This window comes from Pholcus phalangioides, unplaced genomic scaffold, assembly GCF_987345545.1.
Source record: "Pholcus phalangioides strain wild (caught in Gottingen) unplaced genomic scaffold, Ppha-v1.0 ptg000005l_1, whole genome shotgun sequence".
Taxonomy (NCBI): Eukaryota; Metazoa; Arthropoda; class Arachnida; order Araneae; family Pholcidae; genus Pholcus; species Pholcus phalangioides.
In genome coordinates, this window is record NW_028301598.1 from 2,038,571 (window position 1) to 2,182,749 (window position 144,179).

Consider the following 144,179-nt stretch of genomic DNA (forward strand, 5'->3'; position numbering starts at 1 on the left):
ACCCAGATTCCTAAAAATCCGAAAAATCTTAAGTAGCGGTGTTTTGGGTCGTTGTGTGCGGCGCAGCCAGAACGACCCAAAACACCCCACTATTCTCTGCCTTACAATATCAAAAAACAATTACGATTTCAAGCAAGGAATACGACAAACAGAGTCAATTCAACAATGCCAAAGATTTTAAATCATGAAATTTTAATGCGTTGAAATAGATATGAACTTTAAGCCCCCGTTAAGACGCAATAGCATGATCACTGGAAGTACATGAAATCCAAACAATTGATATGGGAAAAATATTTGATCAAATACAAATACAAGGTCACAACAGGGAAAATGCCCAACGAGGTGGCTGCGAAAAGGATGCCCATAACAAATATGGATGTCATATATTACTAAAATACAGCAACCCAATTAAAAATGCAATTACAAACAATATATACACATGATAAAATATTATACAATGCCCATAAAGAATACTTATGGTTGTCTTATTCTAAGAATGGATAGCTTCTCGATTTACCCCAACATGTTTATCGTATTTCTTTTTAAACGTGTCAATTGTGTTACAATTTACTACCTCCGGGGGTAAGCTATTCCATTTATTAACAACCCTATTGGAGAAAAATTCCCTGCGACACCATAACCTTGCATTGTCCCTCACCAATCGATGCTGGTGTCCCCTTGTAAAAGCAGTCGATTGGCGGTGTACTGAAAGTTCATGGTCCTTCCTATCCATCCCATTGAAAATTTTTAACACTTCGATCATATCTCCTCGACACCTGCGTTCATCCAATGTAAACATATTCAAAAAATGAAGTCTCTCAAGCCCCGTGTGCCAGTAAGGACCCGCATAGCTCTTCTCTGCACCCCTTCAACCAAGTCTATGTCCCTCTGTAGGTATGGTCTCCGAAACCTTACAGCATACTCCAGTCCAGGACGAACTAAGCCTCGAAAAAGCGGAAGAATGACTTTAGGAGAACGCGAAGAGACCTTTTTGAAAATGAAACCGAGCATTCTATTCGCTTTTTTCACCACCGCTGAACAATGTTCAGAAAACCTAAGCCGCTCGTCAATGAGAATTCCCAAATCGGTGACCCTAGTTGCATCCGGGATAGTGACACCATTCAACTCGTAAGAGAACCGTGGGTTGTTCGATAACTTTATACAATGGTCGGTAATATCAGATCACCGAGCTTTAAAATTTCACCTTCTGAATTTCGGAATTGAAGGTTTTACATAACGGAGGGAATTTAGACCGGGGCGTGAAAATATAAAAAATAGAGTTTTTACGTTACCAAGGCTGACCTTGGCTTCTTACTGCCTTCAGAGGGGTATTACAGGCGGTGGACCAATACTGATGAGGTCGTCATGGAGACCGCAACAGGCAGGCCAATGGTGAGAGATCCAGGTTGATTACTGTTCTTCCTTCATTTGTGCGGAGGGGTTTCCCAAGTAGTGGACCCATACTGGAGACAGAAGTAGTCAGGCCAGTAGTGAGAGTCGATTCAGGACCCGATCCATACTGGGACCCAGGTTCCACCGAGCAGGAGCATGGCTGAGGAGTCGTTGACGGGAAGGAGGTAGCGAGAGGGCCGCGCAGACTGTGGAGAGCCGTTTTCAGATGTGTGGCCTTGGTGACTTGAGCCACCATAGCTTTTGGTACCAGGATCCGATCAACCACTGCTTCCGGTTCAGAGGTTGGAGACACATAAGCTGGAGAGGCGTTGACGGTGGTTTGCTTATGTCCCGGATCACGGAATGGGTGGAGATTACTCGAGATTAAGATTTTCTTTTTTTTTCACATCACTACCAGCGTAGACAGTCAGACCAGCACCTCCTAGAGATAGAAGGCCTCCCCACGCTGCCTCCCCTGATTTCAGCAAGTAGTCCATTTTCCCTCAGAATATTCGCAGGGGAAAAAATTCCCTGCTCACGCGAATGCCATCGTTGTGCGGAAAAGAAATGATCGGGCTCAGAATTGGCGATATCTATTCCCCCTCATCTAATCACCATGCGGTATTTGTGAGCCAACCAGGAAGATTCTGCCCTAAAATAAGAACTGAAATAGATTGCCGTGGTTGAAAATGTGGCAAACGTGCTAGGTAGTGACGTTGCAGATGAACTTGGCAACCCGTGCGGAGTCCTTCTATCTCTAGGTGGTGCTGGTCAGTCCGTCGTTGGTTCGGTGTTGTACGTCTTTTTCCTTCCATGTCACTGCAGAAAAAAGCCCCGTTTTCGTCAATCTCTCTCTGGATGTCCAACTTTTCGGTCCACCTGATTGGTCGCGGAAGGGTCAGATGATCGCATACGTCAACTTTTGAGTGACTGCTGGATCTAGGGTGGCACCTCTTTTCCTCCTCGAAGAAAACGCGCGAAAATGAGTCACCCCGGGGTGGGAGAAAAGGGGGGTTTGAGATGAGTCTCAAGAAAAATGGCGATTCACACCAGCTCCCATTGAGATCAAACAAAGAATTTTTATAAAAATCAGAATTTCGGCTGAAATTCTGGGTCGAATTGCTTGAAGTATTATAATTGGGATCTTTTTGAATTTTTTCCCAACTGTTGGTACCAAACACGGCGTTGAGCAACAGCGTTAAGAGGTCGAAATGGAGTTTAATTTTTTCACCTGTTAATAAATACCCGATGCCAAACAAGGCAGTTGATGAATATGGAAGATGTTTCCAGAGCCAACAATGTTGCACCATCTGCAACAAGCCTCTTTGGCAGTGATCGGGTTAGAGACCATTGCCACGTTACCTGCGTATACAGATCGGCGTTGCACTCCAGTTGCAACTTGCAATTGAAGATAGAGCGAAGCATATACCAGGGATTTTCCATGACTTACAAAATTATAACGCCCACTTTCTCATGGAAGGCCTCGGTAGGATCAAGGACAAGAGAATAAACGTTATAGGAAGGAACATGGAGAAGTTTACTTGACGGAGTTTCCTGGACTCGTTCCAGTTTTCATCCGCTTCTCTTGACACGCTAGTGAAAACTATGAACACCGGTGACTTTGTGAAGATGTCAAGAGCTTTCGGTTAGAAGACACCGCTTTTCCTGGGGAAGAGTGTATACCCGTATGAATATATGGTCTCCATGGAGAAGTTTGACGAACCGTATGAATATATGGTCTCCATGGAGAAGTTTGACGAACCGTATGAATATATGGTCTCCATGGAGAAGTTTGACGAACCGTATGAATATATGGTCTCCATGGAGAAGTTTGACGAACCGTATGAATATATGGTCTCCATGGAGAAGTTTGACGAACCGTATGAATATATGGTCTCCATGGAGAAGTTTGACGAACCGTATGAATATATGGTCTCCATGGAGAAGTTTGACGAAGCGGTGCTTCCCTCCATAAAGACATTTTACACCTCTTTGGGGGACGAAACTATCTCCAGTGAAGATTACGATCATGCTAAACTGGTGTGGGACACGTTCCACATGCACACCTTGGGCGACTACCACGATCTGTATGTGGAGACGGATGTTTTACTTCTGGCAGACATCTTTGAAAATTTTCGAAGGCTCTGCTTGAAGATTTACAAGTTTGGATGCGCCCATACCTATACATCGCCAGGTCGTGCTTGAAACGCCTGCCTGAAGATGACCGGTGAAAGACTTGAATTAATCACAGATCTAGACATATCTTGGAGAAAAGTATCAGAGGAGGGGTGTCAACGATTACTCGTCGATACAGCAGAGCCAACAACCCGATGGTCCCAGGATTCAACCCCGGTGAAAGGAAAAAAATAGATCATGTATTGGGACATCAACAATCGGTATAGAAAGTGTAAACTGGAGATCCTCTTCCGATTTCAGACTTTACATGGATGACGTCCGGTGAAATACAACCGACAGACTTTCTCGCTATTCCCGATGACAGCGCCAAGGGTTACATTTTGGAAAAGGATCTCGAATACCCGTTGAACATTCATGGCCTTCATAATGATTTCCCTTTGGCAGCTGAAAATATCCCGGAGAAATGTACTCCGACTACATGAAGAAAACTGGTGGGCCAACGAATCCGTGTGACAAACTCGCACCGAATTTGAACGATAAGGTCGCATACGTTCTCCATTACAGAAACCTGAAACTGTACACGTCGCTGGGTATGCGAGTCAAAAACATACATCGTGTTCTTGAGTTCTCTCGGTGACCATGGCTCCGCCCGTACATTGCATTCAACACCGAGAAAAGAAAGGGAACCATCGGTGACTTTGAGAAAGGCTTTTACAAGTTGATGACAATACAGTGTATGGGAAGCCGCTGGAGAATCTCAGGAAACATACGAGCATTCGTTTCATACACAAAGAGAAGACAGCGAAGAAACTGATCGCATCCCCGGCGTTCGAGAGTTTTGAGATCATTAACGAAGACTTAGTTGCGATCAAGATGAAGAAGAGCGTCATCAAGCTAGATCGACCCATACATACCGGCGTGAGCATCCTCTACATATCCAAACAAATCATGATGGATTTTCACTACGATTATGTAAAGAAAAAGTATGGAAGCGATGCGACCTTATTGTTCACCGACACCGATTCGTTGTGCTACGAGATAGCTACGGAGGACATCTACAAGGACATGCTGCGCGATTCGTCTAGATTCGACACTTCCATCGTGATCAACAAAAAATTTATCGGGAAGATGAAAGATGAGACGGCATTACAACCGGCGATAGAATTCGTAGGACTACGTCCTAATATGTATAGCTTGATAACCGGTGACCGTGAAAAAAAGACTGCAAAGGGTCTGATCGTGCACTCCGTGGTCAAGACGCCAAACAGACACGGGGATTATCTGAAATGTCTGCGATGTAATTCATTTATCAGGCACGACATGCCCAAAATTCTCTATCCCGGTATCATGTCTTACAAACTGTGCAACAGAGAGAAATTAGTTTGTCTGCACATGACAACAAACGGTACATCATAGATGATGGCATAAACACTTTACTATATGGTCATTATGCAAAATCCCGGGATTTTTTTATATATACTCATTTATTTATGTTTAGGGGCCGTTCAATTATTACGTCAGCAAATTTTTAGCCATTTTTGACCCTCCCCCCCCCCCGACAGCAAAAAGTAAGCAAAACTCTGACCCCCTCTTGTCAGCAAAATTTTGGCAGCACTGCCCCCACCTTCTAACACATATTGGTGGGATCAGAAACGTACGTGGGAGGGGGCGTAGGAGGCTAGTGCCACTTCCCCCCTCCCGACGAAAAAAAAATTTTTTTTAATTTAAAAAACAATTTTTTTTATAAAAAATTAAAATTTCGAAAGAAAATACCTTTATATGTTGTTATAATCGATTTCTGTTAATTTCAATGCTATTTGAAGAACTCAAAATTTATTTTTAAGAAATTCATTGCGACCCACCCTCTAAGCCATATATGGTAAATCTTTGACACGCGGACCAAATGTGGTCCTGAAGATTATCTGATGCGGCTTGCCCCTTCAAATCCAATTTTGTAAAAATGAACTAAGCGGCACATTTTTACAGATCACTTAAATGATCCATGGCACAATTCCAGAGCATTTAAGTGGCCCGTGGCACATTTTCAGACTTCTTAAGTAGGCCCGTGGCACATTCAAAGATCACTTAAGTAACCCGCGACACAGTTACAGAACACTTACACAATCCGTGGCACATTTAGAGATCCCCTGAGTGACATGTGGCACAATTTAAGAGCACTTAAGCGGCCGCCCAGTGCGGTTCTATATCACTCAAGTTACCCGCGGAACATTCCCAGATTGCTTACGTGATCCGAGGCATAATTACGGATCACTTGAGTGATGCGTTTCACAGTTCCAAAGCACTTAAGAGGCCAGGACAGATTTCCAGAGCACTTAAGTGGAACGGAAACATTTCCATACCACATAAGCAGCCCGGACACATGCCCTGATCACTTAAAGGATCCGTGAAACATTTAGAGATCGCTGAAGTGGATGTGTAAGAGGGATTTTACCACTTTTATAAAAGTGGACGAGGTGACCCATCATTGTTTACTGATAAAAGAAGAGTGTGGAAGAAAGCGATAAGGGATAGTAAAAAGGAAGTTGAATCTAGGTTGGCAGATAACATTGGCTCTGACCCAAAATCATTTTTTCGATACGTCAATAATGGATGTAAGGGGACAGTTGGCCTCCTCTCGATAGGAGGCTCTAGGTTAGAGAGAAATATAGGCATGTGTAGTGCTTTCAATGATTTTTTCGCGTCGGTTTTTAATGGAGATAATTATATTCGATATACGGGTGTTGCATGGGGTAATAAAACCCTCAACGTTATTCAAGTAGAAGACGTGGAGGTCCTAAATCTTCTGAGAAATGTATGTGCAAGCAAAGCACCAGGACCAGATGATATCTATCCCAGGGTCCTCAGGGAATGTGCTAATGAATTGTTGGGGCAGTCGCACAGATATACGGGAGTAGTGTTGCTGAGGGTATCGTCCCGAGAGATTGGAAACTGGCTAACGTTGTTCCGATATTTAAGAAGGGTAGTAAAGAAGCGGTGTCAAATTATCGTCCAGTGAGTTTGACGAGCTCCCTCTCGAAAATTTTGAAATTATCATCAAAAGGCAGTTTGTGAAGTGGATAGACGAGAATAATGTATTGTCGGATAATCAGCATGGGTTCAGGAAGGGGAAGTCATGTGTAACAAACCTCCTTTGCTTCTATGATCACGTGACTAAGGCTTTGGGTAAGAGCAAAAACGTCGACGTTGTTTACCTTGATTTCCAGAAGGCATTCTATCGGGTCCAACATGGCAAACTATTGAAGCGTTTACACGAGATTGGAATTGGGGGCAACTTGCTGAATTGGATAGAATCGTGGTTAACAGATAGGTCGCAACGAGTTATGGTGAACGGGGAATTCTCTGGTTGGACAGACGTCACAAGTCGAGTTCTTCAGGGAAGTGTCCTTGGCCCCATACTTTTTTCACTTTTTATCGATAAACTCGATCAGGGTATCGATGGGATTACTAGCAAATTCGCAGATGATGTGAAGCTAATGGGGGTAATCGGGAATGAAAGTGATAGGGAGTTGCTCCAGACCAACTTAAACAGGATTGCAGGATGGGCAAATGAATGGAGCATGACGTTTAGCGTAGATAAGTGCATGGTCACTCATTTTGGTTCGAACATCCCACGGTTCTCTTACGAGTTGAATGTTGTCACTATCCCCGATGCAACTAGGGTCACCGATTTGTAAATTCTCATTGACGAGCGAGTTCAGCGGTGGTCAAAAAAGCGAATAGAATGCTTGGTCTCATTTTCAAAAAGGTCTCTTCGCGTTCTCCTAAAGTCATTCTTCCGCTTTTTCGAGGCTTACTTCGTCCTGGACTGGAGTATGCTGTAAGGTTTTGGAGACCATACCTATAGAGGGACATAGACTTGGTTGAAGGGGTGCAGAGAAGAGCTACGCGTGTCCTTATTGGCACACGGAGCTTGAGTTATGAAGAGAGACTTCATTTATTGAATATGTTTACATTGGATGAACGCAGGTGTCGAGGAGATATGATCGAAGTGTTCAAAATTTTCAATGGGATGGACCATGAACTTTTAGTACACCGCTAATCGACTGCTTTTACAAGGGGACACAAGTATCGATTGGTGAGGGACAATGCAAGGCTATGGTGTCGCAGGAAATTTTTCTCTAAAAGGGTTGTTAATAAATGGAATAGCTTACCCCCGGAGGTAATAAATAGTAACACAATTGACACGTTTATAAAGAAATACGATAAACATGTAAATCGAGAAGCTATCCATTCTTAGAATAAGACAACCATACGTATTCTTTATGGGCATTGTATAATATTTTATCATGTGTATATATTGTTTATAATTTTTATTAATTGCATTTTTAATTGGGTTGCTGTATTTTTGAAATATATGACATCCATATTTGTTATGGGCATCTTTTTCTCAGCCACCTCGTTGGGCATTTTGTCTGTTGTGGCGTTGTATTTGTATTTATCATTAGGGAGAATGTTAGTTCAGGTGCCCACAAACCAGCGAAAGATTTTTCTCGTATTTGGCGCAACGAGTAAGATGCCATCAAGAATATTTCATATTTTCGTAAAGGGTGGTTGATGACATAAGCATCATCCAAACTCCCCTCCCCCGGTCATCAAAAGTGAGCAAATCAAGTGTTTTGGTGGTTAAAGTGAATTGGTGGTATGAGTGGTCAAAGTGATTATTTGGTGGTCAAAGTGATGGACAGTGCTTCATGGACGCTGTGTGAATATTTTTTTGTATATATTTTTGAATTTATTTTATGGTGTTCGATTTTTTTTTCACGGACTATATAAATTGTGTAAATATTCATTTTCAATGGTTTACGTATATATTATTTTTCCATGAATAAAGTTTTTAGTTTGTTTTTATCAAAGTTTCTGTCATTCTTTGGGTTATGTGCGTGCGTGTGTGTGTGTGTTTTCAGTTCGAAATAGGTAATTGAGAAAATAAATATTTAGGATGACCGATATTACATAAGAAAAGAAAAATAATTTTAAAAAGACCCTCTTAGGTGGGAGTAAGGGGTCATTCAAGTATTACGTCAGCATCGATGGGGGAGGGTGTTTTGGATTTGCTGACTTTTGATGACGGGGGGGGGGGGGTTTGGATGATGCTTACGTCATCAACCACCCTGTATGAAAACATGAAATATTCTTGATGGCGTCTTACACGTTGCACCGAATACGAGAAAAATCTTTCGATCTAGTTTGTGGGCACCTGAACTAACATTCTCCCTAATGATAAATCCCTTACAGCGATCTCTAAATGTCTCGCGGATCCTTCAAGTGCTTTGGAAATGTGTCCGGGCCGCTCAAGTGCTCTGGAACCGTGCAACACATCACTCAAGTGATCCGTAATTATACCACGGATCACATAAGCAATCTGTGAATGTTCCGCGGGCGACTTGAGTGATGTAGAACCGCACTGGGGGGGGGGGACGCTTAAGTGCTCTAAAACAGCTTAAGTCACTCAAGGGATCTCTAAATGTGCCACGGATCGTTTAAGTGTTCTGGAACTGTGTTGCGGGTTACTTAAGTGATCTTTGAACGCCCCACGGGCCTATTTCAGTGATCTGAAAATGTGCCACGGGACAATTAAATGCTCCGGAATTATGCCACGGGTCATTTGAGCGATCTGTAAATCTGCCGCTTAGTTCATTCTTACAAAAGTGGGTTTGAGGGGGCAAGCCACATCACAACCTTCCGGGCCACATTCGGTCTGCGGGTCAAGGATTTACCATATATGTCTGAAAGGGTGGGTTACGATGAATTTCAGTTCTTACCTTTCAAATAGCATTGGAATTAACAGAAATCGATTATAACAACATTCAAAAGGTATTTTCTTCCGAAATTTTAATTTTTTTTAAAAATGTTTTTACATTTGAAAAAAATATTTTTCTTCGGTCTGTGGGGGAAGGCGCACGAGCCCTACCCCCATGCCCCCTCCCTCGTACGTTTCTGATCCCACCTATATGTGTTGGGAGGTAGGCGGCAGTGCTGACGGGGTGGGGGGTCAAAAATGACTACTAAAAATTTGCTTACGTAGTACTAGAATGGCCCCTAATGGTTGAAAAAGTTAGAAAAAAATACCAACGGTAATTTAATACCATACCCTAGGGGAGAGAAAAAATCTCTAGTAGAATATCTAGTTTGATAATGAGTCAACCATAGTTTAACAACAATCCCTCTTATGACTCAAGGTATCACGCGGGGGGAAAAACCACAAACCGGTAATTTAGAAATGACCCCTCTTATGTATAAACAACTAAAAACGAATAACTAATCAAATAAATGAGTGACAAAATAAAGAAAAGTGTGAATAACTAAGTTTGAACTAAGCATAGAAATGAAAAACAACGCGTTTTTCACCCACCTCGTTGGGCATTTTGCCTGTTGTGGCGTTGTTTTTGTATTTGTATTTGCATAAAAAAAAAAAATAAGAAAAAACAAATTACTTAAAAAAAAAACAACTAAAAATGAAAAGTTCAAAATAATTGATTAAAAAATGACAAATTAATAATCAACTCAAATAATCAACTAAAAAGTGAGACTAAATGTAACTTGAAAATGCTCAAACAAAAATTGAATAACCAACGATTATTTTTTAGTTAAAAATTCTTCCGACATTCGTCCAAAAAAAATATAATAATCGATTAAATATCGAGAATAATCGATGAATGACCACGGCCTTATTCTCACGCATCAACATGGGAAATAAAATGAAATAACCTGAAAAGAACGGACATGTGAGGGAAAAAACTTGTTCCTCGGCAATAAAACGAACCGAAGGTCAAATCTTCATCATGTCTTCGCCTTGAGGCCGAATAAACGAAAAAAGAAAGGGCCTTAAAAAAAATCCCAGGCATGTGCATGTTTCGTATTACATGTCTCAGGTATCATTAGAGAGGAATTCGGCGGATTGTGTATAGCCTAATATCCCTTTCGTGGTGGCTATTCGGAGGAAGAAGAAAACAAACTTTTTTGATGGTGATAATAAATATCATGGCCATTTCTTATAACCAGTTCATCAACCCTTTTTTTTTACCTACCAGAGATTCTCCAGGTAATGAGAAACAAATACACATGACCAAGCTCTTTAATAATCAATTTATATTCTTGAATGTTTCGCGTTAGTGAAGTAATACATGAACTGGACATGAACGCTGGGGTGGACTTAAGGGGGGAGGGGGTCTCATTTTTCTGACACAGGGGTACAACAGAAACGGCGATATGACCACAGCAAAAAAATTGCTACCGCAGGGAGTCCCCTATCGAGAGGTTAGCGCACCACCCTCTCGATGAGTATAAAAAACATGCCTGCCGTTCGGAATCGGCAATAAATTGTAGATCCCGGGTAATAAATAATTAGCCCTTGCGTGCAGAAAATGGCCGTGGTGCGGCAAAAATGATCAATGATTAAGGGGTCTCATACCTTTTGGCAAGGTGAAATACTATGTTCTAATGGAAATATTATTAAAATACTATTTAGCCATTGATGTATTTTAAATATTTTACACATACCGTATATACTCGTGTATAAGCCGACCCCCCCCCCCCCACTTCAGGACCATCAAAACCGCAATAAATCCGAGCATTTTAGAGAAAAAAATTCTTCTATTTTCATGCAAAATGGATAGCTTGCTAAAACTTACAATAGAAAATGATTCAAACTTTTTAATCCATTTCTTCTGAGTGTCCAAGCTCATCGTAATTCATCAGATCATCATAGTTGGGTGCGGCATCTTCGTTCTTATCCTCATTTGAAATGTCATCGCCATTGTCTCTTTCAAAGAGGATATCATCTTCAGTTCCGTCCATCGCATTGCTGATGCAACATTTTTTGAACGATCGGATAACTTCGGCGGAAACGGAATTCCACGCCTCATGTACCCATTGGCACACTAGGCCAATGTCAGGTTTCTTCAAGACACCACTTTTTTGTAGTTTTCTTATCATCGGAACTCATCCATTCGATCCACAAATCCCTCAAATACTCCTTTGAGAGGCTTGTTGATGCTCACATCTAAAGGCTGTAGAATCGACGCTAGCCAGCACCTCCTAGAGATAGAAGACCTCTGCCATCAGCTTGTGACGTCAGTAAGTAGTCCATTTTCCCTCAGAATATTCAGGGAAAACAAATTCCCTGCTCGTGCCAGTATCGTCGTTGTGAAGAAAAGAAATGATCGGGCTCAGAATTGGCGATTTCTATGCCCCACATCTAATCACTATGCGGTATTTGTGAGCCAACCAGGAAGATTCTACGCCAAAATAAGAGGAAACGAAATAGGATGCCGTGTTTCGAAATGTGGCAAACTTGCTAGGTGGTCTGAATGACGTTTATGGCAAACACTGCAGAGGCCTTCTATCTCTAGGAGGTTTGAACATATCCCATACCAATAATGCCGGTTTCTCGAACACTGCTACAAAAATGACTACTGATTGTGGGGGTCGATATCTTGTCATCAAAAACTGACCCGAGTATAAGTCAACCCCCCCTCCCCGCTTGGGGAACGAATTTTTCGTAAGTTTTTACCGTAAAAATAAATTATATTATATTGATTACTGACTAAATTTTCAACTACAACCAGGACCTGTTTCTCGCATGGGCAAACGAGGCACGTACCCAGGGGCCCCTTGTTCCTCCTTACGTCTCTGCCTCAAAGAACACTATATATGAGGGGACAAGAAAATTCATATTTATATACACAGGGCTCAAACTTATGAGGAAATAGGCCCTGACTAGTAATTCCTTAAAAAACCTTAGTTGAACTTCTGTCAATCTATTGATAAAAAATATGTCAATTTATTAAGACACATTATAGGCCTATGATAGTGAATATGCCCGCCCCCTCCCCATCCCACATCATCCTTTAAATGGGACTTTGATTTGTGACTGGAACCCAGACTAAAATTTTTATAACTGATTTTTAACAAAATTTCTAATTTTAAGCATTGAGAAAATATAAGACTGATTCCTAAGTTCCCCCCCCCCGGGCCCTGTCAGCCTTTCCCGTGTGGGGGCATAGTCTTGACATCACCATGAGCCCTCGGGAAAAGAGATTCCCTGGGCACGTCTCCCTATCGGGATTAGGTGCCAGCCAACCCTCTTCAAAATATTTTTTCGTGTACTAAATATTATTTAGTTTTGCATCAACATGAGGCTCCCTATCCACTTGAACTTTTAGTGGGCCCGTGCGTTACGACGGCCCTGCGCTCTGGGTCCTCCTCGGAAATGTTCTTTGATGAACCAGAATTCAGAGTAATAAAGGGGGCCCCATAAATTGATTTTCGGTAAATGTATAGAGTAAAAATGGAGGTAATCGCTGGGCTTAAAATCCCTATCATATCTCACATTGGGGAGAGGGGAGGCACATGCATATGAATATCAAAGCGGGCCGCAAAACTGTTCTCACACCGGGCCTCTAAATGACAAAGTTCAGCCTTGCATGAAAGAGGATTTGGAATATGCATTGTAGTTTGAGGATTATCTGCTTGATGAAAATGTGTTTATGAAGTTCTTCATTCGGGCACGGTTTTAATTAGGCATGTGCGGTTTTTCTGAAACGTGTTCGAGGTTAGAGCCATTTATCGACCATTAACCCTCGCCCTATTGAATATGAATTGCCTGTGACATTATTTTCTCTGTGATCATTTATCTACACTTCCCTTGCCATAGTGGTCATCTATCTGGGGTTCCTTTGAGTTGGAGAGCATTTACTAGAGGCTCTGGAAGTCTCTTCTACAAGGGTCGTCGTAATTTTGGCGAGATCTCTTTTCCAGAAGGCAATCGGTGGTATCTCTGTGTTAATAAAAGTTCTGACGACCATCAAAAATATCAACATTTAAAGTCTATTAAATGCCACTCTCAACGTTTAACGTCTTTCAAATGCCACTCTCAACGTTTAACGTCTTTCAAATGCCACTCTCAACGTTTAACGTCTTTCAAATGCCACTCTCAACGTTTAACGTCTTTCAAAATGCCACTCTAAACGCTTAACGTCTTTCAAATGCCACTCCAACGTTTAACGTCTAATCTATCAAATGCCACTCTCCAACGTTTAACGTCTTTCGAATGCCACTCTCAACGTTTAACGTCTTTCAAATGCCACTCTCAACGTTTAACGTCTTTCAAAATGCCACTCTCAACGTTTAACGTCTTTCGAATGCCACTCTCAACGTTTAACGTCTTTCGAATGCCACTCTCAACGTTTAACGTCTTTCAAATGCCACTCTCAACGTTTAACGTCTTTCAAATGCCACTCTCAACGTTTAACGTCTTTCAAAATGCCACTCTAAACGCTTAACGTCTTTCAAATGCCACTCCAACGTTTAACGTCTAATCTATCAAATGCCACTCTCAACGTTTAACGTCTTTCGAATGCCACTCTCAACGTTTAACGTCTTTCAAATGCCACTCTCAACGTTTAACGTCTTTCAAAATGCCACTCTCAACGTTTAACGTCTTTCGAATGCCACTCTCAACGTTTAACGTCTTTCAAATGCCACTCTCAACGTTTAACGTCTTTCAAAATGCCACTCTCAACGTTTAACGTCTTTCAAATGCCACTCCAACGTTTAACGTCTAATCTATCAAATGCCACTCTCAACGTTTAACGTCTTTCAAATGCCACTCTCAACGTTTAACGTCTTTCAAAATGCCACTCTAAACGCTTAACGTCTTTCAAATGCCACTCCAACGTTTAACGTCTAATCTATCAAATGCCACTCTCAACGTTTAACGTCTTTCGAATGCCACTCTCAACGTTTAACGTCTTTCAAATGCCACTCTCAACGTTTAACGTCTTTCAAAATGCCACTCTAAACGCTTAACGTCTTTCAAATGCCACTCCAACGTTTAACGTCTAATCTATCAAATGCCACTCTCAACGTTTAACGTCTTTCGAATGCCACTCTCAACGTTTAACGTCTTTCAAATGCCACTCTCAACGTTTAACGTCTTTCAAAATGCCACTCTCAACGTTTAACGTCTTTCGAATGCCACTCTCAACGTTTAACGTCTTTCGAATGCCACTCTCAACGTTTAACGTCTTTCGAATGCCACTCTCAACGTTTAACGTCTTTCAAATGCCACTCTCAACGTTTAACGTCTTTCAAAATGCCACTCTAAACGCTTAACGTCTTTCAAATGCCACTCCAACGTTTAACGTCTAATCTATCAAATGCCACTCTCAACGTTTAACGTCTTTCGAATGCCACTCTCAACGTTTAACGTCTTTCAAATGCCACTCTCAACGTTTAACGTCTTTCAAAATGCCACTCTAAACGCTTAACGTCTTTCAAATGCCACTCCAACGTTTAACGTCTAATCTATCAAATGCCACTCTCAACGTTTAACGTCTTTCGAATGCCACTCTCAACGTTTAACGTCTTTCAAATGCCACTCTCAACGTTTAACGTCTTTCAAAATGCCACTCTCAACGTTTAACGTCTTTCGAATGCCACTCTCAACGTTTAACGTCTTTCGAATGCCACTCTCAACGTTTAACGTCTTTCGAATGCCACTCTCAACGTTTAACGTCTTTCAAATGCCACTCTCAACGTTTAACGTCTTTCAAAATGCCACTCTAAACGCTTAACGTCTTTCAAATGCCACTCCAACGTTTAACGTCTAATCTATCAAATGCCACTCTCAACGTTTAACGTCTTTCGAATGCCACTCTCAACGTTTAACGTCTTTCAAATGCCACTCTCAACGTTTAACGTCTTTCAAAATGCCACTCTCAACGTTTAACGTCTTTCGAATGCCACTCTCAACGTTTAACGTCTTTCGAATGCCACTCTCAACGTTTAACGTCTTTCAAAATGCCACTCTAAACGTTTAACGTCTTTCAAATGCCACTCCAACGTTTAACGTCTAATCTATCAAATGCCACTCTCAACGTTTAACGTCTTTCAAATGCCACTCTCAACGTTTAACGTCTTTCGAATGCCACTCTCAACGTTTAACGTCTTTCAAATGCCACTCCAACGTTTAACGTCTTTCGAATACCACTCTTAACGTTTAACGTCTTTCGAATGCTATTCTTAACATTAAAATCTGCCAAATGGCACTCCTCACGGTTGGCGTCTTTCAAACGCCACTCTCAACGTCCATATTTAAGTCCGTAAAATTTATTCGTTAACGTTGACATCTAACGTCCATCAAATTTCTCAGTTAACGTCTGTTAAATAATTCTTTCAACGTCTGTTAAATAACTTTTTAACGTCTGTTAAATTTCCTTCTGCATGTTTACATTCAAATATATATTAAATTTCTCTCTCAACGTCCTCATTATGTCTGTTAATTTTTTTTTCAGCGACTTCATTTAAAGCCTATCAAGTTTCTCATTTTAACGTGTGTAAATTATTCTTTCAAAGTCTGTTAAATCCCCCCTTTTGACGACTGTTAAACTTTATTTTGACGTACTATTATTCTTGCTGAATGACTATTAAAGTTGACGTATTTAACGTCTATTAAACTCTTCATGTCCACATTCAACGTGTGTCAAATTTTCCTCTCAACGTCGACATTTAACGTATAATAAATTCCCCATCTCAAATTAATCTCTCTACTTTCATAATCGATGCCCCTTAAATTCCTCTGTTCATATATATGTCCACGTTTAACTTCTATTGAATTCCAAGCATATTTAACCTTTTGAGGTTTTATGTCGAGGTGGACTCGACACAGGACCGCATCAGGAAACAACAGTAGTACTCAATTGTTACAACGGTTCCTTCCGATTATTTTATTTATCTTTTCCCGGTCCACAAATTATTCTTCCTTCTTATTCATCTCTTTAGCCGGTCCTAATATTAATTCTCCTATTTTATTTATTTATTTTGCCGGTCCTGGATCTATGGACATTGTTCACCCAGTATTTTTCATGAAGAGTGTCCGGAAAGAATAAAAATTCTATGCGTGACTCTAAAATTTGATTAAAATGCGAAAAAAATCAGCAAAAAAAGGGGAGAATTCAGCTGTGGTGGTGATGACACTTCCTTAAAATTAAAGAAATATGAAAAGTGAAGCAACTAATTCAAAATGTTAATTAGTGAATCATACAGGGTGATTCAGAAAAGATGGGAAAAACTAAGTGATAGTACACACCAATACAAGCAATTGTGATCAAAGAATGCATGGTCTAGTATGAAACGCAAACGCGGTTCGAAACGGCCGCTCCGCAAACGATAAAACGGCATTCCTGTCGAAACTTATCGGGAGAAAAAGAACGCTATACATGCAAATGTAACCTGAATAAGAGACCGTATGCATCACCCGTTCTGGCAGTCCTTGCACGACCTGCATCAGACCGGGAAGCAAGAAAGGATCCCGTTTCGCACAGCTGCCGATGCAAGCTTTCGGATTTGGCATCCGCCTGTGGGGAAACGCTCACCGTATATTCGTACTGCCTCTGTGGTACTTCCGTTTGCAGCTCCGCAAATGAAATGCATGTCATACGTTACACTGTTAGGACGCGGGCTGGCGTCCGCGTCCTTTCATTCACTGTGACGCATGTGTAAATTCTCCCCATTGACCTCTCCCCAAGTCCTCTACAGAGTCACTTTAGTGATCTCTAAATGTCCCGCGGATCCTCCAAGTGCTCTGAAAATGTGTCGCGGACCGACTAAGACTGTGTCGCGGGACACATAAGTGATCTGTGAATGCGCCACGGACCTACTTGTGTAATCTGAAAATGTGCGACGGGCAGCTTAAATAATCTGGAATTGTCACGGGTCACTTAACCCATCTGTAAATGTGTCACTTGTTTCGTTTTTGCAAAATTAGGTTTGAGATGGCGGTCCACATCAGATAACCCCGAGGGCCACACTTGGTCCGCTGGCCATGGGTTTAGCATTTCTGGTTTAGAGGGTGGGTCGCAATGAATTTCTGAGTTCTTAGCCTTCAAATAGCACTGAAATTAACTAAAATAACATATAAAGGAATTTTCTCGAGAAATTTTAGTTGTTAAAAAAATATTTTTTGCATCAAAAAAATAAATTCTTGATCGTCTGGGGGGGGCACACGAACCCCTCTCCCTTCCATGGCCCCTCCCCCGCGTACGTCTGTGATCCCAGTTTTTCGTTAGGAGCTAGGGGGCAGAGCTGACGAAATTAAAAATGACGAGCATTAAATAACTCGGAATGACTCCAAAATGACTCAAAAACATGCGTAATTCCCAAAATGACAATGCTAATTCCCAAATTTTCCTACGTCAAAATATGTTAATTTCAGAATCATCTATAGAATTGAAATTCCTTTCTGACACTCTTCGTGACGTTCAATGCACAGAAACCAAAAATTTGCATTAAAAAACTCAGAATGACTCCAAAATGACTCAGAAATATTCATCATAAATCTCTGGCAACTTTATTACAAAATAAAAAAGAAGTAACAAAGCAAAAAAGAAAGTATAAAAAGAGACATTCTTTTTGTCGAACTGGTTCCATAGAAAATTATAAAAAGAGAGAAAAGATATCTTATATAAGTATTTAGCTGCTAAAATCGTGGACGGTATTCGAGGGCCAGTAGCGAATTCTATATATATATTATTATATCGATTGTTATATCCATCGCTATACTGTCCATACATATTTACATGCATCAATTACAAGCGAATATTGCCACAGATATGCAAAATAGATAGAAAATATAGTTCGTTGTTTATATACAAACATGAAAACGCTGACTTAGAAAACAATTCTTCATTAGCACATTCACAGACATCGTATGTATGTAACATACTTTTTGTATAAATAAATCGCGCGGCATAAAATTTATGCATCGACGACCCCCCCCCCCCCCTTATTGTCTCATATTGTTATCACCTCTGTCGGGTTGTCCAATAATAATCCATGTTGATTGTCATGATTGAGCTTGGCACATTGTTGATTGTCGATTTCCTCGTATGAAACAGAATCCTCCTACCTTTGGAATTTCACCTGAAAAAAAGGAACCATTTTCTTTGCTTCTTCTCGGTTGTTTTTGACCATTCACCTCAACTGGACCTCCCAAATAGTTGTCTGCACCACACTGGTCAAAGGGAGGAAGGAAAACTGAAACTGGCTTTCTCCACGTCTGTTGCTGCTGGTGTTGTTGTTTCTTCTCTTTTCCATATGAGCTATTATTATCCACACGATTAACCCTAGGAGACTAGTATTACGTGAAATGAGGAGAAAAAAAAATACCATTCGAAATGCCTTCTATAAGATGTTGAAGAAAAGATAAAAGAGCTGTGGCCAATGTCATCAAGAACGTGTCTCTCGTTACATGTGGGCATCATGATGGTCAATGGGCGTTAACCCTAGTGGATAGCGTTATTTTTTGATTTGAAATCGGACCTGTCAGAGCTTCATTTGGCTTGATCTCACCCATTGAAAGACTTTGGCGTTGGTCGCATATCCTATTGTTTCAGGGGTATTTCAAAAAAAAAATTTCCTGATATCCCCAAGGTTGCAAGCAGCAATGAGTCACCTTTGTGGTCTGTGCCCGGGAATCCTTCTTTCTAATTGACTTGCCCTTTGCTCGTCCCTTTTCGGAGGAGATTTCAGGGGTATTTCATCAAGTCTTCCTGACACCCACGACGTCGTTTTTCGTGATTTTTTTTGTTTCGTTCTTTTCTTCTGTAACCCCGTAATTTTTCTCTCCGCCATGGCCAAAATTTTAGGAATATTTCAACAAGAATCTTGCTGATACCCACAACGTTGTGAGTAGTGATTCTGCTCTCTTGCCTATAACCTAGAATCTTCCTCTCTGCCTGACTCGGCACTGGCCATGTCAACTTCTGGTGAAGATGTCAGGGACATTTCACCGAGTCTACCTGATGCCCATCAAGTTGTGAGTAGCTAGTGATTCTCCTCTTATCTATACCCTGAAATCTTTCTCTCTGCCAGATTTGGCCTGGTCTACATTCCCTTTCGGTGACGATTTTATGAAATATTTCAACAAATGTCTTCCTGATATTTACAAGGCTGTAAATTAGTGATCCTCTTCTCATCTATACCCCAGAATCTTTCTTTCTGCCAGACTCGGCAACGGTCTCGTCCCCTTTCAGCGAAGATTTCGGTTCAGCGGTATTGGAACAGGCTCCTCGTATGTCGACAGGACTGAAGATGATGCTTCTTCCGTCGTCTAGGCCTTGGAGCGTAAACTGACTGTCTTATGGTCATAGCACTGTTGGAGTATGCTGGCAACCATTTCAGATATTGAGCGTTTCCCGCAATTCTGCTACCAGGTAATCGTGAAGCTGTCAGTGTTGGCCTTCATCAAGTGGATTCCACGTTCCAAAGACCCTTTGGAAAAGATTGAAAAATTGGAACGAAATTATCATCATGTGACGCAAACAACATCGGTTTCGTCTTTTATATTACTATGTTGATCGGTTTCGACTTCAAGGCACTGCCATCGGAATGTTCTTGGAAAAATACCTCTAGGGATCGTAACTGAGTATTTGCAGATCGATCCCGCCTTCCATGAGCTCAATTATTCTCGCCAACTGGTATTAAAAACGCCAGCTTTAACAGCTAGTACTGTAATTCCTGGAAGATATATCCGAATTTGCGGAGGTATCGGACACAGCTAATTAGGAAACAATGGTTGTACATCAATCGATCTGAACATAGTTGAGTTTTTGATATCTTATTCTAAACACTGAGTTCAAACTCTGACTCGGACAACAACTGATATCGTTCGCAACATTCAATTTAGCACAACAATATTGCCGTACAGAACGCGATGATACCTGTAAATTTTCCGTGATATACCGTGGTTATATAAATTAGGTAACAGCAAATGTATTTTGTATGCAATTATTAGTCACCAAGAAAGAGAAAAACCCTCATCTCTCTCTCTCTCTCTCTCACATTGACTAAAAACATTCCAGAACCGGTTCAAAAACAAATATTGCAATAAAAAACGTTGAAAGAAAAAATAGTTCAAAAAATGTTCGTCCATTTACAAGTATGTGGCACTTTAAACGCCATAACGTGGCAAGGCATTGATGGTAGTTTACTTCTTAGACCAGTCGTGCACTGGAAGAGACTTAGAGCGATAAACAAGTCGCGCGCAGTTGGCTATATCCGCAAGACTGATCCCACTGCACAGAAAGTAAGAGTGCGTGGTTAACAAGAAACGATCTTGAGCAAGTGGCTTCCGGTGACAGTAGCAGACGACCAACAAGTCTGAAGTGAATGGGATTTTACGCCACTTGCCTTATCTGCGCAGGCGCAATACGGTCGTATACTTTTTTCACACCGCTCGCGCCGTTTTTTTTTTCTCTCCTTTGGTCTGTTTCTCTATGCCTTCTTTCCCGCATGAACATAGGAGTTGAATTTGATAACTGCCGTTCATGGGTTCTAGGAATCAGTAAAATATTAATATTTGTTCATTCACATCAATTCGAGTTTGTTTCAGATGTCTCATTAAGATGTACTTAATAAATACAGGACTGACCTCTGGGTGCATTTTTCAAATATTTTAGTTTTTAATGTTTCCTCAAAATTATTAACAAACACACTCGTCTGCACGGAGTGCAATCGCGAACTGAGTAGTGTGTAAGGAGTCGCTTTCAGTGGACGGCGTCAGACGCTGACTTAATGTCGGCTGTTGTCGCCCGCGTCGCTTGCCGCGTGTTGTCGCTTCCAGTGGACGACCAGCCTTACACGTTCAAAGTTAGTCTTTCTAATCACTAAAACGAAAACATTGCACGAAGTCAGTGTCAGTATTGCGAATTGAGAGGCAGCCTGCGGAATGGCGACTCGACGAAACTGTGTCTGTAGTCACGGGGATCAACCGGCAGGTCGAAATACCCTGATCTTCGCCGTTCCTCGTAGACCACGGGACCCTGGTAGGACGTCTGTCTTTGCTGTGGTGCTGGTTGCGGCGCCACAGCCGGGAACGGTTTCGAGTACCTGGTAGGCGGCACGTGTCTATCTTGAGTTATAAGGTCCATGCTCGCTGTCCGCCGACCCGGATGGAAATCGGACGGAGACGGCGTGTATCTCTCCGGAGACCTGAAGTGATGGACCCTTGGTGGCTCGGGAGATCTCGACTCCCTGTAAAATTCTTGCCTATCTCTGAAGTCTGGCTCTCTGGGATGACCAGCGTATCTGTCGTAGGAATCGCGGCGATGGCTGGGACGTATGTCTTCGACTTCATGAGGGCGGTCCGGATAGTAGTCGCGACGGCCGTTTTCGGTCGCTATCACGTCCCTGTAAACTGGTGAGCGTTCGAAATTCATTTCTGCTGGTTTCTCGTGGTACCTCTTGTTCAAGCGGGGAGAAGATGCGGGATCCACGACGGCAGCGGGATATGATACAGGTCTCGGGTCTCGGCCAGCTTTCCTGTCGATGGGATTGCTGTGACTTCTGTACACTACTTCCGGGCTCCTACTGTATGAATCTCTTCGGGGAGTGTCTCTTCTTGATGGTTCTCGGTTATCCCTGTACCGGTCACCGGAAGAAGGTTGTTGACGAATAATTCCGGAAGCGGACTTCATCAACCCGTGTCGTTCCGCTCTAACTTGCGGATAATCATCTAAAGTGGGAGACGTGGCTCGTCTCTCGAATTTGTCGACGATCCCTCGGACGCGGCGAGAATAGCGGGGGTCGTCGTCTTCGGGGGACGACCTGCTCCTCCGGTCTCGTGCCATCTCGACACCACCATTGCGGTTGTTGTTGCCGTTGTAGGAGGCCGGTACCACGGCTCGTTCCAACGTAGGAGAGACGGATCGGTTCTTGTAGTGATGATGAACTGGCAGTGGTGCTGGCGGGACTCGTCTCCATTCGTATGACGGGACGACTTCGTCATCCTCGTCCAAGATTCCGTCTGGTTCGGGCCAGTCATCGTCCTCCGAGCTCGTATCTGGGTCGATTTCTTTACTCTCAAAGTCCGGATGCGAAGATACCTCTTGGATGGCAGAGCTGAGCGCTTCATCCGACCCGATTCCGCTGCTGGACTTGTTGCTGGACTTCCCACCGGAAGACTTGGCACTGGTCGCGTCCCCCTTCGGCGAAGATTTCAGGGGTATCGCCACAGGGGTCTTCGTGACACCGACAAGGTTATAGTTAGTGCTCCTCCTCTCGTCTATGCCATGGAACTTTCCTCTCTGCCTACTGACAGTGTCGTAGTCCTTGGGCGGTAGGAGTATCGGGCAACTGTTCGGGTTATTGAGCCTTTCCCGCAATTCGGCTGCTAGGGAATCGTACAAGCTGGCGATGTTGTCTTTCTTCAAGGCGATTTCGCGTTCCGAAGACCCTGCGGGAAAGAAAAGGATAAACAATCATAATATGTCACTTGGTTAACAAATGTAAACAGGGAACGCATGCTTTTCAATCAAAATAACTACACATATGGCAATGTGACCAATACTTTGTTGATACTTTTGTTTTACATAATTTTAGTTCTTCAGTTCCTTGTATGCTCAGTATTGCTATGGATTGTGAACAAAGCGCTGTTTTGGTACATACGTGCGTGTCGGCAACAGAAAATACCCATGATAACTTTGCATTCTCAACATCGATTGTGGCAGATGTGTTAGGGCCTTAGTCATGTTATTTAGACGGATCTGTAGGAATACCAAGCTGGTAGTGACGATCATTCATATAACGACCGGTACGACAGATCTCAAATAGTTTTCTACTTCCACCATGTTATGTTTATTCAATATAACGACCAGCAAATATAATTCGATTCACTACAACGACCTAACTCAGCTTGATACCATTTTTTTTTTTTTTTTTTTTTTTTTTTGCAGGGAAATGGACAAAATACATCATAGAGTGTGTTTTACTTTGATCATTGATGCTCGAAGAAGAAAAGACATGAAACATAGATGGTTTAAAGATAAAGCGTTGTCATTTCAACGGAATACACTATGGTTAACTTGAGCCATCACTGAAAAATGGGTGAACCATAGCAAGACGCACTGCGCTCGTGCGAATCAACTAGGTAGTGTTGTCCCCCTCCCCCCAATGCTCACCATCCAGTTTTGCTTCAGCACATGGTGGTGCACTCCTACGTAATAATGAGCGTCGAGGGTATTATATAAATGTGAATGTCAATCAGTATCAAAGGTAAAGATATATGTCTATTTCCTTCAGTCAATGATGCAAGCAGTGGACTTCCTAATCACTGGACTCGTTTTTATTGCCAATTACAGGTACACGAAAAATCTTTGAGAAAATACCAGCTGCCATTCAGACATCGAGAGTTTCCAGCCTTCTGTCACATCACAGGATGTCAAAACAAGAACAGAATCACGCAGACAGGTAGAAAGCTCATTCCGTCTCGCCACTATACCCTGACCTTGGGTGGTTATAGTGACCTCATAGGACATAATTAGCCGAAAAAAAAGGATGTATATTTTAGGCAACGGGCCACCATAGTTCGTAAAAAAAAAAAGAACAGTTATTCCGTTCAAGAAAGGAGCAAGAAAACGAAGAACACACATCAAGAGGCAAGGTCTGCAGGTCACATAACGGGGCAGGACAATAGCCAACTTATCTTTGACAAGCACGCAACACGCACCACTCTCTTGAATACGTTTTCGGCCTTCGGAATTAAAATAATACAACGATAAGAAAAATAAAATGAATGATAACAATATAATATTAAAAGAATGAATAATAATAATAATATAAAAAGAAACTCTAAATTTTTTTTTTCTTCGCTTGAGAGGACGCGGGAAGTCGAACGAGGTTGGTCAAACAGAATATGGCGTCTAAGTACAGGGAGGTGCTTATTTGAATATGAATATGCATATGCTGCGAGATGGAGTTAAACAAAGCACAATGGCGGTCTCTGGTACATCAGATTGAAATACGTACGTTATAACCTGTTATAACGGAAAAGTTGCGTAACTTGTAACGTTTTCCGAGGCAGAGCAGAAATCGCCAAGCCTCCTACAAAATACCATATAATTTTTTAATAAAGTAGCCTTTCTTCCGATTTTCAGCAGGTACAAACTGAGGTGTACAGCAGTGGTTCTCAAACTTTTGCCACCCGCCTCTCCCTTACCTGATTCATGGTCCATCCGCGGCTCCCCAGAATAGTAGATATTTCTTACAAGATAACCACTTCGAAGCATAAATAGAAACACAAATGAATATCTCCAGCTCCCCGCGATGCCCCTTGACAAAGGTTGACGAAATCTCTAAGAGCCGCGACGCACACTTTGAGAAATACTGGGGTAGCCTACAAGGAAAAGTGTTGCATTGAGAATCATCATCATCATTCTTTGGTGTCCCATGTGGGAAGAACTTAGGCAAATTTTGCCCATCACTCTAACACCAAGTAGTGTAACACTAGTTGTGGATCATGTAGATATGAAGAAATATCATTCTCTGTGGAAATTTTCCAGATTTTCGCAACAGCACTGGGGACTAAAGGCATAGTATCTGTTACCATTTTACTGGTTGCATTGAGAAAATAACTTTACAAAATATCTGCGCTTGCCATTGCCAAAATAAGGGACTTTTAAGGTGTCTCATACCTTTTAACACGGCGAAAAACTTTCCTCTAATAGAAATATCATTAAAAGTACTATTTAACCATTGTTTTATTTAAAATGTTTTACGCATATTTTCGATTGTGAAGTTTCACATATCCCTGATACTTAATTTTTTGTGAATTTTCAAGGAAAAATGCTTTAAAAACAGCTTGCGTGCATGATAAAATACCATCACGTCAATGTAATTGAATAAAAATATCAATTCAAAATATATAAAGGAAACTGTTCAGTTGATAAAATGAAGCAAAAGGTTGAGATTTCCATCGCTACTCAATCTTATTTAAAATTAAATTAAATTTTTTTTGAAATTTCAAATTTAAATTTTAAAATTTAATTTTAAATGAGATTGAATCGATGAAATCTCAACCTTTTGCTTCATTTCATCAACTGAACAGTTTCCTTTATATATTTTGAATTGATATTTTTATTCAATTACATTGATGTCATGATATGTATTTTATCACGCACGCAAACTGTTTTTAATGCAGTTTTTCCTAATTGGACAGGTGCCACATGTGGAGTCCCTCAAGGAAGTGTCCTTGGCCCCATCCTTTTTTTTTTCACTTTTTATCGATAAGCTCGATCAGGATATCGATGGGATTGTTTGCGAAATCGCAGATGACATGAAGCTAATGGGGGTAGTCGGGAATCAAAACGATAGGGAGTTGCTCCAGACCAACCTAAACAGAATTGCAGCGTGGGCAAATGAATGGAGAATGTCTTTCAGCGTTGACAAATGCATGGTCGCCCATTTTGGTTCGAAAAACCCAAGTTGCGCTTACGAGTTGAATGGTGTTAATATTCGGGATGCAACTAGGATCACCGATCTGGGTATTCTTATTGATGAGCGGCTTAGATTTTTCAGAACGCTGTTCAGCGGTGGGCAAAACAATCGAATAGAATGCTTGGTCTCACTTTCAAAAAGGTTTCTTCGCGTTCTCCGAAAGTGATCCTTCTACCTTTCCGGGGCTTAGTTCATCCCGCATTATACCTTATGCCGTGAGGTTTTGGAGACCATAACTGCAGAGGGACGTAGACTTTGTTGAAAGGGTGTAGAGAAGAGCTATGCGTGGTCTTGTTGGCGGAGACAGCATTGATTTTTTGAATTTTTGAATGTTTTTTGAATTTTTGGTGATGGATAATTCTAGGTTGTGGTGCCGCAGGGAGTTTTTCTCCAACAGTTTTGTGAATAAATGGAATCTCTCATCTACGGGAGTCGTGAATTCTTACACAACTGACACGTATAAAAACAAATACCATAAACATATTGGGATAAATAGAGATGCTATCTATACTTAGATGAGACAACTGTAATTTTCTATGGGCAGTATATTTATATTTTATCATAATTATTGGTTTTTTATTGCTCTTGTTGGATTGCTGTATTCTTGATATAGTTTAGATATATTATATTCGACATCCATATTTTTTATGGGATCCTCTTTTCAGTCACCTTGTCGGGCAATTTGTCTGTTGCGGCCTTTGTATTTGTATAAAACTATATGTAAAATATTTGAAATAAATCAATGGTTAAATAGTGTTTTTAATAATACATATTTTTATTAGAGCATAATATTTCACCATGTGAAAATCTTTGTGACCCCTTAAGCAGGCGAGATATCTCGTCAATGCCGCTTACAAGGTTAAAATCGGTGGATGAAATTCCAGTAATAGCATTCTATATCTATGATGTTCTATCCCATTTAAAAATAGTCTAGGCTCAAAAAAATCAATCCAGTATTTAAATTACATAGATCACATGCTATCAGTTTCATATTATGAAGCTTACTTTTTTTTTAATTCTTATACACCAAATTATATTCCATTCTCGTGCTTTTATATTACATTATATAGTTCTGCTATGTTGGTATAATACTTTAATAGTTTAAATGGTGATGCCATAATTCCCCTTGCAGCATTTTACTGGTGAACCGTCGATCCTAGAGGCATACTTTCAATTATAAAAAGTATCCAAATAACGTGTGGACCTTAGATATGACGTATAAATTAATAGAATCGGGAAAACAAATTCATAACTGATGATAAAATTTCAATAGTGATCATTTTTATCCTATGTGAATGTTGATGATTAAGTTACAATTTGTAGTAAGTATACGGATCTAGGATGGATTAATTATCTATTTAATTAATAGATTAGATAATTCGAATTCTTTTACAGTGACCGTGGACTTCGAATTAACCAAGTTCGACTGTATATGTTGTTTCTTAGATATATTTTTATTAATTGAATCATATATTCTTATAGTTTCATAATTACTACTGACTGTCAATAATATAGATTAGAAACGTGTGGGAGACGAGTTTGATTCATTATTATACAACCCTAACATCTTCTTAAGAATCTTTATCTATATAATTATAGCCAAAAGGAAAACTTTCCATCCTTCCCAATTTGGCTAAACTTTCTTTGATAAACCATTTTTTTGAATCAACGGCGGTGCTTCAACGGAATATTTTCATTATTATAAATGATACATAAAAGAAAACTAATTTATTTACTCAAATTAAAGAAAGAAAAAACGACATTTTCTAATGAAATCGTTCAAACTTCAAAACGTCTTTTCCTCAAATAAAATAAAGAGTTTCTCATACGATTTCTGATCAGACGAATGACCAATTTACAATCGCGTCACACTTTCTGGCCATTCACAATTGACTCGGTATAGAAATATTTTCTATATTTGGTCTTTTTCTTTTGGCATATCGTTTTTTTTTTTTCCTTCACAACCACTTATTTACGCCATTTTTTTTTTCTTCTTCATGTCTTTGAAAATACGGCCATTTTCTTCGGACAAGAAGAAGAAGAAAGAATTTCGCACTTGTTTGTTAGTTGACCTACATCTTGGAAAACCAACTCTTTTTTAGAAGAAACCTCTTCTCGATGGACATTGGTTGTGGGAGATTGAACCGACGCTTTTTCTGATGGGAATAAAACCTGTATATCTCGTCTACAATAATTGAAGAAGAAGAAGAAACACGTTAACTTGCCCCGTTGAACAACAATAACAATCTTCTCTGACCAAAAAAAAAAAAAAATCAACAACTATGATCTTTGAATGTGAGGATACTTCGAAAACGAGGAAATTCTGAAATTACACGATAATTATACGCTAGTTGTTCTACTCATTTTCATCTGCATAATTTTATCATTCTCTTTTGTTTCCTCTCCTGGTTTGGATTCAGATTTCAGTCGTGTTAGTGGAATAAACTGGTACATAAATGAGGTTTCGGTCTTTAGCGATCTGATGTCGCTTATGGTACATGATACTAGCTTCTAGCCCAGAGGCGATCACCCTTTTCAGTCCGTGGGCCAGATACGTGGTACTTCTGCAGCTCGCGAGTCAGAAACTCGTATGTATATTATGACCATATGACCCGCATTTTATGGAGCAATCCCGTAATTTAACCATTCCACCCCATTTTTTTTCAATGAAAACTTGATCATGATAATTATGACTCTATTATTATTAATTGTAATCATGTATGAATATATTCATCTCACATATTTTGTCAAACACGATCGGTTCTTTTTGGGAGTTACATTTTGACAGTAGCAGTCAGGGCTCGACAACTCTATTGCCCAACATGTCAAAGAGAATGTTAAAATTTCGACCGGGCATGTGAAAAAAAATTAACACTTCCATTTTCTTTTTTTTTTTTCATCGAGCATTATGCAAGTGTTTCTACACGCTACGTGAAGTTTCACAGAAATACTTTCTTTGGCAGCCAAAAATGGTACTAATGTTATAGTAAACGTAATTTGATCAATGTTTTTACGTTCCTTATGTTTAGCAGCCCGTGTGGTTATTGGCCCTCATATTCTGTAGCTGGGCTGTATATCTCGAATATACTCGAATCTAGTGGTTCCCCGGGCTAAGATTTTTTACGAATTTCTCTCCAAAAATTTCTCGATTAATTTTAACTTTTCAGTAAATTCAGCTCCTTTGGAAAAATACACAAATACAAATACAAATACAAATACAACGCCACAACAGGCAAAATGCCCAACGAGGTGGCTGATAAAAAGATGCCCATAAAAATATGGTTGTCATATGTTTCAAAAATACAGCAACCCAATTAAAAATGCAATTAACACAAATTACAAACAATATATACACATGATAAAATATTATACAATGCCCATAAAGAATACTTATGGTTGTCTTATTCTAAGAATGGATAGCTTCTCGATTTACCCCAACATGTTTATCGTATTTCTTTTTAAACGTGTCAATTGTGTTACAATTTACTACCTCCGGGGGTAAGCTATTCCATTTATTAACAACCCTATTGGAGAAAAATTCCCTGCGACACCATAACCTTGCATTGTCCCTCACCAATCGATACTGGTGTCCCCTTGTAAAAGCAGTCGATTGGCGGTGTACTAAAAGTTCATGGTCCATCCTATCCATCCCATTAAAAATTTTGAACACTTCATTCATATCTCCCCGACACCTGCGTTCATCCAATGTAAACATATTCAAAAAATGAAGTCTCTCTTCATAACTCAAGCCCTGTGTGCCAATAAGGACACGCGTAGCTCTTCTCTGCACCCCTTCAATCAAGTCTATGTCCCTCTGTAGGTATGGTCTCCAAAACCTTACAGCATACTCCAGTCCAGGAGGAACTAAGCCTCGAAAAAGCGGAAGAATGACTTTAGGAGAACGCGAAGAGACCTTTTTGAAAATGAGACCAAGCATTCTATTCGCTTTTTTGACAACCGCTGAACAATGTTCAGAAAACTTAAGTCGCTCGTCAATGAGAATTCCCAAATCGGTGACTCTAGTTGCATCCGGGATAGTGACACCATTCAACTCGTAAGAGAACCGTGGGTTGTTCGAACCAAAATGAGCGACCATGCACTTATCTACGCTAAACGTCATGCACCATTCATTTGCCCATGCTGCAATCTTGTTTAAGTTGGTGTGGAGCAACTCCCTATCGCTTTCATTTCCGATTACCCCCATTAGCTTCACATCATCTGCGAATTTGCTAGTAATTCCATCGATACCCTGATCGAGTTTGTCGATAAAAAGTGAAAAAAGTATGGGGCCAAGGACACTTCCTTGAGGAACTCCACTTGTGACGTCTGTCCAACCAGAGAATTCCCCGTTCACCATAACTCGTTGCGACCTATCTCTTAACAACGATTCTATCCAATTCAGCAAGTTGCCCCCTATTCCAATATCGTGTAAACGCTTCAAGAGTTTGCCATGTTGGACCCGATCGAATGCCTTCTGGAAATCAAGGTAAACAACGTCGACATTTTTGCTCTTACCCAAAGCCTTAGTCACGTAATCATAGAAGCAAAGGAGGTTAGTTACACATGACTTCCCCTTCCTGAACCCATGCTGATTATCCGACAATACATTATTCTCGTCTATCCACTTCACAAACTGCCTTTTGATGATAATTTCCAAAATTTTCGAGAGGGAGCTCGTCAAACTCACTGGACGATAATTAGACACCACTTCTCTACTACCCTTCTTAAATATCGGAACAACGTTAGCCAGTTTCCAATCTCTCGGGACGATACCCTCAGCAACACTACTCCTGTATATCTGGATACAGGAGTATGTATGTATAATGGGATTCATCCTAATCTTAATATGATCAGTTTTTGACCAAAAATGTAACAGCTGTTTGTCTTTCTACGTTAATCGAAGATTCGATAAAATCAAATAGTTTTTAGAAAATAAAATGGAGATGGTGGCGAATGTTGGGGAGAAGGGTGCTTTCCCGTACCCATGACAAAGGTCTGGGATGAAAAAACTTTCTTAAAACTAATTAGTGCTTTTTATAGTTTTTTGGATGCTATTTACGGGAAAGATAATTAAAAAATTCCCTCACGTTCAGTTTTTGAAATAAAGTGAAAATCAAATTTCGATGGTAGTGCATAGACAGCGCATAGCGCGCATTGAAACTGTGCGTTATAAACGAATATAGTAAATCATTTCCAAAGATATTTCATTGATTTTCTAATGATTTTGGAGTGCTGATTCCCAATCTGACATTGGTTTTGTTGTATTGGCTCTACTTTTTGAGATAGAGTTAAAATAAAATGTCAATGGTACTACGTAAGAGCTGTATACAAATCCAATTGAAACTGTGCGTTATGAATAAATATATCAAGTCATTGTGCCAAAGGGGTATTTTATAGATTTTAATTACTTATTAAGGATTATTAAAGGACTTATCATTATAATGACAAAGCTAGGATATAAATATGAAGTATGTATTTATGAGGTGATAAAATTATGATAAAAAATTCCAAAAATTTGGATTTGAGTTGTTTCCCCCAAAATATGAAATCATTTTTGTGAAAAAACCTTACGTAATATAGAAAAATGGATTTCATTTTTGGAATAAGCACTGAAAACAATGTCAGAATTAGTGACCAAAACTGAAACAATTTTTAAAAAGTATTTTTTTGTAGACCTGCGTAATTTTTCTATGGAAGACAAAGGAACATAAATATTGCTTGAGAGCTGGGAGCCCTGCCACCTATTGGATAAAATCAAAACTATCGGTTATGATTTTTAAAACAAAATAATTGTACGTTACAAACCGATGTGCAGCATGAAGTAGACAACATATGGGGTAATGAAACTATACATTTTTTATTTATACGATGTTTGCGTAAATTTTATGTGCCAAATTACCACTTACAGGACACTCTATATAGTGACCGATATTATGGCGCATAAAATTTATACCGGTGCCCAGAACAAAAATATAAACGTATATATATATATAATTTCATACCACATGTTGTTCCGCACATCTATTTCAATCCAACAACCATTTTAATTTCAAGAATTATAGCAGATAGTTTTGTTTTTGACCGATAAGTGCCAGCAGGATTCCCATATGTATATATAAAGGCGCGTATACACTAGCGCGCCGATCTTGCAACGCACGACTCCCTGCACCGGTTCTGATCCGCTCATGGGTACACAAACTTCCTTTGTGTTCGCTGAAAAAAACCGATTCCAGGTGAGTCCAGTGAAAACAGCTCAAGAATTGTTCACAACACCGTACAAATTACTGAACAAACAATTGCGAATGCTTTCACTGCATGATCGGCGCGCTAGTGTACTATAAGCGCCTTTAGGGTTTTCTTCGCCGGCTCAAAAATTATTTTTCCCATTTATGCAGTTTCGTGAAAATGCCTAATTTCTGCGGTCTGCAATGGGAAAAAGGTTGAAGAACATTGAACTGAACCGTAGAAATGCGTGGGGTTCAGTGCGAATATAGGTAATTTTATTTATCCATCTCCTTAAATCAACAAGAACAAGGCTTCAGCACGAAGCTCGTGACGTCACTGAAGAAGGCCATTTCATCTATTGCCATTGGATATAGCAGGCCGACGCATGCGACATTTTTAACCTTTTTTTTGCAATATATCCAATAGCAATAGAAGAAATGGCCTTCTTCGTTGACGTCACAAGCTTCGTGCAGAGGCCTTGTTCTATAGGTGGTGTTGCTTAAATTCGACACTATAATGCCCCCCCCCCCTCCTAAAAATATTTTTCCAGTTGTCCCGGTTTTTTTTTTTCAGTGAATTTACGTTGTGTCCCGGTTCCTCAGTCGCATGATCTGACCAACCTATCCTAGTCCCCGCGCTTGCCCAAGTCATTCCCCCCGTACCATATTCGGCTATGATTCTGTAAGCGAGGTGAATCTTGGTGACTTCTTTTCCGACGCCAACAGCGCGGAAAATAATAATTAGCGGTCTGACTAAATTTAGATCTTTAATTGAGGGCCACATTCCTTTTGAATTTTCGTTTTCATTCTGAAATTCCAGGTTATTTAGAAAAATGTATGCTATTATTTTCGAATTCTTTATGCAAATAAATCCTTTTTTGTAAATTTTTTTTCAAGTAAATTCAATGACAATACTTTTCGGGCATGTAAATTATTGATCCGAACATCTATTTCTTAAGTTACATGCCCGGTCGGACATGTAAAACTTTGGGGATTTGTCCAGCTCGGCTAGCAGGAGGCTGCCCATCATTTTCCGCGATCGGCGATTTTTCAGCAACTTCAGAGATAGTTTGAAACTTTAAGCAGGACCGTAATGTGCCTTTTCGGGAACCCGGGCCAGACCTTTCTTTGGGGCCTATCTTGAAAGGCTTATTATTAGGTAAAACAAATGTAATATAAACTTTTGTGGGGACCCCATTCGGCTCGGGCCCAGGAGCAGTGGTCCCAGTTGCCTCAGCTTAGCTACGGCCCTGCTTGCCTTCGATAATTTTTTCGGCTGTAGCTGCAATTGTTTTTTTTTTTGCTATAATGGCAACTTCACTTGCCTTGGGCAAAATGTTTTCGGTTCAAAGCTTCCTTCTTTACTTACCCTTGAGAAATTTCTTGGCTGTAACTAGCAACTTTACTTGCCTTTGACAAAAACAACCCGTATTGTAGTGAAAGAAGTATGGTCAGCGTAGGTGTACATCGTGTTGTGTGTATTGATATTTTTCGACAGAAAACCACTTCCACACGTGCCAAATTGAACCCCTAGACAGGCCGCAGTCGGTCCAATGGCCGGAGGATGTGTAAAAAAACGTAAACTTGCCCTGTTTAACAACAACAATCTTCTCTGACCAAAAAAAAATCAACAATTTGATCTTTAAAGGTTAGGACACTTCGAAAAAGCTCGTGACGTCACTGAAGAAGTTATTCCACCTGTAATCATTGGATATAGCATGCAGACGCATGCGATATCTTCAACTTTTTCCAGTACTGTACAAATACAAATACAAATACAAATACAACGCCACAACAGGCAAACTGCCCAACGAGGTGGCTGACTTAAGAACATCATGGATCCCCGAGCCCCTACCTACTACTGCTACACCACACATGCACCCCCCCCCCCGCCGTGGAACCCCCCAACGAATCGGTACATGCGGGAACGTGCGCGCACGTGTAGTGCAACCTGACGTAAAGTTTGTTTCTGTGCAATGACTATAGGTGAAATAACTTCTTCAGTGACGTCACGAACTTCGCGCGAAGGCTCACTGCTATAGATGGTGTTGGTCCTGCCCATATGTGTGTGAGAACTCTGGCAAATGCTCCAAATTAAATTAGTGTTATGCTAATCTTTGAATCCAATGTGGTGTTTAATTCGTTAGGCTGGACACACACCGGTTAGACACGACTAGAAAAGACAGCTTTAGTCTAGTCTTAGTCATTGCTGTTCACGTTGATTGTATGGCGTAACGCTCACTGATTAGAGTCAAACTGAAACGTTGCGTCATACAAGTCACTGTGAATCAAAATGACTAAGCTTGTCTGGTCTTGTCTAATCGGTTAGAGCCCAGCCTTAGTCGAAATCAATGACTCATATTACGGAAACTAATATCAACATCGAGCACTCTTGAGAGTTCCAGGGAGCACTGCAGTGCTCGATAGCTAGCTACAGGTTGAAGATACCTATCTTAAAACCTGAACATGATAAGAAGGCCCTACCTATAAGTTTCAACATGCGTCATTTTTAAATTCGGATACGAAAACCGATAAGAATTCACCATTACGGGGAAAACCATTTGTTGCGGAATATCGAAGATCATGTTTGGATCTGGCGATACCGCACCAGAAAAGAATGACTCTTTAAGGTCAACGCTCGTGAAGTGAACAACAGCTGAAACCAGTCATACTGTATATTCAGAGATTCTGTTCCCGACAAAATCTGTGATATCGAATCGTAAAACAATCCATCGACAACATCAATAACAACAAAACAAATTTCCAGGGGAGACATCGGATGAAAAGAAAAAGCTTCGAAAATGTTACCATTAAAGCAATACTGACGGACCAGGATGTCTTTCGAGTTACCCAAGACGAAGTAAACCGGTATCACGACATGCAGGAAACAAAAAATCAGATCATTAAATGAGTTTTCTTTAATGTACAGGGGGGAAAAAACAAAAATCACTATCAGTATTTCCAAAGTCAACCAAATACATAATCTAAAAGCGATCTATCTGTCTCACAGCTCTCTTCAATAGACAGAAATCGATCTTTCTTGCTAATGTGTCCTCACAGCAGGCCCTCTATCTTTTTCCTGCCATTACGTCGCTATATGACCTAGAGGTCGAATCCAGGTCAGCCACAAAACACACACACAAACACATCGTTTTTGTGAATTCGCTATAAATATATTCAACGGGCGTCTCATGGAAAACTGTGTCGTGTAATACCAGTCGGAATAATGCATAAGAAATGTAAAGCAGAGGAATGAAGAATTCTTGTTGTTTTTTGGGATTTTTCTTGAATACTCAAACGTTGTTTGTTGTTGTTGTTGTTCGGAAACTTTTGATCGAAGAGGAAGAAGAGAGATGAAAGAGACGGGTATTATGAGCAAGTCCAAGTGTTGTGTGTTTTGGTGTTAAAAAGACAGAGATAGATCGATTGTGGTATGCGGCCTATATTTGACATCCTACCTCAAAACAAGGTCAAGACCTCCAGTTAAATGGGAGAGAACTTTTAACACAGAAAACGTGTGTTAGAAACATATATGTTAACGGTAAATGTCGTAAATTAATCTGTTATTATGCATAATCGCGAATCGTCGCGGTAAGTTTGGTAAATTTATCACTTTTACCGGCGATTATGCATAATATCTCCTCCTCCTAATCAGATCATTGCCCGCCGCTCTGTCTCAATGAAGAGATTTTAGCAGTTTGTCGAAGAAGACGAGGGTCCTGTGTGTGTGTGTGTGTATGTGTTGTGGAAACTAAATGTGAAGTTCGTTTCTGTGTAATGTTTGTTATAGTGCTGCCATATGTGCTATCAATTTTTCAAACTATGAGTGAAGTGTAATGATTGCATCGTTTATAGGCCTGTTGCTCTCTGTGGCGAAGCTTTTTAAAGGGGGATACCGGCTCGCATTCGCGCCTCGAAGTTGCACGATATGCACGATACCCAAGTTTCATTGGTAAATTTGATAAATGCTAAAAAAAGTTATACCTAATGATAATTTGTTAAAATCGTACGTAATATCGGGGTAATGCCGTGAAATTTGTTAAATAAGAGTTCATTTTATCGAGATGCAATCGTAAAATTTGTTGAATATGAGGTCCGATAGTATAATTTGTCAAATAGGGTTAATTATATCCGGGTCCAATGGTAGAATCTGTTAAATAGGGGTCAATAACTGTACATCGAAATGGCTAAAATCGTAGTATTCTTTAAATAGGAGTTTGCAGCATTGGGGTCTGATTGTATAGGCACAAAAATCTGAAGAAATTTGTTAAATCAAAGAAGTTGTTAAATGAGAGTTCATTATATCGGGGTACGATCTTAAAATTTGTTAAATAGGAAATGATATCGAGGTCAGATTTCAGAATTCGTCAAGGGGTTCATTACAGCAGAGCTATTTCGGGGATGTTCGGAAAAATTTGTAAAATCAGAGTTCATTTTATCCGGTTAAAGACTACACAAATACGGTCATCTAAATGGTTAATCTCATCACAGCAATAGGACCGATGCGAAATGTCGATTATGCTTAATCAGCGGCCAGTGTGATGAATTTAGTACGAATTTTCATTTTTACCAACGAATTATTGATTTTATGCATAATCACTTGTAAAAGTGATAAATATAAGAAAGTTTATCAAACTTTCCAAAATGGTCGGCGATTATGCATAGTTAACCGGGTTTATTACATTTACATGCGGATTAATTTTGAAAAATCGGAAAAATTTGATTTCCTCGACGTTACACAAAACGGGTATCGGCAACAACAGGGCATTAATATTGGCTAAAATGGGGGTGTTGGCCCTTGGAACAAAATAACATGCATTGATTGCAATAACACTGAACTAGTATTACTTGAAACGTGTCGGCCACATGAAATGGTGTCGAATCAAAAACGGTTGTCTGCAGCAATACGGAATTAGTATCGGTTGAAACGTGTGTCAGTCAAAGCATGAAATAAGTATGAGCTGAAATGGATATCGGCAGTGGCAAAAAATTAGCACTGGCTCAAAACGGGTGCCTGAAGCAAAACGGATTAGTATTGGCTGAAATATGTGTTGACTCCAAGATATTGGAATTGATATTGGCTGAAACGGGTGTCGGCCATGGCATGAAATTACCATTCGCTGAAAAACGGGTATCTGCAACAACAACACGCAATAAGTGTTGGCTGAAATGGGTGTCTTGCAACGGATGAAATTAGCAATGGTTGAACCGGTATTTACAGAAACATAAAATAAGCATTGTTTAAAATGAATATCTACGAAAGGTTCATATGAGTAATATTGGCTCAAAAACGGGTGTCAGCAACAACAACCCAAAATCAGCATTCACTGAATGGGCATCACAAGCTATATCAAATTAATATTGGTAGAAGCAGGTGTCAGCCCATGGCATAAAATTGCTATTGGCTCAAAAACGGGATCCTTTAATAACACGGAACAAGCGTATTGACTAAAACACGTGGCAGCTACCACATGGTACTAATAGTGGCTGAAACGGGTGTGGGCCCGTTGCATAGAATTAGCATCGGCTCAAGAACGGGTGCCTGCAACAACACGGAATTAGTGTTGGCTGAAACAGGTGTCGGCCAATGGAATGGAATTAGTAATGTTTGAACCAGTATTCACAATAATATGAAATTAGTATTGGCTGGAATGGGTATCTGCCAATAACATGAAATTGTTATTGGTTCAAAAATGGGTGTCTGCACTAACACAAAATCACTATTCAATCAAAACGGATGTTTACAATAACAAAACAAAAAAATTTGTGTTGGCTAAAAACGGGTGTCTGCCGTTTTGGCAACCCAAAATCAGCATTCATTGAATGGGTGTCGGCCAGCAATATGGAATTAAATGTGGTTTAATCTGGGATCAGTCAGCTAAATGAAATTAAAATTGGTTGAAACATGTGTCTGCCAGTGTTAAAAATTAGTAATTGACTCAAAAGTTTGTATCTGTAGCGATACAAAATCGGTATCAGTTAAAAACGGATTTGACTTCCGCAACAGCTTTTACAGTGTTTGTTTTGATATACACTCATTGCCATAAAAATTTGCGCACCAAGAAATAATTGTGAGATCGAAACGAAAGTTGGCCTGAAGGTACATGTCGGACAGATATGCAAATGATTAGAAATGCAGCGTGATTGCGCATTGCGAAATGCCACTAGAGGGCGTTGAACTTCGTTCTCCTTGGAGTATAAAACAGGTAAGCAGAGCTTGCTGGAGTGTATTTAATCGTTTGCAAAGGAAATGCTGAGGTATACATGTCGTTACGCCGCCGTCGAAGACTGTATGAGCAGTTGTCAGAGTTCGATAGGGGAAGAATCATCAGGATGATGGAAGCTGGGTGGTCAGCTCGGCGAGTAGCTCGTCAACTAGGCCGTTCTGATTTTACTGTGAGGAGGTGTTGGGACCAGTGGACAGAAGAGACGTCATTTACACGTCGACCATGTTCAGGACGCCCTCGACAGACCAGTCGTCGAGAAGACCGTCACATCATCCGAAACGCACGCGTAGAGCCAACTGCCTCATTGGCCGCTATCCAGACACAGGCAGCAGCTTCACTACGGGCCCCTGTGTCTTCCCGAACCATCGCAAGGCGCCTGGCTGAAGGACATCTGGTATCGCCCATTACGTGTGCTGCCAATGACACCCACCAACGCCTCCGTTTGGAGTGGTGTCGAGCACGACGGGATTGGACTGCAACGGAATGGAACCAGGTCGTCTTCAGCGACGAATCGAGATTCAACTTGAGCAGTGATGACAATCGTGTTCGTGTGTGGAGGCCCCGTGGTGAACGCTTCAATCCTGCCTTCGCTTTACAGCGACACACCGCTCCCACAGCTGGTGTCATGGCATGGGGTGTCATTGCTTACGATACACGGTCACCCCTAATATTGATCCATGGCACAATGACAGCCCAGCGGTACGTCCATAACATCCTTCAGCCACATGTGTTGCCGCTCATGGCAGGGCTCCCAGGAGCCATTTTTCAACAAGACAATGCTAGGCCACACACAACAAGGATGACACAAGACTGCCTCCGCCACATTACCACCCTTCCCTGGCCTGCTCTATCCCCAGATTTGTCACCAATCGAGCATATCTGGGATCATTTGGGGCGGCAAGTTGGACACCCTACGAGGTTGGTCGAACTAGAGGCGCATTTACAGCAACTGTGGAACGAGATGTCTCAGGACATCATACGGAACTTGTATGCCTCAATGCCCGCTCGTATCGCATCGTGCATTCGCGCTAGAGGGGGGGTCCAACAGAGTACTAAAACTTCTGTTCATCTGTACTTTTTCCTGCAATAAATTATCCTTTTTCTTGGATTTTCTAATCACTTACTCATATCAACGTAGTACTTACATGTGAAAAATTTCGTTTCATTTTGACGACTTCTTTTGGGTGCGCAAATTTTTATGGCAATGAGTGTATATGGCTACCGAACAACGCATTGAAACTGACACGTGAATTCAAATATCATCCGACAACAGCTCTAATCAGTTTCAGCAATAGCTGTACGATACCCCGGGGGCAGATTTTTTCTTAGCGGCCCTTCCTTTGAAGGGTTATTACACAGAAAAAGGAGGGTGTTGTCCCCTTCCTCTTACTTTGCAGATTATTTCATCAAGAAACTGCCAACAATTTCTAAGAAATATGCAAAATGAGTGTTTATTATTTATGGGACGGGGCAGGCACAGCTCCGGTTGCTAATTTCGCAAATGCACCGCTATTCCCCTAATACAGTACGATTTCAGCCAATCACGTCTCTTCTTGGTTTACGATAATTCCCATTACCTTAATATCGTACGATCTGTTGCGCTTTCGGTCACAAGGTCGCTTCATTATGTAATTACTGGAATGTATTCTGAAAGATGAACACGCTGTTATGCCAAACATTCTTTATTTTAATTCACGTAAGGGAAGGATTAAAATTCCGTGGTTAATGGTAGCGAGGGATGAAGGGGTAATACATTTTTTTCGAAAAAAAATTCACTAAAAGTATATGCTTTTGTGGAATAGTTTTAGGACCTTTTCCGTCAATCTAATCGGTGTAGGCGATAGTGCAACAGACCACTGTGATCATAGTGATAGTGATCAGACTGAACCTGAAGGCCAAGGTCCGAATCCTCCTCGTGGAAGTTTTTTAAACATTTTAATTTTCTTTGCTGATGCAATACATTTTACAATGTATTTTGCGAACTCTTAAAATACAAGGACTGCATAGTACATCAATTAAATAAATATAATAAAAGCGTGCAGAAGCAATAAAAGCCAATAATGTTATAAAAATCGTAGTTGTCTTTTAGTATCTTTTCATTTCCCACGTTCCAATTTGCTGTTTACGACTAATTAACGTGCATAATATATGTATTTTTTTATACTATACTTTTTCTGTTTATTTTTAGTCGATTTGCTATCGGAAAATGCATTGATAAATTGGAGAAATGTTTTACTAAAATTTGCAAGGATTTTCTATCACATTTTCAGAAAATTGAAATCGTTGCCCTTCCTTAACTGTTTCAATATTTAAGTTTGCTTCGTTGGTTTAAAAAATTAAATTGTTTATATAACATTGTATAAACGATTGCTTCACTGTTCCACAATCAGATACGAAAATGGAGATATAGTAGAGTTACGCAAATTATCGTTGAGGCTGAAGCAACGTGATTGGTTGTATGGAAAAAATTACGAAAAAAATCACGTAATCGCGCAATATCGGTGCATTTGTGAAATATGTGCCTCGGTTGTCCCAGCATAGTTACGGGCCTGACAACGTATTCCTACGAAAAATTTCAAAGCTACCCTTTATTCAACACTACAGCATGTTTTAAATATAGATCAACAAAGCTTCACCTTGTAACTTACATTATCAGAAATAATCAATATGATCGCGGATCACAAAAAGCAAAATTTTATTTTATTGTTTTTTCAAAATACCTGAAGCTTGCTTTCAAGGAAGCAACGTTGTCCTAGTATTATTATTATAATTACTATTTCAATGATACTGTATGTTTCATCTGAAAAGCAGCGTTTCTCAACTTTTCTGAACCCAACGACCAATAAAATGTCTGAAACAATTCAACGAACCACTTGTGACTTGTGTCCCGTATTACGGGACATTCCTGTATTTTTAGCTCCGAATTTTTTTATACATTTGTTCAACGGTGCTTATTTGAATTTGTAGTGTTTACTAAAACCATTAATAAACCAGTGTTTTCACATAACTTACCATGGTAAAATTATGGCTATAAATACAAATATATTCATCTTATATATTTATAACATTTTATACGATTTTCCCCTCAATTTTTCAGCTATTTGAACTACAATTGAGGATTTTACCAACTTATACTAACGTCTTTGATTGGTGACGTCCCGTATTTTACCGTATTTAAGATTCAAGTTCGTTTTTTTTTTTTTTTGAATGAAATATGGCCATCTACTCGTTTGAATATTTTTACGTCAAATACATTTTTATTTACTGCGATTTGTAGCAGCCCTTGTGATTTCCCACCCTTCACCCATTTCAGCACTAATTGGCAAGCTTGTCGTAAATTGTATTTTTTGGCTACAATTATTCTGTATTTAGGATCACAATTTTCCGCATGTTGTTTGGGGAGGTATGGTGAACCTAAGTGTGAAGGTATAATTTTTATTTGAATCCGTATGGCTATTACTAATAGGCTATAAGTTTCAGTCAATTCCCGGATGTTGTTGCCGTAAAATATTTTGAAAAATGACTTCAAAAAATTCCCTAAAATCGGAAAAAAATGTCATCAAAATAATGAAACAAAGTTCTCTTGAAAATTCGGTTATGTTCGAAAGTCCAAAGAAAAAGTTTTGACAGCATCAAAAAAAAATAATATGTAATTTTTTTCTCAACGTTTAGATTTCATCAAAAACAGCATTTCTAATAAACGAGTTATAATTCATGAATCGATTATAAACACGTCGTTTAGGCTCCCCGCGAGGGTGGGGCTAACAGGGCCATGGGGGCCCTGAGACGATTCTTATCATTTTTTTTATTTTTTACAGGAAATTCACTATTGGGAGTCTCGTGAAAAATCTGACCGAAGGCCCTGTTTGCTGGATGTGGGGGCCATGACTATCCTACTGGGGGAGACAATATGGTTTTTTGCAGTAAGAAACGAAAAATTTACTCTCTTCCCCCCCCCCCCCCCCAGAAAATCCTGTGTATTCCTGTGGTTAGGAACCTAAAAAAAGCATCGTTTCTATTTTATTTTCCAAGAAATTCAAACATATTTTTTCATAAGTGCAGAATGCAATCAGTATTCATATAATTTTTTGAATCCTTTCCATTATCGAAAAATTTAAAAAGGGAAAAAATGCCAAAAAATTCCCTAATAGCATGCATGCCAACCTTAGAACCAAGTCCCTCCGTAGTGGCAATACCCATCGCCGGGATTGGGGAGGAGTGAACCTCCAAATAAAAAATGTTTCTCGAAAAATTTTTCATCTCATGACTTTTTCTAAATTCAAATCAAGTTCAATTTTCTTCAACTTTAAGAAAATCTAATCAATCTGACATTTTCTACGTGTATAAAACTAGCAGTAATAGGCTACCTGGCATACCCGGGGTTTCTTCATAAACTGGGAGCATTAAAAAGTGACAAATTTATTGTTTTAGGAGCCAAGGTAGTAGCCAAACTAGACGTTCCAAAAGTCATTGTTGCTCGACAGTTTTTCGATCCTATCTGGCATTTGCCCAACTCTGACAGCTTTCAGAGTAGCCTATCGTTAAAGCTGGGACCTATTTGGTATACATACAAAATTTGACGAAGATTGGTATGAAATTGTAGATTTTTTTGTATAGAGAGAACATATACACGCTGACAGACACGCACACGGAAAATTTATTTTATATATAAATTATATAATATTATATAATGTAATAATATATAAAATAAATTTTCTCGATTATATTTATATATATAAATATATATATGTATATAATCGAGTGTTTCGTTTCGCGGCGCCACCTGGGAGTGAAATTAGAACTTTCTTTTATTTATCAAAAAAAAAAAAAAACTCTAGGTCATAAGTTATTTTAGTGCAAACTGCACCTTTTTTTATGATTGATTTGCTATAAATTTGATATTGATTCTTTGGAAATGCGGATTTTTCATATAACGCCGTTTTTTACTCGATACGCCAATGGAATTCAATGAAATCCTTCAACAAAAGAAGTTTATATAAAAAAGAAACAAATTTCCGCAGTTTTTTCACGATTTCCCACCGTAGTACCCTATTTTATGGTATAAATCCGTAGAAACTACGGATATTCCGTAGTAAGTAGCTGACAGATATGATTAACAGTGAAAAAAGCGGAAAATTACAAAAGATGCAAAAAAAAAATGAAAATGTCATCAACAACCGGGCGCTAATTATAGCAATTGATTTTTAACTCAGTCAGAATTGAATTATCACGCCTGCTGTGTGTAGTACCACCTTTGGTCCGCGGACAACAGGTTGAGAAACACTGATCTGAAGAATCCCGACCGTAACATTACGGAGGTTATATAACCCACATGACTTCCCATTTCGTGACATGTTTATTGTCCAACATGTGCTCGGACAAAACCACTTTGAAAAGAGGTAATAAAAATATAAATAAACAATTCATTTACCATTTAAAATGTCACTCGTAAAATATATACAGAATGAAAGAAAAGCCGTGTATATTTTTCTTTTAAATTTAGAAGCGACCTGGTTTCGCTCTTTTTCGTTTTTCTTTATGTTCTGGAAAAGGAATGCCATTGTTCTCATAGAAGAAGAAAAAAAAAACCAAGATGGCGTCTACCAGGTTGGTTGGTACTAGAGAAAAAATATACCAGGATTTTTTTTTTCTTTTTTTTCATTGAGTCTTCTCTCTCACAATTTTTTTTTTTTCAAAAACAAAAAAAAATGAATTGTTTTCCAACAACTCAAGAAACCCATTGTTTCGTCTGTCCGATGACACAAATCAAGTCATCATGGCGTTTACATTCTTCTCTTTCTTATGAATGGAGCTTCGAATTATGTATAATATTATTTCACTGACGTTACGAGGACAGTAATGTCAAAATAATGCAGCGTACGCGAGTCATTATTGTTATTGTGGGATTATTACATTTCCCCCCTCCCCCTCTTACTTCACATGATTTTTTTTTTTTATGGTTTTCTTTCTTATGTTTTCGTGGCCCGTCTGTAGATGGCGGCATAATCGAAATCCGCAGACATCCGCCGCGTTTCGTTTCTACGGAAGAATAGCCCGAAAATGCAGGCGTTGGTAACTAACTAGCGGGAAGACATGGGGCACCGAAAAATCATAAGAAAATTCAGAACGTAGATAAAATAGAAAGCAAATTTCTTCACTGGCGTAAGTGGGAACAAATTACGCGCCGAAAAACATCAGAAAGATATTTCTATCCTAGGAAAAATAGGACTAAATTGGACGTAAACGGTGAGGGGAAAAACCCTGCTAAATCACAAAATTAAGACATACTGTACATCAAATTAAAAAAAGGTCTATAATTTTGATTATCATTTAGTTAACACCCCTTTACGCCAGCTTAAAATGATGATTCATGCCAGGCCCGTAACCAGAAATTTCGTTCGGGAGGGGACCACTTTCATGTCGGGGAGGGACCAAAGTGATAGAATAATAGATTTGGCCATCTTTTACGGTCATTTTCTCACATTCCAAGATTCCCCCCCCCCCCCGATACGGCTTTGATACATGTCATATTTGTTCAATGCTATTCACACGAAAATAATAATAATAATCACAAAACTCAATTTTGATAGTCAATAATTACACAGGCTGTCCCAAATTGTTTGTACAGCAGATGTCACTGCAACCGTTGACTTTGGAAACATACTTTCAATTACAAAAAGTTTTCAAATGACGTACAGTTACTTAAAATGTCAAAATTCGTGTGAGGGTTCATATACAAAAAAAATATTAAAAAATTTATGTAGACTAGATTTTTCCAAACTTTTTGTTCCATCGCCCCTTCTTCAGTATAATTCCTTCTTCTTATCGCCCCCAACTCAAGCCAACTCATAGGATCCTATGTTATATTCATAGATCCTACCACTCCCTTGGGCCATTCCATCACTCTCCGCCAGTGGCGATATTGTCCACTTCGGGAAACTGATGTAGACTCGGTGTGCTGAAACTTTAATTAGTGAAATGCGACTCTTGAAAGTCATTTACAAAAAATTTCACATTTTAAAATGCAATGCTAATGGAGATATTTGACTTTTCAGCATTTATCGCCAATCATTGAGGCGCAGTTCATAAATTACGAAACGTTAATTAAATTCGTTGTAAAAATTCTGTTTTTACAACGAATTTTCTGTTGTGTTTCTGTTTGTAAAAAATTTTCAAAGTAATCATGAAGAATGCTATTTTTATTTACTGTGATTAAAAAAGTAAATTGGTTGAGTTCATTCTATTTCTGTACAGTCCCCAGAAATGGCAACTTTTGAACTGATGAAAGCTCGCCAGCGTAGTTATATAAGTTGCAAAACAGCGATTTTATATATTTAATATCTCGATACTTATTAAAATTAATATATATCGGATATATAAAAATATTTAACGTTAATATATTAACATTTAAAAACGAAATTTTTTTTTGCGTAGGATTTTCCAGAACGGGATCTACAATTTTATAATTGGAACTTTTAGCACACGCGGGGAGAGTGTAAAAAGTTGATTTTTTTCTTTTTTTTTATATGGGAGATTTTCAACAAATTTTCCCATATGTGAAAAAAATATGGCATGCATAATCGTTTACGCCGACATGTTAGGGGGTGCCATTATAATCACAGGGTGTCAACTAAATAATAATCTAAATTTGAGACTTTTCTAATTCGATTCATGCCTAAATCTTGTGATTTCGTAAGCAGTGCCGTCCCGGGCACGGTCCGGGGCCTCAGGAAAACAAGAAGCAGTTGAATTTTTCTAGAATTTTCCAAGTGGGGCTTCAGAAAAATCATTTGGCCCGGGGACCCATGATGCTCTTAAGACGGCCCTGTATTCGTAAGCAGTTTCTATCTTCCCGTTCACGTCTGATGTAGTCCTGTGTTTCTTCCGCACGGATGGGAATATCAGATTTTTTCGTGCTCAATGTCGTCTTGCTTATTCCGGTGCCGAATTTGTTTACAATTTTATCTACGTTCTGAATTTGTTCACAATTTTATCTACGTTCTGAATTTGTTTCCGATTTTTCGGCGCCCAATGTCTTCCCGCTTATGCCAGAGTCGGATTTGTTTCCGATTTTATCCATGTTCTGAATCTTTTTCTGATTTTTCGAGGTGCTTAATGTACTCCAGCTTTTCTTGAGCTATATTTTGTTTCGACAAATTCGAAAAATTATAATTTTTTCTACTTTTCGTTTCTGATTTAGTTGGTGCTTTATATCTTTCCATTTTCAGAAGTTACAAATTTTACCCGATTTTTTTCTACGTTCTGATTTGTTTTTTTTTAATTTTAACTTGCTTTTTCTCCATCTACAAACGGGGAAAAATTAGTCAGGATTTTTCATCGGTTGTGAATCCCTTTTCCCATTTAGCTGACACCAAATGTCTTCCTGCTTTTTCCCACGCCAAATGTAGTCCTGATTTTATGTAAGTTCTGAATTTGTTTGTGATTTTGTTTGCGTTCTGAATTTCTTTCCGATTTTTCAGCGCCTAATGTCTTTCCGCTCTTTTGCTAGTGCCAAATTTAGTTCGTAGTAGAGTCATACTTTCAATAATTGAAAGTGTGACTAGACTATTAAGTTACTCAAATGTTAAAAAATGTATACGAACTTTATACTTAGCCTCTAATATGTATGAAAACTTATTTCGTTCAGAAGGCACGTCAGCTTTTTTATATTTCGTTGTCACATTTATGTGAAGGTCCTATCAATTCCGAATCTGATTCAGTAGGCTTCGAATGCCTTGTCGAATTGTAATTGACATTTTCCTTCAATAACAATCTCACTTTTTCCGTATAGTTCATGAAAATGCTGGAACATGTCTGTTTAGAAACTTTACGATGTATCCGGATGTTTCTGAAATTGATTTTATCTATATTTCACGAATTTGAAATTAATTTTGCAGCTATTGAGTCACTCTATTGAACACGAATTGATATCACTCAAAGTTCCGGGATGATCAGCCCTTGAATGCTTGGAATGGTTATTATGATGTTAACCTTTTACTGGCCAAATTAAGATTTGGATTGATTTTCTTTCCTTTTTGTTTTCCTATTATTTCCTATATTTTTTCTGGACTTCGTTATGTCCATAGAAACAACCTTGAAATTAAAAACAAAAAAAGTAAATTTTATTCTTTTTCAAAAATTGGTAATTTAAAAAAAATTAAATTTATGGCATGAGCGATATTTTTCCAAACCTTTTGTTTCTATCGCTCTCTTCTTCGGGAATTTTCTTTTCCTATCGCCCCAACTCAACCCAACCCATAGGATCCCATGTTATACTGGTAGCTTTTACCTTCCCCCTGGACCATTCTATCGCCCCTCGGAGGGGGAGAGGGAGGATATTACTCACTTTGGGAAGCACTGGCATAAACTCTTCCGGCGCTGACTTTGTTAAGATCAGAGGTACACATATATGAACCAAATGTTCCTTGTAAAGATATCGACCCAAAGTAATTAATTGATTGATCAATCAATCAATTAATTTTTTTTCATTTTTTAAAAGGCATTTTTCACATACAATATACACAACTCGATTAAAAAAATTATATTTAACAGCCAATTTTGGCTCAGGTTTGAAGAGGATAAGTGCTGAAATGTGTGAATGAAATTTTAGTACCGTTTTGTAAATTAAGTTTGGAATCTCACGCCTTCAGGGAAAAAAAATCACGTGCTTTCATGAATGAAAAATACTTTTTCCAATTAATAAAACCGATCTTCTCAATTGGTAGCATTGGCCGTTAAAAGATCAATGTTGGAACGATAAGAACTGATATGAAAACCGACTGTATGTTGAATGTTGGGTTTTTTTCGGATTAAATCTTGATCACTGAAAGAGTTATGAATTGCGAATCAAAAAAATGAATTTAAACTCACCAGAAGAATTTTCTGTTCTGTCCGATCCATCTGTCCTCGTGGACCGGCCATCAGAATTCTGGCACCTCGATGGTAGTAGTCCCTTTGCTGCCAACCTGTTTTCGATCTCCCGGAATTTCTTCTGGTTTTCTGGCCTATCGATGAGCACCTGGAGCTGGGACTTGAGCATTTTCGCCGTCTCCATCGTGTCACACCTGTAGGCGTGTACGTGGACGGGACACTTCGTCAGGGGGTTATATATGAGCAGTATGCAGCAGACCACGTCGTCGTTGGGCTCGGACTCCTGCATGACACACGTTATGGCATGGTGGGGTATGAAATGTTTAATCTGTTCCGTCTTGCCCTTGCTGTTTTTCCTCGGAACGTTCTGTATTATCTTGATTCCCTTATTAGTGACCTGGAGCGTGACTTTCACCGGTTCCATCTCACGCTCCTTGTCGAAAAGGTGCCTCAACACCGGCCGTATATACTCCTCTCCTCTCAAGCCTTTACTCTCCTTGGCACCGAGGAACCACACGTAATACGACTGCTTCTTAATGTCTTTGCGTTTACCGCTTCGGAACGCCATTCTCGACTACGATTTACTTAGAAGTATTCCAGAAAATTATTAGTTTTCAGTAAACGATATCACTCGATGACATTATATTCCTTTATTCACCGTATAGGAAATATCCATAACTACACTATTCACTTCACTCTTATTCGGTGTCGATACTCCAATCAAAAGTATCACAAGCGAGGATTGCACACCGGGAACGTCAAGACTCGTCCCAGAGGATACGAACGCTAGTTTCGGTTTAGAATATTAATTTCTTCATAGGAAACGTCTTTTAAAACCAGATAAACGTCAGGAAATCTGCACTCGCACATACACACACAAACTCGATAGCATCGGTTCAAAGACAGGACTGTCGACTAAATGCGTGACACGAACGGCCCGTAAAGAAACAACGAGGCAAGGGGGGGGGAAAAGAAATAAGAAAAGGCCAGAGAGACGAATGGCCTGTTTCCTTTGGCAGTCGATGTTCTTCTGTCCTGTAGCTTTTAAAAGTAAAGAAAACACACTCACACACACAAACTTGTTTCCGCCTGAACAAGTCCTACTTTCCAAGAGTAAGTATTCAGTCGCCCGTCGAGAAATGCACCTTCGCCAGAATCTTGTTCTTCCAGAGCTGGATGGCGACTATTGCCGACGTGCCAATCATGCCCGATATCTTTTCAAAAAATAAAGAAGAAACACCTTCGGGCAATAAGAAAGATTATTTTTCGATGAGATTTTTTTTAGTTTTTTTTTTCTTACTTTTTAACTGTTAAGTTTAGAGAAGTCTCTCTCATGCTTTGATGCTTCTTATTGGTGACACGGTTCTTTTCTGGTGCTGGTTGAGAACTTGTTAAGCTTGTCAACTGATAACTGTAATGGAGAAGAAGAAAAAAATAAGGAACGTAAGCATTGTTCTTGCGAAACAATATTTCGGAAGAAGGAAATACATTTACAGGGAAAAAAAAAAAAAGAGAAATAATGTAACAATGTAATCAATACTTGTAATATGAAGAGAGAAGTGGGATACCGTGTAAAAGCTTCATCAATATCGACTAATGGATGCAGTATGGATGGACTCTGGTGGTGCATTACAAATCCTTTTAATATTCATTCAGTTTGGATATATCCTTGAAACAGGATTTTGGTTAAATGTAATTTTTTTTTTTAGCCGTAGAATATAATCCTATGGATTACCACCTCATCACTTTTAATGCCATATTATGGCACGTTATAAACAAACGGAGGGAGAAACGATTCTTTTGTATGTCTAGTTGTCTATTTATTATTATTATTATTATTTATTATTATTATTTTTTTTGCGCTGCTGCTGCTTCTTGAAGAGGTGAACCCGATTCGTTTCTGTGAATAACCAATTGTATTTGATTCTTATCCTTCTATGCGAGTTGTTACACACCTTGAACAGTTGCGAGAATTGTCGGTAGTCTTTTTAATTTAGAAATGAAATATTTTAACCTCATTCACTCATAAACTCTGACTAAATTCTCGCTAACGAATTCGCGAGATTGAAAAATTTAAATCATGAAATCTCAAAAGAATTTTTTGTGGACTAGAAAGAAAAAATTCTCAAGAATTCGAATTTAGGGGAATAATTTTTTATGGATAAGAATTCAGCAAAAATCCTTGAGGTTATTCCTAAACCCTTCATGGTTACGAATTACGCAAAAATCCGTTATGAACACAAATTATTAATTGAGCAAAAATTACTCATGGATACGAATTCGATAAAAATAATTTGTAGACACGAATTGAATAAAATGATGGATACTAATTCAGTAAAAATTATTTAAGGATAAGAATTAAATAAAATCATAAATGGATACGATTTAAATTAAATCATGAATGGGTACGAGTTCAGTAAAAAATCTTATGAATACGAATTTAGTGTAAATCGTTCTTGGATACGAATTCAGAAAAAAGCCTTTTATGGATACAAATTTAAGGTAAAATCTCATCCGTTACTATGAATTAAATCAAATTTCTTCACAGATACGGATTCAGTAAAAATCCTTCATGAAAACGAATTTAGACGAAAAACCTTAATGAATATGAATTGGGTAAAAGTTCCCTAAATGAATATGAATTGAGTAAAAAATCTCTTATAAATATATATGGATTTTAAGTAAAAATTAATTTGTGGATACGAATTTGGCAAAAATCATTGATGGATATGATTCTAGTGAAAATCTCTTATGGATACGAATTCAGCGAAAGAATCCATGGATGCGAATTTATACGAAAGATCACCATGAATGTGAACGGCGTTTCATGTTAGACCATGCATTTTTTGATGACAATTGGTGTGTACTATCACCTCTTAAGGTTTTTCGCCATCTTTTCTGAGTCACCCTGTATATGTTATTATTTGTATGATTGAGATTTCGCGATCTATGTTCTTTATTTTTGGAGCGGTTTCATATAACTTTGGAAATAACTAAATTTTTGAAAGAAAATATATGTATACGCCATCTTAATCAGTTTCTGTTAATTAAAAGTTATTTTTATACGTTATGAAGGCAATTGAAAATTTCCAGAAAGAAATTGCTCTTTCCCCGCCCCGAACGTGGTGCCCCCAGCAAAGGTCAATCTTGCGTACGGCCTTGCCGCAATCTCCCGCCCCACTGAATAACTTATGGAGTTTGCATATTTCTAGAAATGCGCGTGGGGCTCGCTTACTCCTTGACATGAGCATAGAGGTTTTCGTATTCGTGGAAACGTCTCAACACTGGAACGGTACCTAGACGTCTATAAGAGACGTAGTTTTGTATAGGTATCACAAGCATAGATATTTTTGTGTACCATTCTAGGGTTAAAAGTGCGCGAATTATCTCTAATATTGCGTAGGACGTTTGCGTACCCCGTTGTACGTTGTGCCGAAGCTAAGGCGTGCACTTTTTATTAATTTGCCAGTTCTTTCCGGAGGTTCTATATCGGTGGTTTTTCATTTTTTTTAATGTTAACAATAGTTTTTGAAACAATGTTCCAACGACGACTCTCGAGAATTGCATATCACGAATGATATTATTATTATTGCAGTCGAATCCCGTTGCGTCGGACTCCAAGAAACCAGAGAAATCACTTCGTTACAACGAAATTTCGTTATAAAGGGATTCCAGGTTTTTACACTGTTCCTATGCAAACTTATCTGAGGGATTAGAAAAGTGTTCGTTAAAACGAGATTTTCGTTATAACGGTGTTCTTTAAAACGAGATTTTCGTTATAATGGTGTACTTTAAAATGGGATTCGACTGTATTAAATTCCTACGCGCTCCATAACTCTATTTTCAGCCGTGGGATAGACAAACATAATCCAGCAAGGGCCTGTTGACTGAATATTTCAGATCAAGTAGACTCTCAAAAGAATTTCTCGCGAGCTTAGACGTCGTGGGCCGCGTGCTTGCCCACGATGCCCACATCTACCGCCCACTGGTTGTTTGCAGTTTTAAACACAAAAAAATATATATATATATAAATTACAAGGACATTTTTTTCATTCCGAAATAAAAAGGAAAAACGCGTGTAAACACACACACACGCAGCGCATATACAACAGGTTATTTCTTATATATATTTAATCCCATTTGCTTTAAACGTATTCGTATGACTCGGAAACGTGTAAAATCAGCTGCGAGGCGACCTTCCTTTATTTCGAGAGCCTACGCTCTCAAGGGCGTGAGCTCGTGTACGATCCCGGATGAGTTGCTGCTGGTGCTCTCTGTGTGAGTGGGACGAGCTCCTTTATTCAATCATTAATGATCTCCAAATAGAGGTGAGTGAAGTCATCGATCATGTGATGTGATTATGCACATTTTTCGAGCCCGATTCGTGCTCATCGAATTGTTCCCGAGTCCGCTATTAATTACTTCGCGTCCCGCCCAAGATTTTGTATTATGTGGTCGATATATAAGTGATGATGTACCGAAAATACGAAATTGCTGTTGTTGTAGTTCGGGGTTTCTGTAACTACAACGTTGTTTATATTGCGGAAAAATTGCGGGCCGGCAAAAATGAATAATAGGAAAAAAAATTCTGTGTGGGCAGTGGCGTGTTTACTGTGGGGGTTAGCGGGCTATAGCCCACGGCGGCAAAGAGTGACAAAGAAAATTAGTAGAATGGGAGAAGGGTCGCGAAATTTAAATAAACTTCAATAAATCTACCTCCGCCCAGACAGCAAGGGACTAGGTAAATGAACCCTAGAGCAAGGGTGCGGAGACCATTTTATTGGTTTGGAAACGTGTCGCGGGCTGCTTAAGTGATTAGGAACTGTGCCGCGGGACCACTTGAGTGATTTGTTAGTGTCCCAGGTCATTTAAGTGATACGTAAATGTGGTCCAGGTAACACCTTCTATAGCCGAAAGTCTCCGCGCGAAGCTTTGACGTCACTGAAGTCGTCCATTTCACCTGTAGCCATTGGATGTAGCAAGCCGACGTATGCGAAACATTCACCTTTTTTTTGCAGTATATTCAATGACTATAATTGAAATGAACGACTTCAGTAACGTCACGAGCACGGAGGCTTTCTGCTATACAAGGTGTTGACCCAGGTCACGTAAGTGATCTGAGAATGTGCCATGGAACACTTAAGTAATGAGCAATTCAATTCAATTCAATTCGCCGACAATAGCCCCGGCAAATCGTCTAGGGACAATTTACTGCCGAATCCCTTTCGGGGGGGCTAATGCGGGTTTTTTATTGTTTATGAAAAAATATATACAAAGCAAGACAAAAGAAAAATATTTACATGATATATACATTATATACATAAAGATTTCACGCCGCTATGTAAACCGACATTTTTCATTTTTTTTTTTTTGTAATGCACAACCATTCATAGCCCTGATCACAGTTTGTCCCGGGGGTCTCTTGGGCCGTGACTTGGTCGCTAACTTATTGTTCAATGGCGCCGTGTTGCTGCCTGTGCTGCCAGTCTGCTGGATCTTCTCGTAGGCTGATCTGGTCTAGTTGTGTGGTTGCCAATGTCTATTCTCCTCCGGTGGAGTTTTTCAATGCCCTCTTTTTCGAGATAGCGCACGAGATTCTCAAGAGTTCGTGATTCTTTTTCGAGCCGGCTCATCCTCCTAAACCACTCCTTCACCAGCTCCTGCCTTGGTTTGATCAGGTGGAAGACTTTTGTGTAAGGGCAGCTGGTGGCATAGTGGAGTGGTGTGCCGACTTCTCCGCACATACATTTGTTGTTGTTAGATATTTTGAATCTCTCGAGGTAGCTGGGGAATGGTCCATGACCAGTAAAGAAAATGGCTTTCTCTCGGGACCATCCCACAGCCCTCCATCCGACTCGAGGTAGGATATCGTGAATCAGTCTGCCTGGGTGTTCAGGTTCGTCCCAGTCCTCCTGCCACATTTTTAATAAGTGACTTTTCAGAAGTCTTTTGGCATGGGAAGGGGGAAGCTTAATTAACATTGCGCTCTGAGCAGATTTGGTGGTTTTCTTGGCGAGTTTATCCACCAACTCGTTGCCATGGATACCAGAATGACCTCGCACCCAGTGCAGACTGACATTTCTGTTGGTGGTCAGGTAGTTGCGGATCTGTCTGGCATTGTGGTGTCGTGTGAGCGGGTCTCTTATTGCTTCCAGGCTAGCTCTGCTATCCGTGAAAATCCTTATTCTGTCCTCTGTTTTTATGGCTTGCTCTGTAGCCATTTTGAGGGCCCACAGCTCCGCTTGGAAGACACTGCAACCGTCCTGCAGCCTCGCGGCCCATTGATTGGTAGTGATTCCATCAGTCAGCCATATAAGGGCTGCTGCCGTCCCGTCCGCTGTTTGGGAGCCGTCTGTGTAGATTGCTTTGCATTTGGGGTCCACGAGTTGCTCATCGGTTGTTATCTGGGCATCGATGGGCTCACTGGCAGGGTGTTGGGTCCATCCTATCGCATTTCTTTCATAATTGGTTGAGTCAAGGTGTATTCCTGCTGACGTGATGTTTCTTCCCAGCCTGGTGAGTCTGGCGTATTTTGCAAGGAATTGCGTGATCAAGGCCAACGGAGGAGTACCTGCCAGCACCTGCATTGCCATGGTAGACGTCGTGCGGTAACATCTAGTCATGTACAGGAGAAATCCTCTTTGTGCGGAATTCAGCATGCGCTGCGTTCTAACCGTCATAGAGGACCCCCATGCGGCTGCTCCATATGTAATTATCTTAACCGCAACTTGGGTATAGAGAATCCTTCGGTATTTTGTTTTGAGGCCCCACTGCGGTCCCGCTGAATTCCGCATTCGCTGTAGGGTCCTCATTGCCTTTGCCTTTTGCTCCTTCATGTGTGCTAAAAAATTTAGTTTGCCATCTATGGTTAGACCTAGACACTTGAGGGTAGCAGAATGTCTAATTGGCTCCCCATTCAGTTTGATAGTGGGACGGGATTTCTCACTAAACCAAATGTACCGGCACTTGTCTGCAGCAATTTCCAAGTCGTACTCTGTTAACCAATCACTGACTATCTTCATCGCAGTCGCCCCTCTAGCCGTCACGCCATTAATTTTCGGGGCCGATAAAAGGAGGAGGACGTCATCTGCATACGCTTGTATTCTCACTCCTTCCGGCCAATTGCGTTTGAGCAGTTGATCTGCCACCAGGTTCCATAACATGGGGCCCGAGCATGAGCCCTGCGGGCAGCCTCTGGTCTGGTGATGAGAGACGAACTGTCCTTGTGTCTCCATGCCTATAACTCTGTCCAACAGGAGATTCTCCAGAGTTGCTGTTATTTCACGTGGCGCCGGAATTGATTTTAGGAGCTTTCGGAGAATGGGGAATCTCAGTGAATTAAATGCTCCTTTTATGTCCAGGGACACAAGTGCCACATAGCGGTTGCTTCTTTTTGCCCCATCGATGGCGTCCAGCAGGTCACAGAGTGCCTCTTCTGTGGAGCGGCCCATGCGAAAGCCATATTGGTGCTGGTGAAAAAAATTCACTTTGTCGAGGTGATAAGTGAGACGTTGCACCAGAATTCGCTCCAGAATCTTGCCCATGTGTGGCAGCAATGTGATGGGCCGGAACGAGTCCAAGTTGTCGGGGGATCTGCCATTCTTAAGGAACATTAACACTTGTCCCGTTTTAAAAGCCGCAGGCACTGAATTCAGTCCGAGGCATTTGTTGTATAGGGCATCGAGGATATCTGGAAATTTTTCGTGTATAATGGTCAGCATGGGGATCGTTATTTTGTCAGGCCCTGGCGACTTTTTCTTGCCTGATTTCGCTAGTGCTCTCTCGATTTCGTTTTTAGTAATGCTAGGTTCCGGATTGACATTGGTTGCGATGTGAAAAACATTCTCATCTTCGTTAGATATATATTCAGCCAGATCTGCGCTCTCATCTATTGGGTATAGTGTGTGTAGTTGGGCCTCTACTGCTTCGAGGATCGTTTTCTTCCCATCACCTAGGAGTAGCACTTGTGGGGGGAGCGTGGACTTTCTCACCGTAGCCTTGTAGACAGCGCCAAATGGGTTGACTGCACTATGACAGAATGCGCGCCATGCGTCCGTTTTTGCTGCTGTCATTTGTTTGGTGTAAATGGCCTTCTGCTTCTTATATTTGGTTAGGGCTTCTGCCTTGTTCGCATCGGCTGATTTCTCCCATCTTTTGTGCAGGGCCCTTAGTTTTCTTCTCTCTTCTGCCAGCTTAGGTGACCACCACCTCACCTCTCTATTAGCCAGTCTGTGTTGGGATTGGAGTGTTCTTTCGCCAATTAACTTCAACGTCTGCATGAGAGAGGTGGTGGTATGCTCAAGTTGCTCGATGTTGTTGCAATTTGATATTTTATCTAGCCAGTCTGTGGCTTGCTTCCCGAACTTGTTAGCAAATATTTTCAGTCTTCTCTGGGAGGAACTAAACTTTACTCTGTGTTCCACCAGAGGGGCGTCATTGAGCCACCAGTGGAGATACTTGTGGCTGCTCTGTGTGACCTCTTCCCCTACCTGCCAGTTAGTTGGGCTTTCCTGTCTCGTATTCGTTAGTGAGAGGTCTGGCCATCCTTCTGAGTCCCCGAGCTGATATGTCGGTCTGATGTTATCCCCGTTGAGGATATACAGATCTCGCTCTATGACCATATCCAAGATGGCCTGTCCCCTATCGTCCTCCCGTTTATAGTTCCAATAACTATTTTTACCGTTCAGGTCCATTGCAGTATGCGTAGGTGTAGAGCCTGCTTTTCTATATATTGTTGAAATTTCCTCCAATGCTGGCGTGATGTCTTGAATTGGAGAGCAGTAGCTGCTGATGAGGATATGCTCTTTCCCCATCAGGCCGATTTTTATTGCAACCGTGTGGTCGTGCACCGCCAGCGTTGCTCCTCTAATATTTGGATTTGGAATAAATATGGCAGCCTTTAGGTTAGCAGAGGACCATTTTTGCCAAGCCATCGGGATCCCCTTTAATTTCCCGTTTGCAACCCATGGCTCTTGAACGAGGATTATGTCCACCCGGAGTTCTGCCACTGTTTGCATCAGTTGGTTTGTGGCTTTCCGAGCATGGTCCATGTTAATCTGTAAAATTCTGACTTTGCTGTCGGGTGATGGATTTACTCCCACGTGAGAAGGAAGCAGTTTATTGGTTGATAGTTTAGACATACCAAGTTAGTCACCGATGCTCTTCTCTTTTCCTGTCTTTAATGACGTTTGATTATTGGTTTGAGTGTCTCTCGACCTGTGCTGCACTGCGCTGCGCCCCGTTATATGCTTTGAAGCAGGGGCAGTTCAGACTTGAAGCCATATGATCTGACCTGAATCGGGTGCCCTTTGCCTGGTTTGACCACAGACAGTTTATGCAGTGCAGTTTGTTCATCTGGCAGTCCCGGGTATTGTGTCTGTCTGCGCATTTAGCGCAGAATGGATCGCCTGATCTGCAGTCTGCTGCTTTGTGCCCGAATGCTTGGCACTTAAAACAGCGATTGGTGACCTTGAATTCCGATATCCTGTAGTCCAAGAAGCCCAAGAGTAGATGTCCCCTACGCAAGGCTTCAACACTTTTTTTACTTATTGGTACCTGAAATACCAGGTGTCCGGTGTCTGGGTTCTTAGAGCGTAGGGAGGTCTTGAAGATAACCGCGTCTTCGGGGGTGGAGAAGGCTTTAGCTAGTAACTTTGCCACCTTCTCTGAGGTCGATGTACGTCTAACCTCCCTCACCATAATATGGTGTCTTGCTTTGCCTGGAAGCTTTGTATCTAGGGTTTCTCTCAGGTGCTCAACGTTAAGTATCGCTTGTCGAATGGTCTCACTATCCCCCTCACTGAAACAGTCAACAGCAAAGCCTCGGGATATTTTTCTGATGGCTTTGATTTTGATCTCATTTTCACAGGAGCTGAAGTGATCTTCTAATAAGTATGGAATATTCGTATCTTCCCCTTCCAGGCGAGGGTAGATCAAAACTGTGTGCACCGTATTGCGCAGCAAAGCCTGTGAGTACAGCTGGCGTGAGCCAGTATTCCTCCACGCCTCTCTTAAGTTCTTGTTGGGATTGGCAAGGCTGCTTTCCTCTCCGTTGCCTCTGTTTATCCTTGTCTCAACTCTCTTGGGTTTGGTGTTGTCTGTCGCGGTTCTTTTTTTCATATTGTTTTCTATTCCCCCTGCCACTACTTTTCCGATCCCTGCTCCTTCTCTTCCTTTACCATCTTTAGCTTGGGGTCTGCTTACCGTTCTTTTGTTGAGATTGTATGTGGCATTGCTACTTGTTGAAGGGGCGAGATGATTGTGGATTGCTATTTGTAGTCTTTCTCCATAGAAGCCACTGTTGATCCGGATCTTATCATTTGACTTGACTTGTTCAGTTTCTTGCAAGTTGTGGACAGGTTTGTGTTGGCCGCGGTTGTCATGGCTCTTCTCCTGTCCATGGGAATTAGTGGTCATTAGTTGTGGCATCTTTTGGTGCGTTGCTGTGGTAATGAGCAACCACACCGCGGGACTCTTAAGTGATCTGGTAACATGACGCTAAGTTAATTTTTTAGAAAATTTAGGTTTGAGGTCGAGCCACATCAGTTAACTCCAAGGGCCTCAATTAACCCGTGCGCCATGGGTTGAGTATATATGACCTGGAAAGTTTAAAAGCACGAGAGTGAGGAAAAGAGTGACTTAGAGCGTGAGCAAACATGTGAATGAACAAACGAGTGACCTACAATGCGAGGAACCAGGTCAGTGAGTGACCTAGAGAGTATAAAAGTATATGAATGACCAAAACAGTGTGAAAACATGTGAGAGATGAAAACAGTGTGAAAACATGTGAGGGATGAAAACAGTGTGAAAACATGTGAGAGATGAAAACAGTGTGAAAACATGTGAGGGATGAAAACAGTGTGAAAACATGTGAGGGATGAAAACAGTGTGAAAACATGTGAGGGATGAAAACAGTGTGAAAACATGTGAGGGATGAAAACAGTGTGAAAACATGTGAGGGATGAAAACTGTGTGAAAACATGTGAGGGATGAAAACAGTGTGAAAACATGTGAATGACTAAAAGAGTGACTTTAACACAGGTGTACCCGCAGAAGTGTGGGAGGAGGGGAAGGCCAAGCGGATTATAGCACAGAGTGGCGAATTCGAGTAAAGAGTAGTCAAAAAATTAGACTAGAATGGGGAAAAGGCAGCAAAATTCGTGTAGCCCACAGGCAGCAAACCCATAACTTTACCTGTGCGCGTGGACCGGCAAGACAATAGATAATTAGAAGAAACAATTTGCAGACCGGTTAAAGATGCATAAATAGAACAAGAAATTTGTGGACGGTCAAAAAATAAAAGAAGATTTAAAAAATAACTTTCGGATCAGCAGAAGACGAATAGTAGATATAGGAAATTATCTGTGGACACTCCCCAACCAAAATAAGTGAATAGGAGGAGTGATTGGTGACAGCAAAATTTAAACATTACGGACCAGAAAAATAATGAACAGAAGAAATGATTTGCAGACTGGCACAATATAAATAAATAAGAGAAATATAATTTGTGGACCCGCAAAAATTAAATAAATATTAAAAATAATGGGCAAAAAATAAATGTGTAGAAAAAATAACTCAGATTTGCGGACCGGCAAAAGATGAATAAATAAGAGAAATGATTTGCGAATTTGCAAAAAATGAATGAATATTGAAAATAATTTGCGGCCTGGCAAATGATAATAGATAAGGGGAATGATTTACGGAACCCCCCCCCCCCCCGGGAAAAATGGAAAAATAATTTGTGGATGGCAAAAAATGTGGCAAAAAATTTCGGTAAAGCTGTTTTAATTTTGTCGATTGGCAAAAAGAATGGAAATTAATTTGCAGCCCAGCAAGAAAATAAATATAGAAAGCAATTTGTGAACCGGAAAAATAAGAATAATTTGCGGACCATCAAAAATAAACAAATGGAACTAATTTGTGGACAGGCAAAAGACAAATAAATAGAAGTAATTTGCAGACCGGTAAAAATAAATATTAAAAAAAAATAAATTGCGGGCCGGCAGAAAAACTGTAAAAACTACGGGACGGTAAATAATAAATATCGAAAGTAATTTGCCGACCAGAAAAAATGAGTAAATGTAGAAACAATTTGCGGACCGGCAAAAATTAGACAAATAGAAAAAAATAATTTGCTGACCGGCAATAAAGTAAATTAATAAAAAAAATTATTTGTGGACCGGCGAAATATGAATAATAGACATGCAAAACGCATAAAATAAATAAATAGAAAAAATAATTCAAGGACCGGCAAAAAAACAAATAAGAGAAATAATTTGCAGACCGGACTGATGGCAAAAATGGAAGTAATAGAAAATTTAGAGACGCGGTATTTTAATTTTTAAAACCGAAATTATGCGGAGGCTTTCGTGGATTAGGCGAAACTTAGGGTGGATTCACATCTACAGACACTCACCGTGTCGTGTCAGACACGGCAACCATTCTTTAACATAGAAACATCTGTCTGCGCCACGATACGATAGATATGAATACGCTCGTTGGTTTTATGTTAAAGAGTGTTTACCGTGTCTGACACGACACGGTGAGTGCCTGCAGATGTGAATCCACCTTTATTCGGACCGGCTCCAGTCAGCGGACAAGCGATTGGAGAACACTGTTCTATACATCTTAAAAAGAAAGATCTGGTGTCATAAAGGAGCTATTCTATGCCTGATCAATAACCTGAAAAATAAATCAATCTCAAAAGTGAAGTGCTATTTGCCATCTAAGTAATCTATGACATATACCAGAATTTCCAGTTATCGGACTTGGTTTCGGTTTCTCTACCTCGAGGTGTACAACCTCCGGCTGGCGTGGGGGAGGGGGGAGACGAATGCGACCATTTCGGTAGAAAAGTATCAATGCACACAACACTATAAATACCTAGGCTGACCATATTTCTTTTATGGAATGAGAGATATTATTGTCAATGGCAAGTAAGTAAAGCTCTCAGTTGTGCCAAACTTTTGTCAAGCGCGAGTGAAGTTATCAATCGCAGGCATAACTTTGTCAAATGCAAATAAATTTGTCAATTTTCAGGCAAAGTCAAATGCAAGTATTTATGTCAAATGCAAGTAAATTTGTCAAATGCAAGTAAATTTGTCAATTTGCAGGCAAAACTTTGTCAAATATAAGTAAAGTCAATTAAAGCCGAAGAAACGCGTATTATTGCTGTTAATTAAATTGCTGATAAATCGTCAATCGTGGAAAGTAATGGGTTCTGCAACTCAAAATATAATTCAGCAAAACGAATCGAAAATGTTTGACAAAATATGCGAGATAAATATACTTTTTTATATGACTACTATCATTAATTATGATAGAATCATAGTTATCATAGGGGCCATTCAAGTATTACGTAAGCAAATTTTTAGCCATTTTTGACCCCCTTCCCCCCCTTGTCAGAAAAAGTCAGCGAAACGCTGACCCCCTCCCCCCCCCCGCTTGTCAGCAAAATTTCGTCATCAGCTCTGCCCCTCTGAATCCAACTCATATTTTCATAAAGGGTGGTTGATGACGTAAGCATTATCCAAACCCCCCCCCTCCCACCTTGTCATCAAAAGTCAGCAAATAGGAACCCCCCCCCCATCGATGATGACGTAATACTTGAACGGTCCCTAATATAATTTGAAAGTCATAAAAATAATCCTAATTCTCGATTTCAAAAATTCAACTAAAAGCGTTATTGAAAATAAGGGGGGGGGGGGAAACGGGACACACTATTCACTTAGGTCGGCCAAAATTAAGGAAAATATCCCCGTAAAATACGGTTCATATAGTCAGGTTACCTTTTATATACAAGTTTCTAGCCCTCGAGTGGCAGAAATATATATCTGACCCGCCGATTGAAAAGGTTGCGCAACCACCCTATGCTGAACCAAAAAGTTATTCATGCATTGCGGGAATAAAGTTCCATTGGAAATAATTGTAAACAATATTCCACTCTCAGCACCATGCCAAAATAAATGATCACCTACGCTCGCCCCTTCATTCGTTCCAAAAAACCGAACAAAAACGAAATGGGTAGGCGGTAAAATACGCACTTTGGTTTCGCTTTCGCTGTCTTCAACAGCAGCGCCCATACGTACCTTTCGAGAAGACCTTAAGACATCTGATTCGTCGCGGTCGCACCCTTTTTACCACTCTCACTTCGAGAAAAGCCCGAGAAATGATAGCCAAGTGTTTCCCACACTAGGATTGTGTCATGTCGTTCCACCACCCACATTAGTCTCCTCTGTCTATGGCGATGCAACAAGAAGGCGGAAGATGTGCGTACCGTATAGTGAGCATCTCCCTACGAAGGTCATTGCCATAAACATCTCACACGTACGAAATACATAATTACACGCGGGGGTGAAAAAGAGAGCCTGACACTATAAGCCACTCGCGTACCCTTTTAAGGGATTCGAAATATTGTTGGCAGTGTTACAGTATTGGCGACGCCTAATGGAGAAATACTTCAATTATTCATTTCAGGTTCCGATTACATTATGTTACAAGAATTTCATCTTTGGTTCGTGGACTGCATTTCCCAATGGGTTACGACTAAAAATGACTGAATACAGCAATTTAAGATAACAAAATTGTCGCTTAAATGCTTTTTTAATTGGGATAGAAGGACAGGGGCATTTATTCTGGTGGGTGTGATTGTTTATCATTTACCCAATGTGTCCGTTTAATCTAGAAGTATATGTAGGCCTACCTCATGCCTCGTGTCCATGATTTTAAGACTTGGTGAATAACTGACTGAGGCTCTTTGAATTTCTGGCCTCTTTTTTGCTCTTTTTTAAAATTTCTGTCGCCTCCTCTTTAATAAATTTCTGCCACTTCCACTTTTGTTTCCTCTTAATTTCTACTTCTCTTTCCTACATTTTTGCTTCCACCCATTTTCTGAATTACTTCTCCCTCTCCTTCCCTTGTCTATGTGAGTTGTAAAGAGATATCATGAAAATATTATGCGATAAATGACCGTTTTTACCTTAGAATCGCCAGTTATTGATCTCACAAATCGTTGATACCATATTTCGTGACCACAGGTCATGAATTTTAACACAATTGGCACGTTTAAAAATGAATGCGATGCTTATAAAATGGAAGGAATCGAGATGATATGCGTACTTGGATAAGACAACCATAATATTTTTTATGGGCGGTGTATTATTTATTATTCATTATTAGTTGTTGTTTATTTTTCGTGATATAGGTTCTTATATTGGGTTGATGTATTTTAGTTATATTTGGGATTCATATTTTTTATGAGCATCTTTTTTCAGCCACCTCGTTGGGCAATTTTCCTGTTGTGGCCTTTTTGTGCTTGTATTTGTATTTGTGAAGAAAAACTGTACTTACAACCATGAATTTTTTGGATAAGCGGTGATACCTTGGTTTACGAGTTTTTCGGCTAACGAAGATTTTTTCTTGGTTTTCTGCCTCTCCTAATGAATATGGGTTCCTGATTTGAACATTTTTCGTTGATAAGGATGTACATGTTAAACCTCAGTCACGTTGTGAACTGAATTTTAGCACGAATCATCATCAGAATTACTGTTACTTGAGCCCGATTAACTGATGGAATATTTTCCAGATGTGCCCTCAATTCTCTTTCTGAAAATTTTCGAACCATTTCATGGTATAATGAAAGATTCGGCTAATAGAAAATGAACTGAAAAAAAGGAGCCTATGTCTTTAAAGCACGTGTTTTTTCTAACGCAAGACTCAACATCAAACTGATCAGTCTGGACATTGTAGCAGCTTATCTTTTCTATATGTTTTATGGGAACCTTTTTTTAGCTACCTCGTTGGGAAATTCGCCTGTCGTGACCTTTTCGTTTGCATTTGTATTTACTCAATTCGATAATATTAAATTGGGTATAAATACAATACATATTTAGCTTGTTCTGTCATAATAAATTGAAAACAAAAATGAGAAATTTATGTTTCCTGACAGCTGTATCCTGCGAGAGATTACCGTTAATAATCTGATGTGTATACGAAATAATTATTGCAAATAATTATCCTCTGATTTCATTTGAATGAAAAAATAAATAAATAAATAGAAAGATTCTTATTTTATTTAATATCGGAAAAGAAACGGTCACGAACGTCCGTCTCTCCGAACGAGATCTCCAAGATTATCGTCATCATCCATTAAAGACAAAAGAACATCAGTTGTGAAACGGAAACGGTTCTTATCCTAGCTCGTGATAACATGTGGATTCCAAATGTAGCGAATGGAAATACTGCTTTGAATAACAAGAAAATACCAGCCGTGCCTCGAGCGCTGAACGTTCTAAATAACCCATTTAATATCTATTACTAAAAGCTATTCATTCCTAAAAATACAGAAAATAAAAACACACAAATACAACATCCGTGATAGGTGAAATGATAATTAGGAAAGATTTCACGGTCGATTAAAACAATGGTTGATAATAGCCAAGAAGAGTTTGGTTTTTTTTTTATGGTTTGTTTGATTTGATCGGGAACCGGAGTTTGATACGGTTTTTTTCTTTCGTTTATGAAGGGTTTTCAAATGCAAGTGAGAATTGTGGGTTATTGAATTGAACAGCGAGGTCGTGTATTTATCCGGTAAAACGCCGTTAATTATGCGAGAAAGAAGCAATTATGTCATTCATATGCAGGATGTACACGCTTGTCGTTGTCAAAAAAAAGTTAAATAAATGGATTCCCAGAAATCATATCATTAAATAAATTCCCAGAAACCGCTAAATTGAATAAATTCCTCAGAAATCGCTAAATTGAATAAATTCCTCAGAAATCGCTAAATTGAATAAATTCCTCAGAAATCGCTAAATTGAATAAATTCCCAAAAATCACTAAATTGAATAAATTCCCAGAAATTGCTAAATTGAATAAATTCCCAGAAATCGCTAAATTGAATAAATTCCCAGAAATCGCTAAATCTAGCAAATTCCCAGAAATCGCTAAATCTAGCAAATTCCCAGAAATCAGATCATTAAATAAATTCCCAGAAATGACTAAAAGGAATAAATTCCCAGAAATGACTAAAAGGAATGAATTTTCAAAAATCATCAAATTAAAGAAATTTTCAGAAATCATCAAATTAAAGAAATTTAAAAAATCATCAAATTAAAGAAGTTTTCAAAAATCATCAAATTAAAGAAATTTAAAAAATCATCAAATTAAAGAAGTTTTCAAAAATCATCAAATTAAAGAAATTTAAAAAATCATCAAATTAAAGAAATTTAAAAAATCATCAAATTAAAGAAATTTTCAAAAATCATCAAATTAAATAAATTCCCAGAAATCACTAAATTGAATAAATTCTCAAAAATCGCTAAATTAAATAAATTCCCAGAAATCACTAAATTGAATAAATTCCCAAAGATCGCTAAATTGAATAAATTCCCAGAAATCGCTAAATTGAATAAATTCCCAGAAATCGCTAAATTGAATAAATTCCCAGAAATCGCTAAATTGAATAAATTCCCAGAAATCGCTAAATTGAATAAATTCCCAGAAATCGCTAAATTGAATAAATTCCCAGAAATCGCTAAATTGAATAAATTCCCAGAAATCACTAAATCTAGCAAATTCCCAGAAATCACTAAATCTAGCAAATTCCCAGAAATCATCTCATTAAATAAATTCCCAGAAATCATCTCATTAAATAAATTCCCAGAAATGACTAAAAGAAATAAATTCCCAGAAATGACTAAAAGGAATAAATTTCCAGAAATGACTAAAAGGAATAAATTTCCAGAAATGACTAAGAGGAATAAATTTCCATAAAGGACTAAAAGGAATAAATTTTCAAAAATCCTCAAATTAAATAAATTCCCAGAAATCACTGAATTGAACAAATTCCCAGAAATCACTGAATTGAACAAATTCCCAGAAATCACTGAATTGAACAAATTCCCAGAAATCACTAAATTGAACAAATTCCCAGAAATCACTGAATTGAACAAATTCCCAGAAATCACTAAATTGAATAAATTCCCAAAGATCGCTAAATTGAATAAATTCCCAGAAATCGCTAAATTGAACAAATTCCCAGAAATCACTGAATTGAAAAAATTCCCAGAAATCACTGAATTGAACAAATTCCCAGAAATCACTGAATTGAACAAATTCCCAGAAATCACTAAATTGAATAAATTCTCAAAAATCGCTAAATTAAATAAATTCCCAGAAATCACTAAATTGAATAAATTCCCAAAGATCGCTAAATTGAATAAATTCCCAGAAATCACTGAATTGAACAAATTCCCAGAAATCACTAAATTGAATAAATTCTCAAAAATCGCTAAATTAAATAAATTCCCAGAAATCACTAAATTGAATAAATTCCCAAAGATCGCTAAATTGAATAAATTCCCAGAAATCGCTAAATTGAACAAATTCCCAGAAATCACTGAATTGAACAAATTCCCAGAAATCACTGAATTGAACAAATTCCCAGAAATCACTAAATTGAATAAATTCCCAGAAAAATCGCTGAAACGCAGAACTTACGCACGGACTTAAATAAATCTCAAAAAAATAAATGAAATAAATAAATTCCCAAAAATCACTGAATCAAAATAAAGACGCGCAAGCCTCGACAGGAGAACCTTCCTACTAGAAAATAAAAGCAATAGAAATCATCACAAAATATAAACAACAAATCACCGAAAATAAATCACAAAAATTCCTTCACAAACACAAAAACCTTTTGCTAAACTAAATGGATTATCAAATTTCGGCCCGACAGATGAAAACAATTGGAGTGAAAATCCGAATAAAAGTTTTAAAAAGAAGGAAAAGAGGGATAACACGTATTTCTCGACACCAAGGTCGATGGCTCTTTCCTTCTTCTTTCAAGAGGACTGTAATAACACAAAAATTGTATAAGGAGCCGTATTTATTGTGAGTAATTTGTGTCTGACTCACGTATACAACATAAAATACTCAAAAAAAATTGGGTGTTGTGTGACATGAAGAGTCCAGTCAAACTGGTAAAAATGTTCCTAACACCCCATAATTAGCCTATTTTTTGTAAAAAAAAATTTTTTTTTTCATTTTTTCCAAGAACCGGTATAAAAATATACTAAAAAAAAAATACTTTTAACCAGTTTCAAGAAATCTGAATTCTTTCTTTTTTTTTCCGAGATAATTTTTTCTCTTTCCCCATACATTATTGAATCTCAAATTCAACCAGGCCAATCGCGTTACCCATACTGTTGTCCTCTGTCTGGGGCGTGGTCCATTTAGAGCGTCTCAAGGTTTAAATATACTGGATATAAGACTTGAAAAAAACAGTTGGAAATCTCGTGGAATTACGCACTTTTTGTCATTTTAATTGAGGGACCAGTGGTGTAGTGGTTATGGAAATTGTGTTATATGATATTGGGCTGTCTTGATACGTGGGCTTATTTAGGGGGAAGCAATGCTATTCTAATGACCCCTGCTTTTTCTAACTGGGAAGGAAGGGCGTTTTCTCGGAGGTTTTGATTGTCGTTTTGAAGGTTTTGATAAATGACTTCGCGTCTGATGGCCATGATTTTAGGGTTTGATTAACTAAATCTTGGTTTGGCATCTGAATTTTCTGCCACTTTTCTTGATTCTTTTTAGAATCTCTGCCACCTTTTCTTTTCTGAATTATTGCCGCCGTTCTTCTCTGAATTTCTACTTGTCTTGCGTCCCTTCCTTGCACTTTCCTGAATTTTTGCTCTCATCCCTTTGGAGAATTTTTCTCCCGCTCCTTTCTGAATTTTTACTTTCTTTGCTGCCTTTTTTTTTGTGAATTTCCACCCTCGTCTCTTTCCTGAATGTCTTCTCCCTCCACTATCTGAATTTCTTTTCTCTCCCATTATCTGAATTTCTTCTTCCTCTTCTTTCTGAATTTCTCTTCCTCTTCTTTCTGAATTTCCTCTTCCTCTTCTTTCTGAATTTCTTCCCATTTCCACTTCTTAATTTCTTCCCATTTCTGAATTTCTTCTCTTTCCCATTTCTGAATTTCTTCTCTTTCTCATTTCTGAATTTCTTCTCTTTCTCATTTCCGAATTTCTTCTCTTTCTCATTTCTGAATTTCTTCTTCCTCTTCTTTTTGAATTTCTTCTTCCTCTTCTTTTTGAATTTCTTCTTCCTCTTCTTTTTGAATTTCTTCCCTTTCCCATTTCTGAATTTCTTCTATTTCCCATTTCTGAATTTCTTCTATTTCCCATTTCTGAATTTCTTCTTTTTCCCATTTCTGAATTTCTTCTATTTCCCATTTCTGAATTTCTTCCCTTTCCCATTTCTGAATTCTGAATTTCTTCTCTTTTCCCTTTCTGAATTTCTTCTCTTTTCCCTTTCTGAATTTCTGCTTCCTCTCCTTTCGCAAATTTTTGCCTCCCTTCCTATCCCGTTTTGAATTTCTGTGTCCTCCCCTTTTTTCTGGATTTCTTCTACCTCTCCTTTCTGATTTTCTTCTCTCTCTCTCTCTCTCTCCTTTCTGAATTTATTCTATCTCGAATTTCTGAATTTATTCTATCTCGAATTTCTGAATTTATTCTCTCTCCATTTCTGAATTTATTCTCCCTCTTCTTTCTGAATTTTTATCTCTTGCTTTTGAGTTTTTGACTCTTTTCCTTTCTCCTTTTTGAATTTCTGTTCTCTTGATTCTTTTCTCTGAATTTCTTCTCCCTTCTCCTTTCCAAATTTATTCTCCCTCAATTTTCTGAATTTTCACCGCCTTCCTTTTTTTGAAATTCTACCTTCTTTTCTTGTCCGACTTTCTGTTCCTTCTCCTTTCAAAAATTTTGCCTTCCGTCCTTTCCCCTTTTTGAATTTCTGCCCCTCCGAATTCCGAATTTCTTCTTGTCCGATTAAGACCTTCGCTGAGATTAGGACATTGTGAACTGAGCACGGAAATTATGTGAATAAGGGTGTTGATCACTTCTGTCATGTGAAAATGTGCCATGGGCCGCTTGAGTGATCTGGACCCGTGTTACGGGTTACTTGAGTCATGTGGAAATGTGCTGTAGGTCACAAAAGTGATGTGGAAATGTGCTGTAGATCACTAAAGTGATGTGGAAATGTGCTGTAGGTCACAGTCACTAAAGTGATCTATAAATATGCAGCGGGTCACTAAAACGATCTAGAAATGTGCCGAGGACCACTTAAGTCATGTGAAAATGTGCCGTGGCCGCTTGAGTGATATGAAAATATGCCGTGGGCCACTTGAGTGACCTGCAAATATGCCGCGGATACCTTGAGTGATATGGAACTTCACCGTGAGTCGCTTAAATGCTTTGGAGCTTTGCCACACATCTCTTAAGTGATCTGTGAGTAGGCGGCGGGGGGGGTGGCTTAATTGATCTGTAAATGTGTCACTTAGTTCATTTTACAAAATCAGGGTTAATGTCGCGGCCCACATCAGAGGACTCCGAGGGCCACATTTGGCTCGCGGGCCATGGGTTGAGCATATATGCAGTACCCGAATGATAACATTATCCATGATTCTAGTAAGCGACGTCTCCTGTGCTTAAGGTCTTTGCACCCTATATTCCATAGAAGCATCGATCATTAACCTTTGAAGAAATACGAATGGGAAAACTTGCCATTCCGTGAATTTTCGGTGCTGTCTTGGTCCATGATTGATCCAATTTTTTTATTTTATTATTGGGATGAATAACAATTCGTTCATGAATTACTTGAATCGTAATTTCAAATCGCAACTCCACGAACCGAGTCTATTCATTGTCATTGAGAATAAAAAAGGAATAAAGAAAGTAAATGTGAAAACTTTGAGTTGTTACCGTATGAACAAGCCAACGATTAGCTCTTGACATTGACGGATGGAGGGCGACGGAGTTCACGTGTGTTTCTTCTTCTAAAAAAATTGAAATGTGCCGGAAATTTTTATTGATACGATGATCAGCTAATCGATCATCGAAACGTGCTCTTCAGTTCAACGAGCCACTCTCATTATTATGGGGTTGGGGGGGTTCTCATACACTTTGCGTTATTTATGATACCTACACAAAAGAGAAGTCAAATTTTCTTTTATTGATTGACTGCGTATTTTGATGATCGATATATGGACTACGCTCGGTTGAGTTTGAAGTGTATTTTGCGCTTGGTTTGTTAGAGGGCAAAGTTTGATGGGGTCATGAAGGTTCCGAGGAATTGATGAAAATATTTAAATCAATCGAATTGCCATTTGTTTAGCGGAATTCGTGAAACTCTTTTTGAAGTGTTTGGGTGAATTTTATGAAACCCCTGCTGTGATTGGATGATAGCTATTTAAAAGAGTTGATTAAAGTTCATAAAACCTCTGAATTTTGCTTCATGAAATTTTATGAAACCCTTAAAATGTTAAAATCTCATGGAAACCTTTGGCATTTCGATATATTATGAAGCGGATGAGAAAAGTAATTTATTGGCTGGCAAAAATTAAATAAATTGGCGAAGTAGTTTAAAGGCTGGTGAAAAATAAACGGCACAGAACTTGTAGACCAGGTAAAAGATAAATGAATAGGAGGAATAAAATTAGTAATAGTTTACGGACCGGCGAAAAAACAAATGAAAGGACAAATGAGGGGTTCACGACCATAGTAGACCAACAAGGTCCATTTATCTTTATTATGGATAATAACAGCTTAAAGTCTTTTGATAAATAATTAATTCATTTCAAGTGATGTAAAGGAATTAAAATACGTCAAAGTTCAGTTAAAACTAAAATCTTTTAGTGCCCTGCTTTTACAAAAAACTTCAAGGTGTTATTATCCATAATAAAGATGAATGGACTTGGTCTACTATGGTTGTGAACTCCTCAAATAATCTAAGGACTGCCAAAAACTAGAAGGAAAAATTCAATAATTCGCAGACCTGCTGATTGCCTTGTCATGACAGAAATAAAAACCAGTATGATATTTAAAGGTTTGTGTGTCCGTATAGCAGTGGTTCTCAAACTTTTGTCATCCACGTCTCCCCAGAATAGTTTAGTAGATATTTTCACTTCCAACATAAACACTTCAAAGCGTAAATAGGCACACAAATCAATATCTCTAGCTCACCGCGACGCCCCCCGACAAAGTTGGCGACGCGACTCACACTTTGAGAAACACTGCTGTATAATATTCAAAATTAAAGTTATGTATAGGATATGGATTGCCGAATTTCTCGAGAACCAGTGGTTGAAGAAAAGCAGACCAAATTTATATGGTATGTTTTACCAACTGTTGAAATTTGTTCTACTTTTATTTTAAGATCTTTAAAACACCTTATACAACAAAAAGTTACTATTTTCTAGAATAACAATATTATGAGAATCCAGCTGATACAATTACAATGGCTCTAACAGGCAAAACGCCCAACAAAGTGGCTGGAAAAAAATGGTCTATAAAAAACATGGATGTCAAATATGACTAAAGTACAGCTACCCGAAAACAGAAATTATCACGAAGAAAATTAATAATTATGATGAACTATTATACATTGCCAAAAAAATAATAATAATTTATGGCTGTCTCATCTGAGTATGGATTTCTTCTCGGTTTATCCCAATATGTTTATCGTACGTCTTTTTGAACTTGTTATAAGTGTGTTAGAATTCACGATCCCTGGAGGCAAGCTATTCCATTTATTAACAACCCTTCAGGGAAAAACTCCTTGCGCTACCCACACTGCAACCTAGAATTGTCTCTTACCAATCGATACTGGTGTTCCACCCCCTCCCTTTCGAAGCAGATGATTGACACAGTGTATAAATAACTCATGGTCCATCTTATCCATCCTCTTGAAAATTTTGAACACTTCGATCATATCCCTCTCACCGACACTTGCGTTCTTCCAATGTGAACATATTCAGAAAATCAAGGCTCTCATCACAGCTCAAACCCCGTGTACCAACAAGAGAGGGCGTGGCTCATCTTCTCTGCACCTCCTCGACCATTTCTATGTCATTCCGTAGGTATGGTCTACATGACCTACAGAATACTTCCCGTCAGGACGAGCTGTAATTGTGTTTTTAATTGGGTTGCTGCATCTTTGAAATATATGACATCCATATTTGTTATGGGCATCTTTTTCTCAGCCCCCTCGTTGGGCATTTCGCCTGTTGTGGCGTTGTATTTGTATATTTGTATTTTTTCACCAACGCTGAAAAATCCGAACATTCTGTTCGCGGAGCTTTTTTTGACCAACGTTGAAAAATGTTCAGAAAACCTCTAATTTGCTCGCCATTGAAAATTCCTAAATCGGTGAACCTAGTTGTATCCGGTATAGTAATACCATTCAACACATAAGTTAAATGCGAGTTGTTTGAACCAAAATGAGCGACCATGCACTTACCAACACTAAACGTCATACGCCATTCATCAGCCCATGCTGCAATCATATTCAAGTTCGTCTGAAGCCTATCTCCATCGCTTGAATTCCCAACTACCTCCCCCCTTCCCGCGCTTCACGTCATCTGCTAATTTACTAGCAATCCTATTGATGCCTTGATCGAGCTAATCGATAAAAAGTGAAAAAAAAAAAGTACTGGACCCAGGACACTTCCTTGAGGAACGTCACTTGTGACACCTGTCAAACACAAGAAAGCTTCCCGTTCACAAGAACCCGCTGTGACCTATCACGCCACCACGATTCTATCCGATTCAACAAGAAGCCACAAACGCAATCAAATCTCATGTAAACGCTACAGAACTTTACCATGTTGAACCCCATCGAATGCTTCTTGCAAACCAGTCGTAAAGGTAAATGCGAAACCGGTCAAAAGTCTGCACGGATTTCATAGATTCAGATAAAAAAATATTTTCCAGTCGTCATTTAAAATTCAAACCTTCTCACATGACTTCATATAAAAAATTCATTTTCAAATTAATTCCATCTTCTTGATCAAAAACGCGCGACTCCGTGACGGAATACAATTCAAATCAAACAAATCTATAGACTTCCGCGTCGGAAACTACCATTTTAATCGTATCAAAGAGGTAATAAGAAACGGGAAACATTCTATTTAAGACCGGAAATGCGGATGATGATCATTCTTATAAGAAATTAATGCTCCCGAGAACGGTTAAGCCAATGGAATTACGCCGAAAGGCTCGGATTCACGTGCTCCGACATCTTTTGTTAATGTCTCTCATGCGAACATTATTTCAATAACGGTTTTGGTGTCAGTGTTACGTAAATGTGTTAGTCAAATATATGATGAACTTTGAAATAAAACTCCACGCACAGTTGATCAAGGCGAAAAGCCGATCTTTTATCATGTTATCTCTTTCTTTTCCCACGTGAAATAAACACACATGAGAAGCATAAACGGCCTAAAGACCTCGTGCCATGATCGACTGACACGTTGCGTCACGTGATCTGTTATGAAAATGATTCCGTGCGTGCATTAAAAGGACCTGGGGTCGAGTTCTTATGACAGCCTGGAGGTTGGAAAATATCTAAAGGTATGCAAAAAAACCGATCATCCTTGATCGAAAAGATTAAGGTTATTAGTGTCCCGATGATCGAACAACCAAGAACTACGGTAATACCCCGGACTTAAGCAATAGTTGGGGCCGACATTAAGCGCGTAATTCGGGGCACAATTTTACATACAAATGCATTAAATAGTGTTTAATAGGAACCAATATGTTTCTGTAGGAAACCAATTTTTTTACGGGAAAAAATTGCAATCGATATGTTGAAGCAGGGTAATTTCATTATTAGTTTTTGTTTCTCCGTATAAAGTCAATCAGCGTGTTCGAAATTAATTATGAATTGCAGGTGAGAGACTGGATGCATTACCAATAAATTTTAAATAACATCATTTTGAACTCAACGTATTAAATGGTTGACCCAAACTATTCTTGAGAAATCTTAGGTATATGTTTCCAAATGATTCTAAAATCCACATTGATTTTCGAAATCTCAAGCAAAGTTTACATCTTAAGCTGGTTTTCCAGTTTCTACTTTCAGCAACAGAAAAATCAGTTCAGCTTGGCTACGTGCGGTGTTCTGATTGAATGGACAAGACAAGGATAATAAACCCATATACAGTCGAATCCCGTTATAACGAACTCCAAGAGACCGAAGGAATCACTTCGTTATAACGAAATTCCAGATATATGCATCGTTCCTATGTAAACGTACCTGAGTCCTTAGAAAAGTGTTCGTTGAAACAGGATTTTCGCTATAACGGTATTCGTTATGACGGGATTCGACTGTATTTTAACTTAACTATAATTAAAGTATTTTGCGTCCATATCAGATATAACCCCATAACACTTAACGAAATGTGCTGAATTCAAGAACCAGCCTTTTTTCTTGGAAAATCTCGTTACTCTGAACCTGAAATCATGTAAATCGGGGTATGACTGTATTTGTTAAACCCCTGATCAATCCAAAAAATTTCCCACTTTTTTTAAAGCAGCCCATTCCGGGGGATGGAAAGGTTTCTATAACTTCTACTGTAAATTCAATAACTGTGGAAATGTTTTCTTTCAAAAATAACCTCCTAATATATTTGCGAACCCTACCCCTCATTTGTACATGCATTTCGAAAACACCATGAAATATATGATCATGAAACTTTTCCGATCAACACATATTCATTACCAGATACGTATCCATCGGATCCGCTCCATAAGAGGTTAAATATCCATTACTTTTTAAACCACAAAAACAGAACCAATTAGAAAAGACCTACATAAAGATAATCTTAATAAAAATTACTATAATCTCATTCCTTCCGATTTCCTCATATTCTACACTTTTCTCTCTCACTCATTCAATACCTTTTTTCCTATCGAAAAATATTCTTCCCCATATCGCAACATTATATGCATATAAAAAAAACCATATGCAGTATATATATATATTTATTTATTTTTTCATTAGTTATAATGGCGTCCAGGAAACCCCGATTTCGCCATTAGAAATCCGAAACAAGAACATTTCGCTTATAATAAGATAGGACGTGCAACGGTATCACTTAACCGTGACTAAAACGCTTTGAGAAAGAAAAAAAAAAAAAGTGAGACAAAAATGAGAAAAACAATCGAAATTCCCATATCTTATCAGAATCGAAGATTATTATATACTGTATATGCATATAATAACATCCGGTGTTTCGGAACCGGTTGTTATCATTTCTTATTTTTATATATTCTTAAGTTATCCCTGCGAGAATCAATCAGTCGCTGTTAGATCAGTGAACTCTTATTGCTTATCCGCTTCTTCATCCGTGAAATTCTTATTTCGCGGCTAATATATGAATTGTACACGCGTATATGCAGTCAAATCCCGCTATAACGAACTCCTAGAGATCGGAGAAATCACTTCGTTATAACGAAATTTCTTGATAAAGGAATTTCTGATTTTTGCATTTTTCCTATGTAAACTTATGTGGGGGAGGGGGGGAATTAGAAAAGTGTTCGTGAAAACGAGATTTTTTCGCTATAACGGCATTCGTTAAAACGGGATTCGACTGTATTAGAAATTTTTCTCTTCAATTTCTTTTTACCTAAAAGGTTACAATTTTTTTTTAATGTCAGTCGAACTTAATTGCCGTTGTGGTGGTCGAGTGGTCATAGTGACGGACTCGAATCTCGAGGACCCGGGTTCTAACCCCCAAAGTCGCCATAGTGGTGGTGGATATTGGTTTTCTGTGGTTCCCAACTTCCAGATGCGAATGCGAGCCAGTCTCACCACAGAGAGGCTTTGGGCAGCCCTGAAATAATTGTACAACTATTCAATCATTACACTTTACTCATGGTTAGAAAAATTGATGTTCAAAGTCGGATTAACGGAAACAGTTCATGCTCATTTGTTATGAAACTGTTTCCCAAATTTTGGTTATAATTCTTATGATTATTAGGGAAATATACTTTCATTAAAACCCATTTTTCACTGACGCTGCATTTTTTTGCGCAACGCTTTGTTTAAACATTTGTTTTTCAATTGAATTTTATTCAAATTTTTGCATAAAATTAACATTTTTGCAAATTAATAGGTTCAATGAGCGCCATTGTATTATTTTAAATTTGTTTACAAAGAAATTTAATTTTTTATGGCTTTTCAAAAATGAAATTTTTGGATATTTTATCCTGATTAGCGATCTGGATTCCCCCCCCCTCCCATGGCCATGTGTGTGTGTGAACAGAAATAAAATTTCCCTCCTTTTTTGTTCAAAAGCCTTGTTTTTTATTGAGAAATTGTTCCATACATTCTCTTGTGGAAAGAAAGTCCTCCGGTCGAGGAATTTGGAATATGGTCAGTTGAAAGAAACTCACATGCATATGCCTTTACAATGGTTTGTCACTTTTCCAATCCTCCCAGTAATTGAAGAAAACCCGGGCAGTGCCGGGTATTATAGCTAACTGCTGCGATAGCGCGTTCGGTAGAGGCATGGCGTGAGATATATAAGGGTATTATAGCTATTAGTAAATAAAATTGGAAAGAAAAGCGGCAAACGTAAATGGATCATAACGGCTATTACGACCCGACTAGGACATTGCGGACTGAGTACGGAAATTTATGTCAACGAGAGAGCCTACTGACCTCCAACATAGTCGCACAAGTTGATGGCCACAACTTATAATATAGAAAATGAGTCTAAAAATGATCTAAGCCTCAAAATATACGAAAAGAAAACTTCCGACGAAAAAAATATGGATAGCATAAACTGAATTCCTGATAACTATAAACGAATTTTTCCCATGTTATGATATTGGTCTGCTCCGCACTTTGTGAAAATGATAACAATACCCGAATGGTAACGTGATCCGTGATTAAAGTAATATATAAAGTATTTCCATGGAAATATAAAGTATTTCCATGTACAAGTTGGTTCAATATCATTTTTCGCGTGAAGTTTTTCTTTTTAAGAATTTTTCTGCAACTGCTTCCACTGAGCTCCGAGAGAATCTGAAACTTTTCCCCTGAGTTCTCAACATCTCTGTGCTTGCTTCTTTTATTTCCACAAGAACGCCGTTTTTCCATGTTCTCGAAATTTCTGCAACTAACCCAAAACTTTTCTTTTGAACTCCCAAAGTATGTGAATTCTCCTTTGAACTCCCACAATCTTCGACTTCTCCTTGTCAGTCAAACCCGAAAAATCTGCATGCTTCCGAACCTAAAAGACCTGGAACTACTTCAACCGAGCTCTCATATTCTGCGACGTCTCTCCTTATCTCCTAAAATCTGCAACTTCTCTACCGAGCTCTCATAATCTCCCCTTATCTCAACTTCTCCATTCAAGTCCCAAAATTTGTGCATTTCTGACCTCACAAAATCTGGAACTTTTCTACTGAACATTCATAATATGCAAAGTAATTCTCTGGCTTACCAAATATGCAACTTCTTCCCAGAGCTTCCATGACCTCTAACCTCTTCTCTCAAATCACAAAAATTTTCACGATTCTGCGCTCACAAAACAACTTTTCTACTGAGTTCTCGTGATCTGCAACTTTTCCCTTTAATTTCTAAAATCTACAACTTTCCCTTCAGTTTCCAAAATCTTCCATTTCTTCCCTGAGGCTCCATATAATCTCGAACTTCCTTTTCGGCCAACAAAATTTACATCCTCCCAAGCTCAAAAAATCTGCCACTTCTCTACTGACCTCTCATAATCTACAACTTCTCCCCTTAGTTCCCAAAAATTCAGCAACGTCTTACCTGAGATTCCGTAATCTCCAGCTTCTCTTTTCGGCTCCCAAAATTTACATCCCTCTATGCTCACAATGCCGCTTGTCTAATGAGCTCTCATAATCTGCAAATTCTCCCCCTGGTTTCCAAATTCTTCAACTTCTTCCTTTAAACTCCAGACGCCTGAAATTTCTCCTCTCAGCTCCTGGAATCTGCACCCTTCTGAAATCACAAAATTGTGGAACATCTTTACTGAGCTTTCAAAATCTATACGCTTCTCCTACGCTCACAGAATCAGCAACATTCCCGTCTCTCAAGCTCCCAAAATCTGCAACTTCATGTGTGAATTACCTTACTTACTATTAAAATACATGATCGAAGGCCGACTTTCACTTGAAATTGTTGAGGAATTTGTAACTATTATCAATCAAAACTAAACATTATTCTCATCATAATTCATTAGAGATGCCCCCCCCCTACAACTAAGGTCACGATTAAGACCCATCTTGATTCAAATTTTCGGTATAAATGCGGAGACATGAATGGAAATTGAAGTTAATAGAATACGGATTTTTGTTTCGAAATATTTCTAGAGATAGACCTTATGGTTCGAGAGAAAAATCATAAAAATAATACAAATATATATTTTTTTATTACATGCATATGAACTGGAAAATAGGCTCATCAAAATCGCTTGATATAGCCCACGACGGCCATTCACTAGATTGGACATTCCGCTATGAATTCGAAGTGAAAGTAGGCCTCGGTGTAGGCATTTTCTTCTCGGCCATCATCATAATCATTATGAGCATCGTTTCCCAAGTAGCACAGTAGAAAAAAAAAATCGCACTTTATTCGCCGGTAAATTGCGTGGAATACGCAAACATTCGAAACTCATTTCACGCACCTCATTGAACATTTTTCACATGATCGTCATCATTTCAATTTTATTACTTTCACGAGATCTCGGGGAGGAAAAAGAAAGATGTTATTAAGGTTATCGCATGTCTCTAAATCGATTTTTCTCCTTCGGGAGCAATACCCGTGAGAGTATTGGCAATACTTTGGCAAGATGCAATACATCATCGATACTGCCAAACATAAATCATACAATTAATAATAATTAAATTATGGAAATAAAAAAGTGTATGTCTAGACTAAAACCATTGAGTATGCATACACAAGGCCAGCGTTTCCTCAACCAATGGTCTGTGGACCAGTGATGGTCCGCACAGTTGGTCAGCAGCAGGTTGTTCCAGACTATGTCACGAAGCTGTGCCGGAGGAGATTTCGGCTATGGGATAAGTCCAGCGGCTGAGTTCTGGAGTTCATTCATTCATGGGGTTCGCGGACAGATTTGGAAATTCAATTCTAACTGAATGAAGAATTATTTAATTACTGTGTAATCGATATTAGTAATATCCCTATGAGTTCAATTAGACCACCACTGCGGCGACAGTGGAGGTGACCAAAAAGACTGGAAGATGCGATCCTAAACACAGGATATAACTAACTGTAGCAAAAAGAAATTGCAATTTATGATAAACCGGCAAATTTTTGCTAAAATTCCCGAAAGGCGGGAAAATAAAGAGCTGCTGCAAATCGCAACAAACAAAAATGTATTTCAAGAGAAAAGCATTCATTATGATTCGAGTGACCATATTTCATTAAGAAAAATACTGGAAATTGTGATCGTAAATGCGGTAAAAAATACTGCATTTTACCAATAAATTGACACTATAAACGTTGCCGTAAGTCATATATGTCCAACCCATGGCTCTCAGAGTCATCTGATGTGGCCAGCGACCTAAAACAAAATTTTGTAAAAATGAACTAAGCGGCAGATCACTTAAGTGACCTGTGGTACACTGGCAGACCACTTAAGTAACCTGTGGTGCTTTTCCCAGATCACTTAAACGTCCCGCAGCATAATTTCAGATCACGTAAGTGACCCATAGCACATTAACAGATCACTTAAGTGACCCATAACACATTAACAGATCACTTAAGTGACCCATAGCACATTAACAGATCACTTAAGTGACCCATAGCACATTGACAGATCGCTTAAGTGACCCCCATAGCACATTAACAGATCACTTAAGTGATCCTTGGCACAAGTACAGAGCATTTAAGGGCCATCAGCACATTTAGAGATCAGTCAAGTGATCCACGGCACATTTGCAAATCACTGAAGTGACCCGAGGCGTGGTTTCAAATCACTACATTTAGTGGCACGCGATGCATTTTCGAACTAAGGAAGTGGCCCGGTCTCGCCGAAAGGTTGAGCAGCCCTACAAGTATAAGTCTACCTATTAAATCCTACTAACTGAGTCTTCAAAATCACCAATTATTATCGCTTAAAAATTGCCTGATAGTGGAAAATGAAGGGCTACTCAAAAATGACATTGAATTGAAATGTAGTTCACGGGAAAACTAACATTGAACATAAAAGTATATGAGATGAACGTTTATTTATATTATAACCATAATTATCACAGTATATTTTGATATGACAGTATATATATATGAAAATTATCTTCATCCACGATTTTAGAGGAGATTGCAAATTCATATACGCTTCATCCAAAAACCGGAACAAAAGTGTATAAAAAAAAAAACTCGGAACGGCCAAAAATACGGGACATTCTTGTATTATACGTACAGTATTTCATTCCTGCATTTACATGTTCCGTATTTTACAGCACATATAACACTGCTCATGCTGTGAGATAATGATCCGTCAAATTATTTAAGACACAATCGTAAATTACAAATACGTAATATGGTGCACATAATGATAAACCTTTTACTTTTAGTCCGAAAATGATTACGAAAGAAACTGTTATTATTTCCAATGTCATTTTGATTTGATCGCATTATAATTTTCATAGAAACAGTATCGTTTTCATTTTTTCGACAGAAAATGATTTTTAAGTTTAAGTGAATACGTATGCGGCTTGTTATAATGTCGAGCATATTGGAATGCATTAAGAGGGTTATTATTCTTTTTTCCTTCTGCGGTGGTCATCGAAGCAAAACGCGACTATAACAATAACATAATGGGATTTGTGATAATGAGAGCGATCGAATGGCGATGACCGAATGGCTACAGAAAAATTGTTATTTCCATCACTTTTTCTTTCTGAAGCGCGGAAGTGTGGCCCAATTTCTTATAAGCTTTCTTTCTTTATAGAGAATAATTCTTAAGATACATCTCAACTTCACCCTTCCGTGTACTTTTCTTAGATTTCGTTTTTTTTCATTTCTTCCTGATTTAAATTTAATTTCATGATTGTCCTCCAAAAATATTCATTTTCAATTAGAAGTAATTGAGTTAAAATAGAGAAAGATCCAAAAAATATTAAGAAATAAATGAATAATGTATTTTGTTGCATAAGCACCAGGTCAGCATTGAGGTTTCACAGTAGATAATGGAAACGTTGAGTAATTTTTGTGAGTGCAACGAAAGAGCCAGACATATGCGTACACATGCCGCATATAGAGAAATCATTAAAAACAACTAGCGCTATAGGCGAGCCCTAAATAAAACCCTCAGTGATCGATTTGGGTTCCATTTATCCCAAGAAAACTGAATCATTAGAACAAAATACGGAATTATAGTTTGACGTAAGTAAATACGTAAAAAAACAGCGAAATTATCAAATTTGAAACTTTTTCTTGTAATGCCGAATGAAAACGAAAGTGATGTTATTGTAAGCATCAGACATGCTTATGGTGCCGAAAAAACGAAAAGGTAAATAAATTATGATGTCGGAAGCACTGCATTCGCTTTGGTCCATAAATAACCAAAACATTTTTATCGAAAGCACAGCATCTGCTTATGATCTCTAAAAAACGTGAAAAAGAAAGTTATCACAAGCACCGCATCTGCTTATAGTATATAAAAAAGGGAAACAAATTGTTATTGCAAGCGCCTTATCTTCTTGTGGTCCATAAAAAATGAAATGAGATAGAAATTTTATCGCAAGCATTGCATCTGCTTATGGTCGATAAAAAATGAAAAAAAATTCTCATCGCAAGCACCACAACATCTCGGACATAGAAGACGGAAAATTTTTCATCGCAAGCATCAAATCTGCTTATGGTATATAAAAAACGAAAACAAATTGTTATTAAACGAAAAGAACGAAAAGAATATTTTAGTCGCAAGTATTTCATCTGCTTATGATCCTAAAGAAGAAAAAACGAATGAGGAAATATTTTATTGCAAGTGCCTCTGCTTATGGTCTAGAAAATCACGACAAAAAAAATGAATGGAATTATGTTAAGCAAGCACAGAATATGTCTGCGGTCCAGAAGAAACGGAAAGAATGAAAGGAATTATGTTATTGCAAGCACAGCATCTGCTTATGGTCCGGAAAGAAAACGAAAAAGATGAAAAGAATTTTTCTAGTCGCAAGCATCGCATATGAATAATCCTGAAGAAAATTAAACGATTGAAGAAACATTTTATGGCAAGTGTCGCTTCTGGTTATGGTTTCCGGAAAACGAAGAAAATGAAAAGAATTATGTTATTGCAAGCACAAGATAGTCCAGAAAAAAGAATAATAGATGAAAAGAATTTTGTAATCGCAAGCATTGCATCCGCTTATAATGATAACAAAAACGAAACGAATGAGCAAATATTTTATCGCAAGTGTCGCCTCTGCTCATGGTCTGAAAAATAACGAAAAAAAATGAAAGGAATTATGTTATAGCAAGCACAGCATCTGCTTATAGTCCAGTAAAAACGGAAAAGATGAAAAAGAATTTTGTAATCGCAAGCATCGAATCTGTTTATGATCCTGAGGAAAACGAAACGAATTGGAAAATATTTTATCGCAAGCGCCGCCTCTGCTTATGGTCTCGAAAATAACAAAAAAAAAATGAAATAAAATATTATAGTCGTGATAATCATCCTGACCCCCATTCAATTGATATACCATACTGACTAATGTAATCTCACTTCATGCTCATATAACTGTCTTGAAGCTGTCAAAAGTATTAAATATCTCGGTCTTTATTTCGATAATAATTTTAAATGGAAATCGTACTTTAACTTTCTGCATAATAAATTGAGGTACATGATTTTGCAAGTTTTTTCATCTCAGAGGTCATGTTAACAAAGTGTTCATTAGAAATTTGTATTTTTCGTGGTTTCAATCACACATATATTACGGACTTTGTATGCATGGTGGAGATTACAATAGTAATCTAATTCAATCTACAAAAAAAAAGTAATTCGACTAATATAATAATGACTATAACACCCCATCGGTTGCGTTTTGCGCCAGGTTTTACACACTGCCCAAAGTCCACAAACCCGACATTCCACACCGACCCATAGTCTTAAATATTGGCACTGCCTCTTACCAGCTGGCGAAACACCTCGTCTCAATATTTTCACCACTTTCTTGCAATAACACACTCACACTACGAAAAATTCAGTTGAATTCGTATTTAGCCGTGGTTCTTTTTGAAATTTTGGGTTCAAATAACGTCGTTCATTCAATTGTCTTATAACAACCCATCTAATATTCTTTTTTCGTAATGCTGACGTTCTAACTATTCGCCAGCTGTACTTAAAGTAGCAATTACTCTGCACAAAAAGTAATACCGTTTGCCCATGCTCATTACAGTAAATCCACGTAGACCAAATTGTATTTATTCTATACCACATACACACAAAGATATTTTTCAAAAACACTTTATTTTCATAGCGACACACAAGGTTTTTCAATTCAATACCATGTGATGTGCAAACAATTACTAATCTGCGTAACTTCAAAATACAAATACAAATACAAATACAACGCCACAACAGGCAAAATGCCCAACGAGGTGGCTGATAAAAAGATGCCCATAAAAATATGGTTGTCATATGTTTCAAAAATACAGCAACCCAATTAAAAATGCAATTAACACAAATTACAAACAATATATACACATGATAAAATATTATACGATGCCCATAAAGATTACTTATGGTTGTCTTATTCTAAGAATGGATAGCTTCTCGATTTACCCCAACATGTTTATCGTATTTCTTTTTAAACGTGTCAATTGTGTTACAATTTACTACCTCCGTGGGTAAGCTATTCCATTTATTAACAACCCTATTGGAGAAAAATTCCCTGCGACACCATAACCTTGCATTGTCCCTCACCAATCGATACTGGTGTCCCCTTGTAAAAGCAGTCGATTGGCGGTGTACTAAAAGTTCATGGTCCATCCTATCCATCCCATTGAAAATTTTGAACACTTCGATCATATCTCCTCGACACCTGCGTTCATCCAATGTAAACATATTCAAAAAATGAAGTCTTTCTTCATAACTCAAGCCCTGTGTGCCAATAAGGACACGCGTAGCTCTTCTCTGCACCCCTTCAACCAAGTCTATGTCCCTCTGTAGGTATGGTCTCCAAAACCTTACAGCATACTCCAGTCCAGGACGAACTAAGCCTCGAAAAAGAGGAAGAATGACTTTAGGAGAACGCGAAGAGACCTTTTTGAAAATGAGACCAAGATAAAGCTAAAAGAAAATCTTAGCACAATAAATGATATTGAAATTTATTTTCACATAGTTCCGTAACGGTAAAACTTATTAATCTAGCTTTTAATGTCTAATTGAAGTAGCACTCCGAAAGCCAGCCACAATATATACATGTATATGCATATACATTTCTTCCCCCCACCCACCCACCCACCCACATTTTTTTTACTTCAACATAATAGACACATTGTACATATTTTACTGTTTTATTTCCTGATACTTTTACTACTAATTAACTCGAATTTGTATTATGATTATTTGTGTGATTTGAATTTATGCATATTTTTTTTCCCATGAAAAGTTTGTATCAGTTTCTGATTTTCCTTATGATTACAACCCCAGTATTCGCAGCCATTTGCCTCTTGGGTAATGTAATTTTTGAGAATATAGCTGTTATTTAGTAAAATAAATTGAAATTGAAAATATGTTATTGTAAAAGCACAGCTGCTTGCGGTCCAGAAAAAACGAAAAAAATAAAGTTTTATCGAAAGCATCTCTTATACTTATGGTCTGAAAGTTTAAAAAATTATGTTACCGCTACAACAAATTTACTTATTATTAACAAAACCAAACGCATAATAAATAAATAAAAATTTCTAATTAAAATACTTCCATATAAAAAAGCTGACTAGAAAAGTTTTCCGTGATATAGGCGAAACGCCGGTTCGAAATTTTCCTTACATTGCTATTTGCCGGCTATTTCTCAACTAATCGGCTATTTAGGTGATTGTTCTCACAACGAGATCAAAGAACGAAACAATGTTAAAACATGGGTGCACAAGCAAAGAACAAGGAAACATCTTTTTTTAGTTTCTGCGATGATGACAATCATTTTCTTCTGCAGATCATAGTGTAGGTCTCAATCCGAAATGCCAAATACTAGTGCAAGTGTCTAAATAGCCCCTTGTCCAGACAAGAAGGTCAATATATATACAGTATGTAGTTTGTGTGTGTGTGTGTGCGTATATAGATATAGATAGAGATTGATACTTAACGTATCCAGAATTAGATGTTTGCGATTTCACGCGCAATGAACCGCATCAGGTTTTTCTATTGGCTATTGTTATTTTTCACCGCCTTTACAATCGGCACAAAACTGACGTCAAACTCAGTTCTCGTCACTGTTATCGATGCAACGAGTCCTACACTCATATAATAGAGATCTGAAGTTTTGCAGCCTCTTGTTATTACCGATATATTCTCTTCCTCCTTTCAACGTCTTATCAGTGGTCATGTTTCTATGATCTGGACTTTTCACCTCAGTATTATTATCGATTTTTGACGTGTGAATACGGCTTTCAAAACGACTACCCCGGAAAAACCATCCACACTACCGATATGCCGGAGGTAACGCCACGATTCGAACACTATCTCGAAAAGTATGTGCTGCATGTATAAAAAATTTTTGGTGTCTACGTGATAGATACATTTCTAGTGTGCGTACCATAATGGCGGCAATGTACCGCACATCAGTGCAGATATACACCCTGTAAATCTGCATCTACGGTTAGTTCTCATTTGAACAAATCCAACTGCTATCTAATCCGATGCCAGTTGATGGGAATGCTTTTAGGTGAGCGTACCACACAACTATTGACCCTTTAAGCGGCATTGACGAGATATCTCGCCTCCTTAAAATCCTCTTATTTCATCATTGGCAACCCCAGATATTTTTCAAAGTTGATTTCGCAATGAAAAATCTTTCCCTGATACTCCTTACTTTGCACCTGCTGAAAATCGGAAGAAAACCTACTCAATTAGATGAGTTTTTAAATGACATGTGCGGTTTCTTAAAATGTCGTTATTTGAGAGGGGTCGTATATATAAAAAATAAATAAATTAACTTTTTATGCAGTCCCCCGTGTGCTTAAAAACCTAATTAGAAAGTTTTCCTGTTTCTCTTGAGGCCAACAAAAGAAAAAAAATCCACGTTTCTAAGTGAAATATTCGCTGAGATATTCGGGAACAGCGTAAATGAGAGAAAGGAGCGTTGTCTAATAGTTTATGCTCTTCTTTTCCAAATTTTTACCAATTTTTTAATTAAAATATATCAGCGAATATTGCACTCAGAAACGTGAATTTTTTTTTTTTTTTTGGCCTCAGAATATTCCTATTTTAGAATGTTTTATGTTTATTTATTTCTATGCATCTGTGTATTTTTGTTCTGTATTACTGTTTACGTCTTTTTGTAGTAATTTGTTATGTTGTTGTAAAAAACCACGTCATTTGAAAACTTTTTATAGTCAATAAAAGTATACTTTTAAAGTCAACGGTTGCAGACAAACAATTTGCATAGCTGCCAACTTTGGAGAATGAGAATTCGGGAGATTTACGCGTGGATCCAAATTCCGTACAATGTAAAAGGGATGTTTCAAAACATTTTAGGGATTTTTCATCAGTAAAAGGGAAATTTTAGGGATATTTTCCCGTTGCAAAATTTGTGACACCGTGCAAGCCATCGTCAATCATAGCCAACCAATATGGATAAAGCAGATATACGCGATCTTGCCAGTTTTGGATTTCGAAAGGCCGGATTGACGCTTGCTAATTGGCGAATTTTGTGTTTTCATCCCGAAAATGAAATATTTTTTGTGATTTTGACGAAATATGGCGACAATTTACACAACGCTTATGAAGAATCAGTTTTTTTTTTCCGGATAAATTTTTAGGGAATAGTTTCTTTTCCTAAATGTAGGGATTTTTTACAATCACGGGCGAAATTCGGAGAAATTTCCCAATTTTTCGGGAATCCGGGAGATAGAAATTTGGGAGCCTCCCGGAAAATCCGGGTGACTTGGCAGCTATGAATTTGTATCATCCCGTTTCAGATCATAAGTGATCATACAATTACTGGATGGTATCGTGAGCAAACGGCATCCATTACACTGATCCAAATCTCGAATTAACAACAAAGCAAGAAGTGATTTTAATGGTAAAAATAACATTTCCCAGCGAACGAGTCATTTTGGCATCTCTTCTAGAGGAAATAATAGTGAAAGTTTATGGGAATGTGATTTCACAGATAGCAATGAACTCGACAGCTCTTCATCCCAGTCGTTAATGTGAGGATCTAGCGAATTATCTCGTAGTCATCATCATCACCGTCAAGAACACTATCTCTACCTTCAGATAGAGCACCACCCCCAGAGATAGCGAGATAAAAAAAAAAATTTCAACAGGAAACTCGTTTTCTATTGGAGTTAAATCTACCATCTACTTAGGTGTTGGCGAAAATAATTCCTAAGACTTTACTTGGACCCTGCCGTTCTTCACGGGCCTGTGATCCGGACCTACCACCGCCATCTTCTTCTTCTCCTTGGAAGACAAGATGATGGCTCGGTTGTTGTTTTTTTTTTCCATCCTTAATGTGTGTGTATTTGCGTGTGAAAGTCTCTCCCTCTCAAGGTTAGCGTGTCAAACTCATCTATTCTTGAATCATGATCATGTTGAAAGAAGAAGAAAAAAAAAGCCATATTCTGTGGGGCAGTGAACCGATCAAAAAATATTAAGCCACCATCAAGTAAAGACACATTGATTCCATCGGAGACTGACTGACCGGTTATGGTTATGTCCTGATACAGTTCCACCTGATGCTGAACAAAAGCATGCCAGTAGTAAAGCAAACAAAGAAAAGCACAATAAAGTTCTGCTAATGCAGTGGCAGCGACAGTGATCGAGAGTAGTGATTGCGACTAATCGGTGACCTATGACTCCCGGTTGGTGAATGGATCACGATGTCGTATTTAGTGCACGGAGCCATTCTTTAAGCCGGTGTTTCGCAACCTTTCTTCGCCCGTGGCCTCTCTTTGAAACACATTTTCTTCCCGTGGTCCCCTGTCTTATCCAGAATCTCCTTCACCGCATCCGTATCCAGCAGCAGAGATGAATTTATACTTCTGCCACGCTATAGTAGTCTAATTTCTTGACTAGGTATTAATCAAATTTATCTCCCTCTGTAAAAGCCCATTTAGTTCCCCCTTAAATATGCCTCTGTCTATGGGCAAGCCGTCGTAAGAGCATCGTGTGCCCCCTCCGGGAAAATGATTTTTCCGAGCCCCCCCCCCCCCCCCCCCACCCGGCTAGGATTGCCTGCCTACTAATGTGCATGCTTACTCTGGAAATTTTCAATCAGATCTCATTTTCATGAGCCCCCTCCCGCCGTGCCCGAGTGGACCAATGCGTTAAGACGGCCATATTGAATTGGTTTTCTTGAGTGAATTTTTAGTCAACAAAAATTTTATAACAAAGGTCAATTTCTGGCTAAAGTTTAGTGAGGTGTTTCATCTTGTGGATGCGTGGAGTGTGCGGACCCGTCTTGACATTGTGGGAAAACAGCATGGATTTTGTGAGCTCAGTAAAGAAGTTTCATATTTCGCGAGCTCAGAGTATAGAAATTTCAAATTTTTTTTTGTGAGCTCAGAAAGGGTGAAAATTTCAGGAACTGAGGAGATGATGGGGGCCACAACCAGGGAGGAGACAAGTGACTAGTGGGTGCACCTAATTCACCCTGTAACTGCTCTTTTTGCACTACACGGTGACAGTAAAAGCGTGCTTGCTCCGGATGACAAAAAGTATCTAGTTGCAGATTATAATAATTCAGTCAACAAGTTCCAGATTTTGTGAGCTTAGGAGGATGCAAATTTTGGAAGCTTGGAGATACGTTGGAGTGTTTGGACGTCCAGGGGAAAAAAGTTGCAAGTTTCGAGAGCTCAAAAAAGACGAAAATTTTAGGAACTGAGAGGAGAAGTCGGAGATTTTGTAAGTTCAATATATACTTGTATATATATGCTGAAGAAGCTGAAAATTTTGGATGTTCAGGACTGAAAAAATCGCAGATTTTGGAAGGTCGTGGGTGAAGAAATTGTAAATTCTGGAATCTAAGAAAAGACATTTCGGGTTACAAATTTTGTAGTCTTAGAAACGTGGAAATTTTTCACGAGCAAAGAGAAGTCGTCGGAGATTTTGGAAACTCGAGCATGGAGAGGTTGCAGCTTTTCACAGCTATGTGGAGAAGTTCCTGATTTTATGCGCTCAGAAGTATGTCAGTTTTGGGAACCGAGAAGAAAAGTTGGAGATTGAGAAAATTCACATATTTTTGGAGCTCAAAGGGAAATTTGAGTAGCTGAAGGGCATTGCCGTCTTAACAGCATCAGGAGCCCCGAGACAGAGGAATGTTCTGGGGCTCATACTTAGCTGAAGAATAACAGCTTAACATTTAAATCGATAAATAGCAACTTTTTGCAAAATTTAATGATATCACAGGATCGCAGTTTCCTGCATTCACGTCGATGATGCATGGTGAACCTAACTATGAAGGTATAATTTTATTTCACAACTCGCATTGATATATTACTAATATCAATGACAACTGATGAATAATTTTATTATGTCTGTCTGCGGACCACCAGTACCAGTGTTTCTTAAAGTGGGCATTATCGCCCTCTGTGGGAGCTGGAATGGCCCAGGGGGGCGATAGAAGGGGTTCACTTGAATCGGGGGCGATGAGAGAAAAAAATTTCTGAATAAGGGGGCGATGGAACGAAAAGTTTCAAAACTATGACATATACAATCGCCACGTAGTCCGCGGACCATAGGTTGAGAAACGCTGCCTCGGAATATCTCAAGACTTTAATGTGGCCATATGACAAAAAAAGGTGGGAACCACTGTTACAAACAAAACCCAGCTTCGTAATCCATGATGTTTAGCGCGATGTTTTCGTAGATGGCGCCACCTTCACAAATTATACCTCGTAGACCTTGGACACGTATAATTCTTTTTACCATTACCATCCAAAATATCCTGGCAGTGATTCCAAAGTATTCCGATGTCTCGTTAAGGCTTAGCCTTGCGGATAAACAATATCTAAAAACTATCTGTGTGTTAACTTAATCTTCCTTTTTAATGGTATAATGGAAAAATACGCTGGAACATTCGTACGTACATAATATTCTTCAAGGTTTCAACTAACTGCATTAAACCAACCATGAATGGTTGTGGCTAAAAAAGAAGAGCTTCCGGTTAACTGAACCGTTCCAGCTTGCCATTATTAGCACAGCCACGCCTTTGGCTTTTGTTCATTGTAACCACCGTTATTTTGTGGAAGGACACGAAGCGTAATGCTTGACTGTTTTAACAATGATCGTGACAATGATATTCGTGGAGAGAAATCTGAATAGACTTTGCTATTTCCCCTTCCCGTGAGGGAAAAAAATCCCTTCATTGAAATCTCGATTGAAAATTGCTTTTCCATTTTTATCGGAATTTCATAAGTTTGCCGAGACCCACCTATATCTTATGATTATCGATATTAACTACTTATAATTACCGATATTAACCACTTATAATTACCGATATTAACTACTTATAATTATCGATATTAACTACTTATAATTATCGATATTAACTACTTATAATTATCGGTATTTTTGTCTTTAATTCGTTATTGTTGAGACATTTGTCGTAAAATAATTTCTGCTGAAACTTTAGTTTTTAACTCTTGTTGCTGAGAGTTTCGTTTTTAACTAATAAGAGCTGAAACTTCCGTCTTAAAACTATTGTTGCTGAGACTTCCGTTTTAAAACTGTTGTTGCTGTGACTTCCGTCTTTAAAGTATTGTTGCTAAGACTGTTTCCTTCAACACATTGTTGCTTAGATAATAATGTCGTAGAGACTTTTTTCATTAAAGAATTGTTGTTGAGACTTTTCATTAAATAATTGTTGTTGAGACTTTTTCATTAAATAATTGTTGTTGAGACTTTTTCATTAAATAATTGTTGTTGAAGTTTTCATTTCTAACTCACTGTTGCTCAAAATTTCCCTTCTAAGTCACTGTTGCTCAAAATTTCCCTTCTAAGTCACTGTTGTGAGACTTTCGTTTTTAAATATTTGTTGCTGGAGACTTTGTTTCTAATTAATTGTTGCTGTAACTTTCGTCTTCAATTAATTGTTACTGATACTTGGATCATTAACTCATTGTTGCTGATACTATCCTTCAAGTCATTGTTACTGAGACTATCCTTCAACTCATTGTTGCTGAGACTAGCCTTCAACTCATTGTTGCTGAGACTCTCCTTCAACTCATTGTTGCTGAAACTATCCTTCAATTCATTATTACGAGCACTTTAGTTCTGAAATAATTGTTACTGATCCTTTAGTCCTTAACTAATTGTTGCTGAGACCTTCATCTTCAACTCATTGTTACTAAAACTGCTGTCTTTAACTCATTTTTGCTAAGACTGTTGCCTGCAACTCATTGTTGCTGACACTTTCTTCTTCAAATTGTTGTTAAGAATTTATTTCTTGAACTTTTTATCGAGAGATTTATTTTTGAACCATCGTTGCTACATAAAGTCTTAACGCATTGTTAACAGGTTACCGCACTTTTTTCTTATTGAATCATTATTGTGGTTTCCGTTTGAGCTTCTACCAAAAAATTTCATTGAACCATTGTTGAAGTTTATATATATATGTTTGAACTGTCACTAAGACTTTTATTTTCACTTAAAATATCATTACGGTTTTTTCTTTCATCGTTGTAGTTTTTTTCTATCGCTAAATTTTTTGCCTTGAATCATTGACAAAATTTTTTTTTCGTAGACCATTATTAAGGTTTTGCTTCAAAATATTGCTAAGAAAATTATTCTTGAACCATCGTTAATATTCTTGTGTGAATTTAATCAACAATACTTTTTCCCCCGGAGCACGTTAAGGTCCCTTATCTAATGTTATTATTTTTGTATGAACTATTGCCAAGGTTCGATTCTTGAACCAGTGAGTAATCTGGTATCGAACAATGAATAAAATGAATTAAAAATATAAAAAAAATTTAGAGTCATTGTTACCATATAGAACAGTGTTTCCCAACTTTTTGAAGTTCGCGGCACCCTTGGGAATACTATAAAAAACTTGGGGCACCCTTCCTTGAATACAGAATAGTTTACTACAACATAAATCATAGTAAAAATACATCAATAGAGTTTTGTTCGATTAATCATTAATGTGAAACTTGTGATGAGAGTAATTAATTCGACTTAATTTATTTTAAGACCTTAAGTGGACCATAATATTTTTTATGTATCTCCATAACATCTCGCGGCACCCTAGGGTGTCGGGGCACACCGTTTGGGAATCCCTGATATAGAGGGTGATTCAAAACTCAACGTACAAACTTTTAGGGGAGGTAGAAAACACAAAAACAAAACAGAATCACATAGGAATGTATGATCAGAAACCCCCCAACCTGAACAGAGTAGGATAAACGAAGATGCAGAAATTACCAGCCAATAAATAACGGGTGGAGAAAAACTTTATTTGGCGATACTTTACACGAGGACAGTACGTGTACACGGCCCGAGTGGCATGGTGGTAAGCATGGCTCGTCTACCATCGTGAAGGTTGTTATCATGGTCCCGGGTTCGAACCCAAAGGAAGATATAGATAAGATTTTTTCCCTAACGAACTCGAGGCGACCACCGTTAGACAGCGCCTTCACATCCAACCCGTCTCACTAATGGCAGTAAATTCCAATACAGCAATATGGTCAGAGTTGGTGTTTGGTGAAGTAGTAGTACATGTACACGTTAAGTTTCACAACAAGTGCTCAAAGTTCTTACCATCCACGTCGCAAGAATCTCCGTCGTAGCTGCAAAAGTCCACGAAATGTCGGGTATTTTCGAAACGGTTCGACAATCATTACGTCGCCGTTGTGAAGCGTACATAACTTGTGGATGGTAAGAACTTGGAGCACTTGTTGTGAAACTTAACGTGTACACGTACTGTCCTCGTACTAAAGTAAAGCTAAATAAAGAGTTTTTCCACCCTTTATTGGCTTGTCGTTTCTGCATCTTCGTTTATCCTCCAGTTGATCAGGTTGGGGTTTCCGGTCATACATTCCTAACTGATTCTATTTTGTTTTTGTGTTTTCTACCTTCTCCTAAAAGTTTGTACGTTGAGTTTTGAATCACCCAGTATGTACAGTAATATAATTTTTTGTAATTCGATCGTTTTGTTTGAGGTCCTAGCATGACTGGTATTCATTTTTTACCCTTAAATATCACGTTTTTATAGCCATTACCTGAAGTTACGTAATTACAAGTTCTATACGCAAAACAAAAATTATCCAAAAAATTCTGCGGAGATTAAAATGAAAGATATTTCGAATGGTGATACGTTTTATCTTTTTTCTTCATCCGAATAAATTAAATTGGTATAATACCATTGCCCTACTTTTCACATATATATTCAACGGGTGGGTTGAGATAATATTATAATGAATGAAGCCGACAATTATGCATTAAACGTATCATGCGAAAAGAATACTAAATAGATCGTCGAGATTATAATATACATATATGCGCATATATCGTGATTTCTTCCTTTTTCCCCTTCAGTTCTACAAAAATTCAGTTCATAATACGATATTTTGTAGAAATGGGATTGATTTGTCACAAAAATCTATACTAAAATTATTCAATGGAATTAAAATAATGAATAAATTAATTAATTGCTAAATATGATAAGAACTCATAAATACCGATCGGAACTCATTAAGGGCTCTCCTACCTCCTTTTGACATATAAAAGGTAGGAGATAAAAACTTTCTTATGTGAAATATTATTGAAAATGTTATTTACTCATTGATTTATTTCAAATTTTTACCACATATATTTGATTGTATGTGCTATCCTATGCCATCACAAAATTTCACGTAATTTTGATGCTTAATTTTTCATAAATTTTCAAAAAAAAACGCATTAAAAAACAGCTTGCTCGCATGACAAAATAAAGTAACATCAATAAATACATTTTTTTTAAAAACTTGAAACAATTTTAAAAATTTTTTCTAATTTTAGTACTTATATGAATGGATCTCAAATCTTTTTCGTCGTATTTTTAACTGAACAATTTGCTTTATTGTGAATCAATTTGTGTTCAGTTTTATTGATATCGTGTTATTTTATCTTGCGCGCAAGCTGTTTTTTTAATGCGTTTTTTTTTACAATTTGTGAAAAGTTAAGAATGAAAGATATGTAAAATTTTGTAATGGCATAGAATAGCATACATAATGAAATACATGTGCTAAAAATTTGAAATAAATCAATGGAAACATAATATTTTTAATATCTTATATCTATATTTATCATGTTAAAAGGTAGGACACCTCTTAAAAACCACCTTTTAAGAAACATTATGCAATTGCATAGTACTTTTGGGCAATGAAGGGCAATTTAAAAATTTTTTCTTCTGACAATCAAGAGAATGTAATTTTGTCTTCTTCTTAAAAATTTGGGTAATTTATAAGTAATTAACTTATTTTTAGGGGGTTGGTGTGCAGGCATATTTTCCAAAAAACACATTTTCGAATTTTTCAATTTTCAAATACTATGAAATTTTCTGTGTCTAACTGCGTTCAAGTTTTTGTTCTACCTGTACCATAGAAATAATTTCAAAATATTTTAGTGTAAACTGCGCTGGCAGGCAATATACATATATGATAATGTTTTCCATTAAAATGCTCTTTTCTGAAAACAGTTTTCTGTCAGATAAGAAACATTTTTTACAGTACGACTTGTTCTAATGTCTTGAAACACTGTGTCTCTCAATACTACGGCGTTGCACACTTTAACGAGATTTCTTATTAAAAGGATTTAAAGAAATTTTATGGTACAAAGTAGAGGTAAATTTCCGTGATTTTTGAAAAAGGTGCAGATTGTTGAAGTTAAAATTCGAGAAAAAATATGCAACAATTGAAATCCTAAATGCTCTTTGTAAATGGTATAAAAATGTCCGTAGAATTTGAGGGAAAAAAAATATTAAGTGTCCAAAGAGTAAATAGAAAATTTTAAATGTTTAAAAATCTCCTTCCTTAAAAGGAAGGAGATTTTTCCCCGTAGGAAAGCATGGGAAGCCAAGATCGCGCACCAACCACCTCAATTATTAATTTACATATGTGAATAAATTCATACATGTTACTTATAAAAAGTGATAGTAAGGCTTTCTTCACTCGCATAAAATTATAGGAAATCTCCCGAAATTAGGGCTGGGAATCGATTAAAATTTTTAACTGGTTAATCATAATTTTTATAATCGAGTAATCGAATATTTTTGTGACCAAATAATATTAATGGACGCTGTAAAAATATAAAATATATTTTATTTATTTCACTCACCTATTCGGTAGAGGTAAACAAATGGAGGAATAGGTTAAAAAATTAAGGCTACCCGCTTCAAGCAATTTGATATGCTGAACATAATAATTGCCAAAACCTATGATTTTTTTCATTTGGATGTTGTCGTTTTTTGAAAAAAAAAATCGGTTATTTTTGGTTATTATTCACTGATTTCGAAACTATTTTCGATTATACTGTTTTGCTAGTTTTCCTAGAAACTCCTCTCGAATGGTACTTGTGAGGAGATGCAGGGGCGTAGCCAGAAATTTCGTTCGTGGGGGACCACTTTCATTTCGGGGGGGGACCAAAGTGACAGAACAATGGATTTGGCCATCTTTTTCCCTTTTTTCGGTCATTTTCTCACATTTCGGGGGGGGGGACCAGACCCCCAAGTCCCCCCCCCCTCCGGCTACGCCCTTGAGGAGATGAGCTGATGCTTCCAAAGAATACGAAAAACTACTGTTCATAGTAGAGACAATAAATTTTGGTAGTCTTTTGAGAAGTTCCTTTGATATAGAACTTTCACAGCGACACCTACACTCCCATCAAACTCAATTTGAAAGTGAAATCATCAGTCTTCATTGAATCTAATTTGATCAAAATATTGATTCAAATATTCTTAAATATGGTCACTTATCCAAAAATGTTCTGATTGAATATGATTTTTATGACGTATAATCGGTTTTTTCAAAAAAATCAAGTTACTTCGCAAACATTTAATGAAAATTTAAATCGAATTGATCGAGTCGATTAACTCAACTAAAATTTTTAACTACGATCAACAATTTATCGATTAACCAACCCGATTAATCGATTAATCGGAAAAGCCCTAACCGAAATATTTACGGATATTTAAGGAGATATTTACGTGTGCTCATATCAACTTGATGTTCCATTTATCTATTACAATTTATCAAAATATAAAAAAAATTGTCCAGAAAAATCATATTTGATTTAAAAACAGTTAATTTGTTTGTTTTTTTAATAAATTTATCATTCGAATTTTGAATGAAGTAGGAAACTTGATATAATTGAAAAATATATATATGTGTTCGATAAAGATGCAATAAAATTAATAAAAAAATTAAAAAATTTAATTATTTTTAGATTAAGCAAAAAACTATTAAAACAGTAAAAATTGAAAAAAAAGGAGTAGAATAAAAAAATCAAATTCTTGCACAAAACTAAATTACATGTAAATAGAACTAGACAAAAACACACACACAATAGATTTTAAATTACTTATTGTTAAAAAGGTCAAATAATAAAGCCGATAAATGTAAATAAAACTAGAAATAAAATAATGAATAGGTATGTAAATGAAACCAGAAATAAAACAATAAATAAATATGTAATTAAAACTAGTAAATACAATCAAAACTATTAAAACAGTAAAAAAATTGAAAAAAAGTCAAATGAAAAAAAATCAAACTTTTTTATTACTTTTTGATATTATGAATAATAAATTTGTATTAAACTAGACAATAAATAAATTTTAATTATACAATTCAAAAAATTCAGATAATAAAGCAATTTATGGTAAATATAAATAAAACTAGACAGTATACATTCATAAGTATGTAAATAACAGCTGGTATAAATTCACAATAAGGTAAATATAACTAGACAGTGAATAAACTTTTTAATGTAAACAGACATTATGATCATAAATTAAAAACTTATGTAACTTTTTAAACCGCGCATACAACTATATTGCCATGTGTTGTCTTTTTCTTCTTTTGAAAAATTTTTATCATTACATTTTTCTTGATATACAATTTTCCTTAAAATAAATCCTCAATATTCCACGGAAAATAATTAAAATAAAAACTATGCAAAATACTTTCAAAATTCTAACAATTGCATGACCAAAATTTTCACGGGAATTTTATAATATCCAATACTCGAAAGGAAGATCACTATGGAACTCACCGTCTTATCACCTGGGCAAAACTTTTCAAGTAGAGAAATTTCCAATCACGAACTTTCCATAAACAATCACTCTTATTTAAAAAAAAAAAAAATCAATCACCTTTTTCAAGAAGAAATAAATCCGAATAAACTATCACTAATCAAACAAAAAATAATTATAATTCACAAAAATTCCTAAAAATAAACCGGGGGAGAAAAAAAAAAATAAAAATAAATAAATAAAATATAGAACAAGGGACACTTTTTAATAAGACATGCCCCCTGCGCAGGTTGATACCCAACTGAATGCCCCGATGCCACGAAACCGAGACGATAGGCTTGACTGCGCATGTGCGGGAAAGGGGAACTGCACTACCTCTACATGGAAACATGTGTGACGGACCAATCAAATAGCCGGAAGGATTTGCTGACCTCCTATAAAAGACTTCTTTTCCCTTCTTAACTCTCGATTTTTTCTTGTTCATTTGTGACCTGCGTTTTTTTGACTTCTTATCTTCTTCTTTTTCTTTATTTTATTAAATTAAGAAATGCAATCCAATATTCCAACCAATGATCCCAATCAAATAAAATCAAGTTTTTTTTCCCCCTTTTAAATTCAAGATTGCACGAATTGCAAAACCGGCCGAAGTTTTATGTAAAAGTTTTCTTTACTCCTTTTCTCAATTGTGCTTACTGGTATGAAAGAAGTTTTAACTTATTATTAACATGATAAAAGTTTTCTCCCCATGTTGATTATTCATCCCAGATGTTATAGTAATTTTGATAATGTTATTCGAGTTTTTATTATCTCGCAAACTTTCTTTGGAAAGGAATTTCCTAACTATTGCGAAGGAAGAAGAAAAATTTATAAAATTTTTGTTACACATGTTATTACGAGATCTTTCACAAATTTTATAGATCAATTAATATATATAATAACTTTATAATTTTTATGAAAAGTATTCATTGAATATTATTATCATGGTCCAACTCTTTTTTGCATTTTCTATTATAGTGAAACCTCGCTACAACGGTACTCGATAAAACGATAAACCCTCTACGATGATATTTTTTCAAATCTTGTTTGGAATTGCTTTTAGTATCGACAAACATGTCGACTTAAGCGGATGTCGAGTTAGCGGGGTTTCGCTCTAAATTTTTGTCCGATCGTTTTTGTGTACGTAATTATGTGCATTCAAACAATTCGATTGAATAAAATAATAATTATTTCATTAATTTTAATTCGGGGTTGCTTCATAATAGAATCAAAACATATATAAACAATTTACCTCATCAAAAATAATCAAGTATATTTGTTTGTTTTTCTTTCCGCAGAGGGAACAAAAATTCTACACTTTTCAGTTTATCCCGCGATTGTTATTCTTTTTCCTGAGTGCGTAGGAATCGACGTATCACATCTACAGCTTATAGTGCATCATGGCGAGATGGTGCACATACTTTTTCATCTGAACTTTCTGTGTGTGATTCTATTTTTTCGGAACATGAAGCACTTCCTCTTTGATTGATTGATTCTAGAATATCATCGTCTTCTAAAAGTCCTGAAGTTACAAAGTCAACGTTCAAAAATTCATCCTCTATAAAATCACCTGTAGCGTTATTTATGCTTTCTCCACACGTAATTTGAGAGGATTCTTCGGAAAAACTATCGTCTTCCAAAGACTCGGAACAAAAACCAACATGACGAAAGCAGTTCCTAATGCTTTCGTCGTGACTGACTTCCACGCAGAATCAATCATTTCAATAGCATCTAAAACAGAAATTTTTGCGTCCATTCCAACATCCACAAGTTCACAAAATTTTTTGGTCTGTAATTTTCTGTAAAGAGTTTTCATACTTAGGATAATTCCTTGATCCAGTGGTTGTGAAATTCCTGTTGAATTAGGTGGTAAAAAGCATAATTTTATTGCAGAAAGGTCCACTATTTTTGGATGTGAGCGGTGCAATTATCCAACATAACTAAAACTTTTCTTTTCTCACTTAAAAATTTTCTATCTATGTTCCTCAACCATTGTTCGGAAATCTCTGATGCCATCCATGCCTTTTTGTTGCCATCACAGTCCACAGGAAGAGTTTTAACATTTTTAAAGCACTGCGGGTTTTTTGATTTTCCGAATAACTAACGGTTTCAATTTTTCAGACTGTCAAACGATCTTTGTGTTTTTTACCTCCTTCACATTTTTTGCCTTTGAGGGCAAGCGTTTGATTGGGCAAAATGCGAAAAAATAAACCTGTCTCATCACAATTAAACACATCTGCATCTTTATACCCTTCTTCAGAATATTATTCTTCCAATTATCAACAGTTTCTTGAGATGCAGATATGCTCTCTCCACAAACTTTCCTAAAAACAATGCCATGGCGCTCTTTGAATCGGGTCAACCATCCAAGAAATCGTAAAACTGAGTTCCACCGAAAACATTCTTTACAACAGACGATATCAAAACTCCCAATAGATAAGATTTTCATCATTATTGGATGTTGACAATATCCACACTTTTTTTGACCATGAAGAGAATGAAAGACCTTTTTTGGAAACTCCACTAAAATGATGAGCCGGCCAACAGGTTTTAAACATTCATTCGTCACGTAAACGCCCCCCCCCCACCCCCAATGCAGAAAAGGGACCCATCATAGAGAAGAAAGAAACAAAGGATTGTCAAAGTACCCATAAACAATGTCAAAAAATTCTTAGAACTGGTAACAGAAGGCCAATTTTAAAAACTAGTTATGGTGAAGGGACAAAAATCATAGTCGACTTAAGCGGAGTTAAGCCAAACATGTGTCGAGTTAGAGAGGTTTCCCTACATTGAAATTAGTATTGTGCCAACCAAAGGAATAATAGGTGTCGAGTTATCCGGATAATCGAGTTATCCACGTGTCGAGTTAACGAGAGTCTACTGTATATTGTTAAAACCCTCTCAATACAACGATATCCTTTACTACGATAAACGATAACCTCTCTATAACGATATTTTTGGGGATATTTCGAAACCGCTACGACGATATATATATTCATATTTCGCTCAAAATCACATTCAATATGTTTCTAAAATCCTCATCGGTGTTTGTTCCTTCAAGGGTGTTTAAGAACATCGGTATTTCGCACCTTCTACCCTTCGAAAGTATTTATGAAATGGTGGTGAAGCTGCTTACTGTGTAGTACACGCAAGTGTTATGCGGTAAACTACTTTACAGGGTATAACAACTAACTAAATTTTATTCATGAATTAATCAATTAGAATTTTTTGCTCAAATTTGTTGTACTTAAAATGCATTTTATAGGGAGAGACGGTTTGGCCTTGTTAATTAAGGAGAGATGCCAACAAAAGCATAAATTCGTGGCGCTTGATTATAATGCTACCTCTCGATATAACGATGTCTTCTACAACGATATTTTTTTTGGTCTGCACAGTATAGTTATATTGTGATTCCACTATTAAATCTGTGAAAGAATAAAAATGTGTAAATTGATTAGAATAACCATAAAATTCAGAAACACGTCATTTAAATTCGTGAGGAATTGTATGGCAGTATAATGTACCGTAATCACTGATACGCAATTTCACTTATACGTTTCTCTCAGTTATAAGACGATTTTCTGCACTCCCTGTCGACAGTAAACAACATATAGTACAATAATTATATTCACATACACGCATTTCCTGGATCAGTGAGAGATCACTGTATTGTCCAATCACTGCTGGAGGACATCCTTTCCCATTGGCTGCACGTAGATTGAATCAAAGACCTCAGTATTGTCTGATCGTTCTCCCAAAGTCATTCTTCCGCTTTTTCGAAGCTTAGTTCATCCTGGACTGGAGTACGCTGTAAGGTTTTGGAGACCATACCTACAGAGGGACATAGACTTGGTTGAAGGGGTGCAGAGAAGAGCTACGCGTGTCCTTATTGGCACACAGGGCTTGAGTTATGAAGAGAGACTTCATTTTTTGAATATGTTTACATTGGATGAACGCAGGTGTCGAGGAGATATGATCGAAGTGTTAAAAATTTTCAATGGGATGGATAGGATGGACCATGAACTTTTAGTACACCGCCAATCGACTGCTTTTACAAGGGGACACCAGTATCGATTGGTGAGGGACAATGCAGGGTTATGGTGTCACAGGGAATTTTTCTCTAATAGGGTTGTTAATAAATGGAATAGCTTACCCCCGGAGGTAGTAAATTGTAACACAATTGACACGTTTAAAAAGAAATACGATAAACATGTTGGGGTAAATCGAGAAGCTATCCATACTTAGTATAAGACAACCATAAGTATTCTTTGTGGGCATTGTATAGTATTTTATCATGTGTATATATTGATTATAATTTTTGTTCATTTTTAATTGGGTTGCTATATTTTTTTTGGAAATATATGACATCCATATTTTTATGGGCATCTTTTTCTCAGCCACCTCGTTGGGTATTTTGCCTGTTGTGGTGTTGTATTTGTATTTGTATTTGATACTATGTCACACAAGTGCTTATGAAAAAATAGGTAGGCTTTTCAAAAAGTGCCCCAATTTGAAATGAAAATAATTAGACCCAAAACTCATTTAAAGCCAGTCAATGCTTTCATGTAAGAAAACATGCATCGATATTTTTACATTTATTTTTTTGCTGATAATTAGAAATTCAAGCTGAACTTGAATATTCCTTACGTGGCGAGTGTGTACCTGAGATTCCATGGGCCGACTTTTGAGAAATACATATGTTACTAATAGACTCTAATATCTTAAGATATTAGTAATATCAATATTTGGATTCAAATAAAATTACACCTTCATACTCAGGTTCACCATACATCATCGAGGAGAATGCAGGAAATTGCGATCCTAAATAAGGGATATCACTAAATTTTGCCAAGAATTCCAATTTATCGCTTTAAATGCAATCTGCTATAATCACTGCTGAAATTTCTGAAAATTGTGGAAATAAAGGGCTGCTTCAAATCGCAGTTAATAAAAATGTTTGGTATTTCACGAAAAAATATTCAAATGATCTGATGGCTATATTTGATTGAGAACAATAATTATTACAAATTCAGATGAGTATCGTTGAAAAACTGGACAAATGTACAAAAAAAATCGGAACGAAAGTTACAGGTATGTCCCGTAATACGGGACACAAGTGGTCAGTCAAAATGTTTTAGACATTTTACGGGTCCTCGTTTATAGAAAGAATGAGAAACACTGGCCTATATGATAGACACATGTTAGTACCCTCAAACGGTCAAATTTTGAACTTTTCCTTCGTTCGGACGATACTAAAGGCTCTCATCACTATTCATCCAATTTATTTTATTAATTTTTAGAATTTTCAACAGTTATCGATGCATTTGGTATTTCATACTACTATAGAAATAGCGTAAAGTTTGCAGTAAATGTTCTCTGGGGCATGGCCCATGTTGACCCGATGAATGAGGAATGCTTTTGTAAACTGTGTAAAAAAGGAAGCGTTATTGTATTTCTCGGAAAACACGATAATATATTCTATTTAAAGTATATTTTATGGTGTTTGCCATTTCATTTTTTATTTTCTTGAATGTGTAATAAGGTATGTGACCCCCGTCCTTGAGATACTTTTTGTTGCCGTTCGTATTTGTTTGTCTTCTTCCTCGAAAATAAAGCGGAACCTTTCGGATGTAGAAGAAATCGTTTCATAAAAGAAGCAAAAAACAAATGAATGTATTGTGTGTCACGACACGATATGCAAATTAAACGTCTCCATCGCTATCTTCTTTCTTTTATGTCGGGCAAAAGTCACGTGACAGAATCATTGGCTCGGTCTTTACAAGCGTTAGAATTGATTCTCCTGATTCAATTGTTATCCTCGGAATAGAGTGGAGTTCTTCAACGCGTGGCCCGCGGGTCGCATGTGGCCTCAGAAGCTTTTTGCAGTGACCTGCCGACCGAAAAGCTCACATAATTACGGAATTTATAGAAATGCTGAAAAAAAACTCAGTAAAAAAAATGTATTCCAACATTGGTGAAAAACTTTAAATTCAAAATTACTTTTTAAAAATAATTTCAGAACTAATGAGAAATGATTTTTAGGATTAATGAGAAATAAATTCCGAATTAATGAGAAATAAATTCAGAATTAATGAGAAATTATTTTTAGGATTAATGAATGAAAAAAATTGAAATGAGAAAACGCAAAAATAGTAGGTTTATTATGTACTGTTATAGTACAAATAATCTTTAATTTCATAAAAAAATTCAAAAGTATGAAATTTTTTTTAAAAATTATGAATTTCAAAAAGTTAAATAAAATACAGGAAAGATTTAAGATCATCAGTTAGAAAAAAAAACTTTTTTTTAATTTTAATTTTAAAAAAAGGTTTTTAAAATTAAAATAAATGGAGAAAAAAATTACACTGAAATTAGTAATATATAATTGCCAGAAGGTCGTTTTTTTAAATATTTAAATGCAAAAAAAGTAGAAAAACATTAAGAAATATATATATTTGAAAATACATATATATATGCGCATAGAAAAAATTAGCGAAAAATTATCAGTTGTAAAAACGAAAGAAAAATTAAAAAATTGATAAAAAGAGAAAATTGGGGAAAGCAAGGAAAAATAGAAAATCAGAATAAGAATTTAATAGAAACAAATGAAAGAAAATTTTAAAAAATGAAATAGAAAGAAATAGGAAATAAATTAGAATAGGAGGAGATAGAAAATAAATTTAAATAAGAAGAGATAGGAAATAAATTTAAATAGGAAGAGATAGAAAATGAATTTAAATGAGAAGAGATAGGAAATGAATTTAAATGAGAAGAGATAGGAAATAAATTTAAATGAGAAGAGATGGGAAATAAATTAAAATAGGAAGAGATAGAAAATGAATTTGAATGAGAAGAGATAGGAAATAAATTTAAATGAGAAGAGATAGGAAATAAATTTAAATAGGAAGAGATAGAAAATGAATTTAAATGAGAAAAGATAGGAAATGAATTTAAATGAGAAGAAATAGGAAATAAATTTAAATGAGAAGAGATGGGAAATAAATTTAAATAGGAAGAGATAGAAAATGAATTTAAATAGGAAGAGATAGAAAATGAATTTGAATGAGAAGAGATAGGAAATAAATTTAAATGAGAAGAGATAGGAAATAAATTTAAATAGGAAGAGATAGGAAATAAATTTAAATAGGAAGAGATTGGAAATAAATTTAAATAGGAAGAGATTGAAAATGAATTTAAATAGGAAGAAAGAGGAAAATTTAAATAGGAAGAAAGAGGAAAATTTAAATAGGAAGAAAGAGGAAAATTTAAATAGAAAGAAATGAGAGAAAACATGAAATAGAAAGAAAAGGGAAAAAAATTTATAAATTTGAAGAAATAGGAAAGAAATTCCAATAAAAAGAAATAAGAAAATTTGAATAGTGAGAAATGGAAAAAAAATGTTAAGTAGAAAGAAATAGTATGTATATTAAGTTGCTGTATATTTTGGTTATATTTGACATCCATATTTTTTACAGGCATCTTTTATCAGCCGCCTCGTTGCATAACGGCCTTTGTGTTTGTATTTGTATTAAATAGAAAAAAGTAGAAAGAAATAGGAAAGAAATTTTAGTAAAAAGAAAACAAATTGAAAATGGAAATAGAAAATATTATATAAAGCATAAAAAAAAATTAAAAAGGACAAATGGTGTCAGAAAGTTAAAAAATAATATGTACATATAATAAAAAACAGAAAACAAGAATTTGAATCGTATTAAACCGAAAGAAAATGGATAAAATAAATGTTTTTAAAAAAATTGAAAATTTAAAAAAAAAATACAGAAAACCAGAATACAAATTCTAAGCAAAAAATAAAAACGGTTTTGAATTAAAGAATTTGAAACGCCTAATATGGCTGGTGCACGATCTTGGCTTCCCACGCTTTCTTATGGGAAATATTGCCATAAATTTATTTTTACATAATTTTAATAAAAAAATCCTAGGGTTAAACTATGTAACACCATAGTTTTGAGAGACACACGAAGTTTCAAGACATGGAAAGCACCAAGAATGGAGATGGTATTTGAAAAAATTTTTCCTTATCTAACAAAAAACTTAGTGTTTAGAAAAGAGCATTTTAGTGGAAAACATTAGCATATACCAGGGGGTAGCCAGCTTCTTTCTGTTGCGCGGGCCAACATAATGGTCAGATATAGCGTCGCGGGCCGCATCAGTGGTGCAACTTCGGTGTATAAGCCGCTCCATTATTAATTGAATTAATTAGTTAGTTATTAAATTAATTTCGTCATCAGAAATAAGTTTGTAAGCAGTTTATTAATCAGGAAATCTGCTGTTGGAACCCGATAGTTCAAATAATGATCACAAATTTAATTTTTTCATGGTACTTTTAATCACTTCACGGGCCGCATGTGGCTCACGGGCCAGCTTTTGGCCACCCCTGGCATATATATAATGCCTGCCAGCAGTTTATATTAAAATATTATAAAAAGTATTTCTAGTACACAGGTAGAACAAAAACTTGAACACAGTCAGACGCGGAAAATTTTATAGCAGCTATTTAAAAATCGAAAAATTCGAAAATGTTTTTTTTTTGAAAAATTTGCGTGCACCAACCAAACCCCCCCCCCTTCACAAACAGACAAACAACAAAGCAAAAAAAACTAACAATCATGATAAAATTCCAAATCAATAAACGTTAGATCCAAATTGCTTTCAAATAATTAAAACAACCTACAAAAACGTTCACGTTAATATGAACGCATTTTCTTTTCCAAAAAAACACCACACGCAATCAATCACTGACATTCTCTCTCACATCATTTCTCATCTATTCCATAATATTCTAAGGATCATTCAAATCACTATTCCGTAATAACAACCTTTTAAACAAGGTCTCTGGTCACCAACGAGTGGTTCGAATCCACAAGCATAAGTAGACGGGCCCAGAATAATAATAATCCAAGCCTCAATCAAAAACTTGAAGGAAATAAAAAAAACCAAGAAAGTGACTCGTATATACAGGTAATAATAATAATAACAATAATACATTTTAAGTAAAAAAAAAGTAAAGATAATAATAAATAACCATCGTGTCTCGATATACGTAGGAAGACATTGCACTCGTTCAACAGGACAGGTTCTTCTTCTTATATTCATTTCTACGCGGAAACTGTTCAGGAATTCGAATTCCGATAGCCTTAGGCTTTAATGGCCGTTAACACCGGCCATTTGTTTTTCATCTCTATTCTACGCGGCCTTTTTTTCTGATTATTATTTTTTTTTTAAAAAAAGGGACATTTTTCATTATTATTTCGTTAATTAATTTTTTTTTTTCTTTCTTTCGATGTTTATGGGATCCGGCAGAGGAAATGTTGCTACTATATTTATCTCTGACAGTTATATATCACTGACTGGCGCCATGGAAAAAAAAAAATCTAGTTTAATAATAGATAGGAAATGTTTATATACACCGTATTTATACGGCTGGTAAATCGTTTGAGAGAAGGCCGTGGCTCCTTTTTGATGTGATTTTTTTTTTTTCCTTTTACTTTCCGGGATATATAAAGTTTCGGTTTTTATACATGGGTTGTGAAGTGAATTTTTTTCAAAATGATTAGGACGTTTACTGTGTAGTAATGGCCTTATATATATACAGTTTATGCCCACGTAACTTCCGACCGTTGATAGCTGTGATGCTCATTCTCCTATGGGTACAGTGCAGGGCCGTAACTAGAGGGGGGAGCAACTGCCCCGGGTGGCAGAATTTAGGGGGCGGGAGTTTTTTAGGTGGGAACGAAGAACACATTACAAAATTACCTAATTTTAAAGATGTGGGGGTAGCAAAAAGCCTAGTTACGGCCCTGGTACAATGAAGCCTCTCTTAACGGGCCCTCCCCGTCAATGGACACTTTTCTGTTCCCCAATCCCATGGAATACGACTGTATTGAGCGGAAAGTAAAATCAGGCAAACTCAGGCTTTTTTTTCGAAACTCTAATTTCTCAATTTTTTGGTCATAAACCGAGAAGTTTTATCATATTCAACTAAGATTACGTTTAATCCCAAATTGGTGTTCGTAAATATGATAAATCGGCAATTAATTACTTACTTTACTTTACATGACTATTATCCACGATGGTGAATTCGAACAAGAATGTTGGTTTTGTTTGTTGATAAGTGTGAAGAAAGCCAACATTATAACACTGATAATGCTGTTATTGACGACCGGTGAGACGATTAGTGATCATGCATAACCCGTCCCACACTTTCATAGGATTATATACATTTTAAACAATTAACCAAATGAACCAATTACAACCGAAATAAAACGTCATGTAAATGTGAAAGTCATATAAACGATGTTTAAATATATATCATACCTCCCCACTAGCGGACACTCCCCGTTAGCAGACAAAATCTTTTACCCCGTGGGTGTCCGTTATCGAGAGGTTCTACTCTATCAAGTTATATTGCACTATTAAAGTGATAGGCCCATTGAAGCATCTTCTAATTCAGGGACTTCAACCCATGGCCTGCCGACTATTTTTAGCTACTTTACACTAAAATCTGTACTACTGTACTTAAAACTGTGAGATGCTTTTCAGATTCAATAGTAATTCTGTGCGTTTGATATGCATAAAAAGGGTCGTTATAACAGATTTGGGGAATTCGTAACCGAAACAGTTTTTGAGTCCTATGATTTCATATAGGCTACATATTTCGAGAGCTCGGCATTCAAAAGGTACACATAACTACAAAATTTTCAGCAATTCTAAAAACACCTTATTGAAAGAAATAGTTTTAGAATTACTGAAAACAATCATTCCATCACTGATGAAAAAATTCTTATTTTCATAATTAAGTAATGAAAAAGTAATGAAAAAACAGAATTACTGAATGAAATCATTTCAAAAATGTTGAGTATTTTGCGAATTTAGAGAGAGATAAATGGCTTTTTCTCAGCCCAACATATCAAGGAAACAGTTATTTTCCGGATATTATGCTGAGGTGAACTCAGAAAGAAAAGTCATCATGTCTCCGCCGGGATTCGAACCCAGGCCCTCTCGCATACCGGGCAAGCATGCTACCATCTACATTACTGGAGACATGACCCTGCCTTTCCTATTTCACGCACTGTGGCGTGAGGCATTAAAGTAGAGACATTAGTAGCCTCTCTTAACTTCAGGAAATGGTCCCCGGGTGGGACGACCTCACGCCACAGTGCGTGAAATAGGGAAGGCAGGGTCATGTCTCCAGTGGTGTAGATGGTAGCATGCTTGCTCGGTATGCAAGAGGGCCTGGGTTCGAGTCCCGGCGGAGACATGATGAGTTCACCTCAGCATAATATCCGAAAAATAACTGTTTCCTTGATTTTGCGAATGGTTGAAAATAATTTCCAGAATATTGTTAAAAGTAATAATTCATGAAAAAAATTACGAATTTTTTGAAGAAATAATTAATGAAAATTAAAAATTAATGAGAAATAATTTCAGAATTGTCGAGCAAATTTCGTATTGATTAAAAGAAATAATTTATTACAAAGAATTAATTAATTGATTATAAAGAATTAATTTATTACAAAGAATTAATTAATTGATTATAAAGAATTAATTAATTGATTATAAAGAATTAATTAATTGATTATAAAGAATTAATTAATTGATTATAAAGAATTAATTAATTGATTATAAAGAATTAATTAATTAATTACGTAAGTTATTTATAAATAAATGAATAATCAAATTCAATGAAAGAAATTAATGAAGCCCTGTTTATTAACCGAGAATACCACGGTGTGACTTGATGGCCCGCGAGGTTCATGAAAAGTTTAATTTGGCCCGCAATGTTTGAAACGTTGTAGACCCCTGGTCTAATGTGTGTGTGTTTAACTTTCTTTTTTCACCACTAGGCTGTCGGAGGCCGAAGGGTAGAGAAATTCAGAAGAGAGCTGGAATCGGAGAGATTCAGAGAAGAGAGCAGAATTAAGAAGAGGAAAAAAGCATGAAAAATTCAAAAATTAAGAAAAGAGCAGGAGGGTGACAGAAATTTAGAAACGGACAGAAATTCAGTACATGCAGGAGAAAGAAATAATTCAGAAAAGAGTAGCAATTCAGTAAAAAGAGGAAGGCCAAAAATTTGTATAAAAGTGCGGAAACAGAGTATAAATTTAATGATTGACTAAACAAGTAGAAAGCGAAGGAACACATCTGTGAGAGACCAAAAATGTAGCCTAGAGTGTGTGTGCAAGCCACGTGAGTAACCTTCACAATGTGCAAGAATGTGAATTATAGAAATAGTGTACAAACATGTGACTGACCTGAAACAGTGTGCTGCAATGTGATTTACAGAAATAGTGTACAAGCATGTGACTGGCCAGTGTGCAAGATTGTGATTTACAGAAGTTACTTCTTTCCGGAAGTCGTCACTGGTTACGTGGATTGAACGGAAGTGCTTTATTCAAGATGGCTGATGAAGGAACTTACAGTAGTTTTCGCGGCGCAAAGGATTATGGGAGAGAAGGTCGGTGTCGTCCACCAATCCACCCGAAGCAAGATGGGATTTTTTGATGAGTTTTTCTCCCACCTTTTTTTCCCTACGAAGGGAAAAAAGTTGCCATGCCGGTAATTACTACCAAAGCGACCCCCAATCTTGCACATGTGAACGGGGCTTTAGAGAGTGTGTGTGTGCAGGCATAAAACTAACCAAAACAGTATGCAAAAATGTAATTTTACAAAAACAGCGTGTGAGCATGTGAGCGATCAAACCAGTATGCTGGGACGGCGTGAGGCGACGAAGCAGATGCCTAGGTTCGGCATGATTGCAGGGGTGGCATTTTTTACAACAGATTTATTATGGCAGTGTTCTCATTCTCGCACATTTTTAACGCATAGATATAACTTTGAAGGGAAGAAGCTCGACTGTATAAATAAGCGCAAGTAAATACAGCACTTTTCAGTGTTGAAAAATGCTATTCCACTCTTTGCTATTCAATTCATCTCAACACACCTCCTTTTTTGTACTTCCAAGAAGGGCGGCCTATCTCTAGAAAAGCTGGTTTCTGAAAAAAAAATTAGGTTCTCTCTCTTTTTTGTAAAGGATCTTTCACTCTTTGTCAACATTTTCCCAAATGGCTTTCAACACCTACAGAAGTACTGTACACGCATGTGACTGACAGAAACAGTGTGCAAAAATGTAAATGACCGAAAAGTCACTTAGAGAGTGTGTGTGTGTGTGTGCAAGCATAAAACCTACCTAAACAGTATGCAAGAATGTGATTTACAAAAACAGCGTGTGAGCATGTGAGAGGCCAAACCAGTATTCAGGGCCGTGTGAACTACAGCAGATAACCTCCACGCGAAGCTTTGACGTCACTGAAGTCGACCATTTCACTTGTAGCCATTGGATATAGCAGGCCGACGCACGTATGCGAAATCTTTCCATTTTTTTTCAGTACATATGGACGACTTCATTGACGTCACTAGCTTCGCGCGAAGGCTTTCTGCTATAGAAGGTGTTGTGACTCTCCATTGAATGAATGTCTTCAATGGCATTCGTGAACTTATGGAGCTTTTGGTTCGAAAATTCAAATTTTAGAGAATTCTTTTTTTTTTTGGATGTTTGCGTTTAAGAAATTTACTGGTGGTGTTTTGCCATCTGTGGGAATTCAAAATGAACAGGCATTCGATCGGGTCCAACATGGTAAACTCTTGAAGCGTTTACACAAGATTCGGATAGGAGGCAACTTGCTAAATTGGATAGAATCGTGGTTAAGAGATAGGTCGCAACGAGTTATGGTAAACGGGGAATTCTCTGGTTGGACAGACGTCACAAGTGGAGTTCGCCACAAGTCGAGTTTTATCGATAAACTCGATCAGGGTATCGATGGGATTGCTAAAAAATTCGCAGATGACGTGAAGCTAATGGGGGTAATCGGGAATCAAAGCGATAGGGAATTGCTCCAGAGAGCAACTTAAACAGGATTTCAGCATGGGCAAATGAATGGAGCATGACGTTTAGCGTTGATAAAGGCACGGTCGCTCATTTTGGTTCGAACGACCCACGGTTCTCTTACGAGTTGAATGGTACTACTGCTACACCACACATGTAGGCATGGGGGGGGGCACGATGATGATGTCAATTCATATATAAGCATATACATTAGATCCACCGACTCCACCTTTGACGCTTGGGGGCAGGGGCCATGCCCTCCTCACCCCACTCCCGTATATTTGCCCATGTTCATGGTAGTAATCGGTCATCAAAGCGATAGGGAGTTGCTTCAGGCCAACTTAAACAGGATTGCAGCATGGGCAAATGAATGGAACATGAAGTTTAGCGTTGACAAGTGCATGGTCGCTCATTTTGATTCGAAAAACCCACGGTTCTCTTACGAGTTGAATGGTGTCACTACCCCGGATGCAACTAGGGTCACCGATTTGGGAACTTTCATTGACGAGCGGCTTAGGTTTTCTGAACATTGTGCAGCGGTGGTCAAAAAAGCGAATAGAATGCTAGGTCTCATTTTCAAACAGGTCTCTTCGCGTTCTCCTAAAGTCATTCTCGAGCTTTTTCGAGGCTTAGTTCGACCTGGACTGGAGTATGCAGTAAGGTTTTGGAGACCATACCTACAAAGGGACATAGACTTGGTTGAAGGGGTGCAGAGAAGAGCTACGCGTGTCCTTATTGGCACACAGGGCTTGAGTTATGAAGAGAGACTTCATTTTTTGAATATGTTTACATTGGATGAACGCAGGTGTCGAGGAAATATGATCGAAGTGTTCAAAATTTTCAATGGGATGGATAGGATGGACCATGAACTTTTAGTACACCGCCAATCAACTGCTTTTACAAGGGGACACAAGTATCGATTGGTGAGGGACAATGCAAGGTGATGGTGTCGCAGGAAATTTTTCTCTAATAGGGTTGTTAATAAATGGAATAGCTTACCCCCGGAGGTAGTAAATTGTAACACAATTGACACGTTTAAAAAGAAATACGATAAACATGTTGGGATAAATCGAGAAACTATCCATTCTTAGAATGAGACAACCATAAGTATTCTTTATGGGCATTGTATAATATTTTATCATGTGTATATATTGTTTATAATTTTTATTAATTGCATTTTTAATTGGTTTTGTAATATATGACATCCATATTTTTTATGGGCATCTTTTTCTCAGCCACCTCGTTGGGCATTTTGCCTGTTGTGGAGTTGTATTTGTATTTGTACTCTAAAAGGTTTTTTCTTCGATACTTGAAAACTTTGTAGAATAACAAGTGAGGACTCCCGGTCCTTTTTTTTAATGCACAGGCCCCACAGAGGGCCTTGGATGCATATAGAAAGGTCTTCTGATTATTTGAGTACCGGCAGAATGATTTATAACTTTTTCAATAATAATAACCGATATAAATTGGTAGACTTTGAATTTCAACCAGATAGCATAGCTGCCAAGTCACCTGGATTTTCCGGGAGGCTCCCGAATTTCTACTCTCCCGGACTCCCGAATTTCGCTCGTGATTGAAAAAAATCCCTACAATTAGGGAAAAAATTATTCCCTAAGAATTTACCCGAAAAAAAAACTGCTTCTTCATAAGCGTTGTGTAAATTGTGGCCATTTCGTCAAATCACAAAAAAATATTTCATTTTTGGGGTGAAAATACAAAATTCGCCAATCAGCAAGCGTCAATACGGCCTTTCGAAATCCGAAACTGGTACGATCGCGTGTATCTGCTTTATCCATGTGTCCCGTTTCGGGCCCGACGGAGATTTTTTGGTTTGTGAGATTTGATTTTTGAAAAGTTAATTTAACCCAAGGACTTCAAACTACTGGTTGGCCATGATTGACAATGGCCAACACGGCTAGCACGGTATCACGGTTTTTGCACCTGGAAAATATCCCTAAAATTTCCCTTTACTAATAAAAAATCCCTAAAAATATTTAAAACATCCCTTTTTGGATCCGCGCGAAAACCTCCCGAATTCTCATTCTCCAAAGTTGACAGCTATGAGATAGTAACACCTGGACATGACTTGCCTGGGATGTCCATGATGCTCTTAAAGTCGATGCGTTGGCACGAGGTTGTAGCCTTATCAGCCTATTGGGAGGCATATCACGAACCAAGAGCTTTGACTATAACCATCACCAAAAGAAAAGCTTCCCACACAAGAACTCTGACATATACTTTAACTGAAATAATCATGATGCGAATCATTGTGAATCACAGGGTGTTCATCTGAGTCGGCGATGAATATCCCCTTGGTATGAAATCAAGCATCTATCCTCAATGGTTTAAGTGAGCACTATGACCCTCCACAAGGATAGGTGTGGCAGGGCCCTAGCAGGAGGCCCGGGACAATCCTCATTGTTCGTTGGGTTTTTTTTCCCGCTATAAATTCACTATAGACGAGGCCCCACCAAAGATCTCTGTGGTGAAGGGGGGAAGAACTAGCTCCAGAATGGAGGAGGGCATGATGAGCACCGAAATACTCACGGTAAAAAGGGAACATTTTTTATTCTTACATGAAATGAGCCCTTCAACAATTTTTTTCCAGATGGGGCACACAGTCTTTTATTGCACCTGCACAGACCTGTTTCTCTGCTCACATACTTCGATTTATCTGTGCAGAATGACAAAATAGCATGTCGCCTCGTAGAATATAGGGAATTTTTTTTATGCGCAGCAAAAAGAACTCTGTGTACACGGAAGCATTCTCAGGCTCGAAGCGTCCATATACTGTATTTTCTAAACTTTTTCCACCATGAAAAAATGGTGCCTTTCCAGGCACTTCTGTCCATAACCAATGAACGGGTAAAAATAAAATTTCATCAGCAAAAAAATATACTTTCTAGAAAATATCGAAAACAATTATACAGTACAGTGTTATATTACATGTGAAAAAGACATCAATGAACTAGAGAGAATCCCCTTCCGCCATCTAACAAATAAAACTGTTGAAATTAGCAACCGGATTTTGATCAGTGTGTCGGATAAAAAAAAAAATTATGATGTGATGTTTGTTAATATTTTATAAGCAATAATATTAGTTGAATTGTCAAATTTGTCTCAAAATTTTAACAGTTGTTATTTGTGTGCGGTAAAACAACGTTAATTAAACTCGCAAAGAGTAGCCATCCTTAGTTTTCATATTATTTTCGATTGCAATCACAGAGAGCCTAAGATGCCAAAAACAAACATGTTTTTCCGACGGGTTTGCTGCGACATGTGCCATCAACCATCCGTCGGTACATCTGCACCTTCGGATTCGATTAGAGTCCGTTTTTTATTGGTGCAAGGACCATCAAGGTTATGATGCGCTAATCAGCGATCAAGCGGTACAATGACTGGTGATAGAATTTGCGTTACCCAAGTTGCACCATGAGAAGATCTACTACATTACAATATCCTGCACTATATGCGGAGATAGACTTGGAAGTCTGGGAGAGCGCGGTTATTATTTCTGGTTGGACACGATGATGATGTCAATTCATATGTACATTAGATCAGTCGACTCCACCTTTGACGCTGGGGGGGTGCAATGCCCCCCACGCCCTCCCCCGTATCTCCACCCATGACCTGCACCCTAGTCACGAGCATTTCGCGTACGCTTGAATACGAAAAACTACTATTCATAGTGGAGACTAAATTTTGGTTAGTTTTTTAAAACTCCTTTGATATAGAACTTTCACAGCGACACCTACACTCTCATCAAACTCACTTTGAAAGTGAAATCATCTGTTTCCATTGAATCTAATTTGATGAGAATATTGATTCAAATATTCTTAAATATGGTCACGTATCCAAAAATGTCCTGATTAAATATGATTTTTATGACGTATAATCGGTTTTTTTCCAAGAACATCAAGTTACTTCACAAACGTTTAATGAAATTTTAATCGAATTGATCGAATCGATTTTCCAAAAAAACGCATTTTCGAATTTTTCAGTCTTCAAATACTATGAAATTTTCTGTGTCTAACTGCGTTCAAGTTTTTGTTCTACCTGTAGTAGAAATAATTTCAAAATATTTTAGTGTAAACTGCTGGCTGGCAATATATATATGATGCTAATGTTTTCCATTAAAATGCTCTTTTCTCAAAACCGTTTTTTGTCAGATAAGAAACATTTTTTCCAGTACGACTTGTTCTAATGTCTTGAAACACTGTGTGTCTCTCTACACTAAGGCTTTACACAACGAGAATATTTCTTATTAAAAGGATTTAAAGAAATTTTATGGCACAAAGTAGGGATAAATTTGAGTGATTTTTGAGAAAAGTGCAGGTTGTTGAAGGTAAAATTCGAGAAAAAATAACCAACAATTAAAATTCCAAGAGCTCTTAATTAAATTGTATAAAAGTGTCCGTAGAATTTGAGAAAAATATTGAGTGTCTAAAGTTAAAAAAAAGTTCTTAGAGATGCAGAAGGAGATTTCTTTCCCATAGGAAAGCCTAAGAAGCCAAAATCGCGCACCAATCCTCCTTAATTAGGACGTTGATCAAGTGCTCACGAGCACGAAGTTGGTCACAAGCATCAAACACTCTGGTTGTTTCAGGAAGCGCCGTGGTGCTCGCGAGCAATAGGTTGAAGATGCCTGATTTAGAGAGTGTGCGCAAACATGAGGTGAAAGGTGACCAAAAGAATTACTCAAAGACAAAGGCGTATTTACAGGGGACGGAGCTTACCGGGCCCACGGCGGCAAATTTAAATTATGATAGATCAAGAAAATTGAAGTAGAAAGTTAGGAGGATCGAATTTAAACAACCATACAGACTTTAAACAGATCGAATTTAAACAACCATACAGACAAAATCTGTATGGTCCACAGTTGGCCAAACCATAAATACACCTCTGACCAACACCAGTATTCATTCTCACGTAAAAATACAATCAGAACATCAAAGCTTGGGATAATTAGATCATATATAAATCCCAACCCCACCATAACTCAACGAAAAATACGGCAAGCAACTAGAAAAGCAACACTATGTGGAAGAAGATCGGAATGCGATAACCAGTTAGTTCTACTTGGGTTAACACTTGGAATAACAAATCTTCTCTTGGCGAGAGAGATCTTATTTCTCTAAACGTATCTCGTTAAGACATTGGGTGATTGCGGAAAAGAATATATTTTTAAACCCTAAAAAAATAGAAAAAAAATTGGAAAATTTATAACCTCTGGTAGAGGATACAGGTTTTTCCACTGCTTTATCTGAATAAAATCTTCTCATTACAGTGGAACCTCGTTTATACGACGTTCAAGAGTCCGAGTCAAAAATTCGTATAAATGTATATGTATGGAATGGTGGTGTTACATGTAATGTACTAACTGATATTCATAATACGTAATTTAATTATATAACCGTGATTATGACTCTGAAAATGAGAAATCTAACATCTTAACGTATACTGTAATCGTAAATATATAAATAAAAATACAATATAACATGTCTAAACTTTATAAACGCTGTTGTCTGAAACATATGTGATTATAACCCCCTTTAGACCAGCTGGAAGGATTTTTAAGTCCCTTGGGGTCCACTTCAACACATGCCAGCTTCTTCTTCTTTCTTCTTTCTTGCCCACAAGTCTTTTCCACACTTCTTTTGAAATCCCAGGCTGCGGTGTCCGGCCCTTATGTGCCACCGGGCGCGTGCAATTTTTCTCCCTAGTCATTGGATTCAGTCACCCATTTTTGTCAAATGGCTTGTATGTTGCATCGAGTTGATGGCTGTCTTCATGGGGAGAACGACACGAGTAATTCGAAACCTGAGAGCACGGGGCAATGGAAGCCACCCCTATAAATCTTTGCTAACTTTTCCGACACAACTCTGCCTCTTTTGAGGTAACGGAAGTAAGGTGCTTTGCATCAGCCCGGGGTTGTGAGCGGTTCTATCTATCTATCTATATATGTCTGTGTTTCTGTGATTAGTTTATTTATTTTTTTAAAAATGTGTAAGTCGACAGCAGACAAAATATTATAAAATTCAATGTCTTTAATTGAATCTCCATACAATTCTGTTATAAGAAAAATATATCATTACAATCATACTTGGGGGAAAAATTAAATCACATTTCAAATCACTTAAAGAAATAAAATTTCAACAAAAAAAAACTTTGGGACACGACAGCGGGTAGAAAATTACAACAAAATCTCCTCGACATGGGAAAATTTCCCATCTTGAACAATCATTTTTTTTTGGCAGTAAATGATTTGCAACCAGCAGCTGTGGGTCTTTAATTTTGTTTCTCTGCTTTATAAAGATTATGGGAAAATTTTCCATCTTTTCCTTTATCTCATCAACCGTCCACCGAAGAGTTGTGATTCCAGTTTAAAAAGTGCTCAAAAGGAGTTCAAAAATTACCCTGTACCATTTTTGAGAGTGAGAAAGCAGTGTGTCCCCAAAATTTAAAAAAAATTATTTTTTATGTGGTTCCCCCTATCCTCTAACTTCCAATTAGAAAGTTATTGCCCTGTCTGTCCTGAGGCCAACAGAAAAAATCTCCATGTTTCTAACTGCAATGTTCTCTAAGATATTTGAATTCGGATATCGGAGAATAGTGATGAAAGAAGAGGCCAAGGTAAAAACTTTCTAATCGGAAGTTAGACCACGGGAAACTATGAAAATTTAGATTTTTTTTTTTTACTTTTGTGACACTGTATTTTCATTTTCAAATCTGGTACAGGATAATTTTTGAACGCCTTTTGAGCATTTTTTTTAAATGGGAATCATATCTCGACGACCGACGGTTGATGGGATGAAGCCCGTATTAGCACTTGTAGGACACCCTGTATAGCAGGGATTCTTATGATCCGAAATAATCAAGAAGATCAGCTTCGTGACCCATGGGACTGTTTGTTTTTCGAAAATGGTGAAACCAGTGACGCAATAAATGAATTTATAACAGGACTGTAAGACTCGCCTAGGAAGTCCCTGCGAATCAGGTTAGGATCGTGACCCATAGCTCACGATTCCCTGGCAGGGCTGTAAGTAGATTTGTACGACCCATCTCGGAAATCTCTTTTAATCAAGTTTGGGTCGTGAGCCATAGCACCCCTGGCTGTATAAGTGGATTTGTACTACAATCCTCTCAGAAGCCCCTGCAAACAATCCAAACTTTAAGTTCGGTTCGTGATCCATAGCTCAAGGATCCTTGGCTGTAAGTAGATTTATATGACTCATCTAAGAAGTCCCTGTGAATCAAGTTTGGGTCAGGACCCATAGCTCAAGAGCCCCTGGCTGTTAGTGGATTTCTATGGCCCATCTGGAAAGCCCCTGCGTTATGGGTCGCTACCCATAGGTTAAGAACCCCTGCTGTATAAGGGATTGATTGATAACTTGATTCGCAGAGGCTTCTGAGATTGGTAGTACACATCCACTTATAGCTAGGGATTCTTGAGCTATGATTCACGACCCAAACTTGATTAAAAGATACTTCCGAGATGGATCGTACAAATCTACTTACAGTCAGGGACACATTCTTGACCTATAGCTCATGATCCAAACTTGTGATTCGCAGGGACTTCCTAGATGAGTCCTACAAATCCTATAAGAGACCTGTTATAAATGCATTTATTGCGTCACTGGTTTCGCTAATTTCGAAAAACAAACGGTCCCATGAATCGCGGATCTGATTCTTCTTGATTATTTTGGGTCGCGGCCGAAGAAGGTTTAGAATACCTGCTATACAGGGTGTCCCGTAAGTGCTAATGCGGCCTTTTTATCTCAACAACCGTCCGTCGTAGAGGTATGAACCCCTGTGCCAATCGCCACTGAAGCCAAACGTGCGTCGTATAAACGTGAGAGTCGTATAAACGAGCGACGTATAAACGAGTCTCCGCTGTATTCGGCTCTTCTTCGCGATTAAAATCGAGCTCTGGATGGGAAAAAAACAAGATTCTCCGAAGAAACTAATGGCTTTTTCGCGGGTGTTCATCTCACATCAACCCCTCTTTTTGTGACTAGGCATCGCCTTGAACTTTCAACCTCGCACATTCGAGCCGTTAATACATTATATTATATACATTATTATTATTATTATTATTATTATATTTATACCCGATGTTTTTACGAGATAATTTTCTTTTTCTTTCATTATAACATTCGAAACCATTTGGGATTTTTTCTTTTGCATTTTTCATGAGTTATATGGAAAATATTTTCTCTCTTTTCTATTAATGGGTTAACCGTTATCGTGTGGAAACGCGAACTGAACAATAAAAAAATAAATCTCTTCAAATGTATCATTTTCATGGGATCGTAAAAGTAAGTTTTTCGTCTTGCGAATGTAAGTTTTCAGATGAATAATCCAAGGGAAATGTGTTCAAATATAAATTTTTCTTTTCCAATTTATTTGGAGTTTTTTTTAAGTTTACGTGAATTATTAAATATGAAAAAACTCCTTTGATGTAACTCGAGTAATAGTTTAATGATTTCTGCAGAGATCATATAACAGGTTGCACTACAAATGAATGAATGAACGCCAGGGGTTCTGCCACCGGACTTATCCCGTTGCCGAGATCTCTTCCAGCCCAGCTTCGTGGCAGAGTCTGGAACAAAGGGAGTGCACCTAGCAGTCTGAGAGTGCAGCTAGTGTTGTGCTTGATATTTCAGTGCTGCCATCTACACTTCAAATTGTGAGTGAAGTGTAATGATTGAATATTTGTTGCGTTGTAGGCCTGTTGCTCTCTGTGGCGAGACTTTTTAACTGGGAGATCGGCTCGCATTCGCGCCTTGAAGTTGGAAACCACAGAAAACCAACTTCAGCCGACCACCACTGTGGCGCCGGTGGGGTACGAACCCGGATCCTCGCGATGCGAGTCTGTCACTATGACCACTCGACCACCCCAGCGGCCAGGTTACACTACAGGGGATTGGCAAAGTTAATTGATTTTCAAATGGATTCCTAAATAGTTCAAAAATTCATTAAAAAATCGAAGGAATTGTATGCAGTCGAATCCCGTTATAACGAACTCCAAGAGACCAGAGAAATCACTTCGTTATAAAGGAATTGTAGGTTATATGCATTGTTCCTATGTATACTTATTTGAGGGATTAGAAAAGTGCTCGTTAAAACGAGATTTTCGCTATAACGGTATTCGTTAAAACGGGATTCGACTGTATGTGAATGCGATTTACGGAAAAGTTATCCTCACGAGAAATGATTTTTTTTGACGGGGGGGGGGGATTAAAATTTTTGTCGATAGAGGGCGCTGCACTAAATCAAATCACAGACTTCTGTGGACCCAAACCTTTCTTCAACCTTCTCTGCCTCCGAAACGCTAGTAAAGCTTCGGCTGGCTATTCGTGGATGCGGTTAAACAACTTCACAGTGCTTTATCCATGAATCGGTCAACATCACAATGAAAACAGAAATATTCAGAAAAATGAGCTATTTATCGTATACCCTGCATTTTATAGGAATTTCGATTTGCATATTTAAAATGCGATTCGCTTTCGTACAACGCCTTCTATCGATAAATATTCGAATTAAATTTTTTCCTGTCACAAAAATTCCCCTTCGTGGGAGAATAACTATTTTCCAAACCGCATTCGAATGCACCGATCTTTTCCATTTTTATGAATTTTTCAGCTATTTATACAAATTAATGGGACACCCTGTACGTCATAGGATAGTCATGGCACATCAAATACTGCATTTTTTATAGGTCATTTTGGGGTGTGTTCTTCAACCATTTTACCATTGTGGGCCGGCGAAAGTGGCGAAGTAATTTGGGGACCGGCAAAAGATGCATAATTGGGAAAAATAATTCACGGACTGCTGCGATGTTTCAAATATCATTCAAATTGATATCCAAAGATCATGAGAAAACATTCACTACACTCGGGTATCCGGAGGTGATTCAGGATTGACACCCAGGTATGAAGAGGTGATTCAGGGGCCCAATTAAGTATCCAGAGGTCATTCTGATTTCAATCAGGTATTCAGAGGTCATTCCGATTTCAATCAGGTATCCACAGATATTTCAGGAATCCCTCAGGTATCCAGATGTAATTCAGGCTGAGGCACCGACATGAAGGAAACACTGAGGGTGTTGAAAGTTGTCAGTCATTCCGTATGGCCCGGGTGGCCTGGTGGTTAGATGCTGTCATGGTCCCGGGTTCGAACCCAAGGGAGGATATAGATAAGATATTTTCCCCCTAACGAACTTGAGGCGACCACCGATAGACAACGCCTTCATTTCCAACCCATCTAATTAATGGCAGTAAATTGCAATATAGCGATATGGCCAGAGTTGGTGTTTGGTGAAGTGGTCATCCCGTATATATACGGGACTCAAGCCCTTATGTAGGAGAGGAGGGGTACGTTACATTGTGTATATACATTAATTATTGGGGATGGGGCTTATATATAGCCCTTCCCCTCACAAAATTTATTAGAGGGAGTGAAATATTCTGAGCCACTAGGTTCCGGTGCCTATGAATTCAGGGTCCAATTAGGTATTCAGAGTATATTGAGGGTTCAATCAGGTATTCACAGGTGATTCACTCAGGTATGCAGAGATAATTCGGGGTCCAATTTGGTATTCAGAGTTTATTGGGGGTTCAATTAAGTATGTAATTCAGGCAGATCACAAGTGATTCACTCAGGTTATGCAAAGATAATTCTCTGTCCAATTAGGTACTCAGAGGTCATTCTGGGTTCAATAAGATATTCAGAGATAATTATTATCTCTGGATATCTTATTGAACCATTTGATATACTAAATTATTTAGGTATCCAAGTGTGTTGTAACACCACTTGAAGTTTTGCACATGAGTTCTGAATCACTGTAAATAATACGCATTGTTATGCCTGCTGAGATTTTAGTAATTTTGAGAACGGCCTTGGATTCGAGGACGCTGGATGCTAAGAATTTTATAGAACTTTGAGTAGGGATTCACAGGTTTTTTTTTTAGCGAGAAATATCTTCTGTGCCTAGTAATTAGGCCAAATTAATTTATTATGTTCATTATTATTCAAGCGGGCGCTTATTTTATTCGCGCGAATGTGGTATTCTTTTATAAAAGACGGGGTTTTTTTTTTCTGTGATAACGGTTTGCCAAGTTCCTCACGTACTTACGTGTCACCTGAAGGAAAAAAATGCGGGCTGGTGATAATTAGTTCATTAATCATTACCAGCGCATTCCAAGGACATTCTCTTCTCGACTAATCTCTCGTAAGGCCTGGCTTGTTTAGGTGTTTAGGGCATTACTATTTTTAATACTGAGATTTAATAAAAGCACAGTTAAACTCGGTTATAACCACCTCGGTTGCAACGATGCCTCGGCTGTAACGTCAATAATTGCCGGTCGCGTTTGATTCCCATAGAAAATAATGTCGATGAACCTTTGCTTATAACGTCGCTGAAAACGCAATGACTTCGGATATAACTACACATTTTTCGTCACTTCTGCTTCCGTTGATACGGACTGAACTGTTTACACCCATATAACGTTTTTGGGTGTGTGTTCAAATCGCCCCTTAAAGTTTGTTAAATTAGTTTTAAAATGTCCTGTAGCAACACAGTAGTGTTTTTCACCCCTTGGTCAGTAGACTGGTGCCGGTGCGTGAAACATTACGCCCAATGCACGTAGCCGCCACATAATTTAAGATTTGATGAATAAACTACAGACTTACATATTGGTTTGCATTTCTGTCGGAGCAGTCCGCAACTTCTGAGAATTATTTGCCCTTTTTTTTTTTCCTGTCCGCAATTTATCTCTAGCATTTATGTACTTTTTGCTAGTAACTATGCCGTTGATCACTTAAATAATCTGAGGATGTCCCGTGGGTAACTTGAGTGATGTAAAACTGCACTGCGGGCCGCTTGAATGCTCCAAGACTGTGCAACCTTCCACATAAGGGATCTCTAAATGTGCCACAGACCACTCACGTGTTCTGGAACTGTGCCGTGGGTCACTCAAATAATCTGTAAATGTGTCGCGGGTCACTTAAATGATCTGTGAACGCGTGCAAGGGGCTACTTATTTAATTTTAATTAAAAGTTTTTCACGGACCGTTTAAATACTCTGGAATTGTCGCGGGTCACTTAAGCAATCTGTAAATGTGCCGCTTAGTTCATTTTTACAAATTAGGTTTGCGGTTGCGGGCCACAACAGATAACCCCGCGGACCACGTTTGGCCCATGGGCCATAAGTTTAGCATTTGTGTCCTAGAGTGTGGGTCGCAATGAATTTCTTAAAAATAAATTTTGAGTTCTTAGCCTTCAAATAACATAACAGAAATTGATTATAATAACATATAAAGGCATTTTCTTCCGAAATTTTAATGTGTTTTTAAATTATTTTTTTTTTGCGTCAAAAAAAATTATCATCGACTGGGTGATGGACATGGCGGGGCTCGTTACAAACGCCCCCCCCCCCCGCCACGCGTACGTATCTGATCCATATATGCGTTAGGAGGGGGGGGGGAAGTGCTGACGAAAATTTGCTGACACGGGGGGGGTCAAAAATGGCTAAAAGTCTGCAGACGTAATACTTGAACGGCCCCTTTCAGTACTTTTTACCGGTCCGCAAAATATTTTTCTATTTTGTGTACTTTTCCTGGTCTTCAAATCATTTCTCTCATTTATTTATTGTTGTTTTATTTGTTTTTTGAAAGTCCGCAATATCATTTCTCAAATAAGTGTACTTTTTGCTGGTCTTCAAATCATCTCTCCCCATTTATTTATTTTGACTTGAATACGTCTCTGACGAAACTGAGTGCATTCGCAAAAACTTGTATAACGATTAAACGTTCATATCTTAGAAAGTACTCGGAATATATCAGTGTTCTGTACGTCTGCGGGCAGATATCGTTAAGGCAAACCCAATGATTTGGTTCTAATACATTTTCTGCGTCTTTGTGCAAGGCCTGCGGCCCGCTTTCGTAACGAGATTGTTTATTTCAAGAGGTTCGCAAAATGCAAACAGAAGCTGAGAGTGTCTGTCTTAATTTATTGTATGTTTTGTCTATTGTGTGTTGTTTGTGCAATAAATGAAATGAGAAAAAAATGATAGGCATTTTCGGGACAAATCCAATGACCCTACTCTGGTTTTAATGCCGTTTCCGGTCCTTGCACCAGACCCGCGGTCCGTATTCGTAACGCAGGTGTATCATGCTACATCTCAGGAGGTTCACAGTGCACATAATAGACAATTTTACCACTGTTGGATATTCCAAAGACGAATCCTGAAACTTGCGACCGTGTCTATTCCAACTTTTTTTTTTTGTCGCGGTTTTTTCCCCCATAAATTTATTTTTTGCTGGCCCGTAAATTATTTCTACTATTTATGTACTTTTTTAGTCCACAAATTATTTCTCCAATTTACATATTTTATGTTTTTGCCATTCTGCAGACTGTTTCTTCTGCTTATCTCTTTTTTTTTTGCTGGTGCGCAAATTATTTTTCCCATTCGTGCACTTTTTTTGGTGGTCTTCAAATCCTTTATCCCATTTGCCAGTCTGCAAATTATTTCTACCATTGACTTACTTTTTTCGATCTGCAAATTATTATTTTTATTTATTAGTTTTTGTTTTGTTTTCTTTTGCCGGCCCGCAATTGTACAGAACACTACTGTAGAGCACGGGTGCACGAAACTCTCAACTTTTGGGTCATATTTCCCCCCAACAATTACTGTATTTTGGCGTGTAAGAATAAATCATAAAAAACGGTGAAACCAATCGCTTCGTGGGATGAAGTTTGTGTACCAATGTTACGTACATACATCAGTTCTTACAGATGCTAACCATTGTGACGATCACACACACACACGCTAGTAAAATAGCATTGCAATTGGAATTAATCGTTATTAAAGGAAATATGAATACGATATATATATGGGTGTCTCCAGGGGTCCCTAACCTCAGAATGAAATCCCGTCAGTCATTGTCTCTCACTACCATCATTAACTTTTCTGAATCCAGCCGGCTTGAAATAGCTGCGAGCTTTAATAGGCAATCAAAGGGCGTTTGTTGAGCAACAGCAGCAGCCTGTTCACGATATTATATACAGTAAGAAGCCATGGCACACACACTGCAGTTACGAGCAAAATAAAACGTTTTTTTTTTTTTGCTTTCGGCCGGTTGTCACGATCGCCCGGAGGAACCTTCAAAAAGCCATGATCTTGTTACAGTATTATGTGGAGCGAGATGGGCAGAAAAAATAAAAGAAAAAATGATGATGGCGATGATAATAATAATAATAAACGGCCAACAGCCGTCATCTGACCCTTAGTAAACCCTTTTTTTCCACTCATTCTTCATGATCTTTCATAAATATATGCATTCGACACGTGCTTATGCCAAAAGGCATTAAATGTGCCTTTTTTTTTTCTTTTTCCCATTCGGCCAGAGATGAAAAATATCATGATTCGAACCAACGACCTTTGAAAATAATAGGTTCTGGTTTATCTCGAACTTTCTTTGATTTTTTTTTTTTTACATACGATTTTTCAAGTACGAGTTTTTACGTCAAAACTTCAAAAGAACTATTATGGTGATTCAAAGTCTTGTTTTTTTCAAAAATTGTAATGGTCAGTCGAAAATGTTTTGTTCTTTTCAAAAATCGTAATGGTCAGTCAAAGGAGTCTTTTCCTATTCAAGAGTTGTTATGGTCAGTCAAAGTCTTCTTATTTTCGAAAATTTAGATGGTCGGTGAAAGAAGTCTTTTCCTATTCAAACGATGTTATGGTCAGTAAAATATATCTTGTCCTTTGTGCAAATTGTGACGGTCAGTCAAAAAGTCTTGTCCTTTTCAAAAATCGTAATGGTCAGTCAAAGGAGTCTTTTCCTATTCAAGCGATGTTATGGTCAGTAAAATATATCTTGCCCTTTGTGCAAATTGTGACGGTCAGTCAAAAAGTCTTGTCCTTTTCAAAAATCGTAATGGTCAGTCAAAGGAGTCTTTTCCTATTCAAGCGATGTTATGGTCAGTAAAATATATCTTGCCCTTTGTGCAAATTGTGACGGTCAGTCAAAAAGTCTTGTCCTTTTCAAAAATCGTAATGGTCAGTCAAAGGAGTCTTTTCCTATTCAAGCGATGTTATGGTCAGTAAAATATATCTTGCCCTTTGTGCAAATTGTGACGGTCAGTCAAAAAGTCTTGTCCTTTTCAAAAATCGTAATGGTCAGTCAAAGGAGTCTTTTCCTATTCAAGCGATGTTATGGTCAGTAAAATATATCTTGCCCTTTGTGCAAATTGTGACGGTCAGTCAAAAAGTCTTGTCCTTTGTGCAAATTGTGACGGTCAGCCAAAAAGTCTTGTCCGTTCAGAAATCGTAATAGTCAGTCAAAAAGTCTTGTCCTTTTCAAAAATCGTAATGGTCAGTCAAAGGAGTCTTTTCCTATTCAAGAGTTGTTATGGTCAGTCAAAGTCTTATTTTCGAAAACTGTGATGGTCAGTCAAAGTCTTATTTTCGAAAACTGTGATGGTCAATCAAAGTCTTATTTTCGAAAACTGTGATGGTCAGTCAAAGTCTTCTTATTTTCGAAAACTGTGATGGTCATTCAAAGTCTTATTTTCGAAAACTGTGATGGTCAGTCAAAGTCTTATTTTCGAAAACTGTGATGGTCAGTCAAAGTCTTCTTATTTTCGAAAACTGTGATGGTCAGTCAGCCTTGCTATTTTCGAAAATTGTGATGGTCAGTCCAAGAAGTATTTTCCTATCCAAGACATGTTATGGTCAGTAAAAATCTCGTCCTTTTAGAAAATTGTGATCGCCAGTTCAGAATAGTCTTGTCCTTTTAGAAAATTGTGATAGTCAGTCAAAGATGTCTTTTCCTATTCAGGTTTTGTCCTATTCAAGGCCAGTCAAAATTTTGCCCTTATAAAAAAGATGTGATGGTTAGTCGAAGTCTGTTCTGTTCAAAAATTTTAATGGTCAGTCAAAAAAGTCGCGTCCATTTCAAAAACTGTGATGGTCAGTCAAAACTTTCTAAAATTCTGTGACGGTCAATCAGTTGTTTTTAAGATTCTATGGTGGTCAGTCAATAGTTTCCTGTTAGTAGTTTTAAAAATACACATGAATTACTTAGACGAAGCAAAAAGTGAAGTCTTTTCAGCCGGATCAAAAGAACTTTGTTAGTAAATACTGAGCAACAGCTTTCATATTTATTATGTTTCACTATATCAAATTTTGTGATGTTCAATCATACGTTTTAAAAATTTCGTGATTGGTATTCAAAAGTTTCTTAGAGTCTGTGATCGGCAGTCATTAGATTCTGGGATTTTGTCATGGTCAATAAATAGTTTCAAGATTTTGTGTGATGGTCAGGCAATATTTAAAAAAAAAATTTATGACTTTAAGATCGGCAATTGAATATTTTCACGATTTTTGTAATAGCCCATGAATTATTTTCAAGATCCTGTGATAATCAGTTAGTTATTTTATTAAGGACTACTTTTCGAACATTTCAAGGATTTCTATGATTGATTATATGAATGATGATCAATAGATTATTTCTGAGACTCAATTGTCAGCGAAATGTTTTCAATATTTATTAATTTCGAGAATTCTCCAATGTTCAGCCTAGTATATCTCAAGTTCAGCCAGTCTGGACTGAATATTAAAAATGATCAGTCGACGAAATGTTTTCCTTTTCGGAAATTGTGATGGTCAGTCAAAGAAATCTTGTCCTTCTCCAGAATTGTGATGGTCAGTGAAAGAAGTCTTGTGTTTCTGAAGAATTGTTATACAAATATACAAATATTTGTTATATCAAAGAAGTCGTGTTATTTTCAAAAAATGTGATTTCCAATGAAAAAAAATATTTTCATTTTTAATTGTCAGAATTCTGATGGGCAGTCAAAGAAGTTTTGTCATTTTCAAGAACTGCGATGGTCAGTCGAAAGTTTCAATAAAATTCTGCGATGGCAAGTCAAAAGTTTCTGCGATTCTGTCAATAACGATGATGGTCAGTCAATAGTTCCAACGATGCTCATGCCATCAGACACAGTTTTGCATTCAGCATGAGCTGAATCCAAACGATTCCGCTGTTTAGACACCCTAACATATGAACGAATACGGTACGTTACGGTTATATGTTAACTCCATAAAACGTAACGGTTATCGTACAATAATTGCGTTTTTTATAAAACAGACACACTGTACGCGGAATACGTGTTACGTACATATATATCTCAAACATGTTCCGTTGCACCGCACACTGAAAATGATAACCGAAGAGTAATAATTAATAATATATTGATATCTGGGTTGGCAGGGCTCATTAATAATGCTAATGGACGCGAGATGATGATTCATAGCAGCTTCATAGCCTCGCGATGAATATTGATGATGATGATGATGATGACTTGTGGTGATTAGAAATATTCTGGATAGAGAGAAGGAAGGAATGAGGTCGGGTGTTCCATCATCGATAGCATGAGATGATGTATGCTATGCATACGCAGTTGCTAGGGGTTGATGACCATCGCCTATGGACGCTTTATATATGAAACCGTCTTAATCCCTTAATTATTTAATGGGCATACTTGCAAGCTCACATTTTCTTTCCGCATTTCCTTGGTATCCTTTCCCAAGGGGTTTTTTTTTTCATCTGAAAATATCGCCTGGTAGTGGTGTCATCTCGAAACTAGAGCGCCAGACTTATTTTAGCACGTTATTGACCTTATAGGACTTGTGATTAGCTTCTAATATTCGTGGAAAATCGGTGCTAATGGCTAATTTAATGTTATAGCTTATATGGAGTTACATTTTGTGGTTATGGAAAACGCAGGTAAATGAATAGTGATGGCGTCTTGTTTAGGAAATTCCAGAATTCTATCGTCTATAGCAGTCCTGATGGAGATACTGATCTTTAAATCATGAACTCTGGATAACTGATTGTATCCTGAATTACCTCTCGATACCTGAGATGCCTCGATCAAGATACACACACAAACACGAGGTAGAGCACTCGTCCGGCAAGCAAGCGAGAGACTGGGGTTCGAGTGCCCGTGGGGGCAGTGATGCATTTTCTTCCTTGTAATCTTCATCTCCACAAATAACCAGTCTATCGATGAATCTTGTAATGAATTAATTACCTCTCTCTCTACCTGAGATACTTCGATCCCCTCCCATGGTTACCCTCTGGATAATTTATTGTATCCTGGATCATTTCTAGATAACTGATTGTATCCTGAATTGCCTGTCGATACCTGAAATTCCTCGATCCCTTGATTATCCTCTGGTTAACTTATTGTTTCCTGGATCATTTCTGCATCCTGAATCACTTCTGGATAGCTAATTATGCCCTGATTTGGAAATCAGGATCTTCAGTCTGTCAGTTCTGATCCAAATCTCTCAGTCCTGAGTTTTTAAAAAAATCTCTCCGCAGACAGCAGGCAGACCTTCAACACGGCAGATTTTCTTACTTACATACATGAAAATTCAAGCATGTACCGTCTTCAATTCAAAATATGGAAGGAACATGGCAACATGAGTAGAATACAACACTAAACAAACATAAATCTGACAACATACGTTAGGGCCACACATACTGCACTCAGTACACTCGGAACACACATGCTAGCATGTACCGATTCCTTAGACATTCTTCGAGAGGAATGTGTTCAAGGGGTATGTACGGTTTAAGTAGAAGTGATAGTCTTTACGAAGAGTCTACTTATCCTTATTGTTCTTATATCTATCTAATCATGTCCCGTTTTATTGGTCGCGAATGTCTTCCATCAGTTGTAGTAGTCAGATGAGTCAGGTTGTTAAGACCATGCACACAGGTGTGTCTTGACATGTGTGGGAAAAAGCGTTTGGATATCTAATGTTATTCAAATTCGTAATGAATAAATATCGAATGTTTTCGGAATTTTAATGATCCTTAAGCAATCCCTTTCGCAAGAATGGGAGACAGGCGAAAATATCGTCAAGCGTTGAGTTGCCGTATTTAGGATTCTTAATGAAATCTTTCAAAATGAATTAGCTGCACACATTCTAATATTGCAGACAACCTTACTCCTCCAAAAGTAGCACTTTTTCAAGTGCCTTGTGCAACAAAAGTTCGTTATGAACTCAGTTCATTAATCACAAGGACAATTGTCGTTATAACTAACTTCTTGTTACAAACGAATTTCCATTTTTTGCACTGTCAGTTTATAAAATTGCAGAAAAATGCCAATTTTTCTGCATTAACCCTATAATGCATGATTTTATATTTTGAGCTGATAATTTTTTCCATAACTAATGGAGCCTATAGAAAGCCAGGAAAAATATTTTAAAAAATCTATTCCGAATTGTATTCCTTGTACAAGGTCTCAAAGAGGACGTACAGATGACGTAGAATCGCATATAAACTTACATTACTTTCCAAATACATAACTTATTTTTATTGTGATTCAAACTATAGACAGAAAAAAAAATTGGGTTGCAAACTTCAACGTGAAAGAAAAGAAATGCAAATAAATCGTTTCGACCCTAAAGTGCATGATTTTCTTTTTTGACTGGTTACAGAAGATTTGCAATTTCTGTTTTTAATTGAGGAGTTTTACTGCCATTTATCAATGGTTTTCGAATGAAAATGAAAAATGGGAATAATGGATGTCTCAAACATGAAGTTGCCAAATGGCAACGGGAGAAGAAACATATTTAAAGTAGATGTTGCCAATTGGCAACAATATGCACCATAGGGTTAAAACGTCTTTCAGGTCATTTTGATCTAATATTAACGAATGAACAGAAATTGTAAATAATTTCTAGTCATGAAATTGATTTTTGGTCTCACAGCAGTTGATTCTCCAAAACATTTTTTGCATAGAACCACGTATGATCAAAGCGATGATTCATTATTTAATCAGTTATTCGGAGGTTATTATGGGATCGAGGTATCTAAACTGTCGATTGAATCCGTTTCCCATAGTTAGTTTATCAGTTGTCCAGAGGTTATTCAGGATTCACTCAGGTATTTATAGGTAATTAAGGGATCATGCATTTAACGTATCGAGAGCTAATTAAGAATTGGATCAGTTATCCAGAGTTAGTTCAGGATTCAATTAGGTAATTTAGGTAGAAGTAATTTAGGGTTCACTCAGGTATCCAGAGGTAATTATAGGATCGAAATATCTTGGAGAGGTAATTAAGAGATCGGATATCTTGGAGAGGTGATTAAGAGATCGGATATCTTGGAGAGGTAATTAAGAGATCGGATATCTTGGAGTTAATTAAGGATCGAATCAGTTATCCAGATATAATTCAGGATTCAATCAGTTATCCAGATATAATTCAGGATTCAATCAGTTATCCAGATATAATTCAGGATTCAATCAGTTATCCAGATATAATTCAGGGTTCAATCAGTTATCCAGAGGTAATTCAGGTTTCAATCAGGTCAAAAGCAATTAGCAGTACGAGGAGTATTACTACAGAATTTCCGAGCCTCCGAGCAGCTCAGAAAATGTCTGGAACTTACGATGACCATTGGCAAGACATAGATCATAAACGGTCGATTGGCAAACGGCTTTGATGTGGATGACGTGATTTAATCTAAAAGTCCAAACCATTAGTCCTGATAAGCCATGCAAATACTGTATTTGCATATGCACAGAAGATTAACTGAACACACACAACAACGCTCCCATCATTTCCAGATTACAGAAAAGTATTCATCGAGGGTATAAGCACGGTACAACACACAACAAACTTAACTCATCCTTTAAACGCAAGCAAACGCCTATGCCTGAAGGTTAAACACATCGATATAGGACAACGACGACGGCGATAAACACAAAGGAAAAAAAAAACATGGCCGCCTCCATACAATCCACCAAAAAGAAAGCGCTTTGTTCGTGTTCGGGAGAAACAAAAGCGTAGGTGTTTCTTCTTTCTTCTATAAAGTTTAAAAAAATCAGATTTTCTCTTCTTATATTCCATTCTTCCTATGCAAGATTCCAATCGTATCTGTTCCATTTTTTTGTCTGTGTTATGGGATCCATCATCATCATCATCATCATCTGATTGTTGTGATCCTTATTCAATTGCGTTATATCAGAGATTTCGTTCTTGTTTCTTATTCTCAGAGAATAATTAGGTCAAGGCCAACGCCTTCTTATTCTTATTCTTCTTGTTCCTGATTGGTTGATGATTTGTTTGATTCAACAACAGAGAAAGGGTAGATGAACTTTCCTTAAACAGTGTTTCTTTTTTTAGTAACAATGTCTTGCTTATCAACCTCGCCTTTCTCTGTGATATGTATTATGTGTATTGTACCTATTTATTGTTTTGATAACAAAGATCTCTGTGGCTTTTTTTTTTCCTTGGAAATGTTGGTTATGATAGATAAGATTATCTAGGATTGGTTTATAGAAAGTTCTGTCTTATGTATGCATCGAGGTCTATCTCATAGTAGTACTTTGTATTGTTGGGTTCATTTGGTACAGGTCGAAAGTTTATTTCATATAAACTCTTAATATGGGGGTGGCGTCTTTTTCGCTTATAACTGAGCTGGGCATATTTCGTTGATACAAATACGATAAATCATCCACTTCAACACCGTTTCTCAACCTATGGTCCGCGACGATGATATAGGTGGTCCACAAGCAGACGACAATTTGATTCTAACTGAATGAAAAAATTTTCAATTATTGTAATTGATATTAGTAGTGGGTGGAAATAAAAATTATACCATCATGCTAATGCGAAAAACTCAATCGCGATCCTAAGTACCAGATATTTATGGCATGCAATTTACGACAAATTTGCTAAATACTGTTAAAATTACTGAAGGGCGGGCAAAATAAAGAGTTGCTGCAAATCGTAAACCACAATCAGTTTCACGAAAAAAAAATTCAAATGACTATAGGAGAACATATTCCATTGAGAGAAATGTGGGAAACTGGGATCTTAAACATGGTAAAACGGGACATCGCCCCAAAAATGTTACTATAAGTCAGAAAAATCACCAGTTTTTAGTAAAATAGCTTGAAAATTTCCAATTGAAGGCATGGAGCTATGCATGCACGTATTATTGAAATGCTGTGCCTGGTAAAACGATGAACCTGAGAAATATGTGAGATGAATATTCTATATTTACAACTCTCTTTATTCACGATTCCAGAAAAAATATGTATTACAAATTCAAGTAAGTATCGTTGAAAAAACGGAATATAAAAAATAGCATATAAAAAAATCTGAACGAAACCCCAAAACTACAGGAAATGTCCCGTAATAAGAGACATAAGTGGTCCGTCGAATTGTTTCAGGCATTTTACCGCTCCTTGAGTTAAGAAAGCTTGAGGAACGCTGCTCTTAGATAAATGAAAAAATACGAGACGTTGCCAATTGTCGCCAAAAAATAATTGCCAATTATTGCTAAAATCGCAGAAAAATCACCAATGTAGAGAAATAAAGTTCTATTGCAATTCGCAGTGGATTGAAATGTATTTCACGGGGGAAAAAAAGAGTCGAAATAGAAATTATGTGACATTCTCATTTATTTGTTACAAATACAACAGGCAAATTGCCCAACGAGGTGGTTGACTTAAGAACATCATGGATCCCCGAGCCATTTTTTGGAGGCCCAACCTACTACTGCTACACCACACATGCACACCGCCCCCCCCCACACGGAACCCCCAACGAATCGGTACATGCGGGAATGTGCGTGTACGTGTAGTGAAACCTGACGTGAAGTTTTTTGTTTCTCTGTAATGCTTGTTATGTGTAGTGCTGCCATCTGCCACCAGTTTCTCTAACTATGAGTGAAGTGTTAGGATTGAATGATTTATCGTTGTAGGACTGTTGCTCTCTGTGGCGAGACTTTGTAACGAGGAGATCGGCTCGCATTTGCGCCTTGAAGTTGGGAACCACAGAAAACCAACTTCAACCGACCGCCACTGTGGGGTTCGAACCCGGATCCTCGCACCGCGAGTCCGTCACTATAACCACTCGACCACCACAGCGGCCGTATTATTGTATTTATTGTCGTAATTCTCATGATAGAATTTATGTCATGAAAATTTTCATCTGCGATTTCTCAGTGAAGATTACAAGTTCAAGTAAGGCTTCGTTGAGAAAACAAAGGAAGAAAAAACATCTGTAAAAGAAAGTCCGGGCGACCAAAAAAGGGGGTAAAATACGAGTCATATGATTGCTTTATTTGCATGTTTTATAAATCCTGTATCTTTTTTTAAAATTTATATTTAAAAAAATATTATTTTCCTTTCAATAGGAATAGGATATTCTATGAATATGATGCCCCATTTCCTAGGATACTCAGTGAATGTGCTAATGAATAGTTGGGGCCAGTCGCACAGATATATAGGAGTATTGTTGCTGACGGTATCGTCCAAAGGGATTGGAAACTTGCTAATCTTGTTCCGATATTTAAAAAGGGTAGTAGAGAGACTGTGTCCAATTATGGCCGAGTGAGTTTGACGAGTTCCCTCTCGAAAATTTTGGAAATTATCATCAAAAGGCAGTTTGTGAAGAAGATAGACGAGAATAATGTATTGTCGGATAATCAGCATGGGTTCAGGAAGGGGAAGTCATGTGTAACTAACCTCCTTTGCTTCTATGATCACGTGACGAAGTCTTTGGGTAAGCAAAAATGTAGATGTTGTTTACCTTGATTTCCAGAAGGCATTCGATCGGGTCCAACATGATAAACTCTTGAAGCGTTTACACGAGATTGGAATTGGGGGCAACTTGCTGAATTGGATAGAATCGTAGTTAAGAGATAGGTCACAACGAGTTATGGTGAACGGGGAATTCTCTGGTTGGACAGGCGTCACAAGTGGAGTTCCTCAAGGAAGTGTCCTCGGCCTCATTTTTTTTTTCACTTTTTATCGATAAACTAGATCAATGTATCGATGGGATTGTTAGCAAATTCGCAGATGACGTGAAGCTAATGGGCCTGGGGGGGGGCACGATGATGATGATGTCAATTCATATATACGCATATACATTAGATCCATCGACTCCACCTTGGACGCTTGGGGGCAGGGGCCATGCCCTCCCCACCCCACTCCCTTATATCTGCCCATGTTCATGGGGGTAATCGGGAATGACAGCGATAGGGAGTTGCTTCAGACCAACTTAAAAAGAATTGCAGCATGGGCAAATGAATGGAACATGAAGTTTAGCGTTGATAAGTGCATGGTCGCTCATTTTGGTTCGAACAACCCACGGTTCTCTTACGAGTTGAATGGTGTCACTATCCCGGATGCAACCAGGGTCACCGATTTGGGAATTCCCATTGACGAGCGGCTTAGGTTTTCTGAACATTGTTCAGCGGTGGTCAAAGAACCGAATAGAATGCTCGGTCTCATTTTCAAAAAGGTCTCTTCGCGTTCTCCTAAAGTCATTCTTCCGCTTTTTCGAGGCTTGGTTCGTCCTGAACTGGAGTATGCTGTAAGGTTTCGGAGACTATACCTACAGAGGGACATAGACTTGGTTGAAGGGGTGCAGAGAAGAGCTACGCGTGTCCTAATTGGCACACATGGGGGCTTGAGTAATGCAAACACCAAACATGCCCCCCCCCCGCTCTGTCCCGTGTGGGATATAAGCAGACTATCACGCGGAAGGACTTGAGTAATGAAGAGAGACATCATTTTTGAATGAACGCAGGTGTCGGAAAGATACGATCGGAGTGTTCAAAATTTTGAATGGGATGTATAGGGTGGAACAGTATTATTGGTACACCATCAATCGACTGCTTTTACAAGGGGACACCAGTATCGATTGGTGAGGGACAATGCAAGGTTATGGTGTCACAGGGAATTTTTCTCCAATAGGGTTGTTAATAAATGGAATAGCTTACCCCCGGAGGTAGTAAATTGTAACACAATTGACACGTTTAAAAAGAAATACGATAAACATGTTGGGGTAAAATAGAGAAGCTCTGTCCATACTTAGAATAAGACAACCATAAATACATTTTTTTTTTTTTTTTTTTTTAATATTTCAAATATTTATTTGTTTCCAAAGTTAAATAATACATGAAACAGTGAAATCTCAATATTTGTTGTCAAGAGGCCTGAGCCTGTACAGAGCAACTAATTAAAGATAAAGACGAAAGAAACAAAAAAATAACACAACACTTATAATAAAAATAAAAAAAATAAAAAATAGTTAAATAATGAAATGAATTTTCAAATAAATTTTTCTAATAATTATTCTGATATACAAGTTCACATTTGATATAATAACAATTGATATGAGGCAACTACAGGCGTATGGATAATAATATAATTCGCGTATTGTATTATATAATATTGTATTGTATAATATTGGGCATTGTATAATATTTTATCATGTATATGACTGACCATACTGTTTGTAATTGCACTTTTATCTGGGTTGCTGTATTTTTTAAAAATATGACAGTCATATTGGTTACGGGCATCTCAACCACTTCCATTCTGACTGTTGCGGCCTTGTATTTGTATGTTTATTTGTATTTCTTTTATTGGATATGTTTTTCCCAGTGCTATAATATAGTAAGTGCTGTTTCATCTCTTTGATTTCGCGCTTGCCACCTTGGCTCAGTGGGCGTGGTCTCGGAGCTTCTGTTTGATATTACGGCTCTGCTACTTTTTCTCGCAGACGACACGAGCTTACAAAATGTATTGTATTGAAGAAGATTATTTAAAATTTTAGTTGCTATTATTTCCCATTTTTTCCTTAAAGAGTGATTTGTCATTCATGGCGTAGTTTTAGTGTCACCGGTATGAGCGTGCTATATTTTTATAATTTTTTTTCTGATTCTAGTGTAAATAAGTGATAAACAAATATAGTTCTTGTGCGATTGGCAACGTGCAAGAACAATTCTCGGAAGACAAAGAAACTTGGGATTCAAGTCACTTAGTGGGCTTTTCCTAAAGACTCAGAGACTTGCAAAATATGGGTGTCCAAATCGGCTCGATCCAAGGGCGTAGCGAAGGGGAGACTTGGTGGTCTGGTCCCCTTCCCCCCGAAATGTGAGAAAATGACCGAAAAAAGGGGGAAAGATTGCCAAGTCTATTGTTATATCACTTTGATCCCCCCTCCCCCGCAATGAAAGTGGTTCCCTCCCCCGAACGAAATTTCTGGCTACGCCCCTGGCTCGATCGAGGGAACCCTCATATTTGCTTCTTACGTTTGTGTGTTACAGTTGTATTGGTAATAACAATGTATATATAAGGCTTTAAAAGCTACGCCCAATTCAAATGAAAACAAAAATGTAATTGAAAATTATTAGAAAGTTCAGAAGATAATTGCAATTATCTTCTGTCTCGAGTTGGCGGCTTTCAATCAACCCAATAAAAATTAACTAACATACGTGACTCAATTTAAATGGATCCGTGAAAAATATTATTAATGGATGTTACATCATACACAGCTGTGAAACTTTGTATTTTAAATGTTTATAAATGACTGAACGAATAAATAAACAGATACTAATAAAAATAATTCAAAAGATAACTTTGGAAAGAATTCGGTGAATGTGTAGTACAGCGATTGTACAAACTATCGTAATCAACAAGGTAGCAAAGCAGACGCTCTGGGTTCTGCAGAATAAATGACGTCACGCATATCTTCAGCTGGTACCGACTCCCGCCAACACCATCTATAGCAGAACACCTCCGTGCGGAACTCGTGATGTCACTGAAGAAGAGGTCTCCACACACACACACATCTCACCTTTATTTTGCTTTCTTTTCTTTCAGACCGAGCACAACTCAAGTCTAGCGCCATCTATGGACGATTTACTACCTAGTGTGTTATGCCGGAAGTGTAACTATGCGTGTACCTAACAGTCTGGGGTTCATATATAGTGTTGTGTTTGATTTTTCAGTGCTGCCATCTATATTTCAGAGTGAAATGAGTGATGATAGTTGAATTACATTTGTACTGTTTGTAGGTCTGTTGCTCTCTGTAGCGAGACTTTTTAAAGAGGAGATTGTCTCGCATTCGCGCCTTGAAGTTGGAAACCACAGAAAACCAACTTCAGCCGACCACCACTGTGGCGACGGTGTGGTTCGAACCCGGGACCTCGTGACATGAGTCCGTCACTATGACCACTCGACCACCAGAGCGGCAGGTCTTTTTCCTTGACATACCATTATTTTAGCAAAAATTGATTAAAATTGTACATAAAAAGAAGAGAGTGAACTAAAAGTCCTGGACACAAAAATTAATAAAAAATCAACAAATTGACAAAAAAAGATTAAACAATAAAAACATAAAAACATGCTTATCGTGGCCTACGGTTTTTTTTGTTTTTGTTTTTGATAAATTAAAATAAAGTTCGAATTTCGCTCCCAGGTGGCACTGTAAAACGAAAATTTCGACGTAACATATCATTAACAGAACATAATTAATGTTTGTGACGACTTGCATTTTACGTAATACCAATAAAACGAAGACCACGGACCCCTTTCCCCAATAAAATGAAAGCCACGGACCCCTTGAGCCAATAAAACGAAAAAGCCACGGACCCCTTGAGCCAATAAAACGAAAAAGCCACGGACCCCTTTAGCCCAATAAAATGAAAGTCACGGACCCCTTGAGCCAATAAAATGAAGGCCCCGGACTGATTGTACCAACAGAATTAATGCCACGGTTCTCTTGCACCAACAGAGTTAATGCCACGGTTCTCGTGCACCAATAGAGTTAATGCCACGGACCCCTTCGCACCAACAAAATCAAGGTCATGAACACACTTTTTCAGAATAACACTCAGTGTATACTATAAAAAGTAATGAGTTAATTGCTCTATCACACACGCACACATCCACACTCACGGATCCACTGAAGGCTCCGTAAGGACACCTGGTTAAGACAACCCCTTTCTTTCTTTCAAACTGAGCACATCTCCTGTCCGCCGCGGGAAATTTATTATCTAATGACTTGAGCCGGAAGTGTGAATGTGTACCTGACAGTCTGAGTGCGTATCTAGTGTTGTTTATGAGTTACAGTGCTGCCATCTATTTTTCAAACTATGAGTGGAGTGGAGTGCAATGGCTAAATATTTGTGCCGTTGTAAATCTGTTGCTGTTTGTGGCGAGACTGGTTAAAAACCCCCTGATGTAGAGTCATGTTGTCATGTCGAACACTCGCAGGTTACTACAAAAAACACCCATAGATAGTGGAAACAAGCTTTAGAAACGCAACAGGATCCTCATCCATGCTCTAAAAGAGGACCTTTTCCTCGGTTCTGTCTGGTGCATGGATGGAATTTTTTTTTTTTTTTGGCTAAAATCCATAATAATCGGAACATGAAACAATCACGGGCGATGAATCCAAACGTATCTCCTTTGATAGTTGACCTGCCAAGCGTTCAATAACCAATACGTCCTATGAATATTTAATAATAGCACTGAACTTTCCACACCAATACGGATCCATAGATATGAAAAATAATATCGACCTTCGTTGTTTTTTTTTTGCTTTGACGCAAATAGAGCCATCGGAATGTCCTCGTTGCCTTATGAAAAAAAAAACTGCCATCCATGTATGTCCGATTTAATAGGAGCGAGACGTGTCATAATTGTGTCGCGAGTCCTTATGAAGGAAAACTGAAACTGGGAACACGATGAATTTTGTGCAATTTCCCGAAAACAGCTTTCAATTGGTTTTTGAGGGGTAAGTTCAAGAATCGACCTTAAGATGGGGGAACAAAAGGCTTCGGTGGGGGTGGGGGGGGTGCAAAAAGTTTCTTCCCGACAAGTTTTGACTTACCACCCTTTAAAAAAACATTTAAATTACCAAAATTGGTTAATATAGTACATAAAGGGTAATTTCTTTCGATATTTCAATATTTCACCGGAATATTAACTTCGTTCTACTAATTTTGTAGTTTTCTAGGGGGAGGGGGGGGGGTCTTCACGGATTCCTTAAGCACACACCCCTACGTACGTCTGAATAGGTTCGAGTATGGACACGTTTATTTTTATTTTGAAGAGATGACGTCCTTCTAACCCGAAAATTTTGAACGTTTCTGTCGAAAACTCTTAGGGCATCACTGCCGATATAATCTTCCGTAAGAGGTAGAGCAGGCATCTTCAACCCGTTGCTCTCTGAAGCACACTGAGTGCTCGATGACCGTGTCCGATTTCGTGATCGCGAGCACTTGATAAACTTTCCAATTGGACACCCTTTACAAATATTGCATTCAAGGATTGAAATCATTCTGATTTCATGCATTCGCATGTCAAACTTGTCGTAAGGGTGCTCTTATTCTGAGATTGCGTACAGGGGCAGTACTCGCGAGAAGAAAAAGGTTGAAGACCTCTGAGGTTGTAGAGCAATCACCAGATGGTCCACCGGTCTATAATCGGATATTGGCTCTTCAATTGAAACTCAAAATTTAAGTGATAAATATTCGTAACGAATCAGTTGAGTGTCCCTAACCCCCTACTCCACAATAAGACGCGAGCTGTGGGATCAAGGGGACGACATCCGCGCTCGGAGGACCCGTCTTATGAGCCAACAAGAGAGGTAACACGGTTACCTATTAAAAAGTATAACTTACGGCCTAGAAGAAAAGCATCGGTTGTTTCACCGGCACCTAATAATCGATATAATTTACGCCCAAGAAGACAAGTGTCAACTGTTTCATCCTTTTCCGGTTGGTGTGAATGAAATGGAGATGCCGGCCATATACACGTCTATTTATATCTTATTACAGCTTGATTGATGAGATTGGTATATTCTAGATTGGATAAACTCAATTCCAGATTCTGTCACATACAAGACAAGATTTTACTCTTTGATTAGGGGTCATTCAAGTATTACGTCAGCATCAAGGGGGAAGGGGGTTTGAAAGTCGCTTACGTCATCAACCACCCCCTTTTGAAGATATGAAACATTCTAAGCTGCTGACGGGGGGGGGGGAAGTCCAGTGTTTTGCTGAATTTTGCTGATAAAGGGGGAGGGGGGTCAAAAATGGATGAAAATCTGCTTACGTAATACTTGAATGGCCCCTTATCCACATAAAGACAGTGTTTCGATTACGGACTGATTATCTGTGGATGATGCTGAGATCCCAATTTTTATTCCAGATTCTTCATTGTATATATGTATATCGTTGTTTGTTATTTTCGCATAAATTAATAAATTTCCGGATACACCCATCCCCCGGGAAAGCTTCGATATCTCTCTGAGAGGGGGAACGGGGTGTGTCAACATCACCTATAGAGCAAGGCCTCCGCACGAAGCTCGTCATGTCACTGAATAAGGCCATTTCAACTATTGCCATTGGATAAAGCAGCTCGACGCATGCGATATCTTTACCTTTTTTTGCAGTATATCCAATGGCAATACGAAAAATGGCCTTCTTCATTGACGTCACAATGAAGAAGATGAATTGACGTCAGCTTCGTGCGGAGACCTTGTTCTATAGGTGACGTTGGGTGTGTCCGGTCCTCAAATGTTCAATGTCTCTAACCCCTAAGGTTACCAGATCATATTCACTTACCACTGAAATTTTAAAACTAACGAATCTGATGTGATCAAATTTTGTCACGTCTCAGTCGGAAAGTCTCACAGCGGCACTTTAAATACCACGAAAGTAGCGCAAAATGTTCGAGACACACTTCGTGTGTTTATCATCTACCGCAATTCCGACAGGGGAATATCATTTACGATTCAACTACATCTGTAGCAAATCGCGGTATTGTGATACGACAGGAGTTGGTGTGCGGTGGAAACAAAAGATGGTAGTGGCCAGTTGACCACAGAAAATTCAAATCAACTAAAGTGATGTAATAAAGTTTCCCACTGGGAGCGAAATGTGAACTTTTTTTTTTAATTTATCAAAAAATACTGCAGGCCATGATTAACATGGACACATTTTAAAAATTTCTAGTTCACCCTGTACTTTTTATGTGCAATTTTAAGCAATTTCTGTTAACTAAAATGCTTTTTGAAGAATGGTAATTCAAAATTTTTCTGGAAGAAATTCCTTGTGCCCCCTCCCGAAAGTTGATCCTGCGTACGCTCCTGACGAATTTTATTATCATGGGTGCTTCATTCTCGAATTCCTTAAGGTGCGCAACCCTGCAGGTTCTCTATGGAAAGAAATATGCAGTGTACATTCATCCGGGTTTGTTGTACAAGAAGTGAATCGGAAAGATTACTCTCTTTGATGTTCCATTATCTCCCTTTCTTTCCAAGCTCTGCATTTTCGAGGAAGAGACATGAATGGATAAGTGAAATTAACAAGCATTTTCGGCAATTATCTCCCCCCCCCCCTACAAGACACGTGTATAGCCCGGTTCAAGTCCTTCAAATCCCTTTGAGGCAACTTTCGCCCTCCATATTACTTGTCACAACTTAAACATGACCGGCATTTTCCACAAAGGAATCTTCGTAATTAATCACCGAGACCGAGCAAGAGCTGACACATTAGTACGTACGTACGTACTTAGTCATGGCGGACAGAGAAACGTACCATCGCCTAACCAAGCATGTCGAGCATAGGACAAGTCCTCTTGTTTTAATCACTTCCCCCCCCCCAACGCCGTGTAGAAGACTTGTGGTACTGATTCATCCCATCATCCGAGTCGTAGTTTCTGCTGTTTTGATTGACTACTCTAGAGCAGTGGTTCGCATTGAGGGGGCGAGGGATATGGCCTCCTTGTGGCCCTGAGATAATCTAGGGAAAATGTTCTTCAAAACAGCTGAGAATTTCCTTCTGATCAGCGAAATATTCCAAATTATAGATAGCTTCACGATTTACGAGCACGTTTACCGTACTTCTTTTTAAACGTGTTAGTTGTGTTAGAATTGACTATCAACTATATTCCATTTATTAACAACCCTATCAGAGAAAAATTCCATGCGACACTACAACCGGGAATTGCCCCTCCTTACCAATAGATACTGGTGTCCCCTTGTCGAAGAAGACGATTGACGGTGGTCCAAGGATGATTTCATTCTTCGCTATCCATACGAAGGTTTTTCAACAACTATCTAATGCGAAGATGAATTTAGGAAAGAGAGAAAATTCAACTGCCCTTGAGGGGTAACGAACCCACGTCCTCACCCTTTCCTGAATTCATCTTCGCTTCAGCCGGTTGTTGAAAAAAATCATGGTCTCATGGTTTCATCCTAATCATCCCGTTGAAAATTTAAAGCACTTCCATCATATCCCCTGACACCTGCGCTTTCCCAACATGAACATTTTAAAAAAAAATCACGTTTATCTTTAAAGCTTGAGCCCCGTGTGCCACGCGTGTCGCTTCTCTGCATCTCGTCAACCAAGTCTATGTCCCTCTGTAGATATGGTCTCCACAACCTTACGGCATGCCCCAATCCAGGACGGACTAAGCTCCGGAAAAAGTAGGATCACTTTAGGAGAACGCGAAGAGACCTTTTTGTGTGAAAATGAAACCGAAACTTTTTTTTTTTACTATTGCTGGACAATGTTCAAAAAACCTAAGTAGCTCGTCAGTGAGAATTCCCAAATCGGTGATCCTAGTGCATTCGGAATAACATCACTATTCAGCTCGCAAGCGAAACGTGGGTTGCTCGAACCAAAATGAGAAACCATGAATTTTTCACCGCTAAAAGTCATGCTCCATTCATTTGCACATGCCGAAATCATATTCGACTTCATCTGGGGCATAGTTTCCTAACCTTTTTTGCCCCACATCGCCCCCTTCTTCAGAAATTTTTTTCTCCCATCGCCCCCCCCCAACGCAATCTAACCCATAGGATCCCCAGCTATACCGGTAGCTTCTACCGCCCCCCTGGAACATTCCATCGCCTCCCAACGCAATCTAACCCATAGGATCCCCAGCTATACCGGTGGCTTCTACCGCCCCCTTGGAACATTCCATCGCCCCCCCAACGCAATCTAACCCATAGGATCCCCAGCT

The 144,179-nt window shown here is 38.0% G+C and overlaps 1 protein-coding gene across 2 annotated transcripts; it reads right to left on the reverse strand.

Moving 5' to 3' along the window:
- Positions 1-17,876: 17,876 nt before the first annotated feature.
- On the reverse strand, positions 17,877-97,678 carry LOC149085707 (uncharacterized). 2 transcript variants are annotated; one of them, XM_089232089.1, is made up of 4 exons: positions 97,392-97,678; positions 77,765-77,956; positions 48,143-49,553; positions 17,877-22,783 (listed from the first exon to the last, which is right to left on the reverse strand). In XM_089232089.1, exons 3-4 carry the CDS (start codon positions 48,708-48,710, stop codon positions 21,246-21,248), a joined length of 2,106 nt encoding a protein of 701 aa, XP_089088215.1. In that variant the 5' UTR covers positions 48,711-49,553; positions 77,765-77,956; positions 97,392-97,678; the 3' UTR covers positions 17,877-21,245. The 2 variants fall into 2 exon arrangements, with proteins under 2 accessions (XP_089088215.1, XP_089088214.1); XM_089232088.1 differs by lacking the exon at positions 77,765-77,956.
- Between the last annotated feature and the right edge of the window lie 46,501 nt (positions 97,679-144,179).

What these genes read in the sequence shown, in the direction of transcription:
- LOC149085707 (XM_089232088.1), bottom strand. Translation starts at nt 48,710, where the DNA reads ATGGCGTTCCGAAGCGGTAAACGCAAAGACATTAAGAAGCAGTCGTAT. An exon ending in CAGAACAGAAAATTCTTCTG is followed by an intron (nt 22,784 to 48,142) that starts GTGAGTTTAAAT and finishes TCTTTCCCGCAG; the next exon opens with GGTCTTCGGAACGCGAAATC.